Source organism: Acomys russatus, chromosome 29, assembly GCF_903995435.1.
Source record: "Acomys russatus chromosome 29, mAcoRus1.1, whole genome shotgun sequence".
NCBI lineage: Eukaryota > Metazoa > Chordata > Mammalia > Rodentia > Muridae > Acomys > Acomys russatus.
In genome coordinates this window covers 28,391,443-28,525,252 of record NC_067165.1, presented here as the reverse complement: position 1 = coordinate 28,525,252, position 133,810 = coordinate 28,391,443, and the positions used below count along the sequence as shown (strand labels likewise).

Sequence of the window (133,810 nt, the reverse complement as noted above, 5' to 3'; positions counted from 1 at the left end):
GCTCCAGGCCTCGGCACTTAGAAGGTCTTTTTTTTTTTTTCCCCTCCAAAAGTCGAACAGAAGGCAAACGTTATTCTGGGATGGGCATTGGCCTAGAGGCAAGAGACTGGGGTTTGTGACTTGGCAACTGTGGAAAGCCCGAGAGTTGGGGACAGACAGAGGCCTCTGCAGTCCAAGAAGAAAGGAGGGTGTGCGCCCCCTCCCCCACCACGGGTGTCTCCAGATCCTGGATGTAGAAGCTGCAGTTTCTCCTCCTTCCCTAGCAGCTGCTGCCTGTCTGTCTCCATGGCAACCAGGCCAAAAGACTAATTTGCCGGGGTCCCAGTTCTGGAGTTTACCTTGGAGCTGGGTTTTCAACTTGTCTTTCTAGAAGCCGGGCCTTTGCCACTCCCCTGGAGCCTCTGTCACCATTCTCCCTGCCACCGAGTAGGGACAGCAGGCTCCGTGTGCCAGCCAGAAAGATACTCCCTGCATCCCTCTTCGGGAAAGACAAAGAGTGAGGTCCCACTGGCCTTCTAATCAGTGATGATTTGTGATTGTAAGACCACCAGCCTCTCCCTCGATGCCCTGGGCTAATGGGTGGGGGAAATTGTAAGGTTTACAGAACAGGTCTCAAGCCAGGAGATCACCCCATGCCGCCCTTCCCCCTCCTCCCATTCCTTCAGGCTCCTATGTGCTCTTACTGGCCTAGGACTGGATCCAGAAGTCCTTCTGTGGCCTGTCTGGTTTTAGGAAGGCAAGACTGAAATACAAAGGAGACTGATGGTCATCTGCCCCAGATGTCATCGAAGGTCAGGCAGGTGGCGGAGACTTACAGATTCTCCCCCCTGGAGGTGGTATAAAGTGTCTACCTGTGCCAGCTTCTTCTGGGGCCATTTTCAGTCACACAGGTAGGTTTCCTGAGGAATGACTGTGGACTCCTAGTCTTCCGGCCTTGGCTTCCCAAGTGCTGGGATAACCGGCATGTGCCAACCATCCCCAGCCTTCGCTTCCCTGGACACCTCAAGGAAGATGGGCCTCTCAGTAAAAGGCCTCCCATCAACAGCCAGGTAGCCTGGGCTCCACAGCAAGGTCCTGTCTCAAAGCAAACAGGACTCATGGAATGAGTCATAATTGTCATTTAGATCTGTCCCCTCCCCCCTTTGAGTTCCTCAGAGCCTGCAGGTGTCCTTGGTCCCTGAGAAAATAGAGTGCCTGGTCTGGTACAGGGGTAGGGTCTCTCGGTTTTCTCGGTGCTTTTCCAGTGAGGCAGGACCGAATGAATGAAAAGAGGTTAGGAAGCAGGCTGAAGGCTCCAGCTGCCATTTTGGATGAAGATTGTTCAGGACCGTGCCTTGAGGGTGTGTGGCGCTTTCAACACTTCCAAAGTGCTTTTCTGACTTTGTGGTTTCATTTGCTTCTCACCACACCCCAGAGGTGCACAAAGAAAGAAAACCCGTGTCCTGTCGTTGACGGGTGGGTGGACAGGGTTCATGGTCAAGGTCAGAGGGGAGCTGCGGGAAAGCCCTGACCTCCTGGGCTGAGCCTGGGTTCCGTTTACCTTCTCCACCAGCTTCGAGTATCCCCTGGAAACCTCTGGCATGAAAATCAGGAAATGAGGGTTGGAGAGATGGCTCAGCGGTTAAGAGGACTGGCTGCTCTTCTAGAGGTCCTGAGTTCAATTCCCAACCATCTATAATATATGGTGCCTTCTTCTGGCTTGCAAGTGTGCATGTGGATAGAACATTGATATACATAAATTTTTTTTAAATCAAAAAAAAAAAAAAAAGAAAGAAAGAAAGAAAGGAAGAAAGAATATCAGGAAATGAAAGAATCCTGGACTTTTGGGAGGGACCATTTCTTCTTAGCATGAGCCCAGTCTGGGAATCTCGGGAAGAACAGTCTAGAACCATGGGTGCAAGGACTCTGAGGCAGCAGAGCTGTGCTTTCCACTTCTCTCCCACTTGATCTTTTTTTTTGGTGGGGGGAGGGGGCAGAAGGGAGAGGAGTGAGCCAGGGACTTGTCATGTAGTCCAGACTCCGAACTCAGAACCCTCCCATCTTAGCCTCCCAGGTGCTGAGATCACACACAGAGCACGACTCCCGACTTGCCTTTTGACTTTGTTTACTTTCTCTGGGCCTCAGTTTCCTGAGCAGTGACAGGGACCCATACAGGACCTGTGGGGCCCCAGGGTCAGAAGGGATCGGTGCCCTGTGAAGTATCATCTGCATGCCTGGGATGGTGAGGTTCACACTGTGGGGAACCCCGAATGCCCGTGTTCACGAAAAGGACACATTTGTTCCAGCTCGCAGACCGAGTGGTTCTGGCCAACAGCCCCTCCTCACATAATTTTTTTTTGACTATTTTTCTACAGTTTCCCTCACCATGTTGGTGAGGCATGTGTTTCGAAGCATGGACCCTCGCTGGCGGTCTTAATCACATCAGTAGGAAGTGAAGGTAAGGGTTGACATCGCCCGGCCTGAGGGACAATGGCATTTCTCAACCCTCCAGAAAAGCCACCTTCATCTCTTCAGTTAGCACTGGCCTTACCGGGCCTTGTGGAGGATAGGCCATGATCCCTGGCTGCCATGACATTTTGCACATCTCCCTGGAACTGATCAGTCATTTCCTTGTTACTTTCTCTTCCGTTCCCACTATCTAAAGCTGTGAGTTCAGTCTCTAGTTTCAGCTGATTAACTTCCCCAGCAGGCAGGAAGATAGGATTCCAAGCTATGGACCTCACACTCTGTTCCAGCCAGCCAATGGGCAGTGTGGGCCACGCCCCCTTTCTACCCTAGCCACAAGCCAGTGTGAGGATCCTGTCTTATTCACATTAGCTCTCTATTGGCCGGCAGGCGGTTGACATGCTATAGACATTTATTAAGTAATATGACTAATGTTTAGTGTATCATATGTTAGACACTATTTTTAGACATGGTTTCACGTATTGAAGGCTAGCCTTGAACTCACTATATAGTCAATCGTGACCTTGAACTTCTGACCCTTCTGCCTCTATCTCCTTTTTTTTTTTAATTTTTTTTTTTAGCAGTTTATTTATTTATTATGTATACAAAGTTCTGCCTGCATGTGTGCCTGCCCGCTGGAAGAGGGCATCAGAACTCATTATAGATGGTTTGTGAGCCACCATGTGGTTGCTGGGAATTGAACTCAGGACCTCTGGAAGAACAGTCAGTGCTCTTAACCTCTGAGCCATCTCTCCAGTCTGCCTCTATCTCCTAAGAGCTGGGGTTCCTGGTGTGCACTGCCATGCTGTGTTTATTCAGTGGTGGGGATGACGCCCAGGGCTTTGAGCGTGACAGGCCTCATTTGCTTTCTTCGATAGCTCCAAAGAGTAGAAACACTGGGGATTAGGAGCTCTACCACTGAGCTGCAGCTGAGACCAGGAAACAGGAAATAGGGAACTTTCCATTTTACAGCTGAGGAGACGGGCTCAGAAAGACACATTACACATCCAGGGTGGAAGGGCCCCTAGACAACAGGCTCAGGGTTGGCCAAAGGCTATGTGTATATCCAGAGGCGATTGGCCTGTTGCTTCCAGCCTCCAGGGCTGGGAACACAGCTCAGGGCAAGGCAGAGGGAGCCTACCCTCTTACCCCTTCTGCCTTCCCAGCTTCCCTCGGTGCCCCAACCTCTGAGTAAGGCTTTCACTCTTTTTCCTTGTTACCAGTGTCTGCAGGTGGCAGGTTTCAGGGACATCTGCTCACAGGTACGCTGTGGCTAACTGAATGATTAAAATAATGAGGCAGTTGAAAGACATCTCTGGCCCCAGTTGTCCCCAGGGGAGCGTGGCGTCCTAATTTAACCTGGCCTGATGACTCCATGTGTGTGTGTGTGTGTGTGTGTGTGTGTGCGCGTCTGTGAAGAGGGAGCTCATTTGCTTATGAAATGATGACATCAATGTTGACCTTGATGTGGGGGCCGTGGTGGTGGTGGTGGTGGTGTGTTTCTGTGATGCCAGGAAATTAGGGAGAAAGCAGGAATTTCAGGCTGACTACAAAGCATGACATCATCTCTTTTGGGAATCAAGAGTCTTCTCTCTGCGCCCAGCAGGGTTGAATCCTGGGCCTTGCACTAACACCTTAGCCCGAGACTCTCTGTGCGTGCATACAGGTGGAGGCCAGAAGACATCCTTAGGAGTCCCTTAGGCACCTTATTTTTGAGACAGAGTCTCTCGCTAGTCTGGAACTTGGCTACTCCGACTGACCAGTGACCAGGGAGATCGCCAGCCATGTCTCATCAGGACCATCAGCACACTCAGACATGGACATCAAACGCAGGCCCTTCTGCTTGCTACGAAGCCACCTTATTCACTGAGCCATCTCCCCACTCCTAAGAATCACCCCCCACGCCCACCCACCCCTTTGCTTTGCTTTGGCTTCTTTGGGACGGAGTCTCACTTTGTAGCCTTAGCTGGCTGGCCTTGATCTCAGAGGTCTACTTCTGTCTCTACCTCCCGAGCGCTTGGAGTAAAGGCGCGCATGGCCATGCCCAGCCTAGGAGGCGTCTCTTTGGTGCATAAGTATAAAACTGCCTTTGGAGAGCCGTGTCTTCATCGTTTGCTCATTACCCTCTTTCAAAGAGAGGGAGCCTGAAGTCTGGGGGCGAGATGGGGGGTGTCGGGATTCACTGGTGAGACACTGAAGGCTCCCGGCCCTCACCACCCAGGAACGAAGGAAGTGAGGACAAAAAGAGAAATGCTAGTGACAGCCTGAAAGGCGGCTGGCTGGGTCTGAGGGTGGGAGACTCCCTCTGGAAGACAGACAGGTCACGGGGCGCTGAGGAGGGTCCCTTATCTCCTGCTCCTTCAGGTCCAGGCAGGGACTGCCTAAAGCAGATGCTATCACCTAAGGATTCACGGACTGAGCCAAGATAAAAATGGTCTTTAGCAGGAGAGAGAAAAATGAATTCAATTCCCAGTCCAGCTATGAGTTAGATGCAGCCGTGGGCAGCATAGCAATGAGCTCCTTATTTTAAGCAGGCGGGAGAGAGATGAAAATAGATCAAGTGTTGAAGCCATCCAGGTTTTTTTTTTTTTTTTTTGCAATCTGTGGATTTAAGGCCACTCCTTGATTAGGCAGGGAGGAGAGAGAAGTATGGTCTTCAGAAATGAACCCTTGGGGCGATGGGGGTGACTTAGAGGTAAAGGGGCTTGCTGCTAAGCTTGGCAACCAGAGTTCGATCCCCGGCACCCACGTGGTGGGAGGAAAGAGTGGACTCCCCCAAGTTGTCCTCTGACCTACACGTACATGCCAACATATAAAACACACATATGCATGTGTGTGTGTGTGTGTGTGTGTGTGTGTGTACCTTAAAAACTTAAAACAAATAAAACACTAACCCTAACCCTCACTGGGTTTTTCATCTTGGTGCTGGCTTCTAGAGGGGCAGGTGCACTCTAACCCCTCCTTTGAGCAAGACCACCCTCTCCTTCCCCCAGAAAAATACCAGGGCACCTGAGAGTGCCTCCCACGTGAGCCTCTGGCACCAGATTCATTATATCTATCCTTGCTTCTAGACTTTGCCACGCCCTTTATTCTATAACATTAAGGCTGGAGGTAAAGAGTATTGATTAGTTCCGCCCCACCCCCACTCTGATGCAAACTAGAGTCACCTGGGAAGGGGAGACCTCTAGGAGGAAATCGACTCTCACAGCCAGGCCTGGTGTGGCACACCTGTAATCCCAGCACTGAGGAGGTGGAGGCAGGAGGATTAGGTGTTCCAGGCCAATCTCAAGGACTTAGCAGGTTTTAGGCCATCAAAAGTCAGTAGGATGCTTGCCTACTGTGCACGAGGCCATACATTTGAACTCTAGCACACATACACTGAATGTGGTGGCACATGCTGGTAAAACAAACACCCTAGCCGGGCGTGGTGGCGCACGCCTTAAATCCCAGCACTCGGGAGGCAGAGGCAGGCGGATCATTGTGAGTTCGAGGCCAGCCTGGTCTACAAAGCAAGTCCAGGACAGCCAAGGCTACACAGAGAAACCCTGTCTCAAAAAATCCAAAAACAAACAAACAAACAAACACCCTACGACAAGGGCTGGCGAGATGGCTCAGCTGGTAAAGGTGCTTGCTGCCAACTCTGATGATCTGAGTTCGACTCCCAGGAGCCACTTGGGTGGAAGGAGAGAACTGATGCCCCCCCAAAAAAGTTCTCCTCTGACTTTCACTATGTAGGCTGTGGCACAGGCATCACCACCACCACCACCCTTCCCTATGCATAAAGGCACTCTAGAAATCAGCAAAACAAAACAAAAAGCCAGCCATGTCATGCATGCCTGCAAACCCAGCATTTGGGAGACAGAAGGGAATCACTCCAAATTTGAGGCTAGCCTAGTCTATATCACGAGTTCCAGTCCAGTCAAAGGTAAACAAGCAAGGCTGCATTTTGAAATAAGCCAAAATCACCCCCTACCATAAAAAGGCCAGGCAGTGGTGCAGCACACCTTTAATCCCAGCACCTGGGAGGCAGAGGCAGCGGATCTGTGAGTTTGAGAGCAACCTGGTCTATGGAGAAAGTTCCAGGACAGCCAGAGCTACACAGAGAAACTCTGTCTTGAAATACAAACAAAACAGAGAAATAATCCAAAAAGCAAAAAACAAAAAACAAAGCAACAACAACAAAACCCCAACAAATCAAATAGTTCAGAGGCAGGATCTGAACACAGGCCTGCCTGACACGCAGACCCAGGCTTTCTCCGTGCCATGGAGTCTTTGGTTTAATTGTTACACCGTGGCAAGGCCTCGCCTGACTGACTTACCATGCAGTGCCCTGTCCCTGGCACTCAGTGTACCCGCCCCTCTTTCACTACTTTTATATCATTAGACCTGGTCGATTCTTCCACTATTTGTGTTTTGAGATAAGGCCTCATACTGTAGCCCACAATGGTCTTAAACTCACACAATCCTCCTGCCTCAGACTTCCAAGTATTGGTACAGTGGTCTGAAGAAGAACGACATACATAGCTGGGTGGTGGTGGCGCACGCCTCTAAGCCCAGCACTTGGGAGGCAGAGGCAGGCGGTATTGCTGTGAGTTCGAGGCCAGCCTGGTCTACAGAGTGAGTTCCAGGACAGCCAGAGCTGTTACAAAGAGAAACCCTGTCTTGAAAAAAAAAAAAAGAAAGAAAGAAAGAAAAAGAAAAGAAAAATAATGGCGTACATAGGCTCATATATTTGACTTCTTTTATTTATTTATTTATTTATTTATTTTTATGTGCATTGGTGTTTAGCCTGCATGTATGTCTGTGTGAGGGTGTCAGTTTTTGGAGCCTACAGACGGTTGTGACCTGCCTTGTGGGTCCTGGGAATTGAACCCAGGTCCTCTGGAAGAGCAGACAATGCTCTTACCCGCTGAGCTATCTCTCCAGCCCCTATATTTGAATTCTTAGCCCTCAGGAAGTGGCATTACTTAGAAGGATGAGGAGATGTGGCTTTGTAGGAGAAGGTGTGTCACTGGAGGGTGGACTTTGATGCTTCGGGAGCCTAAGGCAGGCCCTAGTGTCTCTCTCTTCCTGCTGCCTGTGGATCCAGATGTTGAACTCCCAGCTATACCTCTCCAGCACCGTGTCTGCCATGTGGTGCCATGTTCCCCACCAGGACAATAGACTAAACCTCTGGAACTGTAAGCCAGCCCCCAGTTAAATGCTTTCCTTTGTAAGAGTTGTCCTGGTGTCTCTTCACAGCAATAGAACACTAACAACTGGGGGCAACCCAGGAACCTTTAGGCAACCAACAGGTTCTAGACTCCACAGGGATAAAAGGAAGAGGAACAGGTGCAGGGCACCATGGGAAGGGAGGGTGTCTCCAGAAGTGACCCCAGAACATGAGATGGGGCAGGAGGTACTCCTTCACAAGTTAATCTCAGCATGGACAGAGCTAAGTGAACAAGAAGAGAAAGCAATGGCCTATGGCACGGGTTGCCTGCACGTTGCCTGTGCAGCTCCCTGCCCCTTCATCTGGGAAGATAAAAGGATAAAGACGGCTTGCCCACAGCACAAACACTGACTAGTCCAGGCAAGAGATCCACAAAGCCACCTTATTGAGATGTTTCTTCAGCTTGCCCAGGCTTGGCCTCAGTGGGATTTGATGGCATTGCTTAGAAAAGCCCTGCTTGTGCCAGAGTTCTACACGGTGGGGGTGGAGTGGGAGGGTGGCACTCACTGCCTACCATCAAATAGAAAGCTCTCTTTAAAACTCCGATAAACACCATCTACCCTCTGGGAAATACACATGGGACCAGGTCCCGTTTTTGCATGCAGTTCTGTGAGAGTGATAAGTCGGTCTTTGGGAACCTACTGAGCCAGGTGCCAGTGCAAGGAGACAGACTGAAAAACGTTATTGCTAAACAGTCACATGCCTGAAGGAACAATGTGTTTATAGGACTGGAGTCAGAAACTCACGGAAGCCCAGAAACAGTAACAGGCCATTATAGGCTGTCCCATCCATTCAAGCACTGCAGAGGGGCCCTGACCCCTAAGGGCCTGCATTTGTCCCTGGAGGCGATGGTTTGGAGCTACCATGGACATACTTAGTACAGTCTTTGCCAGATGCTGTCTTTCCCTTTTCTTTGTGTGTGTGTGTGTGTGTGTGTGTGTGTGTGTGTCTGGGTATGTGTGTGTGTGTGTATGCATGTTTGTGTGTGTGCTGATGCATGTGCACATATGTGCATGTGTTTGTGGAGGTCAGAGGTCAACATCCAGCACTCCTTTCATGGGATCGACCCTTCTTTTGAGATGGGGGCCTTTGCCCTAGCCTGGAGCTTGCCAGGTAGGCTAGACTAGCTGGCCAGAGATCCTGTCTCCATTTCCAGGCTAAGATTACAAAGAAGCATCTGCCACCACAATCAGATTTTCTTTTTTAATAGGGGAGGTGGGAGGTGGGGTAGGGATGGGGGTGAAACTCAGGTCCCCAAGCTTGCACAGCCAGCACTTTTCTGAGTGAGCTATCTCCAAGTCCCTGGTGTCTTTTTCTCTTTTTCCTGCATTGAGTATCAAACCCACAGCCGTTGTCGCCCATCTTGGCAAGTGCTCTGTCTTGAACTACATCCCCAGTCCCAGTGGCCCGACAGCTTTAACCTAATGTGAATGCTACATAAACCACCTTGCTCTGCCCCGTTTCCCCACCCCTTCCCTGCCCCTTCCCCACCCCACTCCACCAGTGAAGCACAAACAGGGAGAGGGTGCTCTGGCTGGGTGCAGGAGTTCCTTGTGGTCTCCTCACTTATATTGTCCATTGAAAAATTAGTAAACTAGCATTCTGGCTTTGTAGAACCATCTAGGGGTGTGGCTCACCTCTCTTCTTCTCAGGTACATGGATCAATTTGTTTATGCCTCCAAGCCTTCTTGGGAGGTAGCCAGGAAATTCCAATATGCTGAGATTGAGATCTCTTATTGAATGCCTTTGCAGTCTCTCTCCCGGGGGTCTTCTGGGAGGAAATAATTAGACGTGGCAGTATCCATGTGTACAAATGAAAGATACCATATATGTGTGTGTGTACATACACACATACACGGGTGCACATGCGTGTATACACACACACACACACACACACACACACACACACACACACACACACACGGTATTTTGGGGGATGGGGTACAGTCCTGGAGACTTAACCTAGAGGTCTTGCACATACCAGGCAGGACCCTTAATCTCTGAATATATTCCCAGCCATTTTGCTAAGTGGCCCAGGCTGGGCTTAACCTTGGAATTTTTCTGCCTCAGGCTCCCAAGTAGCTAAGATGCTACAGGCCTGTGCCACTAAGCCCAACTTCACTGCAGTATTTTATTTTAATATAATATACTTTTTATTTATGCATACATGTGTGTGCCTGCTTGTCCATATGTGCAAGTACAGGCTGACTCCAGAAGAGGGCGCCAGAACTCCTGGGGCTGGAGTTCCCCATTGTTGGTGCTGGGAACCGAACCCAGATCCCCTGCAAGTGCAAACCCAACTCTCTTTTCCTTCAGTATGCCAGGCTTGCCAGGAATTCACCATGTACCCCAGGCTGGCCACCAACTTTCGAGAGTCCTCCCACCTTTGCGTCTCAAGTGCTAGGACTGTTGTGTGAGCTGCCATGCCTAAGCCTCTGTCATGATGCGATGTCCTCCCCTAAGAGGCACGCATGAGGCTAGAGGTATAGCTTGGCTGTGAGAGTGCTTGCCCAGCATACTTGGGCCTCTGTGTTTGATCCTCAGCACTGTGTAAACTGGGCATGGAAGTGGGATCCCAGGGCCTAGGAGGTGGAGTAGCAGAAGTTCAAAGTTGCTCCTGGCTGTATATCAAGGTCAAGACCAGCCTGGGTTAGATGAGACTCAGAAGAAGAAGAAGAAGAAGGAGGAGGAGGAGGGGGGGGGGGAGGAAGAGGAGGAGGAGGAGGAAGATGTTGAAACTATAACCTGGGATATGATGACACTGAGGGGTGGGCCTTTGAGAGGCAATTTGTTAAAAGAAAAGATCAAGGGGGCAGACCCCACGATTGGCTAGTGTCCTTGTAGGAAGAGAAAGCGACAGGAGGTGTAGCTCAGCGGAAGACCACTAGAAGGGAAGGAAGAAATGCTGATCTGTCCTTCCAAGCGTGTGAGAGATAGCAAACGGGAGCAAGATGGTGGCCGTCCACAGTGGATAAACCACTAGCAGCCAACTCAACGAGTATTGTTTTTTTGTTTTGTTTTGTTTTGTTTTTTGGTGGGGGCGGTTTCAAGATGGAGTTTCTCTATGTAGCCCTGGCTATACTGGAACTCGACCTGTAGACCAGGCTGGCCTTGAACTCACGGAGATCGCCTGCCTCTACCCTCCAGTGCTAGGATTGGAGGTGTGCGCCATCATGTTGTGCTTCAATTAGCCTTGAGCTGGGCCTCCCCAGCCTTGCCGGCAGTGGGCTTTGGTTGCTGTTTCTGCCTTCTAGCCTGTGTTATTATGTTACTGAAGAGATGGCATCTGCTTCTCACAAATGAAGAGGTGTGGGGGGGTGGGAGGTGTAAAACTCAAGAGGGGAGAAAACTCAAGAGGGGCCCAGACAAATTAAAACCCAAAACAAGTAAAAATAGGAACTTCAGGCAGAGACTCAAAATGGAGAAGACGTGGCTCCCTGGGGGCTTTTCTACAGGGACCTGGGGGCTCAGGCTTAGACAGGGGGTCTTGCAAGCTCTGCAGTTCCAGGCTGTGTCCTGGGTAGAGCGGGAAGGTGAAACAGCTCCCCGGCCTCAGTTGTTTTTCAAGCATGGCATCCGGAGCACCATGGAGGGTTGGAGGCTGCCCAGCTCTGCGGCCATCCTTCAGATCTGCAACCCAGGGAAGAAAGGAATGTGGTGTTTGGGAGACAAGAGATGGGCAGAGCATTTGCTCTGGCAACAGATGAGGGTAGAGTCAGTCTGGAATCTCCGTTGCTAGGGGACTGTGTCTTAACAGGTAAGAGCCATGGCTTGGCAGTTACATGGGTCTCAGTTGAACTGTGTGTCACAGAAGGACATCTTGGGAAAGCCAGGCATGCAGGGGACATTTTGATACTGGAGGTATTTTGATATCAAGGAACTGAATAGAATAGAAAATCAGGTTGTTTCTGCAAGACCTACCCAGGCCTTGCTTGCTTTCTGATGCTTCCTCAGCTGGTCATTGCGCTGCCACTGACCTTCACTGTTCCTGACTGACAGTCACCAGACCGCTAATCCCCTCCCCACTATAGATCATTCCAGATGTCCAGTGCTGAGAGCTGGTGTAGGTTGAGGTTTGGAGAGGTAGGCATCATTAGATAAAAGTTAGAAAACAGGCAGGCGGTGGTGACACACGCCTTTAATCCCAGCACTTGGGAGGCAGAGGCAGGAGGATCGCTGTGAGTTCGAGGCCAGCCTGGTCTACAAAGCGAGTCGAGGACAACCAAGGTTACACAGAGAAATCCTGTCTCGAAACCCACCCCTGCCAAAAAAAAAAAAAAAAAAAAAGTTAAAAAAAAAAAAACAACAACAACAAGCCGGGCACGGTGTCACATGCCTTTAATGCCAGCACTTGGGAGGCAGAGGCAGATGGATCTCTGGCTCAAAGCCAGCTTGGTCCACAGAGCTGGTCCCAGGATAGCCAAGGCTACACAGAAAAACCCTGTCTTGAAAACAAAACAAGGAATGAATGTCCTCGTGCAACTCAAAGGCACGCCAGCATGCCCATGACTGAGTGGCTGCTGTAAAGTGTGGAAGGGCATAGAAGGTGTTGACGGCACTGGAAGCTTTTCTACACGAGGTGAGAGATTTAGGAACGCTCCCAGGTGAAGAGGCCAGGTCTCAGAAGGGAAACCCTAGGAATGGAGGCCCTGACAGTCCTTGGGAGGCTACAGGTGGTCAGTCTGGAATCCTTCCCTACGGCAGGCACCTTGTCTTTCTGCCTTCTTTTGTGGCCTGGCATACAAATACAGCAGAGTGGAGACACTCAGGTGTAAGGCACAGGTGATAGCACAGGCTTAGCCAGTCTCAGGACTCATTTCCTGTTCCCAGGGTCAAGTATAAGAGGGAGATACAAGGCCCAAGCAACATCAGTTTACATCTCTGAGGAGAGCCAGGCGTGGTAGCGCACGCCTTTAATCCCAGCACTCAGGAGGCAGAGGCAGGCAGATCGCTGTGAGTTCGAGGCCAGCCTGGTCTACAGAGTGAGTTCAGGACAGCCAAGGCTACACAGAGAAACCCTGTCTTGAGAAAACCAACCAACCAACCAAATAAACAAACAAAATCTCTGAAGAGGTCCAATAACCTGGTCCCTGGCAGAGAGCATCACTAAGGCCCTCCTCTAGAATTGTGGTCTAGAAGGATGCTGGGAGCTTGGGGCTACTGGCTACCATCTTGCCTCCACATGGAGAGTCAACAGCCCTCCTTCAGACTTCTCACGCCAATAAATCCCCTCTTTACTTAGACTAGAACAAATCTGTACTGCTGGCTCCCAGTACGCTCTTTTATTCCTTGACTTTTGTGCAGACGGGGGAGTTCCAAAAGGAATCCCACTGCTTACCCGCAGTCCATGGCCATCTGTCTGTCCACAGTTGGCAGTCACACCTTCCACCCTGAAAGGGAACCGCTGAGCTCTAAGAGAAACCTGCACAGTCGCTCCTCCATACTGACCAGACAGACACACGTATTTGCTGTTACCGTTTGAATGTTTAATGTCTCATGTGTTTGAGCGCTTGGTTCTTGCCTTCAGCGTTTGGAGGAATTGTGGGAACTTCTTCTGGACATAGGGCCTGGTTAGCAGAAGTGAATCTCTGGGGCCAGGCGGGCCTTTGTAGGTGGCACCTGCTACCAGTTCAAGCCCAAGCTCTCTTGGCTTCCAGATGCACCCCAGAGGTGAAGGAGCCACACTGAAAAGCCCCGCCTACCCACCCCACCCTCACCTTTCCAGCCTCGATGGACTTACTATATAGCCAAGGATGACTTGGACCTCTGCTCTCATCTCAGTATTAGGTCTGAAGGAAGCTTTGTAAGAACACATGGCTAGTAAGCGGGGGTTGAGGGCTGATCAACCCTCTCACCCCACAGCTCGAGGACACAGTCCCTGTTTACTGGGCACCGTGTGTCCTGTTTTCTATCAGCTGTCTGTGCTGGGTTTGACTTAACTGGCTTGTCCCTGTGGCTCGCTGCTTAGCACAGCCCGGGTACAGGCAGGGTATCCAGGAGGGTCTAGTCCACACCTGTGCTGACGAGCCTTCACAGTGACGCCTCTAATTCTTTTTCTTCCTCTTATGTCCTCCCTTGCCATTTTTTCATGTATACATGGGTGGTGTACATGTGCACATACGCATATTTTTGCACATGTGTGGGTGCACATATGTACAAATACAAGTGGAGGCTGAAGACGGATGCCAGGGCTTTTCTCCTTCACAGCGCTTCGTCGAGCCTGGATCTCTCAATCAAACCCAGAGCTCACTGATCAAGGGATTCCCACAGCTTTACCTTCCAAGGCTGGAACTGCATGCAGCTCCACACCCACCTAGTGTTTACACGGCCTTCTGAGGCTCTGAACCTCAGTTTTCATGCTTCTTTAGAAGTGCCTTCGCCTCTGAGGCACCTCCCCAGCCTGGATTCATTATTATTATTATTATTATTAAACTTTTATTAATTTTATTTTTTAAGAACAAGGTCAGGATTCGAGAGTGAATACCATACTGATTCAGTGAAATCACACAGCATTCTAGGTAGGAGAGAGGACGCAGCAGGTGACAGCACACAGCGTCAGCCCACAGAGAGCCAGAGGCGCCACCACCGCCAGGAGGTGAGGCCGGGTCTCCATAGCATTAGTCATTGTCTGCTTCCCCTTCCCAGGAGAGCCAAGGGATGAGGCACACCAATTATACTGAATTGATGAGGGACCTTGGGATGATGAAAGGGTGAGGGAGGATATGTCAGAGGATCAAGTGGGAGGGCCAGAACCACTGAGCCCAGAGGAAGGACAGGAAGGGCCCGGTCTCCAGTGAGTAGGGGGCCAGGTGGCAGGGTGTCAGCGACCTGGCCCTAGTCCCGGCTGTCAAAGAAAGCGATGGAAAGGCAGTGTGGCCTCTGACAACTTATCCCCATTCTCTCATCTCCAATTTCCACATTCAAAAAGTTGAGAGGGGGATGGGGGGAACCCAACCAGTGTGTACAAAGAAATGTATATCATGCAGTGGTAGCAGACATTTGTAATCCCAGCACGTGGGAGGTGAAGGCAAGAGGGTTAGGAGTGGCCAGCTACGGTGACATAGTAAGTCTGAGTGTAGCCTAGGCTATGAGAGACTGATCCTGCCTCCAACAAAACAAAACAAAATTTGGAAGGACAGCCTAGGCTGGTGAGATAGCTTGCTTTTCAAGTATGGGGACCTGAGTTTCATCCCCAGAAACCATGTTATAAGTAAGCAAGGCTAGGTGTGGTGGCAGACAATTGATCCTAGCACTGACAGGCAGACCTGGAAATCACTGCCTAGCCTACTTGGTCAGTTCTAGGCCAGTGAGAGACCCCAGCAAAAAGCAACACCCGGCTCAACATTGTCTTCTGGCTTCTACACACACACATACACACACACACACACACACACACACACACTCCTAAATAAAATGAAATAAATAACCAGGCATGGCAGCATCCTCCTTAGCCCTGGCACTCGGCTCTGATGTTAATAGACACTTTGAGTGCGTGAGTCTAGGAGCAGCCGGGGCCACATAGTAACGCCATGCCTGTGAGCTACTTTTTTGTTCCTGCCATAAAACACTTAAGGAAAAGGGAGTTTGTTTTGGTTTAGGGTCCAGGGGACTAAGAGTCTATCGAGGCATGGCGGAGGCACGGAAGCAAGCAGCAGGCACGGCAGCAGGAGCAAGAGGCTAAGAGGCCACATCTTATAATCCTGGCTCTGGGGAGGTAGAGACAGCAGACCCCTGAGCTCATTGGCCAGTCAGACTAGCCTACTTGTCAAGTCTCAGGCTGGTGAGGAACCCCGTCTCAAAGAGAAAGAAAGAGATGGGGGATGCGGCAAAATCCTGCGTCTTTCCAAAGGCATCATCTAATTATCTACCCTTCCTCCCCCCTTCCCGACACCCCACTTCCTGGTGTGAAGATCCAGATGCTTTGGCTACAGTGCAGCCAACCCTCTCTAGCCCCTTAAGAAACCTCCTGTACCCTTTTCATCTGTTTTCTGCACATCGGCCACAAGGTCCTGAATAGGTCACACCTTTCTGGGGACATTCTTTTTTTTTTTTTTCCCCCCTGGGTACATTCTTGTGCCTTTACATGTTATTTCTTGTTGGCCCCCCCCCCCCCCCCCCCCCCCCCCCATGCAGGAGGAAGAGCAAACAGCTCTAAAACTCATGGAACTTGGCCCACCGGTTAGCACACCCATGACAGGCGTGTCTCGGTGAGGCATAACCCAGAGAACCACGTGTCCTAAGGACTTCATGCTGTTAATGGAGCATAGCTCTGTTTGTTACCCTTGCGGTCCTCATACTCGCCCTAATATATGAATTGTGTGAGTACTATAAGGGGTGTTCCCAGCCCCTCACTGAGGAATATCATTATTGGCAGACATAAGAACAGTGCTTGATCTCTTTCAGGCATTGCTGCTGGAGCAGATTAATGATTCAACCCACAGATGTAGTGGGTTTTTGTTTTGTTTTGTTTTGTAATTATATTTATGCATAGACAATTTAACCCCATTTAGTGGCTGGTTCTTTAGCCTTTGCCTTTTCTAGCTTGGCAATGTGAGCCACAGATTTTAGGACCCAGGACGTTGCCTCCCCAGTGGCGATAGATCTCATCCTATCTGTTGTTGTAAATTGGTCCTGATAGCTTCCACCAGCTTAGCCAGAGCACCCCTGTCTCCCGACTTAATCTGTGTGAAGGCAACAGTGGTGCAAGTCTTCCTGTGAACCAGCCGCCCCAGCCTGGCCTTTCCCTTGATGATGCAGTAGGGGACCCCCATCTTTCCACACAGGGCAGGGAGGAAGACCACCAGTTCAGTGGGGTCCACGTCATGGGCAATCATCAGCTGGGCCTTCCTGCTCTCCGCTAAGGTAGTGACTGTATCGAGCCCTGCTCAAAGGACCAGTGGTCTCTTAGTTGGGACGTCCCCTTTCTTCTCAGCACGAGCCAGCGGCCCCGCTTCTTCTCCTGCCTTGTCTCTGGCCTGTACCTGTGGGCAAGCTTAGGCCACTGGGTAGCTGTCTGCTGGCCCAGAGCCTGGGTGAACTGGTTAATGGCAGGAGGTACCTTGAGCCGCTTATAGAGGATGGCCCTCTGCTGCTGCAGTCTGATGTGGCGGGGCCATTTACGAAGAGAGATCTCTTTTGGGCTGGATATCCTGCTGGATGCTGAAATTCTTGGGCCTCTTCTCAAACAAAGGATTGACCACCTTTTAGGCCTCCTGTTTCTTCACCACGTCGGGGGCCAGGACCATCCTCTTCCTGCTGGCCTTCTTTCCCTTGCTCATCTTGCTGGGCTAGAGGAGAGAGAAAGAAAAGGGAATTGTGGATAATGTGCAGATGTAGATTGTTAGCCGTGACCTCTACCCTTAAAAAGAATTTGGAAAAACAGATTGTTAACAAGGTTAGGTAAAGATGTTTTTGTTAGTGGCTCTGACGTAGACAATTTTAGGGAAAAATAGATTGTTTAGCAAAGTTAGGTAAAAATGCTTTTGCTATTGGCTCTGATGCAGAAAATATTAGAAAACAATTTGAAGTTAAGAAAAAGTATACTCGAGCCGGGCGTGGTGGCGCACTCCTTTAATCCCAGCACTCGGGAGGCAGAGGCTGGTGGATCGTTGTAAGTTCGAGGCCAGCCTGGTCTACAAAGAGAGTCCAGGACAGCCAAGGCTACACAGAGAAATCCTTTCTCGAAAAACCAAAAGGGGGGGGGGGGGGGGAGAAAGCATACTCTTAGTCAGTCAGTGGTGGCGCACGCCTTTAATCCCAGCACTTGAGAGGCAGAGGCAAGCGGATCACTGTGAGTTTGAGGCCAGCCTGGCCTACAAAGTGAGTCCAGGACAGCCAAGGCTACGCAGAGAAACCCTGTCTCGGAAAAACAAAAAACAAAAAAGAAAAAAAAAAAAAAAAAAAAAAAAAGCCTGGGTGCGTCTTATGGTCAGGTGCATCTTATAGTCCAAACAATACTGTAGGAGCACTTGCTGCTTTTCGGGAGGACCACTATCATGCTGAGCACCCATGTTGGGTGACTCATTACCACTTGTACTTCTAGCTTCAGGGAACTCAGTGCCTGTTTCTGGCCTCTGTGGGCACATGCACACACATGGCATTCACTAGCCAAGAAGCACCTTGAACCGATCCTGATGCCCCCCTCCCCCGCTCCCCCCGCTCCCTGTGTGCTGGGATCACAGGTGCACATGCCCGGGTTTGGCTCTTAAGCTCAGGTACCTGATGCTCTTTAAGCCTCTCACTCTCCTCTGCTAAGCTGAAACTGGTCACCTGTGCCACTTCTGACAGGATCAGCACCCCAGATCTACCTCTTACCTAGTTCCTCCTTGGCCTTTAGATTCAGGTCCATGAGCACCGGGCCAGCCACAGTGCAGGCATCAATGTCACCTCTCACGGACCTTCTAGGTTAGGGTTCGTCCTAACACAAAGGCTGCAAAGTATAGTTGCTAGAAATTATGGGTGTCACAGTGAATGGGGGAGGTGGGGGTGTCTGAGAACAAAACCTGAGCAGTGATGAGTGTCTCTAAAGCATGTGTGTCGCAGGATGATCTCGGGCTGTTTGTTTTCACAGACCCTGAGGGCTTGTGGATGCTAGCCAAGCAAGCACGCTACCAACCCCCAGCAGCATGCATATTCAGCTCGAGATTTTAACCCAAGTCTGCCGAGTATCTATGAACGCTGGCTTCTCTGTGGACTAAATCAGCCAGTTTCCCTCCTGATTCTGAAATGTGATGCTTCTGAGTTCTAGGACTTTACTCTTATTCCCTAAAATAAAGCCAGTCTGCCTAAGTCACTGCAGGGGTCTTGACCTCAGCTGAGTGTCTGCCTGCCGTCCATCTGGATCCCATCTTAGGTCCTCTGGAACTCTGAATGGATCCTAGGCATCTCTGACACAGTCCCCGAGGGAGTCTGATGTCCATCCAGGACACACTAATCGGAATTGTGGGGTAACTAACTTCCAAGAGTGTCTAAGTTGTGTTTCTCTCAGCTAATGGCTCCATGGACTATGGAGACACTCCTGCTTTTATATCAGATGGATGGATGGATGGATGGATGGGTGACAGATGGATGGATGAAGCCTACCTTCTCCTGCTTCAGAAATAACTCTTTGCATGAACAGACTAGGTAATGCATTTTGCTGGAGGAGAGGGCTTGGGTTATATCAGCCGATGCAGGCGCTGATACAAGAACCTTTTTTCTTTATCTATCTAATTATGTGTGTGGCATGTGTGTTTGCGTGTGTATGTGTATATGCATGTATGTAGAAGTAAGCTAGAGGTCGATGCAGTGTCTTTTCCTCTACTGATCTCCACCTTATTTTTTGAGGCAGCATCTCTCGTTGGACTCGTAAGCTCACACACTGGCTAGCCCGGCTGGCTAGTAAGCCTGGGATCTGCCTGCTCTGCCTCAGCACTGGAGTTGCAGGCATGTACCCCTGTACTTGTTTGGGGTTTTTTTGTGTGCTGCTGAGGACTCAAACTCAAAGTACTTCCCTGAGCCGGCCTGAGAACCTCTTTCTTTTTGTGGAATGGCTTTGGTTAAGAGCTAAAGCACTAGCTTTGGAGCTCCCATTCTAGGTTTAAATCCTGGTCCCAGCACCTTGATGCTGGTATCTTGGCTGGTCCAGTAAATCTCAAAGTTTCTCCTTCTTGGTCCAAACAATGGAAATAAATACACTGCCTTATGGGCACGAGGTTAGGTGTTGAATGGTGCAGTGTGCAGAAACCACTTAGCACAGTACCGGGCACAGAAGTTAGGTGCTTACTACTAAGTAGTAGCTCAACCCAGCAAACACAAAATGTGGCACATCTTACTGTTAACAGCAACATGTGTCTGCCTGTCCAGGGCTTTGCAGACAACAAAAGCCATACTATTTTACTTTAGCTACGCAATCCCAGCGAACAAAACAAAACAAAACAAAAAACAAACAAACCACCCTGAGGTAGACAAGACCCTCATGAGCGACCCCACTTTACTGAAAGAGAAACAAAAGCCCAGGAGGGCCCACTGGCTCCAGATCAAACAGCAAAAGGAAGTGTCTGTGTCTGAATCCAGTCTCAGGCGTGATTCTGTGAAGATGAATAATTACACATGCGCACTGGGCAAGCGGAGCGTCGCGGAGCCATCTGGCTTCGCAGCTCGAGGAGGGCCGTGTTTCGAGGCAGCTTTTTTTAGACGAGAGCAAGATGGGGAAAGAGAAGCTGGCAACCTGCTTTCGCTCGTTTTCGAGACTGAGATTGGCGCTCAGCTCTGCCCTCCCTCTCACTCCCAAATGCTGCTTCTTGCCTGTGGCTTCCCGAAGTTCTCTCTGAAGCTGCCTGCCCTTGGCTGGGTGGCCGCTGGCTCGGCCCTGGCCCCCACCCCACCCCAACCCCCAACCCCCGCAGCCGGGATCTGGGGAGCGCCAAAGACAAGGGAGAGGGGCAGCTGCTGGTGACATCAGAGAGCTGGGCCAGCACCAGCTGGTCACAAGCCTGGGAAGGGAACAAGAAGCTGACAGGGTGGGTTGGGGGTGGGGTAGAGGGCAGGATCCCTGCTCTCCGTGTCAGTTAACAGGAGGGTGCTTTTCCCATCCAGCAGATGGGCCCTGGAGTCCTGGAATAATGTATCACATTCAATATGGCGCACGCTGCAGCTCTCTGGGCAGCGGGAGGTCCAGAGATCAAACGCTAACTGACTGAATGCAATCTAGAGCCTTCTTTGAGGAGGTAGACTGGCTGGAAGTGGTAGACCCGACTGAAGCTTTTGTGGTACCAAGACGACAGGAAGCGGGGCTGGGAAGTCGTACAAGTCAGCAAAGCACCCTGAGGGAGGGCTAGGGAATACGGCGAGATGTGGGAAGAGTGTACCACAGGGGCTGGGGCAGAGCAGACAGGGAGAAAATAAGATGCGATTCTGTTGAGGAAGGGGGCATCCCGGAAACCGTCAGCAGCGATAGGCAGAACTGAAGGGGCCTCAGACACCAATCAACTTCACTACGGCCGCCCTTCATCTTGGTTCACAGCAAGCACAGAGAAGCACCCACCCACCCAAGGTCACCCAGTGAGAGATGGTGACCAGGTACGGGACAAGAGCCCAGGGATCTCAGGAGAGGCTTGGGAAACCTCGTGCCTCCACCAAAACCTAGGGAGAGGCGTTTTCTTCAGTGGTGTAGCCACTGGAAGGTTGTCCATGCTCTTGGAAACGACTCATTCTTACCCGAGCTTCTGGAAGGGGTCCACAGTAAAGTCGCCGAGACGGGGCAAACATGCATGACATGCCTGCATGAACCTCACACACACATATGCACACACACACGCACACACACACACACACACACATGTGCACCATCAATTCAGAAAGAGGACTAATTGGGAGGACCACAGAGATCAAAGGGAGGGTAGTGGGGGTGACTGATAAAAATATATTTTATATACGCATGAAAATGTCATAATGAGGAAGCTGGGGCAATGGCTCAGCGATTAAGAGCATGGACTGCTGTTGCAGAAGACCCAGGTGCAGTTCCTAGCACCCACATGGTAGCTTGCGGCTGTCAGAAACTCTAGATCCAGAGGGTCAGATGCCTTCTCTGGCCTCTGTGGGACCCTGCATGCATGTGGGACTTCCAAACATGCAACACACCACCACCAGCACCACCAGCACCACCACCACCACCATCATCACCACCATCGAGAAACCCTGTTTCAAAATAAAAACAAAAATAACAACAAAAGAAAATATCACAGCGCCAACCTATACTATGGATAATTAGCACATGCTTAAATTTTTTTTAAAAAAACTAAGCAACAACCCAGGGCTCCGGCAGACTGGTTTCTTCTCTCCACTAGACAGGCCACCTTGTCAAGCTGGGGTTTTGACAGGAAGACCATGCTTCAGACAGATCTGGCCACAGAATTCAGGGGGCCTGAGGGACTAGTCCAGTGTCCTCTAACCAAGAGTGCAGGGTGAGCCGCTGGCGAGCAGAGCCAAACCGAACGGAGAGGACTCCACCACAGCAAGAAACAAGGGGCTCTGTAGTTAGTATGGCGGAGCAGTGACGCAGAGCACGCAGAGGTGACGACTCATTAGTGACTCTCAAACTGGGGCCTTTCTCCCAACGACACCGACCCCAGCCTCAAAGTCTACGGACTCTGCAGCCCTGTTCTTCCATTCGACACTTAAAGATTGGTTAATTGATTGACTGGTTTTTGGAAACAGGGTTTCTCTGTGTATAGCCTTGGCTGTCCTGGGTTTGCTTTGTAAATCAGGCTGGCCTCGAACTCACAGTGATCTGCCTGCTTCTGCCTCCCTGAGGGCTGGGATTAAAGGCATGAGCATCACTATGCCTGGCTTTACAGATTTATTTACTTATTTATTCTAATAAATGTATTTTTGCCTGATATATATATATATATATATATATATATATATATATATATATATATATATATATATATATATATATATAGTTTTTTTTGTTGTTGTTGTTGTTTTTGGTGCACATGTGCGTGCATGCAGGAACCCACAGAAGTCAGAGGAGGGTTTCAGATTTACCTAGAACTGGGGCTATAGGCCATTGTGAGCTATCTTATGGATGCTGGGAATTGAGCCTTGGTCCTCTGTAAGGGCAGTAGGTTCTCTTAACCACAGATCCACCTTTCCCACCCACCATGTGACGTTTTTAGAACTTGGGCCTGTGTTTGGACGATGAGGTATGCAATTAAAACCCAAATCAGCCCATTGCTGTGGGCTGCTGGATGAGAGGCCTGCAGGGCTCCAACCGTGCTGTGATTTTGGATTTCTGGTGGGGGAAGCAAGAAAATCAGAGTGATGGCAGTGGGAGAGAGTCCTGCTTCACATAGTTTCCCGATGGCCGAAAACACAGTGGCCGAGGGACGAGAAAGCTTCATGTGGGGAGACACTGCAATGAAAAGGGACCTTTGGCTTCTTTTTGGAGGTGCCATATGGCACCCAGGGCCACATGCACTCTGCCAGGCTCTCCACCAGAATGAGATTATTTTATTTTTCTTGAGACAGGGTTTCTCTGTTTAGCCTTGGCTGTCCTGGACTCACTTTGTAGACCAGGCTGGCCTCGAACTCACAGAGTTCTGCTTGCTTCTGCCTCCCCAGTGCTGGGATTAAAGGCGTGCCCCACTATGCCTAGCTCAGAATGAGAATTTAAACCAAGACTGCCCTACCTACTTAGTAAAAAGAGAAGTGACACCTAGTGTAGTAGGCATGCAAGGGCAAACGGAGCAGTGGGTAATAGCTAGTGTGTTCTGTTTCCTTGGTAGCCACCAGGTACTGTGTGAAACTTTAACGATCTTAGTAACTCCCTGAGATTAAAAAATATATATTAGGGGGCTGGAGAGATGGCTCAGTGGTTCAGAGTACTGCCTGCTCTTCCAAAGGACCAGGTTCAATTCCCAGCATCCACATGGCAGCTCACAACTGTCTGTAACTCTAAGACCTGACACTCTCACACCAATGCACATAAATTACAAATTAAATATTAAAAAATATCTATTAGAATTCTTATTTTACAAATGAAAATTTAAAAAGTCATACACTAAATTAGCATAAAGTGATCATAATTTTTAAAAGACAGGGTTTCTCTGTGTAGTCTTGGCTGTCCTGGACTCATGTTGTAGAACTCACAGAGACCTGGCTGCATCTGCCTCTTGAGTGTTGAGAGTAAAGGTATGTGCCACCACACCCAGAGTGTGTGGGGTTTTATGCAGACAACTGTTTCAAAGAGGCATGGCTTCTTCAGCTTATCAGATAAGTCTGTTTATACAGAAGCTTTCCCTGGTCCTCACATGCTGCTGGACACGTGGGCCATTAGCAGAAGGAGCTGAGTGGAGAACGGTCCTCTGTCTCAGGAGGTCCCAGGTCTCCCTCACAGCTTTGCACCTGTATTATTTTGGGGTCTCAGGTAAAAGTGAGGTCACAGGTGCTATGGCTCCCAGGACCAGCCCAAAATGGCATCTTCTTAGGATGGCCTAGGGATTGTCCTGTGGGTACTGGGGGACTCTGGTCATCATGTTGGGGGCTAGAGGGTCCTATTCTAGACCAATATGTGCTCTCTTGGAAAGAAATTCCATGGGTTATGGAAGAAGAAAGCCAGCTAGCAGCTTCAATATACAGGCTTTTTAATAATACAGTGGACAGTAACAGGTTGACTTCAAGTGGGCCCACAATCACATTTCAGCAGATCTTGAAGGATAAGAATCATATGGGTTATTTTTATTATGAAACATTTAATATACAAATAATTAGAAAGCACATGTGTGGGCAGTGGGAAACGCCCATTTAATAACCCATGGGTTATACATCCCCTTGCTCAGTCATTTGTAGTGTGCTCTGATTTACGTAGTGGTGGGGCCAGGACTCAAAGCCCAGCCGTGCAGCCACAGAACCACGGCTCTGAGGAGCCTCCTCAAATGTGCACGTCTCTCTGGATTGCTTTGGTGGCCCTGACCTTGGACTACAATGATGAGATGTTGTTCTGTTCTGGATCTGTCCCTCCAGAGTTCCCTCCTTGGACTCCGGGTGACATGTCTTGTATGGCAGACCTACAGTCCTAGACCAGCCTTCCCACAGAGCTTGGAGCTCCGGGAAGACTTCTTTTCTTTGCAAGGGTTTTCCATATGGGCACACTTGAATAGTGAACAAAGGAAAACAGAAATTAAAGTCGCTTCCAGATGGTTCCCCAATTTGCTCTGATGCAGACTGACTAGACTGGATGTTATGGCATGCCGTTAGACAAACACGAGCACCAATATTCAATGAAACAGGACGAAGCAAAGTGGTTCTGTTTCTTGACTTAAATTGAGGACGATTGGCCCCAAACAAACAAAAACAGGCAATTAAAGCACCCGGATGTGGAGCATGTTGGTGGTTCACGGCACGAGGGGTAAGAGGTAAGACCAAGCTGACCTCAGGTCTCTCTCAGAACATTCCTAGGGTTGAGTTGGCCAACCCAGTGCCCTCTGTGGCCTGTGTAAATGGCTGCATTAATATTCTACAGCCCATCTCAGCCTACTCAGGATGTTTTCTGACAAGATAGACCTGTGAAACCCCAAAGACACTGAGTTTCTGAGGGACTCCTGAGGACAATACCGTTTGCCCCTCATGCGCTCCTAAGCATAACAGTATGAGATGCCCATTACTCTTTTCTTTTCTTCCTTTTTTTTTTTTCTTTTTTTCTTTTTCTTCTTTTTGAGACAGGGTTTCTCTGAGTAGCCCTGGCTATCCTGGACTAACTTTGTAGACCAGGCTGGCCTCAAACTCACAGAGATCCTCCTGCCTCTGCCTCCAGAGTGCTGGGATTAAAGGCGTGCGCCACCACACCCGGCTCCCATTACTGTTTTCATACAGTAGGAAGACTGAAAAATAAGTGGGAAAACAGAGAGTTACCTAGGGTTTGTACTTCACCAGGCAGCCCTGGAGAGAGAAAGAGAGAGAGAGAGAGAGAGAGAGAGAGAGAGAGAGAGAGAGAGAGAGAGAGAGAGCGCAAGAGAGAGCCCATGCAGGCAGAGAGTATCAGGCAGAGCCGGAAGGCCCTAAGCTTTCCCTCTGGTCTTTGGTCAAGGTGAGAGAGTGGGCTTGCCCAGTCAGGTCTTCACATCCAGGCTCCATGGGGCTCCACCAGTCCCAGCCTACGTATGGCTTCTCTTGGCTCAGCATCAGAAAGGTAGCTTGGCAAGAGCCACGGATATGGCTTGGTTGGTACAATGGTCTCTCTAAGCCTTACAGGCAAAGCACTGTAAAGTCAGTCCAGGGTAGCAACCACAGATCCAGTGGGTCTTTCTTGAGTTGAGCACTTGGACACCAAAAAGACTGGGTGTGGGGCTCTGTTGTGGCACAAGGGTAATGGCACCTATTGCTATGGATTCCTGTGACAACTGCATGGCTAGAACATGCAGAGAGAGCTCAGCTGAGCAGGCGGACACTGTTCTGTTTTTTTTAAATAATTAAGTCCTGGGGCAGAGGTGGGGACCACTGTCATTGGCACTGGGTCCTCAGCACCCCAGTAAGTCAGGCACAGCTTGACGTCAGTTCTCCATAACTGAATAAAAACCAGGCATAGAAACCGATCCTCCCCCTCCAAAAAAATAAAAATAAAAACAAAAATAAAAGCCCAGGCACAGTGGCACTGCCTGTCATTCAGAAAGAGGGACATTCTCACTACATAGTAAGTTAAAAAAAAAAAAAAAAAATCAGCTTCCCAATCAGCCAGCAGCACCTGTGCTGCTCTGAGGTGCGGTTAGGATCAACAATCTAAGATCAAAGCACCGGTCCTCAAATCAGCTGTCTGATTATATCTTCTCACTGTGTGAAAAAAAACAGGTTACAAGTATCCTTGAGCAGCTCCTAAGTGGAGACTCAGCTCAGGCGGCCCATGACCGGCCAGCTGCGCCTAGAGGCTGGACAGCTGTGGTGGGCTTCCTTGGATGAGCCTTGGTCCAATGCCTTCGACGAAGCTGTTCCATTGATCATAGTCTTCCTTCAGGTCTGAGTGGGCACAAACAGGAAGGAGTGTTAGGCGAACCACTGTAGACCCCGGGGGGGGGGGGGGCCCTAAGAAGCCGCCACGGGGTCAGTGGGGCATCCTAGAGAGGGGAGCCCCTGGGATACCAAAGGAACTGGGATAATGGCCTCCCAGGAGGCTGAGGAGGGAGACCCAGGAGTCAGGTCAGCAGCGTCTACCCAGATAGGCCTGGAGAAGCTGTGCAAATGCTGTGGCTTCTGTGTGAACAGCGTGGGGTGGGGGGCAGGGCCATTCAGCTGGAGACAGGGAAGGGAAAAGGTTCTTGGGACGGGGGTGGGGGGGTGGGGGGAGGTGTGAGATGGTCCAGGAGAGCAGGGGAGGGAGGTGGGAGAGCAGAGAGCCAGAAGGAAGCAGGGACCTCACTGGGAAGGCAGCACCACCATGCTCTGGAGGCATCAGGCAGGAGCTGAGAGGTGACACTGAGCCACCTCTGGCCCATTTTAGTTCCCCATGTGACAAATCACCATGAAGCCACTTAAAAGCTTCCTTTCTTTCTTCTTCCTTTTTTATATTTTAATGATTTTTTAAAAATGTTTATTTTATGTACATTGGTGTTTTGCCTGCCTGGATCAACTAGAGTTACAGACAGTTGTGAGCTGCCATGTAGGTGCTGGGAATTAAACCCGGGTCCCCCACTGGAAGGGAGCCAGTGCTCTTGACCGCTGAGCCATCTCTCTAGCCCCTAAGAGCTTCCTTCCATTGGAGAGCCAGTTGGTGATGATACGGCATCCTCACTCAGTCTGTTTCTGTCTTCTCACTGTGAGTACCAAGAGAACCTCCATGCTACCACTCTCCGGTTCTCAACTCTCCGTCTCACCCAACCTCTCCATGCAGCTAGACCGCAAGCCCGTCCAACCATGCCGTTCTCCTGCCTATAACCTAGCACAGGCTCCTCATAGCCGCAGGAGGCGGAGGAGCCAGACTGCAACCCCTTCAGCAAACCCATGACAAACTGCACCCAAAGGAAGCCGATAATAGACTACACAGGGAATTGGACAAGCAACTGCTGCAGGTCCCATGGACATTAGCTTAATGAACAGAGGACATTAGAGGTGACCACAAATATCTAAGGAGCTGCCATGTGCTACCTGAGGCTTCTCTGGTCAGCTCTTGTGATAACCAGAGTAACTGTGTGTGTGTGTTTGTGTGTGTGTGTGTGTGTGTGTGTGTGTGTGTGTGAGAGAGAGAGAGAGATTGGGGTGGGGGTGAGGTATCACATCACATCTTCCTGTTGGGTTAGAGTTCAAACCTTAGCAGTCCAGACAAGCCTGGCTGCCTCTGATGAAAGTGACTTGTGAGGGGTCGGCTTCCTGCGAGTCTTGGTACTTCCCCCTCCGTGCTGAGTGCTTTGAAAGGGACATGTGATCACAAAAGCTCCAGGCTGGAGCTGGATAGTGACCAACAATGTGTTCTGGGAGGCAAAAATAAGCTGACTCGAGTATCTCTCTTAGAAATCTGGTGTTAAGAACTAATTATGGGGCTGGAGAGATGGCTTAGCAGTTGGGGGCAGTGACTGCTCTTCCAGAGGACCCGGGTTCAAATTCCAGCACCCATGTGGCAGTTCACAACTGTCTGTAACTCAAAGATCTGACACCCTCACAAAGACATACAGGCAAAACACCAATGCACATAAAATACAGATAAATAAAATTTAAAAAAAGAAATAATCATAATAAATATATAAGTAAATAAAATAAAGTCATTGTTCCCAAAGCTTGCTGCTCGCAATACAGCTATGAGAAGTGGGAGCTGAAGAGGAAGGTGTGAACCCCCAAGGAGAGAGGACCAGCCACTGGTGGCATAAGCTAAGCCAAGGTCTGAGGAAGCAGAGACTGAACAAACAGATGCTTCAGGGTAGAATAAAAGAGCAAAGAAAGAAGAAAGCTAAGGAAGATGAAGGAAACAGGAAATCACAGGAAGAAGACACAGAAAAAAAAAAAGCCACCCTGCCAGTGACCTCAGCCCCTTGACTGTGCCCCCTGCTGGGTCCAGGAATAGCTCATAAACCCACTTTCACTTTTTTTTTCTTGAGGTAACTAAATATCTAGTCTTTGTGGCCAAAAAGTTTAATTAGACCGTCAACTCCTTTTTGTGATATTTGTGTGTGTGTGTGTGCGCACATGCCACTGAGAGTGTGGGGGTGAGGGGACTAATGCATGTGTGTGTGTGTGTGTGTGAGTGTGTACATGCCACTGAGAGTGTGGAGGTGAGAGGACTAGTCTGTGCACATGTGTGTGTGTGCAAATGCCACTGGGAGTGTGGGGGTGAGGGGACTAGTGCGTGTGTGTGTGAGTGTGTACATGCCACTGAGAGAGTGGGGGTGAGGGGACTAGTGCATGTGTGTGTGTGAGTGTGTACATGCCACTGAGAGAGTGGGGGTGAGGGGACTGTGCATGTGTGTGTGTGTGTGTGTACATGCCACTGAGAGTGTGGGGGTGAGGGGACTGTGCATGTGTGTGTGTGTGTGTGTGTACATGCCACTGAGAGAGTGGGGGTGAGGGGACTGTGCATGTGTGTGTGTGTGTGTGTGTGTGTGTGTGTGTACATGCCACTGAGAGTGTGGGGGTGAGGGGACTAGTGTATGTGTGTGTGTGAGTGTGCACATGCCACTGAGAGTGTGGAGGTGAGAGGACTAGTCTGTGCACATGTGTGTGTGCAAATGCCACTGGGAGTGTGGGGGTGAGAGGACTAGTGTGTGCACACATGTGTGTGTGCACATGCCACTGAGTGTGGGAGGAAGGGAACTAGTGCGTGTGTGTGTGTGTGTGTGTACATGCTACTGAGAGTGTGGGAGTGAGAGGACAATCCTGGGCAGTCGGTTCTCTCCTCCCCCTTTCTGTGGACTCTAGGGATTGAACTCAGGTCATCAGGCTTGCGCCACAAGCACCATTTCCCCACGGTGACATCTCACCAGTCGTTTCAAGCACCCAAATTCCCAGAGGAGGAGCCGGCTTGCGTCCATCTGAGAACACACCTTCTCTGGGGACAGAGAGGCGATACCAGAGGCCCTGAAAGGCTTTGCCATTTTGCTGGTCTGTGACTTAAGATATTCGTCACAATCCTTCCGTATTTGCTTTCTTTCCAAAACTTCCATAAGTTTTGCCCAATTATTTGTATAAAGAACCACCCCCCTCCTCCCAAGGCACAAAGTGGTGATAAGTTTGGGGACCGGGTGGTGGAGTAAGAGGGGTGATGTACTGTCTCGTTGGTGAGTGGCTCAGAAGGTTAGATGACCAGGCTCATTCACCTGTAAGTCAGGGCCCAGAGGGGCAAACCTTCAGTAAATGGTTTTTCTGTGTTGCTATGTAACATTTCTTCAGTCAGACTTCCATATGTCATGAATCCCCTGGGTCCTAGTCATGTCAGGACAGAACAGGATGCTGCAGGAGACCCGAGGGACCCCCACGTGCTCCGTGAAGCTCCAGCTGTCTCCTTACCAAGGTGCTTCTGCAGGAAGGCCAGCATGGCCCGCACCATAACCTCCTGACCTTCATACGGGTCCAAGGTCCCACGACTGTGACTGGAAAAGAATTTAGCAACCAGGTTGCCGGTCACAAAAGCAAAGTCAGTTTGGCTCCGGTGAACAGTGCCTCTAAAGAGAAAGAGAAACGTCCCATAAGAGAGTGGAGGTTAGGTTCAAGTGCACACCTATTGTGTGCGAAGTGCTGCCATGTGTCATGTGTAACTTTCCCAGTGACCTTGTCAGGGAAGTAGTTTCCCATGTGATAGACTCTGGGGAGGGAACACATGACCCTGGACAGAGCTAGAGTTTGAACTGAGGTGCACCCAGCTGCAAAGCTGGCTCAATGCCGAGATCACCACGCCTGACAGTACAGGGTAGGACGATGAACTGGCTCCGGGGGAGCTGGGAGACGGAGGTGAGGTTCCTGGCACCTACTGTTTTACGTCACAGCTTTCATCCAGTGACCTCCAAGGCCCAAGAAACGTTTAACCTCACTGCCAGAACTGTGCCATGGAGTCAATGGGAAGAGGAAACACCTGCTTTTAGTTAAATAATCACAACAGAGAGGGCATGGAAAATGGGTTTTTGGGTTAAGTCCTTTGGCTGTAAATGCATCATTCATGCATTCATTGCCCTGTGGTAGCAAAGACTTATGGAGGGCCCCAGCCCTCTAGATACATCTAATCCACAGGTGGATTCTCATTGAGCTAAGTTACTCAACTGAATGTGGGATGGAAAACCCAAATGCTAAACGACCTGCCTAAAGTGTAGAAAACCAGATTTTTAAAAATTAGATCTATTCATTTGTGTGCATGTGCGTGTGTACGTGGCACATGTTTGCAAGTCAGAGGACAACTTGCAGGAATCAGTTCTCTCCTCCCACTGGTGGGTCCCAGGGACAGAACTCCACATTCTGGCTTCATGGCAGGTGCCTTTATTTGCTGGGCCATTTTGCTGGCCCAAACTGTTTTTTGGATTTTTAAAAAATGTATTATTTAGCCAAGTATGGTAGTGCACGCCTTTAATACTAGCACTCGGGAGGCAGAGGCAGATGGATCTCTGTGAGTTCAAGGCCAGACTGGTCTACAAAGTGAGTCTATGACAGCTAGGGCTGTTACACAGAAAAACCCTATCTTGAAAAACCTAAAAAAGAAAAAAGTTTTCATTCTGGCACATGAAAACGGTGTGTATAATAATAAATACATTAGACCCTTGAATATTCAGAGCTGAATTGTAAAAATAATGCCAGGCGTGGTGGCACATACCTTTTTAGTCCATCACTTGGGAAGCAGAGGCAGTAAGATCTCTGCGAGTTCAAGACCAGCCTGGTCTATAAAGCAAGTTCCAGGACAGCCATACCTACACACTGAGCATGTATCTTTAAAAAATCACGAAAAAAACCCCAAAAAAAACAAAAAACAAAAAAACCCAAACATATCACTTGGGCTAGAAAAATGGCTCAGCACTTAAAAGCCCTCGTTCTCGCAGAAGACCCAGGTTCTATTCCCAGCATCCACATAGTGGCTCACAGCAGTCTATAACTTCACGGTTAAGAATCCAACACCCTCTTCTAATCCAACACCCTCTTCTGGCCTTCATGGGCACCAGACACATAAACACAGGAAAAGACATAAAATAATAAGATTAATAGATCTAAAAAAATTGGTGGAGGTGTGTGTGTTGAGACAGGGTCTCAATAGGTAGCCCTGGCTGTCCTGGACTCACTCTGTAGACCAGGTTGTCCTTGAACTCAGAGATCCACTTGCCTTTGCCTCCTGAGTTCTGGGCTTAAAGAGAGATGGCACCATGTCCAGCTCTAAAAAAAAATGTTTTAGGAATATATTGCCTGTAGTTAAGTCTCCTTTGTGTGCCCCGTCCCTTCCCTACAGATTACAAGTGACTGGATCTGACTGGCCGGGGGTAACATTCCTGCAGCCTGTCCCTCCAATGCTATGAAGTCAAAATGAAAGAGGAGGGGCCGGGCCAGGACGGGCAAGAGACGAAGCCACTACCTGCAGCCAACTGGCATTCTGGGGCTTGGCATGGCATAGAGTTCAACTGACTAGCCGATTCCTAGGGTGTACAACACACAGCCAGTTGTGTCTGCTTGGCTTGAGTGGGGCAGGGGCAGGTCAGGGAGGTCTCGGGCTGCCTGAGTCCCACATGCCTCCCACAAGGGCAGCGGCCTACGATGCAAAAGCCAAGCACAGTGCCGTGACCAGGTGAAGAGAATGTGGTGTATTTGGCTAGCATGTTAAAGGCTTGTTTGGTCTGGAGCTCATGTTGATGCCCAGCTTTCCATCCCCCTGCCTTAGCTTCCTATGTGCTGGGATTACAAGCAGGCACCACCAGGCTCAGCTTGCTTGAGTGGCTTTAGAAGAAGCCTATGTTAGGAGAGCCTCTGTGAATGGGATGTCCATGGAAGTTCTACAAGTCCCCTCAAATTGTCAAACCCTACTACATCTACAGTCTTAAAACACACACACACACACACACACACACACACACACACACACACAGCAAAATTCCCATGAGGCTAGAGACATCTGAAATCACTCATGTCCAAGACACCCATTTTCCAGAAAGTACTAAATAAATCCTGTCACCTAAAGAGATCTTTGTATGGGGCTGGAGAGATGGCTCAGAGGTTAGGAGCACTGGCTGCTCTTCCAGAGGTCCTGAGTTCAATTATAGATGGCTCACAACCATCTATAATGAGATCTGATGCCCTCTTCTGGCGTGCAGGCTAAAAACTGTATACATAATAAATAAATAAATCTTAAGAAAGAAAGAAAGAAAATCTCTGTAGGTGGAGCCAAGCAGAGAAGATTTTGTGTGTGTGTGTGTGTGTGTGTGTGTGTGTGTGTGTGTGTGTGTGTGTTCTGTGGATATATAGAGTTAATACAGAAGAAATGAAGGAAGAAGTCCCAGCCGACTAAAATGAACGGGACACTAGGGCAGTGCCTCTGGGGCACACTTACAGGACGGTCACAATCCTGGACTGCTCGTGCCGGGCACATATCTTCTTCATCAAGGTGACGCTCTCTACCGTCTGGAATTTCTCCGCATTGATAAAGAACACAGGGCCCCGGGCCTTGGGGTAAAAGTCGTGCTCCAGAGGAAACATCCAAGCGTCCAGGGCTATAGCACACCTTGGATAAGGCAGAAACCCAGGCAAGACCGGTTAGGGTGTAGGGGGTGGGGAATGGGACTTTTCTTGCCAATGGCCGATGACACAGGAAGCCAGGAATTGGGTGCTACAACCCTCACTCTCCTATTATGGTCTTATGTAGGAGTCCCTTTTACCTGTCCCCAAAGAGCCTTCTAGAATTTATACTCCCTCAGAGCAAGGCTCAGATTTCCTTCTCTGGATCTACCTTCAGGCAGCATGCTAGAGTTCTGAAGATGTCACCTCATCCATTCAATCACTCAATTCATTCAATACTCACTGAGTGACTACTGTGGGCTTAGCCTTCTGGATGCAGAGATCAGTGAGAAAGGGCATACATGCCAGAACAGGGTGGAAGACTTTGAAAATGCAGAACCACAGCTCAGAGCTGTAGGCATAAGGTTATTGTGTAATTTACATGCAGATCTCTGTACTCCGCCCCTATCTGGTTGCAATCCTTGTTCTGAGAATCTCCTGTCTCAATGCTGTGTGCCTTGAACTCTGTGATCCTCCTGCCTCCAGAGTGTGTACACCGCATCTCTTGGCCTACTTATTTTCTTCATTGCATTTTGGTGCTAAGCATCGTTAGGCCCTTTGCTAGCCAACTTCTTTTCCCATCAAAGTCGGACCTTTTTGTGCTGATCACCCCTGAATCTCCAGTCCATCAAACACATCCATGCAGAATGAATGAATGAACGGTGTGTGAAGCTTGACACAACAGCATCACGTGCACTCACCGGAACTGGACTTCCTGAGCCAAAGCCAGAATAGCTGTAGCCCCTCCAAATGAGTGTCCCATCACGGCCACGCGACTCATGTCGATGCTACCCTGAGAAAAGCAGAGAACTTAGCCGAGCCAGACACTTACAGGGAAGCAATTGTAAGGAACGGCATGAAATGTGATGCCAACCAAAAATGCACCTTTTGAGCCTCTGGCCAGAGTAGGGTGCCACACCCACTAGCTTGATTCTGAGGCAGGATGATGGCAAGTTCAAGTCTGGCCTGGGCTATACAACAAGACATGTATGTATGTATGTATGTATGTGTATATATACACACATACACACACACTTGGGGGCTGGGGAGATGGCTCGGTGGTTAAGAGTGGTAAGAGAACCAGGGTTCAATTCCCAGCACCCACTTGGCAGCTCTAACTGTCTACAGCAACAAACATCCAGAGGATTGGACACCCTCACACCAATGCACATAAGATAAAATAATTAAATTAAAAAAAAAATTTTTTTTTTGAGACAGGGTCTCTCTGTGTAGTCTTGGCTGTCCTGTACTCGCTTTGTAGACCAGGCTGGCCTCGAACTCACAGCGATCCACATGCCTCTGCCTCCTGAGTGCTGGGATTAAAGGCATGCGCCATCACGCCCAGCTTTAATAAATTATTTTTTAAAGGAACGTCCAGAGTGCAGCTCAGTGGAAGAGAGTATGTCTGGCACAAAAAGGCTCTAGATTTGATACCCAGCAATGCAAAGACAAGAAAGAAGAGACCTTCTCTCCTGGAGAGCCGATCTTCGGTATGAACAACCTTCAAAAGGCCTGGGCTTTTCATCTGCACTTTGCTGTGTTTGTTCTGAGCCTGAGTCACTAAGCACCTCTGGCTGGTCTGGAACTCATTCGGTAGACCAGGCTGGCCTTCCAACTCAGAGATCCTGCTCCCTCTGCCTCCAAGTATGAGGATTTAAAGGTGTGTGCCAGCATGCTGCCTTATTTTGACTTTGTAATCATTACCTGTGGAGTGTAGGCATTCATATGTTTGTGAGTGCCCAGGCAGACAGAAGTTGCCAGACTTCCACCAGCTCAACTGAAAGCCTGCTAAGAAGCAGCCCCTCCCAGCCTATGCAGGGCGGTTCTCAATCTGCGGGTGACCCCTCTATCTTCAAAATTACAGTTATGAAGTAGCAACGAAATAACTTCATGGTGGTGGTGGGGTGTTCACCACACCATGAGGAACTGTATTGAAGGGTCCCAAGCTAGTCCTCCAGGATGCCTCAGAGGACACGGCCCCCTACACACAAGGAACTGCCGGTGCCCTCCATTTTGTGCTAAAGCGATGACTGCTTGTGCAGAAAGCAACTTGGGTTCTACTTCTTCTGCCTGTCTGTCCTGATTTTTATCTACAGCCCAAGGGAGAGTTTCTGTGCTCCGACTGCTCTGTACATGTCTATTTCTGGTTGTTCCCAGCAGCCTTCAGGGCATGGTTTTTATAAAAAGCCACCACCGATGCCTGCTAAGGGGCTAAGGAAAATACCCCCAGACCAGGCTGTCCTTGAACTCACAGCAATCCGCCTGCATCTGTATTCATGTACCTCCAAAATCAGCTCTGTAGAGAAGCCTCTCAACCAAGTTTCCTTTCTACCAGCTGCCTTCTTCCTATCCCTAGCTGGAAACAGTGTCCTTGCAGATTTAGAGGCCGCACAGACACATAAACGCGAGCACACACTTGCCCCACTCCCCGCAGGCTCCCCCAGCGAGTGCATCTGCATAGCAGCATTAGTACAGAAGGGGGCTGCCTCATCCTAACCTGCGGCCACACTTGACATCGCTCGGAAACAGACAGCTGGCTGCTCACCGAATCCGTCCTCAGACACACAGCTAGACCGTGTTACAGTTTGCAGTTCCACATGACTGAGTGTTAGCTAAGAGACGGGCAAAAGTCTAACTTCCAGAGCTGGAGAGATGGTTCTACAGTTAAGAGCCTTTGCTGTGCTTGCAGAGGTTCGATTTCCAGCACCCAAGTCAGGCAGTGCACAGCTGTCTGGGTCTCCAGATCCAGGAGATTCCACATCTCTGGCCTCTGCAGGCACCTGTACTCACGCGCACGCGCAAACACACACACATCATATATATGTCTAACTTCCAACTACAAATATAAAAGCTCTCCGGTGCCTCCCTGACTGCCCATCTGCTGGCCTACTGTATGGAGCATGTATGAGTCCCTGCGTGAGGAAGGTGGAGCCCTCAGAGCCCAGGGCAGAGGTGCAGCGCAGTGGCAGTGTGGCTTTCTAGCTCAGGCCACTCTCTCAGTTTAATCTCAGTTCGGAAAGGAGCCAAGATCCCTGGACTGCCTCTTGTACCACAGTACCCTGGACGGTAATCCAGAGAGAGGCGTTTCTACTGGGCAAAGCCATTGAGAGGGGACAATGTGCCCTAGTAGTTAGCGTTCCTGGGCTCTAGGGAGAACATGTTGGCTCCTCCCAACTGCTTGCTTTTAGGAACAATGTAGCTCATACCAGACACTGGACAGAATGTAGTATGAAAGAGCTGGGCGTGGTGGCCCACGCCTTTAATCCCAGCACTTGGGAGGCAGAGGCAGGCAGATCGCTGTGAGTTCGAGGCCAGCCTGGTCTACAAAGTGAGTCCAGGACAGCCAAGGCTACACAGAGAAACCCTGTCTCCAAAAAAAAAAAAAAAAAAAAAGAAAGAAAGAAAGAAAGAGGAAAGGAAAGCCACATTTTGTGCTGCCAATGGCCCTCACATACAGCCTTCCTCTGGGCAGTGGAGGAGGCTAACTTGTTCTCCACAGGGCGATAACAGAGGTTCAGGTTCACATAGTCTCACAGGTGAGGTTTACTTAGCTAGCTGGTTTCCTACTCCCTCTGACATTGACCTGGCCAGCGGCTGCTGCTCCACAGTGCCTGGCTCAGGGTCTCAGGCAGGTAGGCCTGGACTCCAGCACTGGGCGGGGGGGGGGGGGGGGGGGGGGGGGGGGGGGGGGGGTGGCGCTACTTTTCTACTCAGCAAAAGGCACTGAGTCCAGGTTCTGCCCCACCCGCAGGCACATGTGTCTTCCTTTCAAATGGATTGTTAAGGAGGTGTTGAGACATAAAGAGGCTTTGGGAACAAAAGCCCCAGATTAAAGCTGACTCCGCCATTTTCTTTCCTTTTTTTAGTTATAATTTTGTTCTATGTGCACGGGTATTTTGTCTGTATGCATGTCTATGCACTACGTGCGTGCCTGGTGTCTGTGGAAGCCAGATAGGGCATTGGATGCCCTGGAAGTAGCATTTCAGAGGGCTGTGAGCCACCATCTGGGTGCTGGGGATCAAACCCGAGTCCTTTGGAAGGGCAGCCAGTGATCTTAACCAGGAGCCATCTCTCCAGCCTCCCCCACTTTCTTAGCCGAATGCTGTTTGTAAGTACTTAGCCTTTCCCATGCTCATCTTCATTTGATGTACAGATACTGACCTCATGAGCTTATGTGAGGAGCCCTTACCACAGCAGAACTCTTATTCACACAGAGGAATATTACATGAGCATTAAAAATAAGTAGTGCAGCTGGGCGTGGTGGTGCACACCTTTAATCCCAGCACTAGGGAAGCAGAGGCAGGCAAATGGCTGTGAGTTCGAGGCCAGCCTGGTCTACAAAGCGAGTCCAGGACAGCCAGGGCTACACAGAGAGACTCTGTCTCAGGAAAAAAAGAAAAAAGGAGCGCATTGCTGTGCACACCTGAAGTCCCAGCACTCAGGAAGCAGGGGCAGGAGTTCAAGGCCAGCCTCAGCTACACAGTAAGTTGGAGGCCAGCCTGGAATGCAGGAGATCCTGTTTTAAAGGAACAAAACAAGAAGAAACATAGAAAACATTAAGTAGCTAGGTGTGGCCGCTTACACCTGTAACTTTAGCACTCGGGAGATTGAGGCAAGAAGGCTGCTGTGAGTTTGAGGCCAACCTGGGCTATATAATGAGTTCTTTTTTTTTTAAATTATGTATACAGCGTTCTGCTTGTATGTACACTTGCAGGCCAGAAGAGGGCACCAAATCTTATTGTGGATGGTTGTGAGCCACCATGTGGTTGCTGGGGATTGAACGCATGACCTCTGGAAGAGCAGTCAGTATTCTTAACCACTGAGCCATCTCTCCAGCCCCTACATAATGAGTTCTAAACTAGCCTGGGCTATGAATCAAGACCCACCCCCGACTCTGTGTGTGTGTGTATGTGTGTGTTTGTGTGTGAGTGTGTGTGTGTTTGTGTGTGTTTGTGTGTGTTTGTGTGTGTGAGTATGTGTATGTGTGTTTGTGTGTGTGTATGTGTGGTGTGTGTGGTGTGTGTTTGTGTGTATGTGTGTGTTTGTGTGTGTGTATGTGTGTGTTTGTGTTTGTGTGTGTGTGTAGACTACTATATTATTGTTTTGACATTAGAGGGAAGAGAAGGAGAAGAAGGAAAAGACTGGACATTGGAGGGTGAAAACCGTACCTTCCTGTCACAAAGTCCCCAGCCAGGACAGTGTCATGCCCTCTAGAAGGGGTCTTGGGACTCCCTCAGGAGCCGTCTTGGCTACTGGCCTGCAAAAGACAGGTCGCTGCTCCTCAACACCCTCATCTGGGGAAAAACTCTCCTCTCGCCACATGGCGCAGTGAGGCCCTCCACCTAGTGTTCCAGCTTCCCTGACCTGGCAGGGGACACACCTAGACAGGCTGACCCAAATACCACAGTCGAGAAGCTAAGGGACTCTTTCCTGATTGATTCTGGGGCTGTTGAGGCACAGGCCTGGGTTGCTAGCAACTCTCTTTCTTGCTGGAATCTGGTAAGAATGAAGGCCATAAACGCACAGGAAACGGAGACCCTAGAAGGGAGGTGAGAGTGCACAGCTGATCTCACTATGCAGCCTGAAGTCAGCCTGTGCTCCTGGCAGCTGTGTGAGGCAGCAAGGCTGTGAGAAATGCGTAGCTCTGGGTCATCCCAACTGTCGCCATACCTTGAAGGCCAACAGGTCCAATCCACCAGGAAAGACATTGAGGACAGTCTTCCCGTCAGAGGCATCCTGCAGGATCCGCAGCACCCGCACGCACTCCCTCGCCCGCTGGTGTACCTGCAACAGAGGCGGTCTAAGGGGGCACCCCGCAACCGCAACCGCAACCGCAACCACAGCCCAGCAAGAACCTCAGCCCCACACAAGCCCAGGCGGATCGCCATGGGAGAGGGAGGCTGCCCACAGCTGCTCACAGGCGTCTCAGCACACATTGTAGGCCCTCGCAGCAGCTCACACAGGTTCGCCTGACAGCATAGTGAGTGGGCCCACCTGCCTCCGGACAGGGCCCTCGGGATGGCCCTCAGAGGAGATGACGCACACGAGAGCAGAAGGAATGGTTAGAGTTTCAACCTCAAGCTGATACGGTTCAACTTGCCCATTTACAACCTTGGCTGCTGCCTTAATCAGCCTGCCCTTCTCCTGTTAACCCCTCCTTTTAAGGACCACCCCTGCCCCACCCCGCCCCTAACAATCTGACAACGGATTTTGGTGGGAATTTTCACTTTGCCTCGTCTCCCCAGACTTGGAATCCGTTACTAGAAAATTTTAATGTGAGCTTTGCTCTGGGATGGAGGACTGAGGAAAAACACCCAGAACCTTGTCCTCTGCTGATGAGCTAAACATCTGCAAAGTCACAGCTGGCAGGAGAAAGTAAGCCAGCCTGCAGATGGGTGACCAGCTGGTCCCCTCAGAGAGCGAATCCCAGTGGCTTTGAGGCCCTGCCAGGGTCTCGCTCTCCCAGCCTCCTTACCCACAGGAGCCAGTCAGCTGCTTGCCACCTAACCAGGCTCAAGCCGGACTTCGGCAACTGCAGGAGTCCCATAATTCAAACTTTATTTGTTCCCACAGGTGTGGTGGGTTCAGACCCACTATGCCACGGCTTTTGAGAGAGAAAGGTAAAGGTCTGGCCTGTGGTTGACTGAAGGTCCATGTCAATGACCAGGTCCACACAAGGATGCTTTTGGAAGACGGAGTCTTTAGACGCTGCGAGCCGGTGGGAGGTCTTTAAGGCACTGACGACTTGCCCTAAAAAGGGACTGTGGAATACCACCACCCCACGCCCCTCCCTGGCATCTGGGACCCTTACCAGGGGCCCACCTGACCTCGGCTTGCTATCTCCAGAACTGAGAGCTAAGAAAACTCTGTTCTCTGGTAAGTCAGTTACAGCTGGTATTTTGCTGGAGAGATGAAAACCACGTGACTAGAGCCACGCCTGCGGTCCTGTGACTGTGCCAACGGGCACAAGCCTACCTGGGGATTCCTGACGTGGAATATCTTCTCCTCTTCTTTGATCCGACGGAAGGGGATCCACTCCTCCTCCAGCGATTCAGCAGGCTGGCTCTCCTGCGAAGTCTGCTTACAGAAGTAGGTGGTCCCAGCTGACTGGTCCCTGAGCCATACATGGCAGCAGACAGAAAGAAAGACATGGTGAACGCATTTCTCCCCTTCCCCGTTCTTCCCTTCCAACCATGACACACGGGCTCTCCGCTTGGCTGGTAGGTAAGATGAGCAGCCGCAAAGGAGAGCAGAAAAAACATCCGTTCAGCCCAGTCAGCTGTGTCATTTTCAGCCAGCTATTGGACACCTTTGGTGTTCTATTCCTTTTTTTGTTTTTTGTTTTTTTGTTTTTCAAGACAGGATTTCTCTGTGTAACGGCTCTGGCTGTCTTAGACTCGCTTTGTAGACCAGGCTGGCCTCGAACTCACAGAGATCGCCTGCCTCTGCCTCCCCAGTGCTGGGATTAAAGGCATGAGCCGCCGCCACCACCCTGCTGGTGTTTTGTACGGTTATTAGAAATAATGTATTGGGGCTGGGGAGGCAGCTCAGTGACAGTGTTGGCCTGGTGTGTGTGGGTCTAATGCCACGGCAATACAAACTAAACTAAACTGGGGAAGAACACATGGATGGGGCCTAGCCTATGCCTAGCTCCCCACCGGTCTCCAATAGACTGCAGTTCATCAGTACCACCTCTCACCTGTGCTCTACGACAGCCACCACAAAGCCACGGGAGGCCAGCTCCATGGAGAAGGTTGAATACAATGCCCTGGAGAGTCATAGGGAGAGGAGATCAAAAACACAGCTCAGCTTTGCCCACCTCAAAAGACTGGCCAGGGAGATGTCGTGGGTGGCCCAAGTGCTTTCCCCAGGTACTGCAGCCCTCGTCCCCCCAGGGCTCTGGTGTCCCCCACGGTGTGTTTGCAAGTCAGTCCTCAAACTGATGAGCCTATTCACCCCGCTGAATCAGCCCCCCCACCCCACCCCACCCCAGACAGAATCCGACCACTCTTTTTGTTGCTTTGGTTTTTCGAGACAGGGTTTCTCTGTGTAGTCCTGGCTGTCCTGAACTCAACTTGTAAAATCAAGGTTGGCCTTGACCTCAAAGTGATCTGACTGCCTCTGCCTTCCTGAGTGCTGGGATTAAAAGTGTGCGCCACCATGCCAGGCTATTCTAATGTGTGTGTGTATGTACATGTGAAGGCCATGCTGTCAGGTATCTTTTTCAATCACTTTCTTCCTTTTTATCGTCGTCGTCGTCGTCATCATCGACATAGGGTTTCTCACTGAACCTGGACTACCTCACTTCTGTGAGACTAGCTGGCCAGAGAAGATGCAGGGAGCCTCCTGTCTCATCCACTCCTGCACTGGGGTTACAGGTGTGTGTGGCCATGGCCAGATTTTACTCAGGTTTTGCGGATCAAACTCAAGTCAGTCTCCTGTTTTCAGCAAGCACGTGACCCACTGAGCAGAGGGGCTCACTGCACAGCCCTGGCTGGCCTGGAACTCTCTATGTATTTTTCAAGTAATCATATATATATTTTTTAAGTTAAAAAGGGACATTGGGGTAGCTGGAGGGTTGGCTCAACAGTTAAGCACACTGGCGGCTCTTCTAGAGGACCCGGGTTTGACTTCCAGCACCCGCAGTGGGGCTCACAGCCACCTGTAACTGCAGTTTTACAGGGGATCTGGTGCCCTCTTCTGGCCCTCCACAGGCATCACACACACATTCAGACATACAGCCAAGAAATTACCTACACATGGAGGAGGAGGAGGAGGAGGAGGGAGAGAAAGAGGAGGAGAGGAGGAGGAGAGGAGGAGGAAGAGAAAGAGGAGGAGGAGGAGGAGGAGGAAGAAGACTATGACAGGGGCTTTACCTTAGTGGTAGAACACCTGCCTAGCACACACACAGCACTGGGTCCAATCCCTTCCCCAGTGCTGCCAAAAACAAAGGGAAAAAGTCTTTTGGCCAGTTGTTGTAGGACATAACTGCAATCCCAGAACATGGAAAACAGAGGCAGGTATATCAGGAGTTCAAGGCTATCCTTAGGTATACAGTGAATAGAAAGCTAGCTTGGGCTACATGAGTTCCTGTCAAAAAAAGGAAGGGAGGGAGTGAGTGAGGGAGGGAGGGAGGGAGGCCAGACATGCTAGTGTACATGTAATTATCTTAGCACTTGAGACAGGAAGGTGGGATCAGGAGTTCAGGGCTAGCCTTGTCTACACATTAAGATCTTGTCTCAAAACAACAAGAGGAACCCAGAGGGGAAGAGATGGCTCAACTGTTAAGAGCACTTGCTGTTCCAGCTGCCTATAACTCCAGTTTCCAGGGATCTGATGCCCTCTTCTGGCCTCAGAAGGGACTTGCACACATGTGCACATTCACACTTGCAGACACACATAACTAAAAAAAAAAAGAGAAACCCTGTCTCAAAAACAAAAACAAAACTTAATATTTTTAAAGTAAAAAAAAAGCATATTAATGTTACTGATATATTTCATTTAAACTATAATAGCCTACTATACCTACTATACATTTTTTAACCTACTGTAATCTATGAAATCCACTGTAATTTCAAAATGAGCCAGGCAGTGGTGGCAGCATCAGCCTGGTCTACAAAGGAAGTTCCAGGACAGTCAGGACTATTACACAGAGAAACCCTGTCTCAGCCGGCCATGGTGGCGCACACCTTTAATCCCAGCACTTGGAAGGCAGAGGCAGGCAGATCACTGTGAGTTTGAAGCCAGCCTGGTCTACAGAGTGTGTCTAGAATAGCCAAGGCTACACAGAGAAACCCTATCTCAAAAAAAAAAAAAAAAAAAAAAAAGTCACACAGAGCTGACAGCCTAGAATGGACCAAACAGCTCTAACAAATGAGATGCAAACAGATATATTACACAGAGCTAGCCAGGAGATTTTCCATAAAAGTACAGTGCTCCCTTTATATTGCCTGGGATGCAGACATAATGGCTGGTACAAAAGCAGCCGCCCTAGGTCATGAGGTAACTTTAGAAATGGAAGCCATACACAGCAGAGCAAGATGATAGAAGTCTGCTTTCCTGTTAGATTCATGTAACCACAACAGCAACCCTAATGGTCTATCTCTGGCTCCGGTCACCCTGTCTCTATAGGGTTTTGATGCAGAATTTTCTGTAGCCCGGGCTGACCTCACACTCACTATTCGGCTGGAGAGATGGCTCAGGGGTTAAAAGCACCACGGTCTGTTCTTCCAGAGGACCCAAGTTTGGTTCCCAGCAACCACACGGTGACTCACAACCATTTGTAATAACAGTCCCAGGAAATGTGACACTCTCTGGAAGGAAGGAAGGAAGGAAGGAAGGAAGGAAGGAAGGAAGGAAGATGTTCCATCTAAAAGAACATCCATTCACTCAGCAACTATTTATTGAGACCCCAAAATCTGCCAGCCACTCTTCAAAGTACCGCACTAGCAAGATCAGAGTTGGGCTTGTTTTTGTTTGTTTGTTTGTTTGTTTTTGTTTTGTTTTGAGGCAGGGTATCACCACACAACACACTCTAGCCCAAACGCATCACTCTCCAGCGGCTGCCTTCCAGAATGACTGCGCCACTGCACCCTGCCAGCTTGAAAACACATCTCCTCGGCTAAAGTGTGGACAGAAGTTGGAGGGTTGTTAATCCCAGCATTCGGGAGGCAGAGGCAGGCGGATCGCTGTGAGTTCGAGGCCAGCCTGGTCTATAAAGAGAGTCTAGGCCAGCCAAGGCTACAAAGAGAAGGCTACACAAGGCTACTCTGTCTTGAAAAACCAGAAAGAAAAAAAAAAAGAAGTTGTAGGGCTGGCAGCTTCTGAGATGTGTGGTACTCTGGGATGGAAAGCAGATGTATATATTCATGGATGAACAGACGGAGAACACACAGGCTACAGTCGTAAGTTATGTAACATCCCATGGTACAGGCAGAAAAGGCCATGAGAGCAATCCTGATTGGACACTGAATTATCAAGTTGAAGCCAGTTGCCCAACATCTGGTGAAAGAGATTATCACAGTCACCATCACCATAGTCCAGCAGGGCTGTGCACCTAGTAGGTGCTGATCCAACAGAAACCTGGTAAACCACACGTGGAAGCCACACCCTTGCCTGGCAGATGTTGAAATCTGGGCTCAGAGTGTTACAACTGTCCCTAGGCCACTGGGAACACAAGGGCCATGGGAGGTGAGACTGTGCAGACTAGCACAGACCAGACCAAAAATTAGTTGAAAATCAAAGGCACGATGAAGCCAAGGTTTTCTGACAGTGCTTTGCCCAGGCTGCCTTCTGGAGAGTTCTCTGCAGCCTGAGGTTCCGCATTCACGTGTGCGCTGTGCACGCCATCGAGCCTGCTTGTGTCAAAAAAAAGACAAGCGAAAACACCCAGATGCAGACTTGCTATCCCTGCATGTCACAAATGGCAGTGTCTTTGCTGTACAAAGATCTCTGCGCTTAGGGGAATATGTCGGCTTAGGTACAGAAAACAAAGAGTTTTTCACATTTTCCTAGTTTATTTTTTTTGGATTGGATTGCATTAGAATGTTGGGTTTCTAACGTTTGGCACCTGAAGTGGCTGGAGAGATGGCTCAGTGGTTAAGAGCACTGGCTGCATTTACAGAGGACCGGAGTTTTATTCCGAGCAACCACACTGGGTGCCTCACAGCCATCTGTAACTTCTGCTTCAGATCTGACACCTTTGGCCTCTGTGAGCACCTATACCCATGTGCACACGCCCACATGCAGAGACTCGATCTACACACATAACCAAAAAGAATAAAAATAAATCAAGCTGGGCGTGATGGCGCACGCCTTTAATCCCAGTACTTGGGAGGCAGAGGCAGGCAGATTGCTGTGAGTTCGAGGCTAGCCTGGTCTACAAAATCGAGTCCAGGACAGCTAGGACTGTTACATAGAGAAACCCTGTCTCAAAAAACCTAAAAAAAAAAAAAAAGAATAAAAATAAATCTTAAAAAAAAAAAAAAAAAGACTGGTGTCTGAGTTGCTAACTTGAGTTTCACACACACAAAAGTGTTAAAGAGATCTTGGCTCGAGATTAAGACAGACTTTTCCATTTCTGAAATGGCCGTAAGCACACTTCCGGCCATCTTGTACTAAGTATTTATGTGCAGCAGTGTTCTCAGCCCTGATGATCATAAAGCCAAAAAGCAATCAACGGTGAAAGATGCTGAAGATCCTGTAGGTCTTATGGTATCAAAAGTTCAGCTTAGGGGCTGGAGAGATGGCTCAGCGGTTAAGAGCACTAACTGTTCTTCCAGAGGTCATGAGTTCAATTCCCAGCAACCACATGGTGGCTCACAGCCATCTGTAATGTGATCTGATACCCTCCTCCGGCCTGCAGGTGTACATGCAGGCAGAGCTCTGTGTACATAGTAATAAATAATAAATCTTTAAAAAATAAAGTTCAGCTTAGAGTCAATACTTTATATAAAAGTAGACCTCCAGCACACCTGTCTCATTAGTATGCAAATTTACTTTTGTTTTCAATGAGTGGTAAAATTATATGTATATACCAAATCAGTGGCTTTTGGTTTTTTATTTTTAATTTAGTTTTATTTTTATGTGTATTAGTGTGAAGGTGTCAGAGCCCTTGGAACTGGAGTTACAGACCGTTGTGAGCTGCCATGTGGGAGCTGGGAATTAAACTCGGGTCCTCTGGAAGAACAGACAGTGCTCCTAACCATGGAGCCATCTCTCCAGCCCGCAAATCAGTGTTTTAAAATCCATTTCTTTATGATTTCTTACCAGCAAATGTTTGACCTGTGTTCCTATTTTATTATACACTTCAATCGTGGGTGGTCATGTAAAACTGTCAGGCAAAAGTGAGTCTAGAAGGTGGACCCAATGCCTGGGGGGTAGGGCATAAGATGGCAGGCAGGTGAAATGTCTTTTATTTGGCCCCTTTGAGACTATGTTAAGACAGAGTCACAATGCAAGGGACATGGCAAGATGCAGGGACAAAGCTCTTACCTGAAGCCTCCCAGGCCATGGGACATGATGATCAAAGGGTACCCAGAATCCTTTGTCTTAAAGGGGCCATTCCAGCTGGCAGGCAAACGACAAGATCCTAGCAGAGACATGGGCTGTAGAATCTTGGGCTGCCTGTAACTGTAATCCCATGGGCAGCCCAAGTCCAGGCAGAGATGAGCATCCTTGGTCCTCCCCTCTCCAGAATCACCAGGAAAAAACACCCAAAGAGGCAGTATACTGAAGGAGTCAGGGCAGGTCTTGGGGGGAGGTAGGGAGAACAAGAGGCGATGGGTGAGGGGGGGTGGAGCCTATGACTAGCAAGATGTGGGTCAGAGGTAAGTGGCAGTGCACTGGCCTAGCTTATATTAGGCTCTGAGTTTGAGCCCCAGTACTGAAAAAAGAGGGGTGATCTATAGAGCGAGTGAAAACGCATGCTGGATTAGGAATCACGGCCAGCACTACTCCCCAATCTGATGCCCCAAACACTGCACAAGGATTTCTAGTTCTTTCTACACACACCTATCATCTCAGCTCTACGAAAGCTGGCAGGCAAGCAGGGTAAGTGACCTGCCCAAAGTCCCACTGCCAGGAAATTACAAAGCCTGGATTTGAACCCATGACCCAGATTCGCATGCATCTGATTCCCTCCCATGTCTCCTGGGGCTATAACCAGGCAACTCTGAAAGCACCCAGGGCCAGGGCAGCCTTACCGAGACCCAGGTTGAAGAGCGACCCCACCCAGCGCTTGTTATACTCCAGGTAGTCGGCCAGGCCCATGAAGTACTCATAGCGGGGGACCCACAGCGGCTGCTCGCACTTCTCCGACGCTTGGCACGGGTAGAAAAGTCGAAAGAAGCTCCCCTGGAGAAAACAAGAGCGCAGATGCTGTGTCCGAGAAGCCCAGGCATTTCAGGCTGGCGGGAATCTGGGCACCAGCCAGGCTGGACGCCAGCACACTCAGATTCAGAAACAATTTTGTTGCTGGCACGTCAGGAGGGTTCTCCCAGCTGTCAAGCCTGGAACGGCCCTGCACCGTGGGCCCAGGCTTGGTGCCAACAGTGGGACTTGGCCTTTGCTCTTAAGCTGAACAGGGTGGCAGCAGGAAGCTAGCCAGGCCACTCTTCCAGACTGCCTCTCAGGAAGAAGTAGCAGGAGAGGGGTTCTCAGGAAGTGGGTGTTTCTCACAGGACTGAGGTGAGGCCAACCATCAGAAACAAAAAACCTAAGAACTTGCTGGGCCATGGTGACACATGCCTGGAGTCTTGGAGATGGGCATCCTCGGCTACATGTCCAGCTAGAGTCTAGCCTGAGCTACATGAGAAGCCTCAAAATGTTAAAAAAAAAAAAAAAAAAAAAAAAAAGGAGGAGTAGGAAACAAAGAAAAAGAAACGCCTAGAAACCGGCAGGAAGTTCAGAAGAAGGTGGAAAACAGACAAGGGGCAGGAGACAAGACACCCACCTCCCACCGGAGGCGTGGGGTCAGGACAGTGGCGCATGGCCCTCTGTGCTTCCTCCCATTCGCCTACATCAGAATCGGATCGAAGACCTTCCCGGGACCAGATGCCCGTACAGGAGAGAGGGTCTATGAGGCAGCTCTCCTCCTTGCTGTAGAAAGAACTGTTTCTCATCAACTGGGAAGGTTCTAATAGTTTGAAAGAGGGATTTTAAAAAACAAAGGAAGACGGTCCTAAGGGCTGACAGCCAAACCCAGCCCTGTTGTAACTCAGCATCCCCAGAGCTGCACACTGACACCTGTGGTGGTGAAGGCCCCAGACAGGCAAGGCAGCAGCCGTGGTGGAGCGCAGAGGTGGAAAGCTTGGGACACTTACCTCGAGACCCTGACCCTCCATCACATCTGTGCAGCCAACATGGTGGGGTCCCGAGATGGGTGGAAAGCAAATAGACTGGCCGACCCCCATCTTCTCAGCAGCTGGACCAAAGCCTGGGTGCTCCCAAACTTGCCGGCTGAAAGGCAGAGCACACAACAGCCTCTGGCTGGTCTCTTCCTCCCCTGCTGCTTCTCTAGGTCATGTGCCGACCCCATCTACTTCCTGACATCCTTAGCACGCTGAGCATCCTGGACTCAGTGCATGACACGCATCACCTATGACTGCTAACTTTGCCAACGTTTACTGGCTGGTCCGTGGGTTGTTGGTTTTTCTGGTTGGTAGGAGGGAAGCCAGGGCCTTGCACATGCTAGCAAGGACTCCATTCCCGGCCCTACCGACTGTATGCTTCATTTTCTTCTGGTGGGGTGAGGAGATGGTGGTGGTGATGCTGCAAAACCCACAAACCACAGGGTGTGGGTCAGTTGATAAAGAGTGCTTGCTAAGCATTCAAGAAGCCTCAGGTTCGATTCCCAGCACAGCATGAAACAGCTGTGGCAAGAAACACACGCGCAGCTGTAACCCCAGCGCTGAGGAGGTGGCACCCGGAGGATTAGAAGTTCAAGGGCAGCCTGGAATGCATCAGGACCCAGTCTCAGGATTAACACATACTGACACTGCACCTCCCGTGTCCATCCAGCAGTACCTGCTGCCGTGATCACAGCTCACACCTTGCCCTTTCCTAGCTAATAACTGCCCACTGAGGCCTAGCACTTCCTCGGCTAAAGACCCGTATAGACACTGCCTCACCGAAACCTCCCAACAGTATCAGGACCAAGGCAAAGAAAAGTTACCCTGGCTATGGGGGGTCTAACCCATATCCCACCCTGCTTAAAGTAACAAGGACTTAGGTTCCTATTCCAAAACCGCTCCCGTGGGCAGCGTCCTGGGTCCATGTGTTTTGTTTTGACATTATTCAGATTCCTCCTCTGAGAGGATCAGGGTACAAGTCAGAGCATGCCTGGGCACAAAGACACCTTAGGAGACGGGTTGCTGCCAACGCTTCCTGCAATCACCCTTCTCCCTGCCTAGGTACACACGTGAGCATTACTGAAGAAGTCACCAGTAATGAGAGACCCAGTGAGCTGCTCAAGGTCACAGCACAGCAGTTACTACACACACACACACACACACACACACACACACACACACACACATCTCCTGACTGCCAATCATCTGGTCCCAAGTGATTGGCCCCCAAGAGCCCCGAAGAGTCACTCTACTTAACGTTAAGAGGTAATAATTTTCTTTCTACTATTGATTTTCCCCTTCTGTTTCTCCAGTGCACATTTTAAGACACCCACTATTACAAATAGGAGGGGGAAGGGGGAGGGGCGGGGCTGAGCGCTGTCGCTGTGGCAGGCAGTGGACCACTCAGCCAGAGGGAAGTGGGAGGGGCCTCTGCCGGCTCCCACTCGGGGCCCGAGGGCACCCACTGGAGAACCAAAATTGCAGCTGCAGGACACGTGTGGATCACGTGACAGCGAAGCAGCTGAAGATCCTGTCATAGAAGAGAGATAAAATGCTACTAGAGCTCTGAGGAGAGTGTGTGTGTCCCCTGAGCGTGGGAGCAGAGAGCTGGGAAAGAAAAGAGTGTTCTCACAAAGGGCGTGTGAGACACAGGGACCGTTCGTGACGGCTGCAAAGGGCAAACTGGCTGTGTGCGTGCAAATTCCCACGGCTTTGTGTGGGTGGGTATGAGTAGCCACGTGTGGTGGGTGGGGGGCAACCTCAAGCGTTGGCTCTCACGTGCTTCCTACCCTTTTGTTTGAGACGGGGCCTCTTGTTAGCCTGGAGCTTGACCACAAAAGCTTCCAGAACTATCTTCCTGCCTGCTCACCATCAAGTCAAGCTTTCTTTTTTTTTTAAATTTACATGTATGTATTTAATATGTGGAAATGTGTGTGTGGCAGTGTGATTCTGGGTGTCAGAAGGTAACTTGAGGGAGTCGCTTCTCTCCTGTCTTGAGGGTCGCAGAGATCAAACGCAGTCATGTTTAACAGCAAGGTTCTCTATCTACCGAGCCATCTCACTGACCTCTGGCTTTCTTTCCTTCTTTCTTTTTTATTGTTTTGACAGGGTCTTTCTATTTCGCCCAGGCTGTCCTGGAACTTGCTATGTTCAGGCTAACCTTGAACTCAGAGATCCACCTGCCTTTGTCTCCTGAATGCAGGAAGCCATGTGCCACCACACCCAGCCTTTGTGTGTGTGTGTGTGTGTGATCTAAGGATCTGATCTCAGGTCCTCACATTTCTGAGACAAGCACCTTAGCAACTAAGTTGTCCCCCCTATGAAAGACACAAGCCTGAGACCCGGCTCCTGGCTTGTGCAAGTTAACCTGATCTCTCTAAGCCTGATTCTGCATCGGCACAATGAGATTCTGCATCCATCTCCCGGTTGCTATAGAGACAAATGAAGCCATGCAATTAAAGCACCTTTCATAGCACCTGGCTTGAGCAAGGATCTAGATGTATTCGGTGATTGCAAGAGAAATAGAAACAATGGAGGCTGGCAACTGTGGAGACGTGGGAACCGAAGAAAAGAGGGGGCGGCAACTGTGAGGCAGGGTTGAGAATTCTATGAGCAGGGTTTTTGTGGAATGTGATTTTTTTCCCCCTTCATTGGAGATCAGTCCTTGAGTCAGGGGTCAGAAAAGCACATTTCAAAAGAGCCATGGAGGTGGGGCAAACAGAAGCCTGGTAATGCTGGCAGGCTTCTGAGGGGCCATCAGCTAAATTCTCCTTGGAAATAAAAACCCAAGGAAGACAACTGGCCAGATGAGGCTAATCTGAAAACAGCCTGAGTTCCCCAGGCTCACATTAACTGATGCCCAAAAAGGAGATGGGGCGGCGGGGGGGCTGAGAGGGGGGGGACCAATCTCAAGCCAGGTGTGGTGTCACACGCCTTTAGCACAGAGGCAATTGAATCTCTATGAGTTCGAGGACAGCCTGGTCTACAAAGCAAGTCCAGGACAGCCAAGGCTACACAGAGAAACCCTGTCTCAAAAACAAACAAACAAAAATATATATACTATATATTTAAATATTTTATATGTGGTGTATATTTATATATGCTAAATATTTTATATGCAATATATTTGTATATACTTTATATTTAAATATTTTATATGTAATATATATTTATTCATACTATATATTTAAATATATAGCTATACTATACAGTTAAATATTTTATTTATTTATTTGAGGTGGTACCATGACACCCCACGTGGAGGTCAGAGGACAACCTGCAGGAACTGGTTCTCTCCTCCACTGTGTGGGTCAGGAATGACAGCACCATTACCCACTGAGCAATGGAGACAGCCACAGCTGTGAGACCTTCAACACATGCCTGAAGCTCTAAGCGTGTCATCTACAACCCAGGAGGTTGAAGATTATGTAAAGAGTCTGGCATACCGAAGACACTGACTCCAGGAGGCAGCTAGAAACAACCATCTTAACTAACTATATGCCCAATCCAAGTCTAACTCTCTTAAGTGTAAAATAGGGACACTTCATAGGTTTAAAGGAGAAAATGGATACAGCCCAAGGCCTTAGCAATAACTTATAAAATGTCAGCACCTAATCAGCAGTACTGTGGCTCTTTCATCACACCCAGCTGAGGCCTTCCATTTTTCCTGGCATAGGTCCTTTGGCAAAATGAATTCTTCTCTTCCGGGCTTTCCACGCCTGAGACACACCTACCAAAGTCCACTAAAGTGGCTCATAAGAGGCCAAAGGCAAAGGACGGGGCTTTCATTGCAGCGCTGTCCTAAAGAAGCCCTGCTCCTAGCCAGCGGCTGTCTCTCTGCCAGCCCTGTGGACTTTTCATCACTGGCTAATTCAGGCCAGAGTCCAAGGCAGGCAGCCCTCTTGGGATTCCTTTCAGACAAAGTCCTCTCTAGGCTATGGGCTCGGGGGCCTGTCTGATCTTTGGTCTCTGGAGGAAGTGAAGAAATAACCTGGTCTTAGAGAAAGACATCAAGAGCTCAAGGGACAGGATTGAGCAACGAAGCAGCAAAACTAGAAAAGCAGCCCTGATGAGAACGTTCTGGGCACCAACGAATGGCACAGGGAGAACTTCTGTTGCTTGTGGAGGCCTTGCAGCTTACAAAGTAGTCGTACACTGTAATACAGGAGGAGGAGGAAGAGGACAAAAAGAGAAGGAGAGAAGAGGGAGGAGGGAGAGGAAGAGGGGGAGAGGGGAGGAGGGGGTGGAAGAGGAGCAGGAGAAGGGAGAGGAGGAGGGGGAGGAGGAGGAAGAGGAGGAGGAAAGTGAGTCCCAGAGAGCCTGCTTGATTTGCCCAAGGCCACAGAGGAGTAAGGCAGAGTTCTTCGTTGCACTTCAGGTTCATAGCACTGCGAGGAAGAATTTGGGAGCTTTCTTCCACCAGCATGGAAAACCCACCAGCGAGGAGTGGAGAGCAGTGTGAAGGACTCAAAGCTTCCGGAGTCAGGGTGGGTGGGTGGGTGGGTGGGGGCTCAGGACAGGAAGCTGGAGGATGAGGGTCAGGGGTCAGGGCAGGTATCTAGGGGCCTGGAAGTGACAGTCTGCGGTGACCCTGTGTGGGATGGATTCTGACCCGCACTAAACAGAGACGATGAAGAGCAAAGATTCTGGGACTGAGAGACAAAAAGGCCCCGCGCTGGAATATGAAAAGGTCTTTGGATAGCTCAGTGAAGAACTGGAGCTTTTGTCAATCAAACTTACCCAGTCAAGCAGATCACTCAAAAGCAACCTCAAAAGAGTCACTCAACGGAAACCCGACACCGCCCAGGAGCCCGTGGCCCTCTGGGAGTAGTAGTTCCTTTCCATTTAACTTGTAAGCTTAAACCCACCTCCTGCCTCTGGGTGTTACACTACAAATCCCGAGGTGCAACGCGCCTTGTCAGTCCCAGGACTACAGTTCTCAGAGTTTCTGAGGACGCCCTTGGGTGTGAAATCAGCCAGGGCCAGGGATGCGGTGAGATTGCTCCCCCTGGTGTCTGAAGAGCCGTAGCTCAGGTGACACATCTCAAGCGGAGGGTTATAGAGTAACCCTCCGCCTCATCGGTCCTCAGATAGTTCCCAGGCGTGCCTGGAAACACACCTGGCTTCACTTCGTTCTCGGGGAAACTGGCGATTGGAGGTTGTTTTCCATTCCTGTAGACATTACTTCCTGTGAAAATACGAGGCTGATTGTTGGGGAATCATCACGCCAACCCCCGGTGGCACCGTGGATTTTCCATTGTTCTAGAAGATTCAGCTGAGAATTGGGAGGAACCCGAGAGATCTTGGGGCCCACATCTCAAGCCTCATTCCCTTATTCACTTCCGTTTGAGTGCCGCCCCCCTCCGCCCCCGTGCTAGGATTTTTGGAGACACAATGATGAACAAGATACCCTCTCTAGGGTTAACAGAATTCACAATTTAGAATCCAGAATGGGGCGGGAGAGCCACAGCAGGTGTGGGGACCTTAAAAGCACCTGCCCACGCTAGGGAAACGGGGCTGTGTCTCTAGATGTTTAAACTGGGTCAAAAGGAAAGGATTTCAGTAGTACGGGGAGTGTAGGGATTTCAGATGAAATATAGTGAGCTCGCTGGGCGTGGTGGCACATGCCTTTAATCCCAGCACTCGGGAGGCAGAGGCAGGCAGATCGTTGTAAGTTCGAGGCCAGCCTGGTCTGCAAAGGGAGTCTAGGACAGCCAAGGCTACACAGAGAAACCTTGTCTCAAAAAACCAAAAAAATATAGTGAGTTCATTCTTACAGAGAGCCACAGGAAGTCAGAGCTGGGCTGGAGTTCTATAAATATCAACAAAAAACTGGCTCACCCATGAAGCCCAGAAACCATGAGTGTTGGGGTTCATGCCTGTAGCCCTAGTGTTCAGAACACAGAAGCCGGGCCTACCTAATGAATGGTCTCAACTTCTTACCCTGGCATTTCAGTGTCCCCTGACTCCGCCAGTGTGCCGTTCAGTGCCCCACCCTGACTCCGCCAGTGTGCTGTTCAGTGCCCCCCCCCCCGACTCCGCCAGTGTGCTGTTCAGTGCCCCCAGACTCCTCCAGTGTGCCGTTGGTTCTACCTCCTGACAGGAGTCCCTGCGCTCTACCCTGCCCGGACCCCAGCTCCATGCGGTTGAATGCCTCAGCAACCCAAGGGTGCCTTGAGCGCTCACTATTCCCTGTACTCCTTAGCTTGACTACGTATTCTGGTATCTTGAACTGCTCTTCCCTGCCTGGTGGGCATCTCTATTCCTGCCCTGCTGCCAACGTGCATTCTCCAAGACACTTTCACGACTCCCATCATCCCAACCCGCTTTTACAGACTTGCTGGGGTTTCACCTTCTCCATCTTGGGGCATCAACTAGGATGAGGGACCTTTGTTTGTTTTGCTCTGAGACAAGGTGGAGCCTTGGCTGTCCTGGAACACTCCCTCTATAGACCAGGCTGGCCTGGAACTCAGAGACCCACCTGCCTGTGCCTCCCAAGTGCTGGGATTAAAGGAGTGTGCCACCACCGCCTGGCAGGATGAAGGTCTTAATTCTTTGACAAACTGAGCTCCTGGAAGTCACAGGTCCTACATATGTGACTTCCATGCCCCCTTGGAATCACCAGCATCTCGGATCCCGTTTTTGGTCTCTCCCGGCTCCTTTCCCCTCCTGAGACATATGGCCAGTGCTGTCCTTCCAGGAGCCATGATAAGGTCATCAGAAGGGTGGTAAGAGAAATATATTAAGTCACAGACTTAATTAAAGTTGTACTTGGTGCTCGTGGACACAGAACATAAAATTTTTACTGTGGACTGGAAAAGGCTCTCTTGGGCTAATTAATCCAGGCTGTGCAGCTGGTCCAGGATGCTCCCCACAGCACAGAGTCCCCTGGTCGTGAGAGGAGGGGGCTGGAAATGATGCATCTTCTCTCAGCCATATCCAGCCAGCCATGCTGGCCAGCCATAATGGAGGATTTCCTTCAGGTCAGCTACCACGCCAATACTAATCTTTTCCTTGTGTCTAAGCCAGGTTGAAGGAGATTTGATCAGGAACATTAAAAATAAAAAAAAAAATTTTAAATTAAAAAAAAAAAGCCGTTCTTACTCCTGTAAGAGAAAAAAAAACAAACAATGGGCTGTTGTGGCACAGGCAGTTTAATCCTGCAAAGGCAGGTGGATTTCTGAGTTCTAGGCCAGCCTGGTCTACAGAGTGAGTTCCAGGACAGCCAGGGCTACACAGAGAAACCCTGTCTAAAAAAACAAACAAAGGAGGAGAAGGAGGAGGAGGAGGAAGAAAGAAAAAAGAGCCGGGCGTGGTGGCTCTCAGGGAGGCAGAGACCAGGCTGGTCTACAAAGTGAGTCCAGGACAGCTTGGGCTACACAGAGAAACCCTGTCCTCAAAAAGCAAAACAAACAAACAAACAAACAAACAAAGCAAATATGCAACCATGCCCAACTTTTTATGTGAGTGTCAGGGGTGCAAATGCAGATTCTCACGCTCACACAGCAAGTGCCTTCCCCCTCTGAGCCATTTCCTAGTTCCCCTAGCCTTGATTTTTAAAAGATTTATTTTATTTTATGTGCGCTGGTGTTTTGCTTGCACACAGGTTAAGTGCGCCATATGCGTGCCTTGTGCCAAAAGAGGCCAGAAGAGGGCGCCAGATCCCCTGAAACTGGCGCTCCAGACCGTTGCCATGCGCTGTGTAGGCTCTGGGAGCTGAATAAGGAGCAGTGAGTGCTCTGAGCGCACCCCCTCGGTGACCCTCCCCCATTCCACTGCCTTTTAAAGCCTCTGTTGTACCTTCTACCCACTCCAAAATATAGAGCGTTTCCCTGAAAGGTTGCCACTGCAATTTAAAACTAATCACCAAAAAACAAAATAAAACAACAAAAAAACACTAATCACCTCCTGGCCACCAGAGGACGCTGATGTCCCTTCTCCTGTCATCCCAGGATTTGGGGCAAGCAGCATTGTGTACATTTTGACAATGCTGTTGTACCTACTTGATTGAGGCCCACGTGCCGGACCACGGGCACACAGCTGTCAGTAAGCAAGCAGCATTTATCCTTGCTGCAGTGAAGGGTAAAGCAGGTGGCAGGGACACACAAGGCCAATCCCATAAGGTGTTGCAAAGGACTCCTCACCACGTCTGGGCTTCCGTTAGCTCATTCGGGGAGTGCTAAAATAAAATGGGCTGGGCTGAAGAGATGGCTCAGAGGTTATGAGCACTGCCTGCTCTTCCAGAGGTCCTGAGTTCAATTCCCAGCAACCACATGGTGCCTCACAACCATCTATACTGGGATCTGGTGCCTTCTTCTGGCCTGCAGGTGTACATGCAGGGCAACCACTGTATAATTAATAAACACATCTTTAAAAAAAGAAAGAAAGAAAGAAACAGGGCTTTGCTTTGAGGTCAGGGCTTCCAAGAAGTGGCAGGGCCAGTGAGCTGGCTCAGTAGGTAAAGGCAATTGGCCCCAACTCAAACAACCTGAGTTTAATCTGCAGAACTCACCTGCTGAAAGGAGATAACGAACACACACACACACACACACACACACACACACACACACACACACACACCTGTAAATAAATAACTGTACTTTCAAAGTGTAAAGAAGTTGCAATAAGTTGGTAAAAAGCTATGTTAGTAAAATTTATCTGGAAGGAAGGCAGGAAGGCTGGGTCCAGCTAAAATAATGGATAAGAAACAAAAGTCTTATTGCTGGGCGTGGTGGCGCACACCTTTAATCCCAGCACTCGGGAGGCAGAGGCTGGTGGATCGCTGTGAGTTCGAGGCCAGCCTGGTCTACAAAGTAAGTCCAGGACAGCCAAGGCTACACAGAGAAACTCTGTCTCAAAAAAACAAAAACAAAAACAAAACCAAAAAAAAAAAAAAAAGAAAGAAAGCAAGAAACAAACAAACAAAAGTCTTGATGGCAAGAACGGAGCTGTTTCGTTCTTTTCCCGGTTTGGACAATATTCATATTTTGTCCATGCTCAGGTGCTCTCCTTTGTCTCATACATCACAGGCCCAGAGTCACCGCGTTGTTGCTGTTCTGTGAATGGTTATGTTCAACAAGGGAGTCGGCCGAGCGCTCGCCCTGCGTGCCCAGAGCTCAGCCAGTGACTTTCATCTCTTATCTGGTAATGCGTTGAAATCTTATCCGGGCTGGGGCTGAGGTATATGGAAGTGAGCGGCCTTTGTGTGGTCGGGGAATCTGTGGGCAAGAGGCGACTGGCGATTTTGGGGTCACACTCAGAGCTTTGTACATGCAAAGCTTATGCTCTGCCACTGGCTTACACCCTGCAACCTGAGTGTAAACGGCAACTCCGCTGGAACCACTGTGAGATCCGGGGCAACGGTCACTTCCTAAGCCCCCTTTTCTGCCTCTAGGTTGAAGCTCACGCGACACAGAGAGAACCCTCTTTTAGAGAAAGGGGTTCTGCCGGGCAAGGTGGCTCGCACTTGGAATGCGCTCAAGGTGGCTGAGGCCAGCCAGGGCTACACAGTTACATAGTGAGTTGCGGGCTAGCCTAGTCTACATAGCAAGGGAAGAATTGTAAAATATCTTCCTCGTGGTAAAATGCAAACCCCATGAGCGTGTGAGTACATGACTGGGCTTTTCTGGAACTCTGACAGTGAAAGGGAACAAAAGGACACGGTTGCTTCATTCTTTTTTTTGAGTCACTGGTTCAACTTGCTCCCCCGAAACTCGTGGCTCATCGACACCCGCTTAAGCCTCTTGGCGATCTCTCATCGGAAGCCTGGAAGTTCGTGGGACGAGGCAAGGTGTTCTGAAGATAACAGACCCTCTTGAGCATCATTTTAATTCATGAGATTTTTTTTTTTCTTAAAAAAAAAATTTATGGGGCTGGAGAGATGGCTCAGAGGTTAAGAGCACTGGCTGTTGTTCATCCAAAGGTCCTGAGTTCAATTATCCAGCAACCACACGGTGGCTCATAGCCATCTATAATGTGATCTGGTGCCCTCTTCTGGCCTGCGGGTGTACATGCAGGCAGAATACTGTATACATAATAAATAAATCTTTTGTTTTTTGTTTTGTTTTTGTTTTTTCGAGACAGGGTCTCTCTGTGTTAGCCTTGGCTATCCTAGACTCGCTTTGTAGACCAGGCTGGCCTCAAACTCACAGCGATCCACCTGCCTCTGCCTCCCGAGTGCTGGGAGTAAAGGCGTGCGCCACCATGGTTTTTTCCTTTATAAAAGTTGTCTTCGCAGACATGGTGGTGTACGCCTTTAATGCCAGCACTCAGGGAGACAGAGGCAGGTGGATCTCTACAAAACCAGTCCAGGACAACCAGAACCACACAGAGAAAACGATAAAAATAAAAACCAAGCATGTCACAACCAAACCATAACATTCATCTCCATTCCATCCCATCCCGGTCCTGTCCCTGGGGAATTCCGAATGCCGTGTTCCACCGTCAGGAAAGGCCGTGACTGTGCTTTGTGCGTGGCATGCCTCGCCTCATCCAGTTATCGCGATAGGTGTAAAAGGTCACCGGAAACAGGAGACCAAGGCCAGGAGGCTTGCCAGAAGCTTCTATTCAATGACCTGCAAGGTGAGGATCAAAACTCGCATCTACCTGACCTGCTGTGACATCTTGACTCCTGGCTATAGAAAGGACCGGAAGTGGAGTCTCTGGAGCGCCCATGTTCTTCCTCCTCAGGCCTGGGTGTGCCCTCCCGATCACCAGAGCCCTACCTGGGAGTAGCAGGGACTACAGAGGCCAGAGAACAAAGAGCAGACAGAGGCCGAGGCCGTTTCTGCAAGGCAGAGGGAAGCTGGGCAGGGCATTCCGCATTCTGCTTTCTGGCTCCTTCCAGGCCTCTGAGAGTTTGCTTGGCCTCAGCGGTATCCTGCTTCCCAGAGTCTCACCAGAAACGACTGGTGGAGACAGAGCCAGCTCAGAGATACTAGAGCCCAAGGCAGGCCCCGATTCCCGCGCTCAGCGCTCAGTCTTCTTGTTCTGGCTCCCAGCCATGTTATCACGGGACCCCATCAAAAAGCCTGGTGGAGGCTTGCCCTCCTGCCAGGCGTAAGGCAGCCTGGAGGTATGAAACTCTCAGGGCTTAGGGATTAGGAGGGATGGGGGGGGGATACCGGAACAGGTTGGGAGTAATGAGATTGTGATCAGCCCTCTCTTACCCTTCTGGGGCCACTCATAGCCTTGACACGAAGGTAGCCAAAAGACCAGTGTCCTCCTCCCAGCCAGATTTGTTCCTCTTCCACATGCAGAGTGACAATCACTCCCTGCCCTGACCACCTCTGTTTCCTTAGGGTTTCTTGCTGCTCACATCTCTTCGGTACCCTCTCTCAAGCCCAGTACAGAATCTCTTCCTGGACCTCCTCCCCTACGTGCCCCCACCCCCACCCCATGATCCTCCGTGTTCCCTATGATGGTGCGCAAATCATCGAAGTGACCTCCTCCCCCTGTGAGTCAAAGCCTTCCTTCCTTAAGTACCTTTGCCCGGTATTTTGTCACAGGGACAAGAAGAGAGTAACCTAAGACAGTCTTGCTAGTAGCCCAGGCTGGCACTGAACTCATAGCAATCCTCCTGCCTCAGCAACGTGCGTGTTGCTCATAGACATGTGCTTGTGTGGATTTTATTCTAAGTCTGATGGAAGCTCCTGACAGGGGCTGAGGAGATGGGCTCGGTGGATAAAATGCTTGCTGTGCAAGTGTGTCGATACTGGCTGGGTGTGGCAGCCCACCCGTAATTCCAGGAAGAGACAGGTGCAAGCTAGGTAGCTGGACTAGTCATACATAAGCTCTGGGTTTGATTGAGAGGCCTTGCCTCAATGAATAAAGTGGAGAGCAACTGAGGATGTCCCCCAAGGTCAGTCTTGGGTCTCCACATACATGTAGAGGAGGGCCCCCACACATGTAAATATGCTTATACCCACATACACATGAAAAATATATAAGTATTGGCTGTCCTGTCACTTAAATATGACGAGGGCCACAGATTACGCCGTCTTCTATTAAAAGACTTTTTTCTCTCTCTCTCTCATAGATCTCAAGAGGAGGGCAGACATGATATCCTGGGAGCCCATCCAGAGAACTGCCTGAACAGTCAGGAGGCAGGATTCACTGGTGTGGTTTCCTTGGGAACAGGAGGGAAGTGCAACACAGGGTAAGGCCTGGCCTCCTTGTACCATTTCAGCAGGCACGGGGGTCTAGGGACCGTCCCTGGTTCTTAGGTACCTGGTCCTGCTGGTTAAAGCAGAGCAGTGGCCCCTGGGAGGGATTCAGCTGAGGTGGTGATGGGAGAGTGGGCTCCGAGCCAAGTGAAGGCCTTTGAAAAGTCCTTGGCACCCCAGGCCCAGCTGCTTACCCTCGCTTCTCACAAAGAGCCTTGGTGAGGATCCAGGCAAAATGGGGTTGGGAGCTATTGAGGAGTGGAGGGAGGGAAACAGAGACCAGAGGCCAGTGCCATGATCTTGCTGCCAAGTGGTGGCTGCTGCTGAGCTAGGGTAGAGGTGGGAAGGAGGGAGCTAGGCTGGTGGCAGCTGAGCTAGGGCAGGGGTGGGGAGGTGAGAGCTAGGCTGGTGGCAGGTGAGCTAGGGCAGGGGTGGGGAGGTGGGAGCTAGGCTGGTGGCTGCTGAGCTGGGGGGGGGGAGATGGGAGCTAGGCTGGTGGCTACTGAACTAGGGGAGGGGTGGGGAGATGGGAGCTAGGCTAGTGGCTGCTGACCTAGGGGAGGGGTGGGGAGGTGGGAGCTAGGCTGGTGGCAGCTGAGCTAGGGGAGGGGTGGGGAGATGGGAGCTAGGCTGGTGGCTACTGAACTAGGGGAGGGGTGGGAAGGTGGGAGCTAGGCTGGTGGCAGCTGAGCTAGGGGAGGGGTGGGGAGATGGGAGCTAGGCTGGTGGCAGCTGAGGTAGGGCAGGGGTGGGGAGGTGGGAGCTAGGCTGGTGGCTGATGAGCTAGGGCAGGGGTGGGGAGATGGGAGCTAGGTTTCAGGGTTTGTTTGGAAATGGTACAGAAGGAACTTTATGAACAACCAGAGAGGGTGTCACGTACATTACAAGAGGGCCATCCTGTTCGTAGTCTGAAAGTCACCTGTGTTTCTTCCCCTACCGCAGACCCTGTTGTGTCACAATGACAGTCCTGATGGTGGTGGCTTAGTAAAGGGCCTTTCCAGACCTGGTACCTCCAGGATTCAAGATGAACAGAAAGTGTTCAACATGCTGCCTGGCCTATAGCAGAGACTCGGTAAACAGCTGCTGCTGCATCCGCTGAGAAAGTAAAAAATTTGGCCCATCTGATGCCAGACGGATCAGGCCTTGGGTACCAAGCTCCATCAGCTAGGCCTCAAGAGCAATCCTATCCTCCCCTCATCTGGAAGCCCAGCTAGAGGGTCTGGCTAGTTAGAACTAACTAGTCTCCTAGTTAAAACTAAATGAGGCTGCATCTGTCTGGGCCCAGCCCTTGCACGGGCTCCATCAATTACAACAGCAACGCTCTCATATAAAGCAACCAGGCTGCAGAGGTGAGCCAAGACTCAGAAATGAGACTGAGTGAGGCCCCTCTGTCTCCTCCTCAGAGCTCACCTCTGGACCCGTGTCTCCCCATACCCAGCCCCCAACCCCCAGCCCTCTGCAGGCTTTCTCCTCAAGGCGCCCACAGAAAGCTGGCATAGCTCAAGATGCCAGGCAGTCGTCCCTGGGGAGGGAGAGGAGGAGAAACAAATCCTCTTGCCTCAGCTTGGAAGGCAGCTTGTTAATCACCTGGGTTTGAAGCAGCCTGCTTGCTAGGTAACAAGGCTCTGCTGCGGGTTAACCCCTGGGTGTCAGGCCTGACTGGAAGGTGTCTGGGTGTGGGCAGCTCTGAGATGGTCCCTGAGATCCCTGTAGGGATCCTTAGCTTCAGACATCTTCAGGGAGACCATTTCAGGGGAACACGATAGAGGGAGGAATAAAATGACTTCAGGACCAAGATTGGAAATCAAGCTCACTCACTCTGTTTAGCTAATCCTACCATTTCAAAGAACTCAGTCCCTTGGGAACAGCCAGGCCTCAAAACCCAGCCTGTAGCCGAAGGCACGGATGCTGGCTTGTTTGGGATGCCCGGTCTCTTCCACAGCCTCTGGCTTTCTTTTTCTTTCTTTCTTTCCTTATTTATTTATTTATTTATCTTGGTCTTTCAAGACAGAGTTTCTCTCTGTAGCCCTGACTGTCCTGGAACTCACTCTGTAGACCAGACTGGCCTTGAACTTACAGAGATCCGCCTGTCGTTGCCACCTGAGTGCTGGGAGTAAGCACATGTGCCATCACCACCCAGCATTAAAATTTTAAATTAATCAATGTAGAGACAGAGTCTATGAAAGCCAGGCTAGCTTAGAATTATGTGTATATATAGCTTGGGCTAGCTTTGAGCTCACAGCAATCCCCCTCTCTCCTCACTCCGGAGTGCTGGGAATGCAAGCAAGTGTGCTTATATCACACCCAGCTTTCTCTAATAGTTGATGCTCATCCTACAGAAAGCAGAGACTTACTTAGGGGTGAGGGGAAGCCCAGACCTTGGGTGGCATCCAGGATGGCCACTTAGACCGTAGACTTGAGTGGAATAAAACTATAAAAATTAGTAGTAGTTTTGTTGCTTTTAGACAGGGTCTCGTGTAGCCCAGGCTAGCCCAAAACTATCTATGAAGTGAGAATGACCTTGAACGTATGATCCTATTGTTTCTGCCTCCCAAGTGCTGGGATTACAGGCGTTCAGCACCACGCCAAATTATGCACTGCTGGGGATGGAACCCAGCACTCTGTGCATGGTGGGCAAGCCTCCACCAGCTGAGCCACATCTGTCCCCAGCTGACCTCAAACTGTCAATCCTCCTGCCTCTGTAGGCAAGCCTCCACCAGCTGAGCCACATCTGTCCCCAGCTGACCTCAAACTGTCAATCCTCCTGCCTCTACGTCAGTGACAGAGTGTGACCTGAGCACTGTAAAAAGAGCTTCCTTCCCCATGTTGCTTTCGGTCGTGGTCTGTCACATCAAGCGAAATGGTCTTAGATAACTGGGAGTCCCAAGTCCAGACCCCGGGCTGCTCCGGTGACTGGCCGGGTGTCCTTGGGTGAGTCATCGCTGTGAGCCGATGTCTTAGCTTGCTTTCCGTGGCTGTGATAAACACCATGACCAAAAGCAATTTGGAGAGGAAAGGGTTAACCTTATGGCTTGAAGTCCTGTCAGTCAGGGACGTCAGGGTCAGAGCAGAGCTGAACCGAGGCCATGGAGGAAGGCTGCTTACTGGCTTGTTCTTCATGGCTCACCCAGCTTGTTTTTTTTTTAATGCAGCTCAGGAGCACACAATTCACCAATCAAGAAAAGGCCCCCACAGACTCGACTACAGAGACACTTTCCCAAGGGACATCTCCTTGTCCCAGAAGACTCTATCTGTGGTTCTCAACCTGTGGGTCTCGACACCTTTGGGGGCAAATGACCCTTCTTTGTTCATCAGATGTCCTGAGTATCAGATATTTGCGTTACAATTCATAACAGCAAGATTATAGTTATAAAGTAGCAATGAAAATAAGTTTATGGTTGAGTATAGGCTTAGATTTTTTTTTTTTAAAAAAAACCTACTTTATTTAGGGTTGTTTTGTTTTGTTTTATTTTGTTGTTTTTCAAAACAGGGTTTTTCTGTGTAATAGCCCTGGCTGTCCCGGAACTCATTTTGTAGACCAGGCTGGTCACAGAGATCCTCTTGCCTCTGCCTCCTGAATGCTGGGATTACCATGCCCTGCCTTATTAAATGCTTCTACCTCCCTTCCAAGCCACCAACCCAAGGCAGGGCAGAAAGAAGGTTAGTAGGAAAGGGGTTTGTATTTTTGTTTTGTTTGTTTGTTTGTTTGTTTTGATTTTTCGAGACAGGGTTTCTCTGTGTAACCTTGGCTGTCCTAGACTCACTCTGTAGACCAGGCTGGCCTCGAATTTACAGAGATCTTTCTGCCTCTGCCTCCCGAGTGCTGGGATTAAAGACATGTGCCACCACGCCTGGCCTTATTAAATGCTTCTATCTCCCTTCCAACCCACCAACTCGAGGTAGAGGAGAAAGAAGGTTAGTAGGAAAGGGGGGTTTTGAACTTCTTTAGACATAGTTCCTTGGGGCAGAGTCCAGTCTTTGTTGTCAGGATATGAGCAGACCGCAAACAGCAAACAACAGCAGTGGGGGCAGGACTTAGCGGAAACAGCAGAACTCAGCCAGAGTGACATGAAGAATTCTCTGGAGCATTTCTCTCTGCAAGAGGGAAGACGAACCAGCAAAGGGACATGAACTGTTACAAAGTGTATGGATGCAGAAGCATTGTCTCACTGTCTGTGGGCTTCTATTTATCCCTGCTCGGAGTCTACCGCACAAGGATGTTTTCCAGCTGGCAAAACCGCACCCTTCACAGGAGACAGCTTCCAGCAAAACAGCACATGCCCTCTCACAAGCTTGCTTTCAGCTAACAAAGATTGGGAGTCTGTTTTCAGTGGTGGAAAAACACTCCCACATCTCACATCCCACACTTGGGAGCAAAACAAAAGCATCTTCACATGACACAACTGAGTTTTTTAAAGAAACCAAAAGCTTCCACGTCAGTTGGGGGTCACCACAACACGAGGAACTGTATTAAAGGGTCACAGCATTAGGAAGGCTGAGAACCAGTGGAGTCTCTAGCTTGTGCCAAGTGGGGGAGTGTGACAACATGACATAGGCTGACACAACACAGGACCTCCTGGCACAGGCACAGCTAGAAAGTGACCCTATTGCTGAATAAGGTGGCGCATGCCTTTGATCCCAGGACTACGGAGGCAGAGGCAGGTGGATCTCTGTGAGTTCGAAGCCAGCCTGGTCTATAAAGTGAGTCCGGGACAGCCAGAGTAACACAGAGAAACCGGAAAAACTCGAAAACAAAACAAAAGACATGGAACCCATATCCTTGGGATAAAGAGGCAATGGCTCTATCACTGAGCCACGGTCCCAGCCCCTGGGGTGCCATTTGCTTAAGGCCTGCCAGGAGAGGCTGGCAGACTGTTGCATTCCATGTCTCACACCCCCCTTGGAAAGCAGGCTATTCTGAACAACCCCATTATAGAGGTGACAAAACAGAAGCAGAGAGGGGACAGTCACTTGCTCAGGAAGGCACAGATTTGGGGGAACACTTGGGCTATGCCATCAACCACAGTACAGTGCCTGTTCAGGCTTAGGGAGTTCCTCTCAGAAGGATCTAGAAGTCTTTCTGAGAGTTGCAAGCCCAGGCCAAGGAAACAAAAAGGAGAGGAGACAAGAATGCTTCAGACCAAACTCCATGGAGGTGACCTTAGCTCCCATTCTCTGTGTCCCTGTGCCTTAGGGTCTTGTCCCCAGGCTGGGAGCTGAAGCCACCTTAGCCCTGAGGCACACCAGCACTGCGCTCAGAGGTCCAGGGCCTCTGGTTAGGTCTCAAGATCACACACAAAAAGATGCCTCAACTCCTCCCCACAGAAGCCAGGCCTTGCACTCCACCTCACTGGGTCCTCACCTTCCTGCCCTGGTCACTCCCTGTTTCTCAGGATGTGGCTTCCATCCGATACATCAGCACCCAGCTACAGGACATGGGTCTCCTAATGGCTTTGATGAATATTAAGGAGATTCCCCCTGCTTACCCCCCCCCCCCCAATCTTCTCTGTCTGCCCCCTCCCAAGCAAGCTTGGGAATTGGTTTAAACAAGCCCAGGCTCAGCCGGTCTGAGAACCTCCCCTGCAGGAATGAAGGTGAAGAGGGTGTGTCTGTGCGTGCGTGAGGGTGTATGTGTGTGTGTGTCAATGCAAAGGGAGCATGCTTCTAGCATGAGCCAGCCATGAGGCCAGAGCTGGGGTTAGGGTGCCAGTCAGAGCATGATTGGGTATCCTTGTTATGTGACAAAACTTTTCCTGAGGAGACATCACACACACACACACACACACACACACACACACACACACACACACACACACACACACACACACGTCTACTCACCCCAGGTAGGAAGCCTCGAGTCTTTATGTTGCTAGAAAAACAGGTCACATATCCACTCTTCTGCCCCTGAGCCTGTGCCCTGGCTGTCCCTGTGTGAAGCAATTTTCCCCTTGAAGCTCCAACAGGAACTTCATAGTGAGGCCTTCCTCAGGCCCCTTGACACTGCCGGTCTCTTCTTCCTCTTTGCCAACACTGTGGAAGATTTTCATTTATGTCTTACGTTTCCTTCCCGAAAAGAAGCGTCCATGGAGCCAAGACATTATCAGTTACCTGCTCCCCTCAGGGCCTGCCTGGCCCACAGGATGCAGCTCACTAAATAACTTAGGAATGAACAGGTGACCAAATATTTCCTCTTAGCCCCTCACAGTGACAGCGATTTTTCTCAAAAACATATTTGGAAGCTGGGAAGGTGGCCTAGTTGGTAGAGCTCTTCGTGTAGCGCGCATGGGGCCCTGGGTTAGATGTGACACCACAGAAACCAGGAATAGTGGGGACACGCCTGTATCGCAGTGCTCAGGAGGTCACAGCAAGAGGATAACTTCAAGGTCATTCTTGACGACACAGCCAGTTCAAGGCCAGTCTCCAAAGCAAAACCAAACAAAAATAGCTGCGTAGTGGGCGATAGCCCAGTGGGAGAGCAGAGCAGTTAGCTAGCTTGGTGAACCACCAAGGTTCCATTGCAGTGCAGCGCAAAGCAAAGCAAAACAAAACCTGAGACAATATTGCTCCTTTCCAGCCTTCATGTCAGTGTCACTCCTCAGAGGGTTTCTCGGCCCCTGGGTGCTGCCAGGACCCCTCACCCAAATACTGGGGTCTCTTCTACCAGCAGAGGGTGGAGGAGGGTCCATCTCACTGTGGAGTCTGCTGATGGCCTCCTTCAGTGGTTACAGGGATGTAGGGCTCAGCAGGTAAGAGCGCTTGTTCTAGCAGAGGACCCAGCGTTGGTTCCCAGAACCCACACGGCAGCTCACCATGATCTGTAACTCCAGTTCCAGTGAATCTGAGACCCTCTTCTGGCCCCCAGAGGCATGAGCCATGCACATAGCACACGCCAATACTCATTCACACCAAATAAAAATAAGCAAGTATCACTGAAAAAAAAAAAGGAATGGCTGGGTGTGTTGGCATATACCTGTAATCCCAGCACTTAGGACACAGAAACAGGCAGATCTTCACAATTTCAAGGCCAGTCTGGTTTACATAGTGAGTTCTAGGACAGCCAGGCCTTCATAGAGAGAGAGAGGCACTGCCTCAGAATAAAAGAAAAGAGGAATAGGTGGCTGTGGGCTTGGCCTAGCCACAGGAATACAGGCAAAGTTACTCAAGGTCCCTGAGCCTCACCTTTCTCTTCTATGAAGTACAGGTGATAATCCTATCTCCTTCCTAGTCGTGGCCAGCAGGCTCAGGACACAGGCTCTCACACTGTTGCTCTTATTCAGCACGGGACTCCCAGAGGCTCCTGGGGAGCCTGGTCCAAGTTAGGGTGCTAAGGATGTGTTAGTGAGGATGCAGGGAGGGGGAGCCGGCACAAGGACCTGCCTCTGACCGAGGACCGTCCTGGCAGCTTCCTGAAGGGGACCTTCCACTAAGTCCAGGTAGGCGAGGAAGTCACCCAGGTGAGAAGGCCTGGTGTTTGCCTGAGCAGTTGTCTATCTCTGAGCTCTTCACTGGACCTCTTCCTGCCAAGAGGCCAGCTTCCTCTGGATTCCCTCTTCAGGATGTGCCTGGGCACATGGCTGTGCCCTGCCTGCCCTCAGGCTAGCTGCCCACTGAGGAAGGGATGGTGACACAGTGGCCAGGTCAGGAGAAGGATATCTCCTCATGATGGGACACCCCTGCCAAGGCCTCTTCCAGGACCTACCTTGGCAGCCCTCCAGGAAGGATGCTGTTAACCCGTCCTAGAGATGCAGGTGGCCACTGCCCAGCCCCATCCAATGGCCAGGAGGACAAGCAGAGGCCGCAGCCGGCTAGGCCCTGAGTTCAGATCTTCTTCTGGACACTTCTAAGTTCGGATATTTTAGGGAGAGTACATCCCTTCCCTCTCTGAGTTTCACTTTTCTCAACAGTTAAAAAAGGAAAAAGGACTGAGGGCTGTCATCAGTGATAGAGCACTTGCTGGCATAAATAAAACCCTGGGTTCTAATCCCAGTATCATGAAATATTTTTTAAACATGTAATAATGATGATGATGATGATAATAATAATAATAATAATAATGATAATAGAAAAGAACAGATAATTGCCTACTTTGGATCACTGGTAAAGAACTTGGAGAGAAACAGCCTGTCAGTGCCTGGCCACTAGTTGAGGTGTGATGCTCTCCTGGCCCTTATTAGTCTTCCAGAGCCAGGCGTAAAGACACATAGCTGGAATCCGAGCACTCGGAGGGGAAGTGGGCATCGTCTGGAACTCAAGGTCCTTGGTTGCAAGGTGAGTTTGAAACCCCGGCTCAAAACAAAAAAAGGAACGAAACAGTATCCTAGTAGGGGAGATTGCAAGGGGTTAACAGGAGACCCCGCCTCCTAGCCGGGAGCCACTCAGGGCTTGCGGGGGCGGAGCCAGGCTGCTGCTAGCAAAGAGATCTGGACCCACCAGATGCCTGCCGGAGTGGGACCTGGAGCTGCCGGCAACGCTTGGAGGGCAGGAGCAGAACTCAGAGCGTAGGTCTTGTCCTCTGCCCTTCGACAGCTCCCAGCCGGAGGGTGCCGGGCAGCTGCCCGGGTTAGGGGCCATAGCAGAGGGAAGAAGACCAGCACCCCAAATCCTTTTATCCCGGGGGCAGCCAGCATGGGCTGTACCCAGGCTCTAACTTCAGCTGCCTCTGGTGGCCCACATGGGCACAAAGTCTATTTTTAGCTTTGACACAGAAGGCCAGCCACCAAGCACAGGGGTGGCCAGGGTTTTTCAAGGGCTGTTGGGGCAGAAGGGAGGAGTGGGAGAAACCAGTCCAGTTTCCTTCCACATCCCCCTTGGCCACCCTCAGTCACCCACCCCCATGAACTCAAACTAGTTCTCCAGGGTCTGGCAGACAGCCTGCCTCTGGGTCAAGGGCAAGGTCAAGGGGTGCAGCCCTGAGCGCAGATGGACGTGGTCTTGTGGTCCGGACAAGGGTTGCATCAGCACATGTCGTGGCCCAGGGCAGAGGGCCCTGATGAGAGAGAGGGCAAAGGCTGGCTAGGTTGTAGGAAGGCAGAGAGAACAGGGCAAGTTCAGAAAGCCAGAGCCTCCCTGGGCCTCCCACGAGGGGTCAGTCCCACAGGTGGCCAATGATAACGCCAGCTGGTCGAACTTAGGCAGGGAGCCTGCTTCCGATGGGCCACAGTCTCCCCATTGGCACTCACTTGCTACGCTGAAGTTCCTAACTTCCATTTAGCTCTGGATGTGGGCAGCCACATGCCGCTGTGGAGAAGAAAGTACTTCTGGCTGGCACTGTCAGCCTTCTGGCTCCTCCTCATCGTCCTGGGAGTCTTTCCTCTTCGCCTGGCAGTGCCACCCAGTCCTCTACCAGGGCGCTCCCAAGGCTGGCCCCGCTGGCTGGATGCTGCCTTCCTACAGAGCTTCTCCCAGTCTGAGACGCACCCAGAAGATGTCCCACAGCTTCCTCGTGCCCCCCGGGGGAGCAGCTGCACCTGGGGAACCTGCTTTGACATCTCCAAATGCAAGGGAAATGTCCTGAAGATCTTTGTGCACTCCCTGGCTGGTCCGACCACTGAGGCTCATCGAAGGATCCTGGACTCCTTGGAAGGCTCCGGTTACTATGCACCCAGTCCAACAGAGGCTTGCCTCTTCCTCCTCCTCCCCAGCCAGGACCGTAGAGGAGCTTGCGGGCCTCTGCCTCCGAACTGGAACGGAGGCCGGAACCATCTGGTCCTCAGTCTCTACCCAGCCCCCTGCACCAGGCTGGGGCAAGCGATGGTGGCCGAAGCCAGCCCCTCCTCTGACATCTTCCGATCAGGCTTTGATGTAGCGCTTCCAGGTCTCCCTGAAGCTCACCCACTGCAAGGTGGGGCTCCTGGGCAGCTGCAGCAGTTTAGTCCCCAGCCTGGGGCCACCTTACTGGCAGTAGCAGAGGAAAGGGGCAGGTGGCGCACCACAGGCACCCAAGCCTCAGCCTGCCTCTGGGACAGGCACTGTGAGCAAGACCCTGGACCCCATCAGTAAGTAAACCTACCCTGGGGGAGCTGCTGAGGGGGAGGGGGGCCGCGATAGGAAAAGTCGGGTCAGTTGTAGTAGGAGACAGGGTTAAGATAGCCAAATGGACTTCCCCCAAAGTGGGATAGTATGTCTCCAAGGGTGTGAGAGGCAGATTTTTGGAATTCTCCCTTGTGGATCTTAGAAACATAACATGGCTCCCCCTCCCCCATTCCTGATACCGTTGTCCCTCCTACACTAACGTTTTATGTAACAGACATATGTATATCACTCACTTGGTGTAAGCACTCCCATAAGCGGGGGGGGGGGGGGGGGGGAGGTGTGGGTGAGCCATAACGTGTTTGCCTAAAGACAGGAGTTCAAACCCCACCCCCACCCCACGTAACAGCCCAGTGTTGAGGAGGTAGAGCTCCTGGCCAACCAGCTTAGCCGAATGGGTGAGTTTCAGGTAGAGAGATAGCTGGGTGGGCAAGGGTGCGCTTGCCACCAAGCCTGAGGTCTTGAGTTCTGTACCCTGAGCCCACAAATTAGAGAGCAATTATCTTCTGACATCCATATATGCTCCAAGGCACATGGGCACCCACATGAATAGACACATGTAAAAAATAAAATAAGCCAGGCGGTGGTGGCGCACACCTTTAGTCCTGGCACTTGGGAAGCAGAGGCAGGAGGATCTCTGTGAGTTCCAGGCTAGCCTGGTATACAGAGTGAGTTCCAGGACAGCTAGAGCTGCTAAACAGAGAAACCCTGTCTTGAAAAACTAAAAATAAGCCGGGCGTGGTGGCGCACGCCTTTAATCCCAGCACTCGGGAGGCAGAGGCAGGTGGATCTCTGTGAGTTCAAGGCCAGCCTGGTCTACAAATGGAATCCAGGACAGTCAGGGCTATACAGAGAAACCCTGTCTCAAAAAAAAAAAAAAAAAAAAAAAAAAAAAAAAATCAAAGTAAATAAAAATAAAGTGGGGAGTGACTAAAAAGATACTCACCCTCAATCTCTGGCCTCCACACGTATATGTACACACACACACACACACACACACACACACACACACACACACTATTATGTATAATAAAATAATTCTGTTATCACTAAATTGTCTCTATTCTAAAGAGGATAGAGGTTAGAGAACTGTCCGCTCCAAAGGCTTCCGTGTGTCAAACAAGACTTAGGATCAGTCCTGTCAAAGGCCCCTGGGGAGCCACAGAGACTGGTAACTGGTCCCAGCTGGAATCTGTTCTCGTGTCCAATTTTGGAGATTAATCTCTCAAGGAAATAACAGCCTTTGGTTTTAGAAATATTACTTAGGTCAGATGTAAGGAACTTCCTCCCAGTGAGAACCCCTGCACAGACCCGGGGATGGAGAGCTTCCACGTACAGTAGAGACTTCCCTCCACCTGGGCAGAGCCCACTTCAGGGGATAGAGTGGTCAGCCCTCCTTCTAAGGTTACCCAGGCTGTGGGGCCCAGGGCTTGCTCTCCACCTCCCACGGGGTTTACAGTCCCTCTGGTGCCCCTTCTGCCTCCTCCGGTGTTCTCTCTCCCTATCCCTCAGCAGGGCTATTCTGAGCTCAGCTTCCCTCAGGACTCCCTCCCCTGGCCAAGCTCCAGTTCTGCCTGTGCTTGAGGCTCTGGGGCTCTGAAGGGAAAGGAATCCTTACCCTTCTGAAGGCACTTGGGAGACCTCCCAGGAGCCTGCCCTGGCTTTCCCATGCCAGCCCCTTCTGGAGACTCTTCAGATCCAGAACCTGACAGGAACTCTCCTTTGGCTCCAGGGTCACCAAGCCCTCCCTTTTCCCACTGTGCTTGGTCTTGGAAGTCCCTCTTTGGGCTAACTTTAGTTTTGGGGTTTTGTTTTGTTTTTTGTCTGTCTGTCTGTTTGTTTGCTTGTTTGGTTTGTTGTTGTTGTTGTTGTTGTTGGTTTTTTGGTTTTTCGAGTCAGTCTCTCTGTATAGCCTTGGCTGTCCTGGAACTCACTCTGTAGACCAAGCTGGCCTTGAACTCAGAGATCCACCTGCATCTTTCTTTTTCTTTTTTGTTTCTTTTTTTGTTTTGTTTTGTTGGGACAGAGTTTATCTGTGTAGCCTTGGCTGTCCTGGACCCACTTTGTAGATCAGGCTGCCTCTGCCTCTGGGATTAAAGGCGGCCCCCCAACCACCCCCCCACCCCCGCTCAGTGTTATTTTTCTTTTCATTTTGCCCTGGCCTACCCTGGAAGGCTCAGATCTCAGGGTAGACTCTGCTGGCCTTGAGCTTGCAGTAAGCCTCCGGCCTTTGCCTCCTGAGTGTGGGGCAGGGGTTACAGCTGTGTGCCACTCCTGCTCTGGACAGCATTTCCCATGATGGCTTTGTTTCCTAGGCAGGCTTTCAGTGTTCTCAGTTTCTGAGAAATACCTGGCAGCTGCCTAGGCCAGACAGAGTGAGAGAGGAAGGCCAGCCCCAGAAGACAGCCTGAATAGACAGCCACTGGCCAGAGAAAGAGGCACCTCAGTCCCTGTCACCAGCACATATTCCCTGGCTGGCAGGCAGGTGATGGTGGTGGAGGCTGTCCAGGGGGACTGTGCTGTACCACCTTCCTCCATTAACGCATCCTCCCAGCATCCTCCACGGGAGACAGCCGTCCTCAGCTCAGGGCACAGGGAGTTCTTGAGGGGTGGATTTTAGGGACTCTTTGCTCCCCAGGACCCCTTGCTTTTCTGATCAAGCTCTTAGGAGTTGCAATGGGGTTGGGATTCAAAACTGTTCCTCTGGCTCTGGTGTTTTTCCACATTGGTTGAATGACCTCCTGTTGCATTGGAATAAGGGTCTACCCACTGAAATTGTAATTTCTTTATTTTTATGAATAGGTGATTCATTCACAGGATGAAGAATTTCAGTGGTACAAAGGAGTACACACTCAAAAGTTCCCCTCCCACCTGGCTCGACCACACAGGTTTCCTTCCTTCCTTCCTTTGAGCACTGGTTCCAGCTTCTTGGGTGTCTTTTTCTTCTGGGGAGCTCTGTACACCCAGGGTATATATGTAGGTACTCCCACATGCCTCTTCTTCTGTTGGTTGATTATCCAGATTTTCAGAGACAGGGTCTCTTATGGCCCAGGCTGGCTTTTAAATCACTGGGTGAATGAAAATGACTTTGAACTCATTTTTTTTTTTTTTTTTTTTTTTTTGGTTTTTTGAGACAGGGTTTCTATGTGTAGCCTTGGCTGTCTTAAACTCGCTTTGTAGACCAGGCTGGCCTCGAACTCACAACGATCCACCTGCCTCTGCCTCCCAAGTGCTGGGATTAAAGGCATGTGCCACCACTGCCCCGCCGAGGCAAGCCCACTTGTAATCTCAAAGTGAAGTACATGGAGATGGGATCTTTTGAGGAAGCTGGCCGGTTAGACTAGGTGAACTGGCGAGCTCCGGGTTCAAGTGAGATACCCTGCTGCATTGTATGAGGTAGAGAACAGTTGAGAAGGACAGCCATCAACGTTGGCCTCCACATGCATGTGAACTAGCATGCTCTCTGCACACCACAGGCATGCACAACATTTCTGAAATGAAGGGGCCAGACATGGTGGCTCACACCTGTCAGTCATCACATGGTGGCTCACACCTGTCAGTCATCACATAGTGGCTCACACCTGTCATCACATGGTGGCTCACACCTGTCATCACATGGTGGCTCACACCTGTCAGTCATCACATGGTGGCTCACACCTGTCAGTCATCACATGGGGGCTCACACCTGTCAGTCATCACATGGGGGCTCACACCTGTCAGTCATCACATGGGGGCTCACACCTGTCATCTCAGTACTTGGGTGGTGGAGAGGTGAGTTCAAAGGATCAAGAGTTCAAAGTTAGGCTTGTTTTGAAAAACAAAAACAAAAAATTGTTTATTTATTGTTTCTTTGTATGTGCATGCATGCATGCATGTGTGTGATACTTTAAGAGACCAGAAGAGGGCATTGGCTCTCCTGAAACTGGAGTTACGGATGTATGTGAGCTGCCATGCGGGTGCTGGTAACCGAAACTGGATCCTCTGCAAGAGCAGGAAGTGCCCCTAACTGCTGAGCCAGCTCTCCAGCCTGAAACTGAGGTCTCTTGTGCAGCAAATGTTTGACGCGCTGAGCCATATTCCCATCCTCCTTCCCCACTAAAAATTGTAGTTTTGTGTTGGCTGTTGTAGAACCCGATTTGTAGACCAGGTTGGTCTCAAACTCGCAGAGATCTGTGTGCCTCTGCCTCCCCAAGCGCTGAGATTACAGGCGTGCGACACCACACTTAGCTGATCTCTCCCATTTTTAATGTAAATCAAGTGGATGTTTCCATGTCCCTACCCTCACCCTTTGGATGATCTGGAGAGCCCGGGGACACTTGGACAACACATGAAAGTAGCTTCAAAAGAAAAAGTGTGAATGTTTAGGCAAAAGAAAACGTTTTGATATAACTGTTTTTATTTCAACACAGTAGTTAAATGTAATGTTTAGTATTTTAAGTGTAATATTTTCAACCCAGAGCAGGAGCTATTGCAAAGGCTGAAAATGCCTGGCACCCATGGAAGTCACATTGTAGCCCTGCCATGTCCGGGCCCTGGTGAAGCCTATGGCTGTGGGCAGAGCCATACACAAGCCGGGCACGGGCACCTTTAATTCCAGCGCTCAGGAAGCAGAGGCAGGTGGATCACTGTGAGTTTGAGGCCAGCCTGGTCTACAAAGTGAGTCCAGGAAACCAAGGGCTACACAGAGAGACCCTGTCTCAAAAAAAAAAAAAAAAAGTTGAACATCTCATACGGCTATACCGCTGATGCTTTCCCGCCCATTCAACCTCTGCACACTCACCTCTACATTCACCCTGTACACTCACCCCTGCACACGGGGAGTGCACCATCTCCCAGTGGCCTCTGCTCACAACCCCCCAGCACCCTCCACCCCTGCGCTCACTTACCTCAGTCCTATCAAGGAGGCGCACACATCCGTGGTACACTGTTAAGCAGTAGGAGGCTTTAGAGCCTGCTCTATTTCAAAGTTAAGTATGACTTTGTGTCTCAGTTTCCTCACCTGTCAGACGGAATAATATAGCAGTGATTTTCACCTCAGAGAGCCGCTGTGAAAATGATCTTCATACGCGGAAAGCTTTAGGCGTGGTGTTTGGCTGGGATATCAAGGAGGGCTTCCTGGAGAAGTTGACACAGAGCCAGGTCTCGGCTGCAAAGTAGAAGGAATTTCCCGAGTCCGTGAGGCAGAGGGCACCAGTATGAGGGGAGAGGGCATGCAGGGGTGAGATGGAGGAGAGCTAAAAGCCAAGGGGTACAGTCTGTGCAGTGGGCCCTTTTTTTCTCTGGGGGCTCCCGGGAGACTTCACCTAGTCCCTTACAGCTTCTGCCTGGCCAGTGCTGTGGCTGTTAATGTGATGGAGGAGGACAGTGGTGAAGTTTCTTTTGTGGTTCCTTCCAGGGGCTCTTGGTGCACCCCTGAACATACGTATCCCTCATGAAGGCTCAAATAACTGGGGACTGGAATTGGTACATCTTAGTTCTAACCAAGTCCTTCTCCCTGAGACTCAGTTTCCCCAACTGTTCAGAGGCACCATCTGGTACTCCCAGATCTGTCTGCTGGAGGTCTGGCCCAGAGCCCTGAGCAGCTGAGGTGGCTCTTTCATGTGCCTCACTGAGCATCGTGGCATCCACGGGTGGGTCCCCTCTGGTCCTTTCTTTCCCAGCTGGCAGTCCCAGAGGGGTAGATCTGAGGGGGCTGTGGCTCTGGGCCCTCCCTCACAGGTTCACTGGCACAACCTGATCGTGGCCCTGGAGCTGGGGGGCGGGGAGGAGGTGGAACAGAGGAGGCCTGTCCTCCAAGACAGGGCTGTACGCAAGAGCTTCCTGTGCGGTTCCAGGCTGGAGGCCCAGCCCACCTCCACACAGAAAAGCCTTTCATGGCTAGACTACCAGTGCGGGAGTGCTGAGTGTGGGGGTCACTCAGGTGGTGGGGGGAGGGCTGGACATGAGGGTCACTCGGGAGGGGGAAGGCTGGATGTGAGGATCACTTAGGTAGGAGAGGGCTGGACATGGGGGTCACTCAGGTGAAGGGGGGCTGGATGTAGACACTGGGAGGGAGGGCTGGATGTGGACACTGGGGGGAGGGCTGGATGTGAGGGTCACTCAGGTGGGGGAGGGCTGGACATGGGAGTCACTCAGGTGGGGGGAGGACTGGATGTGGGGGTCACTCAGGTTAGGGAGAGGGCTGGATGTGAGGGTCACTCAGGTGAGGGGGAGGGCTGGATGTGAGGGTCACTCAGGTGAGGGATGCCTGGGCCCAAGTGAATGTGGAAGGAAGGATATCAGACCCAAGTACCCTCCCCCTCCCCATTTTGCAGATAAGAGAACTGAGGTACAAAAGAAAATGGCTGCTAAGGTCCCCAAGGGCAGAGAGGAGCCAGCACACAGGGGTTCTGAATCCCCATGGAGCAGTGAGGAGAGGGGAGGCCAGGTCTCTGCGCTTGGCTACACTGCCATCACTGTATGGCGGTGTCTAAAGACACAGTGGGAGTCAACATCTTGTTACTGTGGGAATGTCACTGCATGGTGCTTGGGCCACTCTAGGGTTGCCTAGCACAGTGAGGGGCAGCTGTCTCAGGCTCCTGTGTCCAGGACCTTCCTGTACCTCCTCAGGACCGACCCAGGAGAAACCCTGCCCAATGCCACCTTCTGCCTCATCCCTGGCCACCGTTCTGCCACCTCCTGCTTCCTCCAAGCCCTTCAGGTAACCCCAACCTAAGGATCCCCAAACTCTGTGCCTCCGCCCTCTAGCTAGCTGGAATGCACATAGCAAGAGAGTTCCTTGTCGTCCCCCCACAAAAACATTCTATCCTCTTTGTCCTTTCCCCTAACCTTGGTCTGGGGTGGTGGTGAGTGTGTGCAGGGAAGGGCTGGGCTCCCCAATGACTGCCCTGCCCCCCAGGCCGGCTGTATCCCTGTGCTCCTCAGCCCCCGCTGGGAGCTGCCTTTCTCTGAAGTCATCGACTGGACCAAGGCAGCCATCATTGCTGATGAGAGGCTCCCACTGCAGGTAGCTCAGGGTCTATCGCATGGTGGGGGAGGGGGCATGCCGGGGAGGGACCCCAGGAACTAGGCACCCCTTCTAGGAGTCATTCCCATACCCATTGCATGCCTCTGGGGAGCTCACAGACGTAGATGACGGTGGAGCCTCTGGAGGGTGCTGAGAGCAAGTTCTGAACCATGGTCAGCCTCAGTTTTCCCATCTCTGTAATGGGATAAGTTAGATCAGGTGACTTCTACTGAAAGGAAATGAGTCTCTTCCATCTGATGAAACTAAAGTTGCCCGGGTCCAAAGATTATATGTGAAGTGCTGTGAGAAGTACGGGGAGTTGGGTGGCAGTTACACATGTACTCCCAACTCTAGGGCGTGTGAGGCAGAGAGATCAGGAACTCAAGGCCATCTTCAACTACACAGCAAGTTCCAGGGCAGCCTGGGATAGTCTCAAAATAGACAGACACAGGAACAAGCACACAGGCACTCGCGCACAGGTCCGTCACACACGGGTCTCACACACACACACACACACACACACACACACACACACACTGCTGCCGTTTATTCATTGAGTCTCCACATGGCCTAAGCACTAGAGGGACATTTTCTATTTGAGTCATTACTACCACATAGGAGGGAGCTGTTCAGTGCACCCATTCCACGGGTGGGGAAACTGAGGCTGGAGGCTTTGCAGCAGCTGCTGTCTCCCCCTCTTCACTTTGGTGTTTTGGATAGGGTCTCAGGTAGCCCATGCAGACCTCAAATTCCCTATGTGGCCTAAAATAGCTTGAACTTTGACCCTCCTGCCTCCAGCTCCTGCATGCTGGGATTTACAGGCGTCAATGGTGACATTTCATATGGTGCTGGGGATCAAATCCATGCCGTGTTGTGTAGGCACTTCAACAACTGGGCCACATCCCCAGCCACTCCTACCTTCTCCCCCCACCCCTCGAGGCAAGGTTTCTCTGTGTAGCCTTGGCCGTCCTGGACTCATTTTGTAGACCAGGCTGGCCTCGAACTCACATAGATCTGCCTGCCTCTGCCTCTTGAGTGCTGGGATTAAAGGTGTGCACCACTGCAACTGGCTCCTTTTTTTTTTTTTTTTTTAAAGACAAGGTCTCAGCCGGGTGTGGTGGTGCGCGCCTGTAATCCCAGCACTCAAGGTGGAGGCAAGCAGATCGCTTATGAGTTCGAGGCCAGCCTGGTCTACAAAGGGAGTCCAGGACAGCCAAGGACTACACAAAGAAACCCTGTCTCGGGGGAAAAAAAACCCAAAAGGAAAAAAAAAAAAAAAAAGGACAAGGGTCTCTTCCTTATGTAGCCCAGGCTGGCCCTGAACTCAAGATGCTCTGCTCTCAGCCTTCTGGGTGCCAGCATTTATAAGCATGTGCCACCTAGCATACTGTCACTTAAAGCCAGCTCTGTGTGAGCCTGAACACAGGATACAGATCACTAGACACCCCAGTTGTCAGAGCTCTGGGACCAGCCTTCTCCTTCCTGGGGGTCGGTCAGTCAGGAGGCTGGACCCCAGGTCCCCATTCCTTCCCCCTCTCTGCCTCCAGGTCCTCGCTGCCCTCCGTGAAATGCTCCCTTCGCGGGTTCTCGCTCTGCGCCAGCAGACCCAGTTTCTGTGGACCGCTTACTTCTCCTCAGTGGAAAAAGTCATCCGTACCACCCTAGAGGTGAAGGGGACTCATCTGCAGCTCCCCCACCCCCCCCCCCCCCCGCTCCCCTCCAGCCTTCTCCCCCTCCCTCCTTCCTGGGTTGTGGTTTCTCCCTTTGTGCTTCTGGGAAGAATCAAGTCTGTGGCTGTGTGATCTTGGGCATACGTTTTTGTTTTTTGTTTTTTCCTCCAATTTTGAGCTCTCCCTTGACTGAGGGGACCACTGTGGCCGCGCAGTCGCTGGTTCTGCGTTCCGACAAAGCCTGGCTCTTTCACAATTTTGAGTCCTGAGCGAATGGCATGACCCCCACAGTTGTGTCCCTGGGAGTGAGGAAAAGAGGGAAAGCCATGGGCCTGTCACCATCTATCACCTGTACGTTCCCACCAGAGTCGCCTCCTCTGCCTTCCCGCTACTCAGAAACCTGAAGGGAGAGGTATAGGGCTAAGTGCCTCCGCCCACATCCGCTCTCCTCAGCCCCGCCCCAGCCTGCAGGTCTGTACTCTATACACTAGCCACGCCCCCTACAAGTCGCCTCGTCTTTCTACAGATCATTCAGGACCGGATCTGGGGTGCATCAGCTCGCCCCTCACCGATGTGGAACAGCCCCCCGGGGGCACTCCTGGCTCTGCCTACTTTTTCCAGGAGCCTGCAAGACTTCCCCTTTTATCACCTGCAACAGGGTACGTCCATCCTGGAGGTCGGACAACTTGGGGTGACCTCAGCTCTCCCCAGGTTTGCTCCAGTTTCATCCGTAGACACTCTCTCACACTCCAACATGGCTTCTGGTTCTCTGGGGTTCCCCCAACTCAGGTCATTCTCCAACCGGGCTCCACCTTCTCCCTCCTAACACCTGTGTCTCCTCCCTCCAGGCTCCAAGCCCGAGAGCCATTTCAGCGCCCTGATCTGGGTGGAGGCCTCTGGAGAGCCCTTGCTGAAGCTCGTACAGGAGGTAGCAGGCTCCAGGCACTGTGCCCAGGTCTGGCCCCTGACCCCTGGAGTCCTGGGATCCAGGGTGGACGGAAGCAAAGAGCACAGAGCAAGGCCCTAGATGACCCACGGCACATCTGGGGGAAGGCACAGGGGGGCTTTTCCAAAGATTCTTGCAGACCTCGAGTCTCCGGCTTCTTGTTCAGTCTCCAAACTCCATCAGAATTGGTGAATGCCTGGGAGAGCTGGTGCTTCTTGGTGAGGCTGGAGAAAGAAGCATTCATTCATTCATTCATTCATTCTCTCACGCAATGGTCATTTTGAGGCCAGGCTGGAGCCTCAGTGCTGAGGACCAAGGAAAAAGCAGGAAAGAACCTCCCTCCCGGTGATTTTCTTTTCTTTCTTTCTTTCTTTTTTTTTTTTTTTTAAGGGTTTTTCAGACAGGGTTTCTCTGTGTAGCCTTGGCTGTCTTGGAACTCACAGTGATCTGCCTGCTTCTGTCTTCCAAATGCTGGGATTATGAGCAAACACAACTGCCCAGCCTCCCAAGATTCTTTTTTTTTTTTTTTTTAATTTAAAGATTTTATTTATTTATTATGTATACAGTGCTCTGCCTGCATGTACACCTGCAGGCCAGAAGAGGGCATCAGACCACATTTTAGATGGTTGTGAGCCACCATGTGGTTGCTGGGAATTGAACTCATGACATCTGGAAGACCAGTCAGTGCTCTTAACCACTGAGCCATCTCTCCAGCCCCCCACCCCCACCCCAAGATTCTTAATGTTAGCAGTTCCTAATACCAACGCAATCAAGTCTCATTTCCAGAGAAAACAGTTTGCTAGGTGTGGTCGCTCATGGCTGTAATTCTAACCCTTGAGCTGAGGCAGGAGGAGGTGGGCTAGCCTCAGGCCACACTGGGAGTGAGTGTAAGGGCAGCCAAGACTCCATAACAAGATCCTGTCTCAAAGGCCAGAAGACAAACAAAAACCCAACAGGGCTGGAGCAATAGCTCATGGGTTAGGAATAGGTGTTCTTTCATAGAACCCAGGTTCAGTCCCAGCACACACATGATGGCTCACAACTATCTGTGACACCAATTCCAGGGGATTTGGTACCTTTTCCAACCTCTGTGGGAGCCAGACAGGCGTGTGGGGGACAGACCGGCAAGCAAAAACATTCCTGCACATAACAGCGATAATAAATCAATCTAAATAACAACAGAATGCCACCAACCAATCCAGGTGGACTCTCGGAGGAAGGAAGGAAGCTGCTAGGCCAGGGCACAGAGGTCTGGGCTGAGCAGGAAATGACAAAGAAAAAGGAAAAAGCAAGTCTCAGAGGGAAGGTGGGGACTGCCACTAAAGTCAGAGCCCAGAGCTCCCCTGTAGTGGCATATGATTTAATCATTGTGAGTTCAAGGCCAGCCAAGTCACATTGTAAGTTCCAAGACAGACAGGGATACACGGTGAAACTCTGTCCCAAAAAAAAAAAAAAAAAGTCAGAACCCAGCCTAGGGCAACCACACTAAACATACTTTTGAGACAGTCTTATTATTTAGTCCTTGTTAGCCCTGAACCCAAAGCTCTGCCTCCAAAATGCTAGAATTACAGGCACGCAGCACCACCCATCTCAACCAGAACTCTAGCCTTCCATGTGACCAGAGGCAAGGCCAAAGGTGGCAGTGACAGTCCTGGTTCTCGCCCAGTCCCCACCTCCTGTGTGCGTACTCTCCGCGCTCCATCCGCCCTTGGTCGCCCCTGGTACTCGCCTTCTAATTTGATCCCAGACTTCAGACACATCCCTTTCTTCCTAGATCCTGATCCTCTGGAGCAGTGAGAGGCCACCGCCTGAGAGGTGGCCCGAGACAGCGGTACCCCTGACAGTCATTAAGGGGCACAGGAAGGTGAGTGAGTGGCAGGACTCCCACTGAGGACCAGGGAGCACAGACACAGGATGATTCGAGCCAACCTGGAGTTCCGAATGGGTCTGAAGGGATCCGACCATGGGTTCAAGCTGCCGGTCTAACAAGAATGATGCCTTTACACTAGAATGGGGCTCAGCGGTACGGGGTTGCCTGCTCTGTGCAGGGTCCGGGGTTCCCCTTCCGGTGGCTCGGAACAACCCTTCATTCCCTGGCCCTGGGAGGTACACTTAGAGTTCCTGTGATGTAGAGGGCAGGAGACTGATGGATAAGGGGGGTGGGGAGAAAGAGCAGAGGGGGCGGCTTGTTGGTCTAGGAAGGGTGGGAGCTAAGAGTCTGGGCAACAGGGCACCACGTGCGGGTTGTGTGGCTTCTAGGCAAGACTCTTTCACCCCTCCAAGTCTGGTTCTTTCAAATAATTGATCCAGGGTAAGAGTGATGTGATAATAGAGGGAAACCCAAGATGCCAAACTGAGGGGCCTTTAGATACACAGAGAAACCCTGTCTCCATAAACCAAAAAAAAAATTTTTTAAATAAAATTAAAAGCCAGGTGGTGGCGGCAGCAGCAGCAGCAGCAGCAGCGGCGGCGGCGGCAGCGTACGCCTTTAATCCCAGGAGGCAGAGGCAGGCGGATCGCTGTGAGTTCAAGGCCAGCCTGGTCTACAGAGAGAGTCCAGGATAGCCAGGACTCTGTTACACAGAGAAACCCTGCCTTGAAAAGCAAACAAAATAAAATTAAAATTAAAAAAATAAAGGGTCTTTAGAGCCAAAGGGGAAACTGCAATCTAGGCCTGTGGGCAGGCTTTTGTATTCCTGGCCCTCCCTTCTACACCCTATTTGAAGAACTCCTTGGGGTGAGGGGTGCTGAAGGGTGATTCTCACGGCTGATTCACCCTCAACTCCCTCTGCCCCACCACAGGTCAGCAGCCGATTCTTCCCACACAGCAACATCAGCACCAACGTCATCCTCAGCCTCGATGCACACAGCACTCTTTCTACCAGTGAGGTGAGGGCTGGGCCCAAGAGATGTCTAGTGTGGTGTGGACAGAGCCGGAGGGCACTTCAGCCACATCCGGCTCATATGCCCTGATCTCCAGCCCCTGCCAAACAGGAGTGTAACACAGAGGGGGCTCCTAGCTGGGCAAGTTCCCTTTGAGTGGCCCCAGAAACACTCATGTTAACCTTCTAGTAAAACTTGTGGTAGCACACGCCTTTAGTCCCAGCACTCGGGAGGCAGAGGCAGGTGGGTTGCTGAATTCGAGGACAGCCTTGTCTACACAGAGAAACCCTGTCTCGAAAAAACAAAAACCCCCCAAACCAAACCAACCAACCAACCAACCAACCAAACAAACAAAAAACCCAATTTCAAGCAATGGCTCTCATCCCTTGTCCCCTAAGCCCTGCCCCCATCAGCTAGCCAGGCTGGTCTCACCACCATAGGCAAGAAGGGTTTTGGGTCAGGAAATTCTTCCTCGAGGCTCACTGAAATCTCTCTGCAGGTGGATTTTGCCTTTGTGGTGTGGCAGAGTTTTCCTGAGCGGATCGTGGGCTTTCTGACATGGAGTCACTTCTGGGATGAGACCCGGGGTGGCTGGGGCTACAGTACTGAGATGGCCAATGAATTCTCCATGGTCCTCACCAAGGCTGCCTTCTACCACAGGTGCAAACAAGGAGAAAGGGCCAGAGGCTCCAGTGCTGACCTAGGAGAGGGTGGGTTCAAGGCCTGGATCAACCTGTTCCCAGTGATGTGATCTTGAGCAACCAGTCATATCCCCGCTTGTTTTTGTTTTCTGAAAGAGGGCGTCGTTGAGCCAGGCTGGGGACACAGGTCAGTCGGTAAGAGCGCTGGGAGAGCTTGTGCAAAGCCTCGGGTTCCATCCTCAAGACTGAACGTGCCAAAGGATGAATCTGCCCAAACTGGGTATGACGGCACACATCTGTACTCCCAGAAAGCAGTGTTCAAGGTCACACTCAGCTGGGTAGTGAGTTTGAGGTCAGCGGGGAATGTGAAACTATGACTCAGAGACAGCAAATGCGTGACCTTCCCACTTCGGTATTTGCTTATTTATTTATTTATTTATTTTGGAGACAGGGTTTCTCTGTGTAGTCTTGGCTGTCCGGTCTCCCTTTGTAGATTGCTGAGATTAAAGGCAATGCACCGCCAGGCCTGGTGCTCTCTCTCTCTCTCTCTCTCTCTCTCTCTCTATATATATATATATATATATATATATATATATATATATATATATATATATATATATATATATATATATATTGGTTTTTTGAGACAGGGTCTCTCTGTGTAGCCTGGCCTCGAACTCACAGCCATCCACCTGCCTCTGCATGCTGAGATCGCAAGTGTGTGCCACCACGCCCAGTTCCCACTTCAGTCTTGAGTGTTGAGATTACAGGTGCCCTTGCCCACCAGGCCTGGCTTCTGGAGGTCCCCTGAAAGAGAGCCTTTAATCGGCTTATGTCTTGTCCATGTACCATGGGCCATTTCCTAGATTCTTCCAGAGGCCCTGCATGGAGCACACAAAGTAGAGAATAACCCTGGTGTGCTGGCTGGACCCAGCTTGTACACGGCCTCCCTAAAGCTGGCCTTTTGGAGAGCCATGCTTGATGGCTTTGGAACCATCTAGTACTCCCCCTGCCACCAAGTCTGGGAGCCTAGAAAGTATACCCCAAGGAGGGACGGGGTGGGGGTGGGGTATACACCATTGTCCACCTCCTAAACCATGGGGCACTTGGGAGAGCCTGTCGTATTTAGGATGGGCTCCCTGTGAGAGGAGCTAGGGAGGGGGGTACAAGCCTTGGAAAACTGCTTGAGGTCTGGGGTTAAAGGAAGGAGGCTGCCTGCAGCCTCCCCCTCCACCCCCTCCTCGCCCCTCCCACCCCCTGCCTAAGATTTACCTTATACCCTACAGGTATTACCATACCCTCTTCACCCACTCCCTGCCTAAGGATCTGAGGGCTATAGCAGATGAGAGTCCCGCCTGTGTGGACGTCCTGATGAACTTCCTGGTAGCAACTGTCACCAAGCTGCCCCCTATCAAGGTGCCTTACAGCAGGCCGCGCCAGAGGGCTCCTCCACTGGTGAGGGGCTTCAGGAAACACGGGCTGGGGAAGGAAAAGAGGGCGAGTTTTCCCTCGCTGTCCTAATCCAGATCTTTCTTGCTGCGGCAGGGGTGAGGGCTCAGAAAAACAAGTCTCACGGATACTTTTCCTTCCCACCTCTTAGGCTGCTGGGGACCCAGGTCCTGGACCAGAGACTCAGCCCCCGGCTCAGGACTGCATCAACCGTGTGGCAGCAGGGTTCGGCCACATGCCTCTGGTTTCCTCTCGAGTGCGTCTGGACCCGGTGCTGTTTAAGGACCCGGTGTCTGTGCAACGCAAGAAGTACCGCAGTTTAGAGAAACCCTAGGCGAGGCGTTGCGCCTGTCTGCTGGACAGGACAAGAACCGGTCCAGACAGATCAAAGTCTCATCTCGGCTGGCCAATCACCACAGGAAGTCCAGAGAGGCTGGGCCTTCCCCTTGCTGCGGTCCGACTGCGTGCACAGGCTGATCCAGTTCCTTGAAATGCATTTCTCTGCCTGCTCCGTGCCCGACCCGCATGCCCACTCACCTCCTTGTGGTCTCCAAGCCCTCCCACGATTCTCGTTGAGTGGCCTTGATTGAGCACACCGCCCGGCCCCAGGACCGGCCTGGGAGCTCCGGAGGGTCTGGCAGGTGCATCGTAAATATTTGGCCAATGGCTAGCTACAAGAGCTAGCAGCTGGGTGCCAACGTGGTGAATCATGGGCAGAGAGTACACGAGACAAAACTCTGTCCTCTTACCCTGAAGTTCCGAGTCCACGAAGAAAACAGACTCTAGGGTTACCGGGTTCAATCAAGCGTGAACAAAGAGGCCAGGAATCAGGGATAAGCAGAGGGCTGGGTGTTGCGTGGTGCCAGCCGCACCGCAGTCTCTGGTCTCTGGGGTGACCAGCAGCACTGCACTACCAACATTGACCACTAGAGGTCAGCTGCTGCACCGCTCTCGCTCCGAAGGAATGAAGTTTGGTTTTGCTTTCTCGAATTGTTTGTTTGTTTGTTGTTTGTTTTTCAAGACAGGGTTTCTCTGTGTAGTCCTGGCATTCACTCTGCAGGTCAGGCTGGCCTCAAACTTAGAGATCCACCCGCCTCTGCCTCGCGAGTGCTGGGTTTAAAGGCGTGCGCCACCCTCTAATCTCCCCCCTTTCTTGAAAATATTTTGACAGGGGTGTTGGGGGGTGGGGATGAGGGGCGAAGCGGGCAGGTCTGACTCTGTAACCCAGTCTGGCCTGGAACTCGCAGCAGTCTTACTGCCTCAACTTCCCAAGTGTTAAGAGTTACAGACGTGAGCCACAATGCCAGACTCTGAATGAAGTTAAAGACTGTGGATAAGTGGGCAAACTGGGGAGAAGTGGCCTTGTGGTAAGAAGCCCCTAAACCGAAAAACGCCAGAGGAGTATGACAGAGCTCCACTTTGCCCTGCATGCACAGTTGGAGCTTGGGCTGGTTGTGAGGAGGGCTGTCCTCAGCGTCCTGTAGGTGAGAGTGGAGTAGGGGAGGGGACGGTGCTTTTCCTGAGTCTATCCACCTGGAACTGGAATTATCGCTTCCGAAATAAAGCATGTGTCCTTGCCCACCCAACGTTTGCACTATAAATACCCTTCCAGCAGCTGCACGGTGTGGCGGGGCGCTCAGGGTCAAGGGGGAGCAGAGTGTGGGGAGTGGAGTGACTTCAGAAGGTGGGGGTGGGGGTGTCTAAGCCAGGTCCAAGGTATCAGGTGTTTTCCTTCGTTGATGGCTTCAGCTGCTGTGGAAAGTCCCGAGACTAGGCGGCTGGCTGGAACAGGCTGTCCCCTGAGCCCGCCTACCCACTTTCTCCAGCTTCGATCCTGGCCCCTGTATGACTCAGGACCTTTCTGGAGCCTGTCACAACTGGGTGTGGAAAGCAGGCCTGTCTGTTGGAAGGCAGGAGCTGTCAGATGTTTGAGGTGCTGGGGATGGGGGGAGGACTGGAGATTAAAGTGTCGGGGCAGAGGGGTGGCCTGGCCCAAGGTCAAGAGCAGTTGAGGGTAAGGACTCACACAGCTGCAGTCTAGGCAGCCTGCCAAGGGTGGAGAGGGCACCCAGTGCCAGCGCCAGCCAGGGGACGGGAGGCACCTTTGCAGTGGTGGCTTGGACACCCAGGAGGATGGACTGACTGCCTTGGGCTGGCTGTTGGGAAGGCACTATTGGGTTCAGGGCTCACACTGTACTAATGTCCGTTCAGCTCAGGGCAGGTCTCAACCCTTGCTGTTACAGAGATTAGCCCAGGGATGAGGAGGACATCTGTCTCACTCCAGCTGTGGGGCTTGGCCTCTCGGAACCTTGTCTCATCTATAAAGATGAAGGCTGTTGGGGCTAAAGAGGTGGCTCAGTGGTTAAGAGCACCTACTGTTCTTGCAAAGGACCCTGCCTGGGTCCCCGGCACCCACACTGGACTGGCTGTTCATCGCTCCCCTTCAAGACCCTCCTAGAGAGAAACGCTCCAGAGAAGGCTTCCGGGTTCCGGGTTCTGCCTGCTGCTCCAGATCCCGGTGCTGTGGTTGAAGTCACCTTTGCTGAATTGCTGCTTTGCTGTTTGAAGCGTCATTAGGGTCCTTGGGACTAGCTCAATCCTCGGTTCAGGATAGCTCCAAGCTCCAACTTATCCAACTGCATCACCAGCAACCAGGATCAGCGGGGGGTGGGGGGCGAGGGTACAGTGGCAGTCCCCAGCCTGTCTCTCTGTGTCCTGTCCTGTGTTCGACCCCCCCCCCCCCCCCCCCTGCTCTGGCACCACCACTGCAGCAGCAAAGACCACGCCCCCTGCAGGAGGTAGTTCACAGCTGACAAACATCACGTCCTCTCAGGAGGCAGTTATCAGCTGTGGACTAACTGGAGCAGCCCCCGTATCCCCCACCTGGGATCAAAGCAAAAACACGTTTGCATAGCAGAAACCAGACTTCTTCAACAAGCACCCACATGGCTCCTCACTGTCACCTCTAATTTGAGTTCCAGAGGACCTGACGCCTTCCTCTGGCCTCCAGTGGTACCAACTGTGGACACTGTGCACATAAGACAAATGCTAGCCATTCATTTTATTTTTTTAAATGGGGTGGTGTGGGCCCAGCGTGGTGATGCACACCTTTAATCCCAGGAGGCGGATTGCTGTGAGTTCAAGGCCAGCCTGGTCTACAAAGCGAGTCTAGGCCAACCAGAGCTATACAGAGAAACCCGGTCTCGAAAAACAAACTAACAAAAATAGGGTGGCGTTGATGGAGGCAAACTCCACGCCTTTCTTCTTACTGTGCCAGGGCAGTCAATACAGGAGGGTGGGGAGGCCTGTCTGGCCTTTCACAACAGCTTTTTCCAGGACTGATCAAATCGACCAATACCCAACCTCAGGTGTGCGGCTGGCTCCGCTGTCCTCACAATCATGTGGGGGAGGTGTCACAAAGTTCCTGCTCTCTGTATGAGTCACAGGCACCTGAGAAGTGACAACCTTAAGGACTGGCCTCCAATAACAGATGTACGTACACTTTGGCCCAGGGCATCCTAAGAAGTAGGCCTGTCACCTCTAGGAGACTGGCGACAGTTCTCTCACATCTTGTTACCTCAGCCCAGTTCCAAGGATTTTTCACAGACTCCATGAACAACCCCCTCCTTGTTGGTCCTCATCCCTAGGTTTGAACTAGGTCTTGTCACCTAGGCACCAGAGCAGGGTCTACAGTCTCAAGGGAAATAGCCTAGCCCCTGGGGCTCTGAGGGCAGGATCCCAACTGGAATCTGTCCTTGCCACCACTTGTGTCAAGGCCTGTGGACACATTGACATGGCTTCCTGGGCTGGGGTGCTGGAAAGAAGCAAACAGCCAGGTCTCCACTACTAAGAGGCCAACTCCTCTGGGAAGTCACATGGGACCCACAGCCAATGTGACCAAGGCACAGAGAAGGCATCAGGTGACCTCTGGCCCCACGTCTCAGGGTGATTTTTTTTTTTTTTTTTTTTTTTAAAGACAGGGTTTCTCTGTGTAGCCTTGGCCATCCTGGACTCACTTTGTAGACCAGGCTGGCCTCGAACTCACAGTGATCCGCCTGCCTCTGCCTCCTGAGTGCTGGGATTAAAGGCGTGCGCCATCACGCCCGGCTCTTCAGGGTGATTTTGGATGAATTCAGGCCCCATGGCTTTGGCAAGCCATGTTGTAGCCAGAGGGAGGGGCCTCTGCTCCCAACTGCTGCGGATCCGTGAGGCAATTTCTGGGGACCAACTGGGTAAAGCAAGTGGGATCCTTACGGCCCAGCCTCTCCTAGAAGCAAAGCACTCCTGGTCAAAACAATGGAAACTAAGCTGTATCCCTGGCCCAGGGGGAAGGTGTAACTAACCAGGTTGCAAAGCCGAGAGCCTTGCATCCCATGCTCCCCTCCCTCAGGATGGCTCAGGCCTGACAACCTGACGTCCACCTCAGGAATTCACGTAAAAGCGGAAACAACTCCACAAAGTTGTCCAACCTCTACGCATGCACGTACGTTCTTTTTAAAGAGTTCATGCAATTGGGCCTGCCAGTCACCACCCAAAGACATGCTAAGGAACTAAAAGGATTTTCCCTTGATTAGGGTACTTAGGGCTCTCTGGGCCCTCACTCCCCGTCCCCCAAGCCGCTGCTAAGTTAGCTTGTTTTCCAAAATTCTAATTAAAAAACATGATTTCTCCTTTCCCCCTTTTATCTCTTCATTTTCATCTTTAAATTTTATTAGTGTGTTGGAGGGGGGTTGGCGCACATAAGTGAGTGAGTGTGGCAGAGGGGTGTTTGTGGCTTTCTCACTGTCCTCACTGTCCCCCTCCCCGCTTCCCTACCACCCCCCCCCCCATAGCCATTCAATTGTTGACAGAACTCCATTGCTGACCCCTGACTCAAAAGGCTTTCTCCTTACTCCTCTCCCAGCACCTGCTGAGACTCACAGCTTGCCTGGCCTGTGGGCTGTCCTCCCAAAATTCTAATAAAATGTCTTCAGATCTTCCTTCTGAGTGCGTTTCAAAAGTTCTTTTATCCACGAGACCAAGCCTATGAAAGGGAGCCCTGACTTCCCAGTAACATGTATCTTGTTCAATTTTTTTTCTTTTTTTTTTGCTCAAGACACAAAGATGCTGGGTCATACAGGACACCCCAAAGTTCCCCTCTGTGCCTCCGTGTCTTTCCAGCTGCAGTCTTAGGATGACCATCAGTGGAAGATCCAGCTCAAACACAGCCCTGGAAAAGAAGCAGGGCCTCATCTATCTTGTCCCCATCCTGTGGCTCATAGAGGCCAAGGGGAGTCCCACTGAGGAGTGGACCAGGCTGTGCCTTGAGCCTGGAGTCCTGGCTGGATGCTGGCCATGCCTCCAACGGGATAGTCTCTGTGTTGGCAGTCAGTCTGAGGGGCCTTGGCACTGCTGGCAGTCTTTCATGTCATCGGAGTAACACTCGATTTGGATGGTCATGGTGTGGAAATTGAATTTCCCCAGGAGACGGTCCCTGGCCGCCTTCAGCACAGTCTGGCCATCAGCATTCTGAGCTGGGAAAAGAGAAACATGGCGTCCTAGGCCTCGCATCTACCCCTCGGGTACAGATTAGGGGACAAGAAACGCTAGGGGCTATCCTGTATCAGGCAAGCCTGAGAGCTCGAATCTCTGGCCTTCCCGCTTAAGTCTGTCTCCCCCATCCACTCACTCCATTGCTCCGGTACAAGGGATAGTGGCCACCCCAAGCAGGGCCTAGCTTACCTTTCTCCATAAAAGGCAGTGGTAAGGCTCAAAGGGCATATAACTGCTCAGGATGTGGCCAGAGCCTTGGCAAACCCTCGGGATGGCCCCCCCTCCTTCTCCCCCCCCCCCAGCCTCTGCTGCCTCCCCCTTCACCTTCACTCACCGATAGCTATGTGGACAGACAGCACTGGCTGGGCCACAGTCAGCGCCCAGATGTGCAGGCTGTGTAAGGCTTCCACCCCATCCACGGACAGCAGGAGATTTTTCACGGTTGTGAAGTCCACACCTTTGGGAGTCCCTGAGGACATCAAACAGAATGCTAAATGCTGCCGCCCCCCCTCCCCCCCTCCGCCCATCTACTCAGCCGGCCTCCTTGGTTAACAGTTCTCATTCCTCGCTCTGTCTTATCACAGGTAAGACCACCTGGAGTGACCTATGACCTCACTAATGTAGCTATCGTCTGGAATGAAAAAACCCACAAGGGCAGCAGTCTGTTTTGCTCACAGCTATAAGGTCAGTGCCTAGAAAACCTCGCGCATATTTTCATTTTATTTGTTTTTTAGACAAGAGTCTTGCGGGGTGGTGGTGGCACACGCCTTTAATCCCAGCACTAGGGAGGCAGAGGCAAGCAGATCGCTGTGAGTTTGCTGTGAGTTTGCTGTGAGTTCGAGGCCAGCCTGGTCTACAAAAGTGAGTCCAGGACAGCCAAGGCCACACAGAGAGACCCTGTCGTTTTTTTTTAAGATTTATTTATTTTATTTATTGCATATGAGTGCTTCATCTGCAGAAGAGGGTATCAGATTACATTAGATGGTTGTGAGCCACCATGTGGTTGCTGGGAATTGAACTCAGGACCTCTGGAAGCGCAGTTGGCGCTCTTAACCACTGAGCCATCTCTCCAGCCTGAGAAACCCTGTCTTGAAACAAACAAACAAACAAACAAAAAAACAAGTCTTGCTAAGTACCCCCAAGCTGGTCTTGGACCCCAAGATTTCTGTGCTTCAGCTTCCTGGGTGCTGGGATTGCAGCGGTGGTGCCACCAGGCCGGCAAGGCTAGTCCTCTGGTTGGAGAAGACTGCTTGAAGCTCCTGCCAACCCTCAGGCCACAGCACTCTACTCTTCCAACCATCCCTGACCCTCAGCCCCAAGGCCTAAAGTTTGAGAGAGCCCTGTGAATCACAGGTATTTCCAGGCTGACCAATGACCACTTTGCAGCTGAGGCAGGAACAGAGGGTAGGCCCTGAGACCTGTGGGAAAGGACTACGGTGATATGGATTCACTCAGTAACTATGGCAGTGAGTGCTTATATTTGCAACACTAGGGAGGCCCCGGGCAGTCTAATCTGAGCTGCACCTAGAGACCCTGCCACAAAAACAACAAAGGATCAGCAAGGTGGCGCAGGGTTGGGAGCACTTGCTGCTCTTCCAGAGGATCAAAGTTCGATTCCCAGCCCCCTTTGATCCTAGCACTCAGCAGGGGTGGGTAGGTGGATCTCTGTGAATCTGAGGCCAGTCTGGGCCACAGAGTCAGAGTGAGCTCCAGAACAGCCAGGGCTACACAGTGAGATCCTGTCTCAAAAGTAAAATCATTTAAAAAAAAAAAAAAAAAGTATGATGGTACATGCTTTTGGGAGGTGGAATTTGCAAAAAAGAAGAAGAAAAGAAAAACAAAAACAAAAACAAAAAACCCCCGAAAACCAGAATCTCAGTCTTCCTGGGAAAAGGCACCTGATGACTGTGGGGCAGGCTGGAGCTCCAGGTGTTACCAAGGCCACCACCCAGCCTTGTGACCAGCTAGGGAAGACATACTTCCAAGCAGGGCGGGAGGCACCCCTGGGCCTAGAGGGAGGCCAAGCACCCACTGGAACCTGTCACACCTGATTAACTCACAGCCCAGAGGACCAATGTTAGGTTCCAGGTCCCAGCTCCCACTGAGTGCAGTGGTTCTCCAAACACCCACACTGTCCTTGAGGCTCTTTAGACCTTGTGGGCCACAGGCTGAGAGAGAGCCCCAAAGACAGGCTGGGGAGATACTTCGGGTGCTAGTTATTAGATCCCTCAGAACTCACACTATACATTGACAGGCAGGCGTGCGCGCGCGCACACGCACGCACGCGTGCACACACACACACACACACACACACACACACACACACACACACACACACATGCACTCTTGTGATCCCAGACAGGGAAGGCAGAAACAGGCAGCTTCCTAAGTACCAGATCTGGGGAGAGGGCTCAGTGAGTAAAGTGAGGACCCGAGTTCAGCTACCCAGCACCCACACACAACAAAACCAAAACAGACAGGTGGGACAATCCTCTCCAGTAATCCTAGAGCTGCGTGGAAGTGGAAGACACATAGACCCAAGTGGCTTGCTGGCCAGCGAGCTTTAAGAACCAGACACTCTAGGTTCAATAAAAGGCCCAAATAGGCAATTAAAAAAAAAAAAAAAAAAAAAAAAGGTTAACCGGGTGTGGAGGGCACTGTAGAGGCAGAAACAGATGAATCTGTGGGTTCAAGACCAGCCTGGTCTACAAAGCAAGTCCAGAACAGCCAAGGCTACACAGAGAAACCCTGTCTTGAAATATTCAAACAAACAAACAAACAAAACAAGGGCTGGAAAGAAGCCCAGCAGTTAAGAACAGCACCGTCTGCTCTTCCAGAGGTCCTAAGTTCAATTCCCAGCAACTACATGATGGCTCACAATCATCTGTAATGAGATCTGGTGCCCTCTTCTGGCCTGCAGGTATATGTGCAGACAGGGCACTCATACACACAAAATGAATTAATTAAAAAAAAAAAACAATAACAACAAAAGTTATGGTGAGGAGAACACGGCAACCTGCGGTTTCCACACACAGCCTAACAAGACGAACACGGACATCACATACACGCGCCCCCTCATGCACCCCTCATTCGTCTCAAACCCCAGGGCCCAGAGTTACCTTCCATGAGAACCAAGATCACATCTCTCAGGATGGTTAACGTTGTTCCCAAGACCAGGATGGAGAAGAGGAAGGTGCAGATGGGGTCCACATACTTGTACTCGGGCTGCATTGAAAGGAGACAAGCCTGGGGCTCCTCAGAATCTCCCTGGATCTCCCTATTCCCTTCCCACCCGCACAGTATCTGGGAGGGTCTCTCTTCTTCCTTTTTTGTTTTGTTGCTGTTTTTTTGTTTTGTTTTGTGACAGGGTTTCTCTGTGTAGCCTTGGCTGTCCTGGACTCACTTTGTAGACCAGGCTGGCCTGGTCTGCCTCCCAAGTGCTGGGATTAAAGGCGTGTGCCACCATGCCCAGCTCTCTCTCTTTTTTCAGTTTTCTATTCTACTCTCCACTCAGAAGAGCTCAGGACACATGTTTTCCTAAAGAGCTGAGACACAGGCAAAGCATAAAAGAAACCTCAGCATCTGATTCACCATCCCCATTTTTTTTTCAAAGATTTTATTTACTTATTATTTATACAGCATTCTGCCCCTACGTGTGCCTGCAGGCCAGAAGAGGGCACCAGATCTCATTATAGATGGCTGTGAGCTACTATGTGGTTGCTGGGACTTGAACTCAGGACGTTTGGAAGAGCTGACAGTGCTCTTAACCTCTGAGCCATCTCTCCAGCCCCACCATTCCCATTTTATAGATGAGACGAAGCAATTCATTCACCACACAGCCTCAGCCACACCCGGCTTCTCTCTACTGTCTCACTGCCTCTGCGTGATGGGCAACACCTGGGCTTTAGCAACACAAAGCGTTGGGGCTTAGACCCAGCGTCACAACTTATGTGTGAAACTGCTGAACTGCGTGGAACACAACCGCCTACCTTCCAGGCTTGTTGTAAAAATGAAAGGTGCCAACCCTCCTCGGTAAGTATTAAATAGATATTCCTTCCCTTTCTGTGTCCCTCTCATGCCCAGCTGGAGGGACTCTGTGCAGAGCAGCCCCAGGAACCACCGGCCCAGCCCCTCCCTCTGTGCCCAGCTCTGACCTTGAAGTATATGATATAGGCTGTGACCAGGACGCCCACACTCTGCAGAAGGTCCCCAATCACATGGATGAAGGCAGCTCGGACACTGGGGTTCGGCTGCTGGCTGCTGTCGACATGGTCACCGTGGCTGTGTCCCTGACCGTGGCTGTGCCCATGTCCCGACTGATAGAGGGCCAGCCCCATTCTGCGGAAGCAGACAAAGCCCCAGGTGAGCTAGCAAAGGTTTCAAGGCAGCCAGGCACAGTCTGCCCATTAGGGCCGGCCTCCCTGAGGGTGCAGTTGCGAAGCCCCAGAGCACTCAGTGACCCTCGTAGGTTTAGGAATCTCGCCCTCCAGCCTTGGCTCCTAGCCACGGGGGCAAAGAGCTCTGCCCATAATGGGAGGCTGTCTGGGCACAATCCGCACAGCTGAATTTCAGAGCAAGGGGGCCAATGAGGAAGTCATGTGGCTCATCGCATCCCGGGGAGACTGAGACAGTAAGCACAGGAGATCGAAGGCCGAAACCCATGTTCTACCCACCCACCCCTTCGGTTACAGAGACCAGGTTTAGCCACGTCAGCCTGACTTGGCCTTTGTTCCAGCATGGACCAGAAGCATCCCCTTGGCTGTGCACGGCCTCTAAGGTTGTTCTCTGACACATAATGTAGGGGTGAAATGATGGGGCACATATCTCTAAGCTCCCATATCCTCGTCCTAAGGCCTAAAGGGGGACCCATGTACAGCAGGTGCCTGAGCTCAGACCACGAGGAAAATTCACTCCTAGTGGCCAGTGCTGGAAGGGAAGCAAGGGCTCCTTCCCCTGGGTGGGGGTGGGGGTGACTTATAGGGAGCTGGCCACACTCACATGATGTTCACCGCCACAGCGCAGCCCGACGTGATCAACATGGTATCTCCTTTGATCTCATAATCTCCAGAAATCAGTCGCTGCACAGCCAGGTACACGAGCACCCCAGTCACCACCCAGATGGACAGCACGGACAGCAAGGCTCCAAGGATCTCTGGATAGGAGCCCAACCTTAACAGCAACCCAAGCTGGGGCGCTAAGGGTGGGAGGGGCTCCTCCCTGCATGTTGGCCCCGCCCACTTTGCTGAGGGTGGGAGGGGCTACTCCCTGCACGTCAGCCCTTCCCACTGTAAAGCCAGGGCCTGGGGTCATCCCACCAGCCAACTTATATCAGAGTACACCAGAGCTAGAGAGTCACCTAGGTCAACCTTGTTTGCTTTGTGTGGGAAAAAAGCGACACTAATACATATTTTAGCCAGAGCAGAGGCGCTCATCTCTAATCCCAGAATGAGAGAGACTTAAGGCAAGGAAGAGGGACTGCCTGAGTTTGAGAGCCTCCCTTTGATGTTTTTTTATGTACCCTGGGTAGCTTTGAACTCAAAGAGATTCACCTGTCTCTACCTCCCCTGGCATATTCCCAGGTCCCAGTCCCGGTCCCTCGCTCCCATCAAATAAAGGTAGGGTCAATTAAGGTAGCAGGCCAGAAGAGGGCCCAGATCCCCCCAGGGCTAGAGTTACAGATGTGAGCTAAGAGCAATAGGCCTAAACAGCTGAGCCATGCCAAGCTCCTTGTCTTGTTCAACTGACAAACTGTGACTGAGGACACTGGGCCACCCCTCCCTACAGGAAAGTAAGTGTCAGTGCCATCCAGCAGTGAACAGCTTAAGGCTTTCTAACTTTGCTTCTCTTTTAACTAGGAGCTCCCAGAATCCTGGCACCAAGCCTGCCCCATCAGATTGGGGGTGCTGAGAAGACAGAAGGCAGATACCCTCTTCCCCCACAGAAGTTACCTTCTTGGCTTGCTCAGGGACGCCCCCGTAGGAGCCCTTCTCCTAGCCTGGCATCCCTGGGATGGCAAACTCCTTCATTCGAGTTCTTGGGGCGAGGGAGGTTTTAACAGTAGAGTTACTATGAATCTGAAGTCAGCCTGGGCTACAGAGTGAGTTAAGAGGCCAGCCTGGGCTACAGAGTGAGTTAAGAGGCCAGCCTAGACCACTAGAGATGCTGACTCAAAACATTAACATTCTAAACAAAAGTCCTATTTCTGACCTGTTTTTCCCTTGACCAACACCGTCTACTTCTGGCCCAGCGAAGGTCCTTACCAGCTCTCTGCCAGCCGAAGTTCATGGTCTTGGTGGCCGGTCGGGAAGACACCCACAGGGGGAAGAGGCTAATGAGCATGCTGGCAAAATCGGTGAGCAGGTGAGCTGCGTCAGTCATGATGGCCAGGCTGTGCGCCAGGTACCCACCTGCAAGAGGGAGAGCGGGAGGCTGAGGTTCCCCCAGGGTCAACTCCCCCAGCTGTGTACAGCAGAGAGACCACAAGCCCTGGGAGACACATTGGGTTTAAGGTCTCTGCATCTCTTAGTTGTACTACGGTGAAATGTGTGACCACACGGAGCCTCCATTTCTCCTGTGAAAGGACTTAACGTCTACATCCAGGGTGAATGTGAAAATCAAGTTCAGGTGGTGGTGGCGTATGCCCTTAACCCTCGCACTCAGGAGGTAGAGGTAGGTGGATCTCTGAGTTCAAAGCCAGCCTGGTCTACCGAGTCCAGGATAGCCAGGCCTACACAGAGAAACCCTGTCTCAAAATAAATAAAAGAAAATGAAAAGAGGATAAGAAAGGAAAGAAAATCAAACTCAACTAGGAATAGAAAAAGCAAAGTAGATGCTCAGTTAATGATCTTATTTTTAAAGATTCCTTTATTAGCCGGGCGTGGTGGCACACGCCTTTAATCCCAGCACTTGGAGGCAGAGGCAGGCAGATTGCTGAGTTCGAGGCCAGCCTGGTCTACAAAGTAAGTCCAGGACAGCCAAGGCTACACAGAGAAACCCTGTCTCAAAAAACAAAACAAAACAAAAAAAGCCAGGAGGTGGTGGCACACACCTTTAATCCCAGCACTCAGGAGGCAGAGGCAGGTGGATCTCTGTGAGCTCAAGGCCAGCCTGGTCTATAAAGCGAGTCCAGGACTGCCAAGGATACACAGGAAAACCCTGTCTTGAAAAACCAAAAAAATTTTTTTTCATTTATTTATTTTATGTATATAATAAGTGCTCTATCTGCATGTACTCCTGAACAAGTACATGAAGAGAGCATTAGATCACATTATAGATGGCTGTGAGCCACCATGTGGTTGCTGGGAACTGAACTCAGGACCTCTGGAAAAACAGACAGTGCTCTTAACTGTTGAGCTCTCTCTCCAGACCTTTTTTAAAAAAGGCCTGTGCCTTTAATCCAGCACCTAGGAAGCAGAGGCAGGCAGATCTCTGAGTTCAAGGCTAGCCTGATCTACTGAGGGAGTTAAAACAGCAAGGACTACACAGAGAAACCTTGCCTAGAAAAGCAAATAAATAAATACATATTGATGGATGTGGTGCCACACACCTTTAATCCCAACACTCTGGAAGCAGAGGCAGGGCAGGCATTAGCAGTTTCGGGCCAGCTAAGGTTACTTAGTGAGACCTTCCCTCGAGAGAGAGAGAGAGACAGAGACAGAGAGACTTGTTGGGTTTCAGACTCCTGACAAGTGGCTGAGGTGCCTATTTAACATATAAAATCAGACCTGGCCTCTCTCTGGCTTCTCTCAGCATCCCTCAGTCCCTACCTGTTACAGGACATGGGTGACATACCCCGCCATCTTTTCTGAACTTTCCAGCCCAGGGGTTAGGCTTTCTCTTTCCCCAAAGGCTCTTTACTGTATAATCCAGACATTTTGGTCTCTGTCTCTCTCCCCCCACCCTCTCCCTGTGCATGCGTGTGTGTGTGTGTGTGTGTGTGTGTGTGTGTGTGTGTGTGTGTGTGTGTGCGCGCGCGCGCGTGTGCGTGTGTGTGTTGTGCTAGTCTGGTCAACATGGTGGCTCCCTGGCCTCTTTCCTTGGGACCTGTGAACCTGTCAGATTACTGACCCCCAATAAACTTGCCTTTATACTTTAATTCGTCTTGCATTGGCTTGTTTCGGTGGCAGGAGAATACTATTAAAACTAATCAATCAAACAGGACCGGCCATTGGTGCCATTGGCATTGGTGGGAGCACTCTGCCCATCCGGGCACCGACTTCACTTAACCCACACACACGGCCTTACCAATGATTTCTCCGATCATGAACACCAGACAGATGGCAGAGGCCACATAGAGCTTGCGCCAGGCCCTCTGCTTCTTGAGGTCAGGGTGACTGCCAGACTCCTTCTGCGCATGGCAATCATGGTTGCTCTGGACAGCCAGCTCAACGGCAGGCAAGTCCACTGGAGGGATCCAGCCAGCCTCACTCTTCCACAGAGATCCTAAGTACGACCTGGCGGTCAGAGGAAGGAGAGAAAAAAAAAAAAACAAAACAAAACCCTCAGGCGGAGGAAGCACAAAGCTGGCCTCTGGGCGTATTGCTGGTTCCACGTTTCCAGAGCGAGAAAGGACGCTCCGAGCACAGCAGTGCGAGGCGGGTGATCAGAAATGAAAGACCAATGTTATATTGGATGCTGGGCAGGTGAGTCTTGGGACCTTGTTCTAAGCTGATCCCTCCTCCTTCACCCCTTCCCAGGCCTAGAGGAGAGTCTTGGCGAACTAGCCAAAGGGCAGGCCGTCCAGTCAAGCGCAAAGAAAGAGCAGAGTTCTGGCTCAGATAGCAGCAAAAGACCGAAGCTCAGGGCCTCCACTCCTCAGGGCTGCCTGGGATCAAAGTGCTGGGGTGAAGGCGGGGTTCCAGGCACCCGACTCTGTCCCCCCTCTGACATCTGTGTGCTTAGCCAGGTGAGACAGGTGATTCCCGAGGCTACGAAGCCTCCGCCAATTTCCTCCTATTACCTCACTCCATCCCTCTTTGGCGGGATCCCAGTTCAAGCCCCTGCCCCAACCAACCACTGCCAGGCTAGGCAAAGAGGAGGTGCGTGTGTGCTGCTGCTCAGATTCCCGCCCCTTGGGGCTTGAACCTACCGGGCTCCGCGCGTGCTCTCCAGCAGATTCTGCTTGTCCATGGTCTGCAGAGCCGCCTCTCCCAGTGCGCCCTACAAGTTGCGCGCGGGACGATAGCAGCGCGCACTCGCCTTCCGCTCCGGTCCGGCCGCTGCGCCCAGCGCCGCCGGCTTTATCCCCGGCCCTCGCCGTCTCGTGTGAAGCCGCCCGCCGCGCGTCGTGTGCAAAAGCCTGCGGGGAGGGGGAAGGGTGACGGGCTGCAAAGGGAATCGCGGCTCTGCCCCCAGGACCGACCGGCCCCCTGAGTCTCCGAGCCCTAAGGAACTAAAGAACCGAGCGGCCTGCGGCCAAAAGCTTAAGGGCCTTTGCTCCTAGGAAAGCACTTGCTAAGAGTTGCTAAGTTAGGACTAGGTGACCAAAACACCCACTCTTCTCAGAATCTTATAGAAAAACCTTGGAATCTGGGTTTCTAGAAAAGCGCGCCGAGAGCCATGCGTGGTGGTGTGGCACATGCCTTTAATCCCAGCAGGCAGAGAGAGGCAGGAGGATCGCTTGAGTTCGAGGCCAGCCTGGTCTACAAAGCAAGTCCAGGACAGACAGCCAGGGCTGTTACATAGAGAAACCCTGTCTCGGAAAGAAAGAAAGAAAGAAAGAAAGAAAGAAAGAAAGAAAGAAAGAAAGAAAGAAAGAAAGAAAGAAAGAAAGAAAGAAAGAAAGAAAGAAAGAAAGAAAGAAAGAAAGAAAGAAAGAAAGAAAGAAAGAAAGAAAGAGAGAGAAAGAAAGAAGGAAAGAAAGAGAGAAAGAAAGAAGGAAAGAAAGAGAGAAAGAGAGAAAGAAAGAGAGAGGAAGAAAGAAAGACAGACAGACAGACAGACCAGAAAACGTGGCACACGCCTTTAATCCCAGCAGTGGCGAGGCAGAGGCACTCGGATCTCTGTGGGTTCAAGACCAACCTGGTTTAAAGAGAGTACAAGCCAGCCAGGGCTACACTTAGAAATTCTGTCTCAGAAAAACCAGCCAAAACAAACAAAAAACACAGGCACAAACCAAAAGAAGAAAAGGAAAACAAAACAAAAAACCTTTGTCCTTAGGGCAGGGAAGTGACTTACTGAGCATGGACTGAGACACTGAGCCCAGGGAAGAGAGGCTTCCGAGAGCTCGATTCTCCATTCAAGGAGTCACATTCCCTTGGAGGGCTGGTGCTTTTGCTCTGTGGCCCTCAAGGCTGCCTCCTCCTACCTGAGCAGTGTCCCACCTTAATACTGTTGGAGCTTCAGACCTTCCCTCTCAAAGTTTCTCCTGCCTTGAGCTTTCTGATTATGGTATGGAGAGACCGGCTTTAACTCCACTTCTACACAGAACAGTGTCCCGTCTCGTTAACAGATGCCATCTGGGGAGAATGACCCACTACTGCAGCCTTTCTTTGTACCCCCAGAAGCCCAATAAGTCCCTGAGAGTCAGTGGCAGAAGGACCGAACTTGCAGTACCTTCGATGGAGAAGATGTGCTTGCCAGCCTAATGCCCATGCATTCTTTTTGTGTTTTTTTCCAGACAGGGTTTCCCTGTGTGGCTCTCTGACTGCCCTGGAACTCTCTGGAATGCTCTGTAGACCAGGTTGGCCTTGAACTCAGAGATCCAACTGCTTCTGTCTCCGGAGTGCTGGGATTAAGGTCAGGCGCCACCACGGGCAGCTTGCCCCAGGCATTCTAAACATTTCTATTTTCTGGGGTTTGGACCTTGTGACACACCACCACCACCACCAGTGCTGGCCTCTGATAGGTATCTCCTTCCGGTTTGTGACCTCCCTACTCAGTCATTCTGTCCCCTAGAGTCTGGAGAGTATATCTGGGGGGTGTAGTTTGTTTATAGATTGTTCATGCACAGAGCCTTGGGTTCTATCCCTAGTGCCCAGTGGGGAAGGGAAGGAAGGACAGGTGTGTCACTATGCCTATGTAGCTCAGGCTAGAGTAAGACCTTGTCTCTAGGGGATAGGAGCGGGACTGGACAGGATGGGACTGGCGTTGTAGCTCAGCTGGTAGCAAGCAGTAAGCCTGAGTTCCATCCGTAGCACCACAAAAACCGGGTGTGGTGGACACGCCCATAGTCCCACCTCTGCAGAAGTGGACGGACAAAAGGATAAGACAGACGTTCAGGGTTATCTTTGGCTGTATAGCTACTTTGAGGCTAGCCTGGGATACTTTTTTTTTTTCGAGAAAAGGTTTCTCTATGTAGCCTTGGCTGTCCTGGACTCACTTTGTAGACCAGGCTGGCCTCGAACTCACAGCGATCTGCCTGCCTCTGCCTCCCGAGTGCTGGGATTAAAGGCGTGCGCCACTACCATCGCCAGACCAGCCTGGGGTACTACTTGTAGGCCCTGTCTCAAACAACCACAACAATAAAGAAAATAAATCTACACCAAATCCTCTAAGTCACAGGAGTGGGTATAGCGCAGAGGCCTGTAATTCAGCTGATTCGGAAGCTGAGACAGTGGGTCTCCTCTCCTGGGACCTCCAGTGGTCTGCCTGGGTTAGGGCTAAGCACCTGGGGCCGGGGAGGCAGGGAAGCTTAGGCACCTGTGAAATTAGATGGACATGAACAGTGAAACGCGGTCACCTGTGTCTGTAAGCAGGCGTTCATGAGCCTTGGGTAGGAGAATCTCGAGGTTGAGGCTAGCCTGGGAAATTTATGGGGGACCCTGTCTCAAAGTAAAAAAAAAAAAAGGACTCAGGTGTGAGCTCAGTGGCCCCTGGTCCTCCACATGTGAATTAGAGGAGAGGCAGCAAATGCTGTCTGAGGAGCTTCGTCTGCAAGGTGACAACAGATTACTGTCATATCTTATTTAAGGTGGGAAAAATATCAGTGTGTTATAGCACCCTTTCTCCTTCATGTAAAACCTTCCAAAAGTCCTGAGTTCAATTCCCAGCAACTGCATGGTGGCTCATAACCATCTTTAATGTGATCTAGGGCCTGCTTCCGGTGTGTAAGTGTACATGCAAGCAAAAAACTGTATGCTTAATAAATAAATAAATCTTTAAAAAAAATCATTGTTGGGAACAAACAAAAGAAATTTATTCCAAATACTACCATTTCATCTTCAGACTCCATTATAGGGAGGAACTAAGTTCAAGGTCCCAGGCCCTAGGGAAGCTGGGGACTTCCCAGTAGCTGACAGCTTCTGTTGTAAGGGGACAGTTGTCTGAGTCCAGCCATCTCAGGGACAACTTCTCCACCTGGCTGGCAGGGTCAACTAAGTTCATGTTTCCAGGCCCAGGAACCCGCTCCTGTCCTGACTGATGGACACCCCCTTGCTCAACCCCTTATGACAAAACATGATTGGACAAGGCTGGAGAGATGATGGCTCAGAGGTTAAAGGCACTGGCTGCTCTTCCAGAGGTCCTGAGTTCAATTCCCGGCAACCATAAATAAATCTTTTAAAAATTTTTTTCCACTTGGAAGGCAGAGGTAGGCGGATCACTGTGAGTTCAAGGCTAGCCTGGTCTACAAAGTGAGTACAGGACAGCCAAGGCTATACAGAGAAACCCTGTCTCAAAAAACCAAAAAGCAAACAAAAAAAATTTAAATGTGATTGGACAATGCTGCAGGCCATCCTGTGCCCCCCTTGCTTTATGGTCTCATCCCCTTCAGGGTCGCAGTTCAGCAGAGTCTGTTCTGTGGCCCTGATCGATCAGTCGCGGCTTGATCACAATAAGTTTTTGTCATCTGTATTGATCTGGTGTTTCAGTTATTGGGATTTAAGTGGGCCCCACGACGATCATACATTTTTGATGTTTGTTTTTTGTTTTTTTTTTTTTTTTTTTTGAGACAGGGTTTCTCTGTGTAGCCCTGGCTGTCCTGGAACTCACTCTGTTGACCAGGCTGGCCTCGAACTCAGTTCAACCTGCCTCTGACTCCTGAGTGCTGGCATTAAAGTCGTGTGCCGCCACACCCGGCTTAGCAGATTTGTTTTAAATCCATATTTCCAAAGATGCATGTGATACTACAATAAATACAATCTGGTGTGTTTGGCTTCAGAGAGTCTCCCTGTGAAACTCAGGCTGGCTTGGAACTTGTGATCCTCCTGCCTCAGCATCCTGAGTGGTGAGATTGTAGGCTAATGCCCCACCACCACCACTCCATCCCCCCCCCAACCTTTCCCCCTCCCCCTCCACCCAGGCTAATGCTTCCACCCCCCCAACCCCACCCTGACTAATTCTTTTCCAAGGAAGGCAGAAAAAACTAGAAGTTCTCTTCCTTAGGACTGATCATAGTTGGGTTTTGTCGTTTGTTTGTTTGTTTGAGTTCAGGCTGACGTAGAACGGCTGAGGATGACCTTGAGCTACCGATCCTCCTGCCTCACCTACCTGAAGCCACAGAAATTCTAACCTTTCCCACCCTCTTCTAGGAGCTGGTAACCCACCAGAGGGGCCCAGCCTGGTATCAGGGATGAGGAAAGCGAGGGGCCCACCCGGCTGCTAACACTGGCTCTCACTCTTCTCGTCCAATCAAGTTCCTCAGGGTTTTGATTTCATTGTGTTTACACGAGGACATCTCTAATAAAACAAAACAAAACAAACAGAAAGCCCCACAAAAGGACAGAGTTCCTGAAGCTGGTGTGACAGAGAGGGCATAGAGCGACTCCGCCCATTCCCATAAGCCTGCCCTAGGTCCCTTATCTGTGTCCTTCACGATAGCCTTTCCGATGAAGAGATAAACGTTAAGTTAGCCTTTCCTTGGACTCTTAGCAAATTGATGGTACCCTGGGGAGAGTGGGGAGCCGGGATGTGAGAAGATAATACAAACAACTTGGGGCTTGTGCTTGGCATCAAAAGAGAAGGGGGCTTATCTTGAGAACCAAGCACTGCAGGTAGGCAGCAGTGGAAGTGAAATTGAGTGTGTGCACAACCTGCTGCAGTCCACTGCAAAATTAGTTGCTGGCCTGGTGTATGCGTCTGGTGTCCGAAGCTCAGCCTTGGGAGTTTAGCAAGAGAAATTGCATTTGAGGTTGACCTTTCCCTATATCCGCAGAAGGAACTGTAATTGGTTTGCAAGGCTTTGCGCTGAGGATATAGCGCAGTGATAGGAGACTTGCCTAGCACCCCAAGGACCCCCGGGTTCAATTCTAGTAACACACACACACACACACACACACACACACACACACACACACACACACACACACGCTCTTACCTAAGAAGACTCCAAGCCCAGGAGGTGGTGGCACGTACCACACCTTCATTCCCAGCACTTAGGAGACAGAGACAAGTCAGCCTCTGAATTCGAGGCCAGCCAGGTCTACAAAGTGAGTTCCAGATCAGCCAGGACTACACAGAGAAACCTTGTCTCAAAATAAATAAATGAATAAATAAAACAAAACAACCAACCAAACAAAAAAAGATTTAAATTTCCAGCCTCCACCTGGGAACATAAGACCCTCCTGTCTGTAACAGCAGTTCCAGGGGCTCCAGTGTTCTCTTCTGGCATCTCTGGTGCCTGACACACATACAGTGCACTAGCACAGATGCAGCACAAATCATCTAGATACATAAAATAAAACACGTAAGCTAGCACCTGGAAGACAGAGGATCTCTGTGAGTTAGGAGCCAGCCTGGTCTACATAAAGAAACACTGCCTCAAAAATAAATAATAGATAAAATAAAGTAAGACTTCACAAGATTGGCAGCACTTGGCAAGTAAGGGCAAGAGTGTTAGGAGACCAGGATCAGCAACTATCCAGTGAGTTCAAGGCCACGCCCTCTCATACTAGAAGAAGAGGCCAGCTGAGCTGCCAAGAAGAAATTCATCCAACTAAACTGCATGGAAATGACCCTCTCCGCCCTACTGAGCTGTCTGCATGCTGAGCTACATGGTCTGGATTTCCAGTGTTTTAACCTATCTGTCACCTGTGCTGAAGTGGAATTTAGTGATGCAGCTGTCTGAGTCATTTCTGTACCTCAAAGTAACCTCTCACCCACATTCCTGTAAGTAACCTCAATCAAACTCACTGCTTCACCACATTGGATCCTGGTGGTATCCATACTTTGTTGGTTCCTGATCTGGGGCAAGTAAATGCTTCTTAGTATCTCCTTTTTATTTTTGTTTTGTTTTGTTTTCCGAGACAGGGTTTTTCTGTAGCCCTGGCTGTCCTGGGCTTGGTTTGTAGACCAGGCTGGCTTCGAACTCACAGCGCCACCATGACAAGTGACAAGATGAGGGGACTGTGCCTGCTTGTCTAGTCAATATCATGGAAAGGTGATGTCAAAATAGGATGTATACTGGTTGTGATTATTATCATTAAGAAATCTGCTGCTGGGCTGGAGAGATGGCTCAAGGGGTTAAAGCGCATTGGCTGCTCTTCCAGAGGTCATGAGTTCAATTCCCAGCAACCACATGGAGGCTCACAACAGTCTATAATGAGATCTGGTGCCCTCTTCTGGCCTGCAGGTGTACATGCAGTCAGAACACTGTATACAAAATGAATAAATAAATATTAAAAAAAAAAGAGAGAGAAATCTGCTGCAACATTTAATATTATGAAAAAAGTTTATTATGAGGAGAGGGGAGAGAAAGAAAGGGGAGATACACCTAGAAAGAGCAAGAGGAGAGAGAGAGAGAGAGAGAGAGAGAGAGAGAGAGCTGGCAGAGAGGGAAGGGAGGAAACCAAGGCAGAGAGAGAGAGCAAGAGAAACAAGGTGCCAGGTTGGTCCTTTTATATCTGATGCACAGCTGCAAAGCATCTGGCAGACACCTGGTGCAGGCAATGATGTCAGAGGTTGCCAAGCAATGGAGAGGCAGGCTAGTGGATCTGCTTGTGAACTAACAGTGATGCCATATCAAGGAAGGTGGAAGCATCTCTCTTCCCTTTTAAATTATTTATTCACTTTTGAGACATAATCTCCCTATGTATCCCAGGCTGGCTTGAACTCTCAATCCTCCTGCCTCAATCTCCTCAGTGCTGGGATCGCTCTTCCTGGCCTCAAAAGCCTTTAAAGACTTATGTGGGAGAGTACTTAGGAATAAGACTCTAAATAGGGTGCAGCAGTTGAAGCCAGGTGACCTGGTACCCCATGGTGGAGTAAGGAGAGAGGAGATTCCTTGTAAGTGTTCCTCTGACCTCCACACGTGTGCTGTGGCACGGGTCTTCCCTCCCCGACGCGATAAGTAAAGATGAATAAAATATAAAAAGCACTGTAAGAAGGCTAAGTGCTTTCAGCCAGAGCTGCCATCTTCCAGCAATTTGACAAAATGTCTCCCAATAGGGGAGAGAGGGGGACGCCTTACAGCTGAGCTTAGGCGACACAGACTCACTTGGCCACATGTGCATGCGTGACTTTACGAGAAGAGTCATGCTGCTGACACCAAAGAAACAAGTATGGGTCAAACAGGAATGCCCCGTGAATGTCGCCGTGGCAAACTTGGCTGAGTCTATGGTGTCACCCGATGCTACTGGCATTATACACAAGCAAGTTGGGAAGGGCAAGATTCTGAGAGGATTCATGTGCGTGCCTAGCAGGGTCTGAGATGACTTCCTGAAACTGAAAGGAAAGCGTAACCCGAAGAAAAAGTTACCTGGATTCCTGGCTGAAGCAACAGCTGCCGCACCCCGAGAAACATGCAGTGTGAGGCCTAAGAGACAGGGGCCCCTTCCCTATGAATACACAGCCAGAGAAGTGGAAATAAAAGGCCTTAGTTGTAAAGGTATCTTTTCTCTATTAAAGATTTGTTTACTTTTACTTTTTTTTTTCCTTTCCTTTTCTCCCCCCCCCCCCATCCCCCCGCAAGACAGGGTTTCTCTGTGTAGCCTTGGCTATCTTAGACTAGCGTTGTAGACCATGCTGGCCTTGAACTCACAGCGATCCACCTGCCTCTGCCTCCTAAGTGCTATGATTAAAGGTGTGTGCCACCATGCCCCGTTTTACTTTTACTCTTACGTGTGTGTGTGTGTGTGTTCTGCCTATGTGCACGTCTGTGCACTGGTGGCCTTGGAGTCAGAGGAGGGCTTTTTAGCTTTTGTTCATTTTATTTTGAGACAGACCTGGCTGTCCTTGAACTCAGTGTCAGGCTGGCCTTGAACCTACAGAGATCAGCCTGCCTCTGCCTCCCAGTGCTGGCATTAAGGATATGTGCTACATTGCCCAGCGCTCAGCAGCTTTCTTTTGGTAGACGGCTTCCTGTATTTGTGTTACTCTGTGTTCTGCTTGCCTGTGGGTGAGCGGACTCTACACTGCGCTCAGAGTAGAGAAGGCATATTAGTTCATTGCCCCTACTGCCCTTGTTAGAGCCCGCTGCTGCGCGCCGCGCCATCATCACCTCATCCTCAGAAGCGGTGGTTGTCTTAGCCTTCCCTGGAGGGCTCCACCTTGGCCCCTATTCTGCCTGTTGCTCACAGGCGGAAGCAGTTGCAGAGTCCTGACTCAGCTCTCCTGGGGGAGAGGATGAAACTCCGGCTCCTCCCACCGCGTACACACTAAACAGGAGCAGTCTAAACACAGGCGAGCCATCTCACTGCTCGGGAGAAGGCTTGGGAACCAAGAGATGCCCAGGGAGGCAAACTGGAGCGTAGACAGGTGGGAGGCCCCAGCAGACAAGCTCTGCCCCACCCCCACGCCCCCCGCCCCCACCAGGAATTCAATCAAGCTGTGTCCTTCCCCACTCCCTAGAAACATGACTGAGCCAGGTGCTGGGTACTGACGCAATGTCCAGCTCAGTCATGGACCATCGGCACCTGTTGGCTTCCACCTCCCCTGCCTCACTTTCATCCTCCTTTGCGATCAGCCCTGGCATGGGACCTCCATGTAAAACACCTGAACTGCCAGGGATGGGTCTTCGGGACAGGCAGAAGCTGTTTAGCGAGGCTCATTATGGGACCAGTTCTCCACAGAGCTCACGTTGGCAAGTGGGGAGGCGGGGCAAAGCTTCCTGTAGGGGTATATAAGCCTAGCCTTGGCTATGGGTTTGTTTGTTTGTTTTTGTTTACTATGGAATGCTTCACGAATTTGTGTGTCATCCTTGCCTGGGGAGCCGTCCTAATCTTCTCTGTATTGTTGCAATTTTAGTATATGTGCTGTCAAAGCGAACACTGTTTTTGTTTTTTGTTTTTGTTTGTTTTTAAGACAGGGTTTCTCTGTGTAGCTCTACAGATAAACACTGGCTTAGCTGGGTGTGGTGAGGCATGCACGCCTTTAATCCCAGCACTCGGGAGGCATAGACGGGCAGATCCCTGTGAGTTTGAGGCCATCCTGGTCTACAAAGTGAGTCTAGGACAACATTGGCCTGTCTGTACCTCTCATGGGCTGGGATTTAAAAGCTAGATGATGCCGGGTGGTGGTGGCTCGCACCTTTAATCCTAGAAGTTGAGAGGCAGAGGCAGACAGATCTCTATGAGTTCGAGGCCAATCTGGTCTACAGAGTGAGTTCCAGGACAGCTAGGTCTACACAGAGAGACCCACCCCCCAAAAGCTGGCTGATGCTGATGATGCATTACTTTTTTTTTTTTTTTTTTAACTTTTTCTTGAGAAAACAAAACACAAAAACCAAACCAAACATGCTAGAGTTGGCCTTGGGCCTCCTGTAGGTCAGGGTAGAGCGTTCATCTAGTGTTTTTACGGTTCTCGACTCCGTTGCTAGCAACACACACACTCAAGCTGAATGAAATCACACTCCTTTTGCAGTTACAGAGAAAAAGCGCTGTGAGTTTATTTTTTATTCTTTTTCACTTTTTATTTTTGAGACAGAGTCTCTCTATGTAGCTCCGGCTGGTCTGGAACTCCCCATGTAGACCAGGCTGGCCTTGAACTCATAGAGATCCAGCTGCCTCTGCCTCCTGGTGCTGGGATTAAAGGGTGTGCACCTCCCCGCCGCCCCCCCCCCATGCCCAGCCCCTTGAGCATTTATTTAAACAACATGTAACACAAACTCAGTCCTCTCCCCATGTTTGGGGACCGGCACTGAAATACAGTACATTGCTCCTTTCTAGGCCTTGGAGTGAGACCCAGCCCTCCCACCGAGGAAGGGACATGAGTAGCCCTATTATCTGACTTCCTTCTCCCTTTGTGACAATCGCCAGTCACACAATGACCAGGCGTGATCATACAAAAATTCTCGTACAAAAAGCACCAGATTGGCGTACATATACAAGTATACAAAAAAAAAAAAAAAAAAATCACATTTTAAAAACATACAAAATATTTCATTTTGCACCAACGTAGAAAAGTGTCCTGTGACGTTTTGAATACATTTCCAATTGGGTTTCAGCCGCTGCTGGACACAGGGGTGGGGTTTCCTACTCCAGTCCCTGCCCTCCGGGCAGAGGGAAGACACACTTCCCATGGTGCCCCTCCCCATGAGCCCCAACTCTTTCCCGAGATGGGCCTGTCACCCGCTTCCCCAGTCTCTGCATCCAGAGGGTGTCTCACTCAGCCAGGTCCTCACTGGTGTCCTGAAAAAGAAAAGCCAGACACAGGCTCATAGTGAGACACAGACTCAAGAGAGGACCCAGTGGACCTCCTGAGCTGTGGTGACATGCCATCTCTAGCCCGAGCTCCTCCTTTAAAGACAAACTAGAGTTTAGTTAACAGAATTCAGTGGGCTGCAGAGGTTCTGAAGCACCCTAATGCTGTGACCCTTAAATACAGTTCCTCATGTTGTGGTGACACGCCCCCCCTACACGGGAGCAACTATAAAATTATTTTCATCGCTACTTCACTTTTTTTCTTATTTTTTTGGTTTTTCTAGACAGGGTTTCTCTGTGTAGCCTTGGCTGTCCTGGACTCGCTTTGTAGACCAGGCTGGCCTCGAACTCACATCATCACGACTTCATAACTGCAATTTCCCTACTGTTAGGAATTGTAATGTAAACATCTGTGTTTCCCAGTGGTCTTTGGTGACCCATTTGAAAGGTTCCTTACACCCCACCCACCCTCCCAAAGGGGTCGAGACCCACAGGTTGAGAACCACTGCCTTAGGCTTTTTCCAGCTAGCTGCTTTAGCAGGATTGGGATTTGGCTCCATTTACTAAAACTGAAGACTAAGCAGGTGCGCGGGTACACACCTTTAATCCCAGCTCCAGGAGGCCAGTGTGGTCTCCGTAGTGAGTTCCTGGCAAGCCAGGGGTACATTAAAAAAGAAGGAGGAGGTGGTGGTGGAGAGGATGAAGGAAGAAGGAGCAACTAGAAGATGGCCGCGAGGTGAGTCCCTACATAAATGTGAGGGACAGCGTTCAGATCCCCAGTACTCAAAGAAATGCTGGATGACCATGGGAGCCACTGAGATTCCAGAGCTCAGAAGACAGGAAAAGGGATTCAGGAGCAATTTGGCTAGCTAGTTTAGCTAGCCTAGCAAATTCATGAACTCTGGGTTCTATTAAGAAAACCTGTTGAGAGAGAGAGAGAGAGAGAGAGAGAGAGAGAGAGAGAGAGAGAGAGAGAGAGAGAGAGAGCAATATCCTATTGGCTGGTTGTGGTGGCACACACACTTGGGTGGCAGAGGCAGGGAGATCTCTGTGAGTTCGAGGCCAGCCTGGTCTACAAAGCGAGTCCAGGACAGCCAAGGCTACACAGAGAGACCCTGTCTCGGAAAAAAAAGAGGGTGGGTGGGACCAAATTAATAATAAACACTAAATACACACACACACACACACACACACACATCCCTAGAGATGAAGGCATGAGGGCAGAACTCTTACCTTCTCCCCCCTCTGTGGACTCGGCCTCTTCCTGATGTTCTTCCTCTTCAATAAAGTCCTCCTCATCCTCATCTGTGAAGAGAGCAAGTGTGTTAAGATGGGACTGGCTTCTCACAGCAGCCATTAGAAGAAGATTAGCCTACAGAGGACATCTGTCCCCATTTCTAGGCCCAATTGGGTACCTAGAGGCAGCAGGGATCTAGGAGGTACCAGGCTTGTAGGTCCCAAGCTCACAGAGCCCAGCCCCCAAATTCACCTGCCGCCTACTTTCAGACCACAAACTTTTTTTTGCTCCAAGACACCAACATACTTCTCTTTGGCCTGTCTATGGCCTCAGGGACACAGGAGGCACACTTAGGGTTCTGTGCATCTCAGTGGAACAAAGGAGAGGCAGGACAAACATTTCCTGTTCTTGGGATCAGAGTCCTCTGCTTAAAGGAATTTGCTCAGCCTCTGCAATCTGCTGGCTCAGCAATCCTTCTGTTGCCTCCTTGCTCAGTCCACAAAGGGGCAGTCTTGGGGCAGCCTGAGGGTTTCTGCTTAGGAGAATGGGGCAGTGCCCCGCCCCACCCCCCACCCCCAGGGTGCAACCTGGATTCTTTCTTTCTCATCCTGGGACGTGGCCTTGTCCCTTCCCCTACTGCCTTCCCAGGCCCCAGGGACTTGCAGTCAGCATTTGTCAAACACAGCCACAAACCAGAGCAGCATGGCTTAAATGCGTAATCCCAGCACACAGGAAAATGAGGTAGGAGATTAGACACAAATTGACTGCATAGTGACGCCTTGTCTCAAAAACTCCAAAACAAAACAACAAAAAATGGCAAGTAAAAACTCCAGCCAAACACCCAGGATCTACGCGTAGTCTCTGCATAATCTCGGTAATCCAGAGGGCCTGTTGCTTAATTTAAACCGGAGCTGCTGCTCATAAAAGCTTTCCCCAGAGAATCACTACAGGCCGGTGCCACGATGTTTTCACATGTCTCATATGTCCTCAGAGCGTCTTGTGAGCCAAGTGGCCCCAGGTGCAGTTTGCACCAGCTATTCACCAGCTGGGTGGCCTTGAATAAGGGATTACCCAGCCGAAACTTAGTTTCCTAAACTACAAAATTGAAGTGCTAACAAAGCCGCAGCCTAGACTTGTATTAAATGATAGAATTTACACCTTTAGATCAGAGTCTTGGTGCTCAGAGCAAGGAAAGGCCAACCAATAATCGGGCTCAGGCCTGGACTCAGGAGACAAAGGAATCAGATCTCTGGGAGTCTGAGGCCAGCTGGTCAAAGAATGCTGGTGGTATGTCCTCCCTGCCTTGGTGGGGAGGGTAGCGCATGCCTTCAACATGTTATGCTCACACAGTACAACTTAGGCTAACCTCAAAATTGCCATCTTCCTGCCCCTGCCTCAAGTTCCCAGCTACTAAGTAAGACTCTAGCCCGTACCAAGTCCTAATTTTTAGTCCAAAGAAGAAGGAGAAGAAGGAGGAGGAGAAGAAGAAGAAGCTGCTCAGAGAAGCACAGAAGAGCTGCTCAGTGGTAGAGCCACCTGCCTAGCATGTGTGAAGCCCTGGGTTCGACACCAGTAATGGACCCCCATACCACCAAAGAGGAGAGAGAGAGAGAGACAGAGACAGACAGACAGACAGACAGACAGACAGGCATGGGGGCGGGGCAGAGGGGCTTGCCAACAGCCACACAGAGAGCAGACAAATGGCAGAATCAGGATTTGAAGTCAGATCTGTCCAATGCCAGATGTCACGAGCTTTGAATCCATGCGGAATTTATTTAGCAACAATACCACACCGGGCACTGTGTTAGGCTCTAGAGTCATCACAAAGTTACACTGTGAGCTAGGCATGGTGGGAGCACACACCTTTAGTCCCAGCAACTCAGGAAGCAGAGGCAGGCAGATCTCTGTGAGTTCCAGGCCAGCCTGGTCTGCTTAGAGAGACCCTGGCAACACTGACTGTGTAACTTGATTTTTTCAATGAAGCTGCCTCCCGCCAGGCCTCAAGAAGAGCACCGCCTTTTTAAGGTCAAATGCAGATGAGCAAGTGGCATGACCATGTCCTTTACCTGTCCCAAAGTCAATGGCCCTCAAGGCTTCCGCTATGTGTTCTAGATCCAGGGTGAAGTAGTCCATGTCTTCAAAGCCCTGCTCTGTCTTCCCCAACTGGCAGCCCTTGGAAGCTTCCACAATGCTGGGGAGGGAAAGGGGCAGGGTTAGGTCTTGGGGTTCCCTGCGCAGGAAGGGACAGCTTAGCCTTGGCTCTATGTGGGTCTATCCCAGCCCCACAATCCACCCCTGCAGTGAGGGAATGAAGGGAAAGAGAGCATTTCTTCTTTAGGATCAAGCAGAGTGGATGATCCAAGTTAGTTAGGGCACATGATCTGGAGATGAGTCCCAAACCCTGCAGAGCTATGCCCAGGGTCCCACTAGGCAAGTGTCAGAGCCGGGCGGGGGGGAGGGCGGGGGAGAGGAAGCGGGGGAGCAGGCACGCGTGCAGCAGTCCCCGAGACACTGACCTCTTGATGAGTTGCTTGGCAGTCTGTGGAGAGAAAGAGCAGAAGTTAGCATTGAAAAGCCCAGGGATCGCCGAGCAGTGGTGGCACACGCCTTTAATCCCAGCACTCAGGAGGCAGAGGCAGGTGGATCTCTGTGAGTTCGAGGCCAGCCTGGTCTACAAAGTGAGTCCAGGACAGCCAAGGCTACACAGAGAAACCCTGTCTCGAAAAACCAAAAAAGAAAGAAAGAAAGAAAGAAGAGAAAGAAAACTCCAGGCACCATTCCATGGCACAGGCCTAACTCGCTTCCTGCCCTGTTACACAGAACTTAGACAGTTTCTCTCTGTCCTTGGCCAGCACGCACCTCAGTATGCATCCCCTGTCCTGCCAGGAAGCCCGGGTTCTCTGACCAAGCACGCACAATGTCTGAAGTCTCTTGCATGAGAGTCAACCAAACCTCCATTTCTGACCATGGTCTGGACTACAGCTGGCCCACGAGGAGAGCTTGAAGGCGTGTGTTTTGGGTAGTGTAGTTTTTGTGTGTTTTTAATTTTTTCTTTATATGTATGAGTGTGTGCCTGTGTGTGCATATGTGCACCATGTGTGCTGCAGCCCCTGGAGGCCAGAAGTAGGTGTCAGATTCCCCCGGATTGTGAGGCAGCCAACATGGGTGCTGGGACCCTAGCTTGAGCCCTCTGAAAGAGCAGCAAGCATCTCTCCAGACCTTCTGGGTTTTGCTGTTGTAGTTGAACAGATCTATTTTTTTGTTTTTGTTTTTGTTTTAAGTGTATGTATGAATGCCTGCATGTACTATGTATGTGTACTGCATATGTACCTGGTGCCCTTGGAAGTTAGAAATGGGCATTGGTTGGGTCCCCTGGAACTGGAGTTATGGATGGTTGTAAGCCACCATGTGGGTGCTGGGACCTAGACCCAAAAATGTTCTTTTTCTATTCTTGTTTGGCTGATTTTGTTTGTTTGCTTAAGACAGGTTCTTTTTGTTTTTGTTTTTTGTTTTTGAAGACAGGGTTTCTCTGTGTAGCCTTGGTCATCCTGGACTTGCTTTGTAGACCAAGCTGGCCTCAAACTCACAACGATCCGCTTGCCTCTGCCTCCCAAATGCTGGGATTAAAGGCTTGTGCCACCACCACACCCAGGAGAGAGAGGTTCTTTTTATTACCCAGTTCTGGCTGTCTCCCCAGTGCTGAGATTAAAGGTGTGTGGCACAAAAAGTGTTCTTGGGGGGAGGGAGGAATGGGAGGATACAAGGGATGGGATAAACATTGAGATGTAACATGAATAAATTAATAAAAAAAAAAAGTGTTCTTAACCATGAAGTCACCTCCCTCCCTCCCTCCCTCCCTTTCTCCCTCCCTCTCTCTCGTTTTTGGTTTTTGGTTTTTTGAGACAGAGTTTCTTGGTGTAATAGCACTGGCTGTTCTGGAACTTGTTCTATAGACCAGGCTAGCCTTAAACTCACAGCGATCCACTTGCCTCTGCCTCTTGGGTGCTGGGACAGTCATCTCTCCACTCCCAATATTTTTTTTATATTCGTTTGTTTGCTTGCTTGACAGGGTCTCACTATGCAGTCTTAGCTGGCCTGGAGCTTGCTATAGAGACCAGTCTAGCCTCAAACTCACCAACATTTTCCTGCTTCTGCCTGTGTCTGCCAAGTGCTGGGATCAAGCCAAAGCCATGTGTCACCAAGCCTAGCCTGGCATGTTTTCTTTTTGAGATAACATTTTTTACCAAGTTGCCCTGAATGTCCCTGAACTTGCAATCCTCCTGCCTCAGCCTCGAAGAACTAGGATCACAGGCGTGAGCCTGTAGCGGTGAGAACCCTGGCAGTGCACCAAGGTTTAAACGGCCTGCTCCAGACAGTTCAAATCCACCCCAACCCTCCAGGTGCCACTCACCAAGAGGAAGGTAGCCCCTCCAGGCTCGTCCAGGGACTGGATGGCTGTTTCCACAAGCTTGGTGGACTTTTCCAGCTGCTCGCGGTACTGGAGGATGAGGGCCTCGATGAAGCCCAGCTTCTCCTCCTGCTCCTTGGTGATTCTCTGCAGCAGCTCGCTCTTCTTCTCATCCAGGATGGCGTAGAGGGCGTCAAACTTCTGGCTCAGCTCCTCCTTCACCTGGTGGCTGTTTTCCTGAGGACAGAGAAACCTACAGTCACACCCAACCCGACCCACTTCCTGAAACAGAAGGGCCCAGGAACCAGCAGCAGCAAGAAGAGACCCTGCCAAGTCTTCATCTCACGGGGAGGCAAAGCGACCAAGAGGAAGGTGCCGGGATGGAAGGCTGGCGGGGTGCGACTTGGCGAGACTTTGTCTCAAAACAGGAAGTAAAATGGGCTTGGCGGTGGCACGACTGGGATGCCTCTCTGAAGGATAACGCTGTTCCCTTCCTCCCCACAGCTCTGCTAATTGCGGTTATGGCGTCCCTTTATTCCCTCTTACCAGACCCACCCCTCCTCAAGCAGAGACCAGGTTCTCCCTCCCTCCCTCCCTCCCTCCCTCCCTCCCTCCCTCCCTCCCTCCTTCCCTTTTTCTTTGTCTTTTTTTGGGGACAAGGTCTCACTGTGTAGCCCTGGCTGTCCTGGAACCCACTATGGAGAGCAGGCTGAACTCAAACTCACAGAGAGCCTCTTGCTTTTGCCTCCTGGGTGCTGGGATTAGAGGGATATGCCCCCGTGTCCAGGAAGAGAAGAATTCTGAATACTCTTTAAGAAATGGGAACGCTTCTTACTTTCTTTTTCTTTTCTCTCTCTCTTCTTCTTCCTCTTTTTCAATGTTTTGTTTATTTGTTTTTTAGACAGTCTCTTGTACCTCAGGCTGGCCTCAAACTCATGTGTAGGAACATGGCATTATTCTGGATCCTCTTCTATGTGCCTCCCAAATGCTGAGATTACAGATGTGCTGTCACATCTGTCTGGGAAAAGCTACCTCTGTCTGCAGTCTGTGGAACCAGCAGCCTTGGAGAGCTCATTAGAAATGCTCATTAGACTACATAGTAAATGCAAGCCCATCCTGTTTTACACAAGGCCTTGTTTCAAAAAAATCCAATCAGCCAGGCAGTGGTGGCACATACGTTTAATCCTAGCACGCTGGAAGTGGAGGCAGGTGGATCTCTGAGTTTGGTCTACAGAGTGAGTTCCAGGACAGCCAGGGCTACACAGAGAAACCCTGTCCCAAACAAACAAACAAACAAACAAACAAACAAACAGAAATAAAACAAAATCAAAGACAGACAGAAAGCAGGCTGGAGAAGTGGCTCAGTGGTTAAGACCCCTGGCTTTTCTTCCAGAAGATCCTGATTCAATTCCTAGCACCCATACGGTGGCTCACAACCATCTGGAACTCCAGTTCTGGGGAACCCGACTCCCTCTTCTAGCCTCCCCTGGCACTGCACACACAGTGCACAGACACATATGCAGGCAAAACATCCAAATTCATTTTTTAAAATCTTTAAAGCTCCTGAGTCAAGCCTTGCTCTGCTGCAAAACGATTAAAGCCGGAGACGTTCAGGGAGTTATTGGTAGGTCCCTGCAGTGATGGACCAGCTGGGTCCGTCTTGACTTTGGACAGGCTCTGACATAGCTGCTGCCTGTGTTCAGGAAGTATTTGTGGAGTGAGTGGAGCAATGAATGTGGCCCCTTTCCTGCCATCTCTATTGGGCACCCAAGGCTCAATCCTCAAAATGCACTCACAGCTCAGGCCTTCCCCAGAGACCAGTGGCACTGGAGGAGGCACTGGAGGCTCATAGGGCCAATATGCACCCTCACCTTGGTCACCCGGCAGGAGTCCTCCAGCTGAGAAATGATGGTCTGCACTCTGTCGTTCCCTGCTACCAGCATGGAAATGCAGTTATTCAGTTCAGTCTGGATGGGAGGGGAGGGAGAGACAGACTCAGAGCCAGCACACGGTATCCCTGTTCCCCCATCTGACTGTCACCAGTAGCATCACTATCCCTCCTTTTGGGGTACAGTTCAGGTCAAAAGCTGAGACTACAACAGATGTAGTATCCTTTATGGGCAGATGAGGCCCAGAGAGGGGAACCAAGCAACCCAAAACACACAGCAAGGTACTGACAAAGAAACAAAGGAAGCCAGGCATGATGGTGCATGCCTTTAATCCCAGGACTCGGGAGGCAGAGGCAGGTGGATCGATGTGAGTTTGAGGTCAGCCTGGTCTACAAAGTCCAGGACAGCCAAGGCCACACAGAGAAACCCTGTCTCAAAAAGCCAAAAACATTTTTAAAGAAGAACAAAGAAAGGAAATGCTGGTTTCTTTATTTATTTTTTCTTTTTTTTAATTTAATTTATTTAGTTTTATTTTGTTTGAGACACGGTCTTACTATGATGCCTTTGCTGACCTAGAACTCAATATACAGACCAGGCTGGCCTCAAATTCATATCAATCTTGCCTCTGCCACTCCAGTGCTAGGCCTAAAGGCCTGTGCTACCATCCCCAGCTTCTAGTTTCTGAGAAAAGGAATAGAATTTGGAAAGTTCTAGAAGAGAAAAGTCCAAGAGACTAGTGGAGTGTGGAGAACAGAGAGTTTGGGAAACAGGGCTACAGTTCACGCCACGGCAGGATGCTAGCATTGCTGTGGCCCGTGGGAGGGGGGCGCGGGGGGGAGAACCTCGAATCTGCCTTGTGCCACACGAGAGGCTCAGGTAGAGAGGTCTGGGACCCCGGGCTATACAGGACGGGGCAGCCATGGCCTGGGAGTCTGGTCTCTTCCCTGTGGCCACACCCGGTTGCTCTCAAGTGGCTCTAAGTATAACCCATGAGCTCAGCCACCTCCCCCGGGGAGGCAACGGCTGCTGTCCCCGTGGTCTGGGAAGTCCCTCCAGAGGAACTGATCCAAAAAGGCAGGCTCAGCACATCCACAAGGGTCAACTCCGTGCCCGGAATCATCTGGGCACAGTGGCTGTCGTCCATACCTTCTGTCCCTGGAAGATGCTTTGCAACGGGGCAACCTCACAGGCCTGGTGGGCCCCGAACACCTTGCACAAGGAGCAAGTAGGCACTTCACACGTGAGGCAGTAGATGTTGATTTTCTCATCTTCGTGCTCCTTGCACATTGAGTGGCTGTCCTTCTGCAGCGGCCGACTAAGGTGGGGGAAGAATCATACATCAGAGTGTCCCCTCTCCCTGTCCTGTCCGGATGTCCCCTCTCCCCATCCTGTCCTAGCTCCATGCACGGGAGGCCACCACATCCATATGTCAGCTCCCAGTGGATCTGGCTGCCCCAAACACTCTCCTTTTTACCTTCTGGGAGCCTAAGATCAAGGACTCTAATGACATCAAACAAACCTACTTTTTCCAAACCCTAAAACTCAGGCTCCAGCGCCTGGACATGGCCTGAGTTGGTACAGAGGACAGTGGGAGGGACCCAGAATTCCAGTCAGACCAGAAGATGCTAACCATAGGGAAAAAAACCATAGAGAAATTAAATGGACGTACCCCAGGTGGCCCAACAGCACAGGCAGGGGAGGCTAGAACTCCTCTGTTCTAATTATAGCCCCATAGCTTTGGTGGCTGAGGCCTGAGCAGTCTACTCTGATGGCAGCCCTGACATCTATATTTAATCCATCAGACTGTACCTTCCAACTAGCCATGGAAGCCTGTTTGCTTTTCTTCACTGAGTCTATAACATACAGTACCTGGCGTGAAGACCGTGGAAGTGAAACACAAATAGAAAGAATACATCAGTAAACACATCCCGAGGGTTCAGAGAAGGGCACAGTACGAGCACCCGATGCCGTACAAACAGCACATGGTTGGGGGCAGGGCGGTCTAGAAGGCCAGAACAAACCTCCACTACACAAAGGCACTCCAAGGCCCAGAACCTCTTTTTTTCTAATTTTAAAAATTGCATTTATTGCAGCCGGGCATGGTAGCGCACGCCACGAATCCCAGCCCTCGGGAGACAGAGGCAGGCGGATCTCTGAGTTCGAGACCAGCCTGGTCTACAGAGAGAGTTCCAGGACAGCCAAGGCTATTATACAAAGAAACCTTGTCTCAGAAAAAAAAAAAATTGCATTTACTTACTGCATGTGTGAACTCATGAGTGTGAACACGCATGGAGGTCAGAGAACAGCCTGAAGGAGTTTGTTCGCCCCTTCTACCATGTGGGTCCTGGGGATAGAACTCAGGTCGTCAGGCTTGGCGGCAAGCACCTTTGCTCACTGAGCCATCCTACCAGCCCCAGAGTTTCTTCTTTCTAACCTCTCTCTCTCTATTGCTTCCTCCAGTTAGGGTGCCTGGCACGGTCCTCTCCAACATGAGTCCTTTCCCAGCCTAGACGGGGGTTTTGGAGAGGAAACCTTACCTCTCAAACTAGGCAGCCCTTACATTCAGTTAGGATAAATAAGCCACATGCCTACACTCCATCTGATCCCCAGCCCCTTTCATCTACACATCTCACAAATCTCAGACAGTGACCATTCCCCCATCGGTGTCAATGTCTCACCTCCCAACCTGGCATTTTAGATCACACTTCAAGTTTTACTGGCCCCTCTAGGAGCCCCTTTCCAAACACTTGTTTTTTGTTTTTTGGATTTTTTTTCATCTTTGAGCCCAGGGACCCCATACTGTGGCTGTGGTGACGGGGGATTTTCCTGGGGCCACCCATTGCTGTACCCTAGGATGGCAGGAGGAGGACAGGATGTAGAGCAGAGAACACCTCCCTCCCTGGTGGCCAGGCATCAGGGTCAAACGCTCGTTTTTCCTGTGACTCTAGTCCTTCCATCCCCTGTGCCAACCATGTCAGAATGTGCCCTGCGGGGCTCTGTGGAGACCCTGGTGAAGAACAGCGATGGCTGTCATTCACCTATTGAGGAAAAGCCTCAAAGAGTTCGGACACAGGATGCTCTTCAGAACCCCCCAGCTGTGGGTTGACTCTGCTCTCCTATGAAATATGTCATCCAGCAACAGCAGCAGAAATAAGCATTGGTGGGCTGACCTAGATGGCTCAGCCAATAAGGGTACTTGCAGCTCAAGGCCAGCAACCTGACTCTGATCCCTGAAGTTCAGGTAAAGGCAGAAGGAGAGAAATGATTCCACAGAGTTGTTCTCTGGCCTCCACACATGGGCCATGGTGTGTGTGCACCCACACTCACATCCACACCCCACTCTAGTAATTATAATAAACAAAATTTGTACAAGAGGTATATGCACATGTTGTCTGGGGAAGAGACCCTCGCGTTAGAGAAGACTTTACCACCAAGCTACATTTCCAGCCCCTCAACTTTCAATATTTTGTCTTTACTTTGAATCAGGATCTTGCCCAGTTGTCCCAGCAGGCACTGCATTTGCAGTGTAGCCTAAGTGAACCTCAGACTTGCAAGTAGCTGGGATCACAGGCTTATGCCACCATGCCTGGTGCTCAGCAGTGGCCATTTGGAGCGTTGTGTTCCAGCTCCCTCAGAGGCCATATACAAGTGTAGAATAGTCACAGCAAAGCCTGGCGAGGTGGGTGCGCAATTAAGAGAGCTTACTGCTCTTACAAAGGACCTGGGTTTGGTTCCTAGGACCCACATACAGCTACAGCCATCTGTAACTTCAGTTCTAGTCCCAGAGGGATTGTGACAGCCATACCTTGTGAACTGCACTACATCTGGAATTACCTAAAACCCAAGTGGCTGCGTATGCCTGTAAGTGTTTGCTTGTTGAGACAGGGTTTCTCTGTGTATCCTTGGCTGTCCTGGGACTTGCTCTGTAAACCCGGTTAGCCTCAAACAGAGATCCACTTGCTCCTGCCTACTGAGTGCTAGGATTAAAGGCGTGCACCACCACTGCCTAACCAGGGCTTTTTTTTCCTCCCTTAACTAAATCACTTGAAGCGGGAAGACCCACTTTTAGTTTTGTTTTTGTTTTGTTTTCCAAGACAGGGTCTCTAGCTGTCCTGGACTAGCTCTATAGACCAGGCTGGCCTCGAACACAGAGATCCACCTGCCTCTGCCTCCCCAGTACTGAGATTGCAGGCGTGCACCAGCATACCTGGCTGGGATGAGCCACTTTTAATCTGGATCTTTTTTTGAAGTGGGAAGATAACGCCTTCAATCTGGGCCACAACTTCTCCTGGCAGCCAATATAAACGACATGGAAGGAGGAAACTCTCTCTGTGCCTGATCTCACGCTCTCTAGCAAGTCCAGTCCTTCAGTGGCTTTAGAGCCTATTTCTTTGGGATTCTGGCATGTACTGAAGACCAAGAGGAGACACCCAGCCTCGTGGACTGAACTACTTGGATGCTTGGACCTTCTTTTGGTAGGCAGCCATTGTTGGACTAGCTGAACCACAGCCTGTAAGCCCATTCTAATAATTCCCATATATGTAAACATATATATACATACACAGTATATATATGTATATATATATATATATGTATATGTTGTGTACATTCTGTTTCTATAAAGAACCCTGACTAATACAGAGATCCTGTACCTCCAATCTGGTCTCCGCAGACACCAAGACACACACACACACACACACACACACACACACACTACACACACTTACATAAATAAAATCTTAAGACTGGGATTGAGAAACGAAAGGATCTCACATTGATACCAGCTTGGGCTACACGTCAAGGCTCCATCTTGACAACATAAGCTGCGCGGATGCAGTTCAGTGGTAGAACATTTGCCTGACGGGGTTTTCAGTCTCTACTGTTGAATGCAAACACACACACACACACACACACACACACACACACACACACACAGCAGGGAGAATAGTCACTACCGAGTCAGTCACCCGTCACCCCTTTTCAGCGTCACCACTTGCTGGCCTAACTAACCTGAGCCTTCACTTCCTCAAGGTAAAATCAGGGGGCGAGAAGGCCTTGTGATAGCACCGTGAGAAACACATAGAGATGCCGAGGGCAGGGCTCGGCACTCCGTGAATGTCTAATATTTTAGATATCCTCTTTGACAATCGCGGGTCCCCCTGTTGGGCCCCACAGGCTGAGCTTGAACTCTCAGGCCCTGTGGCTCAGCCTTCCAAGTGCTGGGATTACAGACGTGTTCCATCTTAATCGGTGAAGGTTTTAGGCTGTGAAGCCATGAGGTGGTGAGTGGTCCAGGAGCCTTGTTGGGATATTCTGATTTACTTGATTGATGGGTAAATGGATCAATTGGCATTTGATGCTGTGGATCCCAGCATCCGGGGGCCAGGGCCCTGTGCAGTCTCAGCAGGTTCTACAGTCCAACCTCAGTCAGGATGCCCTTCCTTGTAAAGATCACCCCAAACACTGCACAACCCCTTGCCACTCACAAATTCTGCCTAGTAAACTCAGGGTAATTGTCCAAAGCTATCGTTACTGTTGTTATTAATATTATTATTGAGGAGAGGTGAGACAGGGTCTCATTCTGTAGGCTAGGCTGGCCTGGAACTCACAGCAATCCCTCTGTCTCTGCCTCTCAAGAGCTGGGTTCATAGGTGTGAGTCCCCAAACGCAGCTGACTTTCTTCAGGGTTCCATTTCCTTCTCTACACAGGAATAATCCCACAGGATGAAGCGTTCTTGGTGCCTGGCTCGTGATTCCCTTATGGACCACTTGGCTACATTCTCCCCAGGTGTTTTCTCAGCCAGGAGCCCCGCCCTGCCCCCACCCCCCCCCCCTACCCCACACACAACCTGGTCTCAGAAATCTTTTTCAAGGCCCCAGTATACCCAGAACCCAAGAGCTGAGGTTCTGTCTGAGGTAGAGGGTGATGTTTCTGTGCTAATGTAGATGGCTGTGTGGCTGTGGTCTCCCCGAGGTGGAAGGAGCGGCGGAAGGGGGGAGGAGGGGAGGGAGGAGGAGGAGAGGGGGCAGGTAGCTGGGGCAGGAGACTAGGCTGCTGAGCTGAACACTGACCTGGAGCACTCCTGCTTGTAGATGTCGATGATGTTCTCCACCAGGAGGTTTCTCTGTAGGCCGTATACCCCATGCCGGTCCATCACCACCTCATGGCGGCACGAGGGGCAACGGAACCGACCTCCAGACATGGACAGCGAGACGCTGCGGTTGGTCCAGTAGGGATTCGCAGCCTGCAGACAGCCAAGGCGAAGATGAGGCTGGCGGTTCCTCCCCTCTCCCAGTTCTCCTTTCCCCAGTTGCCCCAAAGGCACTGGCCAAACCAAAGGACGCTGGCTCCTGGTCCTGACCTAGAACCTGCCCACCCATGCGGGGTTTGGAGGGTCTCTCGCTCGAAGCACTCAAACAGTCAAGAGGTTCGGTATCAGCCAATGTGAGTTCAAGTCACGTGACTTTAGGCAAGCCACTAGATCTCTCTATGCCTCGGTTTACCACTGACATCACAGGCCTTAGAATTAGAGCCAGCTCCTAGGGTTGTTACTTTAAAAATGACTGTAGAAAAAGAATGTTTTGGTTTTTCTGTTTTGATTTTAAGATAGGCTCTGGCTATCTCAGACCAATTAATTAGCACAGACTGGCCCCAGACTCTTAGCAATCCTCCTGCCTCAGCTCCCTGTATGCTGGGATTGTTGACCTATACACTACACCTGATTTTGGAAGGACCACTGGCTGTAGGTAGGGGCTTGGGACCCTTGAACCCTTCTTTCCAGTGCAGTCACCACAACTGTTCCCTTTCTCACCTCAGAAAATGGAGTCCCTTTCGGCCCATGCTGGAACACACCGCCTCTGAGCTGCCTGCTATGGCTATGTGCCTCTTGCCACCCTCCCCCCAAAACCCTGGGCCCCCTGCCATCTGGAGCTGGGCTCCTGCCCCTGGGTCTGGTTCCTCTCTCCTCTCTACCGCCGCCCCCTCTTATCACTTGAGGCATTTGACTCTTGACTGGAAAAGCAACTGTGAACCATCCAGGCAGCGCAGGGAGCCGTGGGCAGGGTGGGGACTAGAGGTGGGTGCATCATGGAAGAGGACTGAGACAGCTCCCCTTTCCCCTTAGCCCCATCCCTACCCGCCCCGCCACTCCTCCCCCCACGCCCCAACAGGTGAAAGCCCCTTCTCAGAGGTCTCCGCACAGGCTTCACATAGGAGCGAGTGATCACAAGCATCCTAGGCTGAGAGGAAGGGGCGCCTGAGAAGCCATCGAAGGGCTGAGGGAGGGGGCTGAGGGAGGGGGCTTCCGGTAGGGGGTTTCCAGGGCCCAGGCCCTGCCTAGTGCTGACCTGGAAGATATCGTTGGCACACTTCCGGCAGAGGTTGTGCTGGCAGGGCAGGATGACCACGGGCTTGGTAAACATCTCCAGGCAGATGGGGCAGATCAGCTGCTTTTCCAGGTTCTCCATGGCGTTTCCGTCCGGAATCAGGCTAGATTTATAATCCATATTGCTTTGAGATGCGACTGTCTCTTCCACCTATGTCACACTAATAGGAACCGGAGGCCTTGCCTTTGTCCCCAACCGCAGTCGGATCTTCTTTGTCTCCTGTTGCCCCACTTCTGTCTTGGTCTGAGGCCCCTCTGATATTTATAGCGGCACCTCGGTCACATGAGCCCCAGGAGGGGACCAGCTGAGCATTCCGAAGCCAAGCTGCTGGCCGGGGCTTGAGTTTCCTCCAGGCCTCAAAAGATTTGGCCCTCTCAGATCACATGCAGGGATGAGCAATCGTTGTTTCCCCAGGGATGGGGGCCATAAACAGGAACAGACTGTACAGAGGAAGGCCAGCTACCCTAGTTTCCTGCAAAAGTTGGTTTCTCCCCCCGCCCCCAACCAAATCAAGTGAGAGTGAGGGATGGGACCTCGGGAGAGAGTCCTGACTTTGAGGGGTTAAGAGCCAGCGCCCCTCAGGAAGCAGAGGCAGGCAGGAAGATGGCTGTGAGTTCGAGGCCAGCCTGGTCTACAAAGTGAGTCCAGGACAGCCAAGGCTACACAGAGAGACCCTGCCTCGAAAAACCAAACAACAACAAAGAGCCAGTGCCCGTGTACCGGGAGGGGCACTAAGTCAGTTTCCCTTCTGGATCCTTGAGCAGCTCCAAGCTAAGGGCTTGGGATAGCCTTTCTGTGAGCCCCTTCCCCTGCCTCGGACTCCAGCCAAGCATTTCTATAGTGTCTTTAGAGACTCTCGGGCTGAGCAGCGCCCCCCCTGATACCCCCTCAGCCTGTTATCCCACTTCATGCCCAAAGGGTTGGTGGGATGGCTCAGCAGGTAGAGAGACTGACAAACTTGCATTCACGTGTCCCTCTGTTTTCCCTACACTGACTTGCTCACAGCCCAGAAAGGAGACAAGCATGAACTCTCTTTGAGGTGCCTCAGAACCTGCCCTGACACTTGGAAGTCTGCAAGAGGCTCCGCTGGACTCTCTACAGACAGTTTGTTCTTGGGCCACAGGAAGAAAGTACGAGGCTGTGGAACATATGGACCTAGAGACAGGCACGCCCCAATCCCTGAGATAAGACCTAGTGATCTGCAAGCCTATATCCCCAGCTACTGGGGAGGCTGAGGCAGGGGAATCTAAAGTTTCTAGCCATCCTGGGCTACACAGTGATGTCATGTCTCTGCGTGAGAAGTGAAGCAGGGCATGACGACACATGCCTATGACTCCAGGTCTTAGAAGGTAGAGGCAGGAGTTCGAAGCCAGCCTGGGCCACATGAGACTCTATCTCAAAATAACAAAATACTGTCACTCTACACCACCATGACCCCTCACCACAAACCACATCACCCCAAAAGAAAAGGTATAAAATTGCATGTGTGGCTGGGTGTAGTGGCGCACGCCTTTCATCCCAGCACTCGGGAGGCAGAGGCAGGCTGATCTCTGTGAGTTCGAGGCCAGCCTGGTCTACAGAGAGAGTTCCAGGACAGCTAGAGCTGTTACACAGAGGGTGTGTGTCCCAGGTGGAGAGGAGAGAGGAGAGAGGCGGGTGGGTTTACCACAAGCAGTCACCATGAGGATCAGGAGCAGCCAGGGTGGACTAAGATGGCAGATAATGGGGCACATTGCTGGGAAGTAGTCCAGACCAGCATAGACTGGTCAGAATAGCTCAATATCTGCCAAGTTATAGTGCTTGAAGCTTACTAATAAATATACCTGGTCTCTCTGTCATTATTTGGTATTAGAAAAGCCTCATGCCAAGCTGTGGTGGCACACGCCTTTATTCTCAGCACTCGGGAGGCAGAGGCAGGCGGATCGATGTGAGTTCAAGGCCAGCCTAGTCTACAAAGGGAATCCAGGACAGCCAAGGCTACACAGAGAAACCCTGTCTTGGGGTCAGGGGGAAGCCCCTACTTTCAATTTTACAGGCTTAAGCCTGTGATAGTAATCTCATTCTTTTCTGTCTAATGGCACTGCCATTGCCAAAGTCAGTATCGTTAGCCGTAACCTTAGCTAACGCTAAGAACCTTTCTCTGTGATAAAAACATGAATACAAGAAGCAAGCTTCATTCTTGCATTAGAATGGAGCCGTGAGAGAGCATGAAGCCATTATAAAAAGTCCCTGGGATCTTGGTGCCAATTAGAACTTCCTGACTCTTGCCTATTTAAGAGGTGTAATAGGGCTGATGGTTCAGTGGTTAGAGCACTGGCTGCTCACCCAGAGGACCTGGGTTGGACTCCCAGCAACCCACATGGTGGCTCACAATCCTCTGTAACTCCAGTCCCAGGGGAGCCTGTGCCCTCTTTTGTTCTGTGGGCACGCGTGTGGTGCACAGATGTTATGTTCAAACAAAACACCCATACACATAAAAACTTAAAAATAAATTTTAAAAATGAAACAAGTATTTTTTAAAAGGAGTTCAAAGTCACCCTCAACTACAAAATAAGCCCAAGACTAACATGAGTTATATAAGATCCTGTCTCAAAATCAAAAGACAAAAAGGAATCAAGCATGGTGGTACAGCTTTTAATCCCAGCACTTGGGGCCAGGGGCAGGCAGAGCTCTGAGAGTTCAAGGCCAGCCTAGCTTACAGAGAAAGTTGTAGAACAGTTAGGGCTACACAGAGAAACCCTGTCTCGGAAAACAGCTGAGGCGAAAGGTGGCAAGTGCAGCATGGACAGTAGCAGAGAGGGTATGGGTTAGCCAGTGTGTCCAAGGAGGAAGAGCCTTGCCGCTGTCTGTGCCCTGGACATGCCTGTCACCTGGGAGGAGCAATTCACAGCTTCCTGTTGACTCTTTCCAGTCACACTGGGTAGGCCAGGTGCAGAGCCCCAGCGAATAGACGGTGGGACAGCCTCCAGCCTGCACACTGGTAAGGCCAACGCTGTTGAAAGTCAAGAGTGAGATGGGGAAATTCCCATGTGGGCAGCACTGGGCAGCGAAACACGCCTGGTCATTCAATCCTCACACCTGTCCCCTGGGGAGAACTGTGTTTTTCCTCTCCCAGCAGGAAATGAGATTCAGAGAGTTTAGCCGGCTCTGCCAAAGTCACACAGCTACAAACGACAGAGCGACTCTGAACCCCTTGCTCCTCTGTTAGACCGGTTAGTGAGTGCTTATTATGGGCTGGGGATTATACTGAGACTTTTCCATATTTCTTTTCATTCAGCCAAGTGACAAAGCAGGGCAGGAAGCAGCACCTTTCCTGCTTCCAGCTGACTTGCAGAGGCTCAGAGATGTGCAGTCACGTGGCCAAGTTCCACTGGGAGTTAAGTGACAAGAGTCAGGGTCATCACCAGGAAGCTATAAACCAACATCACTACCAGTCACTAGACAAACTAGAAAAGCCACGGGACTGGCAGCTGAAGAGAAACAACATGAATTACCAGTGGTGAGCTGAGCCCAGGACTGTTTTTGAGGGTAGACAAGAGTCTCACAATGTAGCTTTTGCTGGCCTAGAACTTGCTCTGTAGGCCAGGCTGGCCTCAAACTCACAGAGATCTGCCTGCCTCTGCCTCCCAGGTGCTGGGAATTAAAGGCTTGTGTCACCATGCCTGGCTGCAAGCTTGCTTTATCTATCTATCTATCTATCTATCTATCTATCTATCAATCTATCTATCTATCTATCATCTATTTAAATATGGAGTCTCAAGTAGAGCAGGAACTTTGGCAAAGATTGGCCTTGAAGGCCTGATCCTTCTGCCTCTACCTCCCAAGTGCTGATATTACAGGTACAAGGTACCATGCCTGGCTTATTTTTTACTTTAATGAAGATTTCAAATATATGAGAGTAGAGAAAACAGTCTAATGAGTTCCTGTAGCCAAGCCCAGCTTCAACTCATGGGTTTGGTTTGGTTTGGTTTTGTGTGTGTCTGTGTGTGTGCGTGTGTCTGTGTGTATATGTGGTATATGTGTGCGTGCATGTGTGTAGTATGTGTGTGTAGTGTGTGTCTGTGTGTGTGTATGTGTGCGTGTGTGTGTATCTGTGTGTGTATGTGTGCATGCATGTGTGTGTGTGGTGTGTGTCTCTGTGTGTGGTGTGTGCATGTGTGTATCTGTGTGTGTGTGTGTGTTATTAGAAAATGGACCTAAGACCTCATGCCTGCTAAGCAAGCACTCTACCACCAAGCTATACCTCAGCTTTCTTTGTTTTTAAAAACTGTTTGCCAGTTCCATATATTTATTTAATGAATTTTAGTCATGTTCCACTCCCACTCCCCTCCCCCAGGCCCTTCCCTCGCCCACCGCAACCCCTCCCCTCCTTCTCAGCGTGTCTCCCTCCTACAAGCATGCGCTGTAGATGGTAACACTGGAGGAGTGATGCCTTTTGGGCATCCATGATGAAATGCTGACGGGCCCCATTGTGTGCAAGTCTCATCAGATAACTGCAGCCGCAGTGAGCTTATGAATGAAGTGGCCATGCCAAGTCCAGAAGACATCTTTTTTTTTTTTTGGTACACGTCCAAACAACACAGGGTATTTCCATTGTCCTTGGTGGCCCACCGAGGACCCTCCTTTGTTGGAGCTCAGCTAGACACTTCCCCAACCCTGGCTAGCCTTTAGATCTTAGGAGGTGCTACACAGGCTGCTGAGGGAGAAAGGTCATCAACCATCTTACTTAGCCATGAGCCCTGCAAACTACAATACTGACCTGCCAGGCAACAAGTGCCCACTAGTGCAGTAGTGGCATGGCTGTGGTGGGGGCAACCAAGTGCTTTCCAATTCAATCTGAGGCCTACTTGGCAGTGGTGAACTGATGGCTGGTTCCGTAAACCTGATTTTTAAAAAATATATATATTTATTTCTTTATTTATATGAGTGTTCTATTTGCATGTTTGACAGAAGCGAGCACCAAACCCCATTATAGATGGTTGTGAGCCACCATGTGGTTGCTGGGAATTGAACTCAGGACCTCTGGAAGAGCAGATAGTGCTCTTAACCGCTGGGTCATCTCTCCAGCCCACCTGATTTTTTTTTTTTTTAAATAGGGTATTACCAGGCCAGGTGTGGTAGAGCACGCCTATAATCTCAGCACTCGGGAGGCAGAGGCAGGTGAATCTCCGTGAATTCGGGGCCAGCCTGGTCTACAAAGGTGAGTCCAGGACAGACAAGGCTACACAGAGAAGCCCCATCTCAAATAAATAAATAAATAAATAAAAATAGAAATAGGGTATTACCAAGATGAGAGGGCTGATCTCAACTTGCTCTATAGCTTTTTGTTTTGTTTTTTGAGACAGGGTTTCTCTGTGTAGCCTTGGCTGTCCTGGACTCACTTTGTAGACCAGGCTGGCCTTGAACTCACAAAGATTCACCTGCCTCTACCTCCCGAGTGCTGGGATTAAAGGCGTGCGCCACCATGCCGGCTAGCTTTTTTTTTTTTTTTTTTTTTTTTTTTTTGCCATCAACTTTTGATTCTCCTGCCTTAGTCTCCGAGTACCTGGGGTTACAGACATGAACTAACAGGCCTGGCTGAAATCTTGATGCATCCAAACCATGCTTACTGTTTCCGTTTTACAGATGGGGAAACTGAGGCACAGATTGGTATACAGAGCTGCCACATAGCCATAGCCGGTATTGGTAAAGCTAGAACAGACCTGTTTAATCCCTAAGTCTGTGCTCTTTGGGATTGTCACTAGAAACGGGGCTTTTCAGAAACCTGAGAATTTCAGGGCTCTTGGATCACAGGAGAGGACACTGGCCGAGACCTGGGACTATTGCTCTAACTCCTTCTCTGACCAAGACTTGCAATGTGATACCCGGCAGGCCACACCCACGACCAGTGACTTCATCTGCCAAATGGAACAACTGCTGGAGTGGATCCCCAAGGGTCCCCCCCTTTTTATGTCCCCAGTGGGGGAGTTGCCCCAAGATGACAAGATTGGGGGGACTGTAGTGGTGTCAGGTGGGGAAAGAAACCATCCCATCTTCCCTTCACCCTCTCCTGTTTCTAGCTTGTTGAGATGCTCTCTGGTTTAGCACAGTACGTCACAGAGCTGGTGGGTCTCATGTGTCGGCCTGCTCCCACCTTCCTTCTCCCCACAGGCTGTGGAGATTCACTCAGCCTCTGGACAGGAGCAGGGAGGCGTGGACGTTGTTTTGCTAGGGCTTGAGGACTCAGCCATAGACTTTGATGTCATCCTCAGTGAAGAATCAGCCCAAATCACAGGACCAAACCAATGGTCATTTGATCTAGTGGCTGAAGCCAGAGCAGTTGGCGGAGCCAGGCCCATGGGTTCTGGGGCATGATGCAGTGTCCCCAGGGGTCAGGATGATGTCCACTGGGCCTGACCCACATGCCGGAGAAAGGAGCAGAGTGTCCCCAAGGTCTCTCAGCACATGAAGTCTGGGCCAGGAGCCCCATGGCCTTTTACTGTCCCCAGGTCTAAACAACATTTAGGGAAAGCTCAAAGAGCTCTGGGGGAGTGGATGGTCTTTAAAGAAAGGGACCATCAGGGTAGGTGCGGTGGCACATGCTTTTAATCCCAGCACTGGGGAGGCAGAAGCAGGAGGATCTCTGTGAGTTTGAGGCCAGCCTGCTCTACATAGCAAGTTCCAAGACAGCCAGGGCTATATAGAGAAACCCTGTCTGGAAAAACCAAATAGAGGGGCTGTCTCAGGGGACATGGAAGTCAAGCCTATGAGGCACCTGTGGATTGATAGGCCTGGAAAGGAGGCATGAAAGTGCTTTGTAAAGTGTGAGTGATGGAGCACACACCCTGAGACCCTGTGAGCAACGAAGAAGCCACTGGGGGAGCAATGCCGCTGAAGTCAAGTTTAGGGCCCCTCACAGCAACAGTTAGTTCTGTCATCCCAAGGCAGGATAGCCAACATCTCGTGTGTCATGTTGCTAACATGTGAAATGGCAGTTGGGGAGAGTAGAAATCTCTCTGGGCCAAGAGACTTCATGGTGACTGTCCTTCTCCAGCCCTCCAGAGCACAAACAGGGAGGGTGTGTCTGATCCATGACAGTCCCTCACAAATGTAGCATCCTGGTTAGAGGGCACGCCCTGCATACCATCTGCTCAGCAGAGCTCAGGATACTGGTCTGAAGATACGTTTGTGTGTTTGTTTGTTGAGTTTGAGTTTCTCACCCCACCCCGGGCCGGCCTTGTGTTTAGTGGATAGGTGAGGATAACCTTGAACTCCCGATCCTCCTGCCTCGGCTCCTGAGTGCTGAGATCACAGGTGGGTGCTACCACATCTGGCTTGTGTGGTGCGGGATGCAGTCGGGGACTTCACATAGGCTAAGCACTCTACCAACCAAGCAAGGTACATCTGGTCTCAATGTGTAACCAGGGCAGAACCTGAAATTTACAGTATAGCGCAGGCTGATCTTCATTCATGATAATTCTGTGGTCACCATGGCGGCTGGCCTCGCTTCTTTCTGAGGTGAGGTCTTCATAAACATATACAGCCAGACTGGCACTTGTGAACTTCCACCTCAGCCCCAACGAGCCACCTCACAACCTCCATCTAGTGATCATCTTTGTTGTTGTTTTGCTTTTGTTTGTTGTTGTTTTGCTTTTGTTGTTGTTGTTGTTTTTGTTTTTCAAGACAGGGTTTCTCTGTGTAGCCTTGGCTATCGTGGACTCACTTTGTAAACCAGGCTGGCCTCAAACTCGCAGCGATCCACCTGCCTCTGCCTCCCGAGTGCTGGGATTACAGGCGTGCGCCACCACCGCCCGGCGGATCATCTTTTGCTGTAACAAATTATCTCCAAATTTAGCTTAAACCCACAATAAACATCGACCGTCATAGTTTCGGTGGATCACACTGTCAAGCAGCTACCTTGGTATTTCTGGCTCAGGGCCCCTAAGAGTCTGAGGTGAAGACACACTGGACTGCAGGCCAGTTTATGTGGGGGCTTAACAGGGGCTAGAGAAGCCACTTTCAAGACAGCTCACTCAGTGTTTACTAGCTGCAGCCCTCAGCCCATGTACCTGTGCACAGGTCCCCTGGTGCATTCCTAAACCATGACACCTAAGCTCAGAGCAAGCGACTGAGAAAAACAAGACAGCAGTAGTGTCTTGTGAGCCAGCCCGGCAGCCACATACTACCAGTATTTTTGTTTGTTTTTTGTTTTGCAAGACAGGGTATCTCTTTGTAGCCTTGGTTGGTCTAGACTCCCTTTGTAGACCAGGCTGGCCTCAAACCACAAAGATCCTCCTGCTTCTGCCTCCCAAGTGCTGGGATTACAGGTGTGCGCCACCACGCCCCACTCGGCGATCAGTGTTTTAATAATTTTTATTTGGAAGCTGGGTGGGTTGCCTCGCACCTATAATCCCAGCACTCGGGAGGCAGAGGCAGGTGGATCTCTGTGAGTTGGAGGCCAGCCTGGTCTACAAAATGAGTCTAAGACAGCTAAGGCTACATAGAGAAACCATGTCTCTAACAACCAAAACATAAAAATAATTTTTATTTGGTGTGTGTCCGTGTGTACAGGTCAGATGACAATCTGAAGGGGTAGTCACTTCTTCCACTGTGTGCGTCCTGTGAATTGAACTCAGGTCCGACTTGGTGGCAAGTACTGAGCCCTCTCTTGCCGGACACTCTCCTTGTGGCTGAATCCTACTGGGCTCACAGCCCAGCCCTGATACTCAGGGAAAGGGACTCATACAAGGCTGTGGCTACCAGGAGGCAAGAAGCTGTGGGAGCTGCTGAGAGCTTTCTTGGAGGCTGTCCTGAGCATTTTATAGGCGCTGGTTTATTAGTTCGCAAGGTCCATTCCAGTTCCATCCCCGTTAAACAGATAAGGGAACTGGGTCATACGCACACGTGTAATAAATCCAGTGTTAGACTCCCAGAAAACAGCCTGTGGCATTGCTAGAGGCTGTAACTGGGTGTGATGATTCGTGGAGATGACGCATTCCTTACATAGGAAGTTCAAGGCCAGCCTGAGACACATAAGGTCCTGCCTTTAAGAAATTAAATACTGGCCGGGCGTGGTGGCACACGCCTTTAATCCCAGCACTTGGGAGGCAGAGGCAGAGGCAGGCGGATCGCTGTGAGTTCAAGGCCAGCCTGGTCTACAAAGCGAGTCCAGGACAACCAAGGCTATACAAAGAAACCCTGTCTCAAAAAAACCCAAACCAAAAAAAGAAGAAAAGAAAAGAAAGAAAAAGAAATTAAATATTATGCAGAGCATGGTGGCGCATGTCTTTAATCCCGGCACTCCGGAGGCAGAGCCATGTGAATCTCTGTGAGTTTGAGGCCAGCCTGGTCTACAGAACAGGTTCGAGGAC

General features: G+C 50.7%; 4 protein-coding genes, 1 non-coding gene and 1 pseudogene across 5 annotated transcripts; 1 reads left to right on the top strand and 5 right to left on the bottom strand.

Annotated features, from left to right (window-relative positions):
• Positions 1–16,153: 16,153 nt before the first annotated feature.
• LOC127211928 (60S ribosomal protein L7a-like) lies at positions 16,154–16,935 on the bottom strand (annotated as a pseudogene).
• Positions 16,936–25,948: 9,013 nt separating this feature from the next.
• On the bottom strand, positions 25,949–52,453 carry Pafah2 (platelet activating factor acetylhydrolase 2). The gene is made up of 11 exons (XM_051172029.1): positions 52,447–52,453; positions 47,680–47,815; positions 46,561–46,711; positions 45,851–45,947; positions 40,557–40,625; positions 39,833–39,971; positions 38,528–38,641; positions 33,559–33,650; positions 32,634–32,804; positions 29,627–29,781; positions 25,949–26,152 (listed from the first exon to the last, which is right to left on the bottom strand). The coding sequence occupies exons 2-11, from the start codon at positions 47,767–47,769 to the stop codon at positions 26,058–26,060; spliced, it is 1,173 nt and encodes a 390-aa protein (XP_051027986.1). The 5' UTR covers positions 47,770–47,815; positions 52,447–52,453; the 3' UTR covers positions 25,949–26,057.
• A 15,851-nt stretch (positions 52,454–68,304) lies between these two features.
• On the top strand, positions 68,305–84,839 carry Extl1 (exostosin like glycosyltransferase 1). The gene is made up of 11 exons (XM_051172028.1): positions 68,305–69,865; positions 76,509–76,599; positions 76,798–76,905; positions 78,453–78,572; positions 79,102–79,234; positions 79,424–79,530; positions 81,296–81,393; positions 82,332–82,410; positions 82,904–83,064; positions 84,332–84,500; positions 84,646–84,839. The coding sequence occupies exons 1-11, from the start codon at positions 69,102–69,104 to the stop codon at positions 84,826–84,828; spliced, it is 2,013 nt and encodes a 670-aa protein (XP_051027985.1). The 5' UTR covers positions 68,305–69,101; the 3' UTR covers positions 84,829–84,839.
• Positions 84,840–89,415: 4,576 nt separating this feature from the next.
• Slc30a2 (solute carrier family 30 member 2) lies at positions 89,416–107,874 on the bottom strand. The gene is made up of 10 exons (XM_051171073.1): positions 107,783–107,874; positions 99,225–99,324; positions 99,115–99,185; positions 98,271–98,479; positions 96,287–96,433; positions 95,025–95,178; positions 94,181–94,364; positions 93,146–93,251; positions 90,361–90,495; positions 89,416–90,007 (listed from the first exon to the last, which is right to left on the bottom strand). The coding sequence occupies exons 1-10, from the start codon at positions 107,872–107,874 to the stop codon at positions 89,862–89,864; spliced, it is 1,344 nt and encodes a 447-aa protein (XP_051027030.1). The 3' UTR covers positions 89,416–89,861.
• Positions 107,875–108,062: 188 nt separating this feature from the next.
• On the bottom strand, positions 108,063–108,170 carry LOC127212136 (U6 spliceosomal RNA). The gene has a single exon (XR_007833515.1). It is a non-coding gene; the product is annotated as a U6 spliceosomal RNA (small nuclear RNA).
• Positions 108,171–108,959: 789 nt separating this feature from the next.
• Positions 108,960–124,706, bottom strand: Trim63 (tripartite motif containing 63). Its single transcript, XM_051172025.1, has 9 exons — positions 124,422–124,706; positions 123,147–123,319; positions 118,221–118,389; positions 117,057–117,152; positions 115,189–115,422; positions 113,294–113,316; positions 112,844–112,968; positions 110,774–110,845; positions 108,960–109,528 (listed from the first exon to the last, which is right to left on the bottom strand). The coding sequence occupies exons 1-9, from the start codon at positions 124,578–124,580 to the stop codon at positions 109,518–109,520; spliced, it is 1,062 nt and encodes a 353-aa protein (XP_051027982.1). The 5' UTR covers positions 124,581–124,706; the 3' UTR covers positions 108,960–109,517.
• Between the last annotated feature and the right edge of the window lie 9,104 nt (positions 124,707–133,810).

Coding starts and splice junctions, on each gene's coding strand:
- Pafah2 (XM_051172029.1), bottom strand. CDS start 47,769: ATGGGGGTCGGCCAGTCTATTTGCTTTCCACCCATCTCGGGACCCCAC. Junction 45,948..46,560: donor GCTCTTCAACCTGGGTCTCG/GTAAGGCTGCCC, acceptor TGTCTCTGCTAG/GATCTTGTCGTTTGCCTGCC. Junction 38,642..39,832: donor TCCACGTCAGGAATCCCCAG/GTAGGCTTGTGC, acceptor CCTCTGTTGCAG/GTACACCAGCGGGCGAGGGA.
- Extl1 (XM_051172028.1), top strand. CDS start 69,102: ATGCCGCTGTGGAGAAGAAAGTACTTCTGGCTGGCACTGTCAGCCTTC. Junction 79,235..79,423: donor CTTTTATCACCTGCAACAGG/GTACGTCCATCC, acceptor TCCTCCCTCCAG/GCTCCAAGCCCGAGAGCCAT. Junction 82,411..82,903: donor GCACTCTTTCTACCAGTGAG/GTGAGGGCTGGG, acceptor ATCTCTCTGCAG/GTGGATTTTGCCTTTGTGGT.
- Slc30a2 (XM_051171073.1), bottom strand. CDS start 107,874: ATGCCAGGGCTGATCGCAAAGGAGGATGAAAGTGAGGCAGGGGAGGTG. Junction 98,480..99,114: donor GAGAGCACGCGCGGAGCCCG/GTAGGTTCAAGC, acceptor TCTGACCGCCAG/GTCGTACTTAGGATCTCTGT. Junction 94,365..95,024: donor GCTGTGGCGGTGAACATCAT/GTGAGTGTGGCC, acceptor CTGCTTCCGCAG/AATGGGGCTGGCCCTCTATC.
- Trim63 (XM_051172025.1), bottom strand. CDS start 124,580: ATGGATTATAAATCTAGCCTGATTCCGGACGGAAACGCCATGGAGAAC. Junction 113,317..115,188: donor GAGGGGCTACCTTCCTCTTG/GTGAGTGGCACC, acceptor TTCTCTCCACAG/ACTGCCAAGCAACTCATCAA. Junction 110,846..112,843: donor GGCCATTGACTTTGGGACAG/GTAAAGGACATG, acceptor CTCTCTTCACAG/ATGAGGATGAGGAGGACTTT.